This window comes from Epinephelus lanceolatus, chromosome 5 (assembly GCF_041903045.1).
Source record: "Epinephelus lanceolatus isolate andai-2023 chromosome 5, ASM4190304v1, whole genome shotgun sequence".
NCBI classification, from domain to species: Eukaryota; Metazoa; Chordata; class Actinopteri; order Perciformes; family Serranidae; genus Epinephelus; species Epinephelus lanceolatus.
Genome location: NC_135738.1, coordinates 39,495,082 through 39,632,500, shown reverse-complemented (window position 1 = coordinate 39,632,500; position 137,419 = coordinate 39,495,082). Strand labels below are relative to the sequence as shown.

The 137,419-nt window shown below is 39.8% G+C and overlaps 5 protein-coding genes across 6 annotated transcripts in view; all 5 read right to left on the bottom strand.

Moving 5' to 3' along the window:
* LOC117262875 (guanine nucleotide-binding protein G(o) subunit alpha) overlaps nucleotides 1-82 on the bottom strand; it is a 145,959-nt gene extending 145,877 nt beyond the window's left edge. For both annotated transcript variants that reach the window (XM_033636057.2, XM_033636058.2), the window contains exon 1: nucleotides 1-82. This exon is cut by the window's left edge and continues 697 nt beyond it. The gene's annotated coding sequence lies outside the window, so the exon portion shown is untranslated.
* Nucleotides 83-37,594: 37,512 nt separating this feature from the next.
* Nucleotides 37,595-67,126, bottom strand: LOC117250518 (heat shock factor protein 4-like). The gene is made up of 13 exons (XM_078168235.1): nucleotides 66,635-67,126; nucleotides 62,718-62,826; nucleotides 62,453-62,580; nucleotides 60,860-60,984; nucleotides 56,304-56,379; nucleotides 54,470-54,537; nucleotides 51,626-51,725; nucleotides 49,371-49,489; nucleotides 48,797-49,027; nucleotides 48,514-48,631; nucleotides 47,422-47,487; nucleotides 39,461-39,558; nucleotides 37,595-37,826 (listed from the first exon to the last, which is right to left on the bottom strand). Exons 1-12 carry the CDS (start codon nucleotides 66,758-66,760, stop codon nucleotides 39,499-39,501), a joined length of 1,326 nt encoding a protein of 441 aa, XP_078024361.1. The 5' UTR covers nucleotides 66,761-67,126; the 3' UTR covers nucleotides 37,595-37,826; nucleotides 39,461-39,498.
* Nucleotides 67,127-69,557: 2,431 nt separating this feature from the next.
* LOC117265508 (cytochrome P450 2D15-like) lies at nucleotides 69,558-93,994 on the bottom strand. The gene is made up of 11 exons (XM_078168236.1): nucleotides 93,758-93,994; nucleotides 91,844-92,006; nucleotides 90,792-90,956; nucleotides 89,338-89,498; nucleotides 86,349-86,417; nucleotides 85,561-85,665; nucleotides 85,291-85,429; nucleotides 83,580-83,665; nucleotides 83,359-83,460; nucleotides 70,365-70,506; nucleotides 69,558-70,246 (listed from the first exon to the last, which is right to left on the bottom strand). Exons 1-11 carry the CDS (start codon nucleotides 93,917-93,919, stop codon nucleotides 70,041-70,043), a joined length of 1,500 nt encoding a protein of 499 aa, XP_078024362.1. The 5' UTR covers nucleotides 93,920-93,994; the 3' UTR covers nucleotides 69,558-70,040.
* A 1,809-nt stretch (nucleotides 93,995-95,803) lies between these two features.
* hsf4 (heat shock transcription factor 4) lies at nucleotides 95,804-123,099 on the bottom strand. The gene is made up of 12 exons (XM_033636092.2): nucleotides 122,974-123,099; nucleotides 119,626-119,734; nucleotides 119,363-119,490; nucleotides 117,770-117,894; nucleotides 114,857-114,932; nucleotides 113,042-113,109; nucleotides 109,089-109,188; nucleotides 107,348-107,466; nucleotides 106,774-107,004; nucleotides 104,851-104,968; nucleotides 103,758-103,823; nucleotides 95,804-95,863 (listed from the first exon to the last, which is right to left on the bottom strand). Exons 1-12 carry the CDS (start codon nucleotides 123,097-123,099, stop codon nucleotides 95,804-95,806), a joined length of 1,326 nt encoding a protein of 441 aa, XP_033491983.1.
* Nucleotides 123,100-125,849: 2,750 nt separating this feature from the next.
* Nucleotides 125,850-137,164, bottom strand: LOC117250428 (cytochrome P450 2D15-like). Its single transcript, XM_078168237.1, has 11 exons — nucleotides 136,978-137,164; nucleotides 135,097-135,259; nucleotides 134,045-134,209; nucleotides 131,969-132,129; nucleotides 131,811-131,879; nucleotides 131,033-131,137; nucleotides 130,763-130,901; nucleotides 129,051-129,136; nucleotides 128,830-128,931; nucleotides 126,657-126,798; nucleotides 125,850-126,538 (listed from the first exon to the last, which is right to left on the bottom strand). Exons 1-11 carry the CDS (start codon nucleotides 137,137-137,139, stop codon nucleotides 126,333-126,335), a joined length of 1,500 nt encoding a protein of 499 aa, XP_078024363.1. The 5' UTR covers nucleotides 137,140-137,164; the 3' UTR covers nucleotides 125,850-126,332.
* Nucleotides 137,165-137,419: the final 255 nt, after the last annotated feature.

Sequence of the window (137,419 nt, the reverse complement as noted above, 5' to 3'; positions counted from 1 at the left end):
GTAGCTCCGGTAGGGGCTCGGTCGTTCGTTAGTGCGTCCGTTCAATTGCAGGTTGCTGACGTCAAAAGAGTGAAAAAAAAAACAGAAGTGGGGAGAGAGGGAGAGCATCCATACTCCCAGTGGCGCTGCCTGGTGGTGCACTATTACCTCTACAGGCTTCTATGGACAGATATTAAGCGTCATCTTAAACACATAGAAAGTGAAAATAAAACGCCACTGCAACAAAACTCAAATAAGCTCAAGAGCAACAAAGAGTTAATTTGTAGCCTTAATCTTACGTGTACATTCCTCTAGAATATGAGCAGAGAACTTTGTGTCAGCGGATGGATATTTCGATTCTCTATTGGTCACAGGTGTGTTCAGCCAATGAGAGCTGAGGAGGACATATAGGAACGCTTGTCATTAAAGGCACAGTTCACCCCAAAATCAAAACGACATATTTTCCTTCTTACCTGTAGTGCTATGTAATCTAGATTGTTTAGGCAGAGTGTTGGAGATATTGGCCGTAGAGATGACTGCCATATCCCTCAAATATGATGGAGCTAGATGGCACTCGGCTTGTGGTGCTCCAAGTGCCAAAAAAAAAATCATGACCCCATTACTGAGACAATCCACAGTCCTAGTTGCGAGAAATTTCGTGTAGGAACTATTTTCTTACTACTGAACTACATCTACCAACCATGTCAACACAAAGGAGACTAGAGACTAGTCCATCATCAATGGCGTCCTCCTTAGCCTATCTGTAATGTTAGCTAGCTCAGTGGTGCTAAGTGAGCTAGTAGGGTAGTAGATGCACGCAATCCTCTGCACAGTGATACCGTTGGTGGGTGTAGTTCAGTAGCAGGAAACAAGTTTCAGTGTGAAACTGCTCACAACAAGCCTGTGGATTATCTTGAGTTACCATGCAATGATTTCTGGAAAGAGACTTTGCTGTTGAGTTTTTTAGATGTTTTTTGGCACTTTGAGCACCACAAGCCGAGTGACACCTAATTCCATTATATTTGAGAGAAGGCAGACATCTGCACAGCTGATATCTCCAAGACTCTGCTCCTCCCGGTTCCAATGAGGTGCCCCAGGCTTTGAAGCCAATTTTTGTTGTGACCAAACAGTGGAATCACAACTTCTGGGTCCATCATGTAATGACCTGCAGCCCAAAAAGACTTGTTCCCATTGACTTACAAAGAGACGTCTGTAAACCAGTGGATACATTTTTTTGAGCATCACAGCCCCTGTGAAATGACTTGTTTCACTATCAGGATTGGATGTATTTGGTTCAGAAACATTTGGAAAGTCTACAAGATGTGGATGATTTAGTTAGTTTATCCCAATTCAAGTAAACAAAGTGTTAAACAAGAGGCCAGACAGCTAAACCAGAGACAGTCTCTAGTGTACCTGCTTTATGGGCCACACAAGGTGAAAGCAGTACTGATCATCTGGGTAATTTCATACATGTCAGTTTAACCGCTTTGGATTCATGCACCACTGAGCAACTTTCCTGGGAATGAATGGGGCCCTGCCACCAATGCTGTATCCAGGTCTCTTTAACAGTAATAGGCAACTCACACCAAAACAATCTAAACTGATAAATCGCATTACAGGTACCAGGAAATATATGGGTTTTTAATTTGGTGTGAACTGTCCCCTTAAAGATTTATTATTATTATTATTATTATTATTATTATTATTTTAATGTTAAGTCCATAAATATTAATGTTTTACCTATCACCAAAAATGTTTCGTACTTGAAGGCTCCCACTGATGAAACATGTCAAGCAGTAGAGTGCATGGGTATGTTTTCCTTCTCAGGAGCTCTCAGTTTGGTTACTGTCAACATACAGAGTGTCCCATGTCATACTGCAGTGCAGTTCCAGTACATTTCATACAGCATTTGTATCTAAATCCAGTTCACAATTGTAAATGATCTTGAATTTGTATGTATTGCACTTATCTGAGTCTCACACCAACTGGCATAATGATTATGACTTTGATCATCTGTTGTAAAACCTGACTTTGGTATGAAATTAGTAACTAATGCTTTACTAATTAGTGCCTTCGCTCACTTTGTAAAGGTGTTTTTAACTGATCATCAGAGCCATTATATGTCGATTACAAAGCCAATATGGAAAGCCTCAGAAAATAACAGTTTGATCTCAGTCAACAGCTGTTATGCATAATGCAAATACATAATGACAAATGTATTGGATTTCATGGATTTAAAGGCACCATTCTCTCAATGGGTACATTAATGGCTAATGGTTATTGGCAATGTGTTGGCGTAATGGCCCAGCTGCAATGAAACTTGGAGGCTACTCGTCTATCAGCACCATCTGAAATTTTACATCTGTGGCATCACCAAAGATAAAATCAGCCGGCCCGAGTGCTTGTTAGCCTGACGCTGTTTAGATCCATTTAGATAAGAAATTATTTAGATACATTTTGAGCTTCAGAAAAGAAAGTAAAGACAAGCAACTGTGCATGGTCAGTTCAGGAATGAATTAATGTGACTTTATGTACATTCAGTCAATGGTGTGGTTCATTTTTAACCAGAACAGTATGGATGTTTCATGATTTATTCAACAACTATACAGCAGTTCCCCAATATCTCTATAATTTGTTTAAATCAACTTTTTCAAACATGATGCACAGATTATTTGAATTAAATTCTCCAGTCACTCAAAACTGCGTTCAATTCCCTCCCATACCACTGTATATCATCTTATATATGAAAAAAACTAATTGCCATGTGTTACAGTATTATAAATATATTTTCATTAAATGACATGTTAAAACACTCTAGTTAACATTGTGGCCTAATTCAGTGCAAAAAAGATGCCATTTGCCTATATGTTTTATACATTTGGCAAAAATGTATTGTTAAACACCCCACTCTGCAGGTCTGTGCAGCTTTAAGCTACTTTTAGTTCATTGTTTTGGTTTACTGGCCTGCATATCGACTGTTGGGTTGAGCGTCAGGGCTCTCATCTGCCCCCACATATGAAACCTAAGGCAGCTGTTTCCTGCAAACACACTCACACAAGCTGAGTATACGCTGGCCTGCCTGGAGGACCTGCATGAAATGGCAGTGAGCCAAAGTGAACAAGTGACTGGTGCAGGAAGTGGAGCATTTGCTAACTAGTAAAGTAGCCACATCCTGGTGTGTTAAGAGAAAGTTTGTTTCGAAACATAGAGAGAACTTCAGCGGGGGAAAACATTCACACAAACATTCAAAATGTCATTGTATAAGCTCTTGTGACATTTGTGTCCACCCCAGCACACTGGAGGAAAAACATATTACCTGGAATGAATGGCAGAGAGGTATGGGTGTTATTATCTTATCTCTCTTAGCTATATGCATCATTCTCCATTATTTAGAGTAATCCAAAATGACAGCCCTATTTACCTGCTTGACTGTCTACACCAGTTTTTCAATTTCACTTTCAATATGCTTCATTGTATGAATGTCAGGTAAACCATATTGCCAAAATGTCAAGAATAATATTCAATATTGGCATGAGAATAAAAATTTAAAAACATAATATAAATATATACAGTTCATCAAGTAAACTTGATAAGGTAAGTAAATAACAATATGTGAATGTATGTGTGTGCTATGTGTGCATGTCATAGTCATTAACTGTCCTGTAGGTTGGGTCATGTTGATAGTGGGCAGTAAGATATGCCCTGTCTCCTCTTTTGAGTATGTTTGATTTTGAGAGATTGTTAAACTCTTTAAATTATGAAATTACAGTGTTGAGCTTGTTGAAATAACTCTTCTTTATGTCACTAAATGTTTTACATTGTAGGAGGAAGTGCACTTCTGTCTCAACCTTACCTGTCAAACAGTGACCACATATTCTATCTTTTTTGGTTTTCGTGTCGTCCTGTTTCCACTGCTACATTGTGGTCACTGAGTCTGTACTGGGTTAGGATCTGTCTCTGCTTTCTATCTCAGACAGTAGAGAGATATTCTGCCAATTCATAATCTCTTTTTATATTAGGGCCAGATCACATTTTAATCTACTTTGGCATTTAGTTTCTTCCTTCCAGTGTTCTAAATAGGTTTTGTTACATTGTATTATAATTGGGTTTACTCTGATTGGTGTTTGCAGAGCAGTGCTGTTGTGAGACTGGTCAGACTGTGTCTGAGAGGAGGCAATTAACCTCAACACCAGCTGACACAGTGGACTCTTTTCAGGGCTCAGATCTTGAGTTTGGAGGGCTTTGGAATGGAGGCTGTCTCAGGGGCTGGATTTAATGTGATTAAACAAAATCACACTCTTTTAAATGTTAATCATCAGTGAGAATTAGCCTAATTCTTTTTTTTTCTGTGTATGTGTAAAATATATCTGCCGAATTCTGCATGTAGAGATTGTGTTGGATGTTTGTCCCAGCGGGTATAGCTTTTATTGCTGAGTGGACCCCATACTTCACTACCACACTGACAAATATCAGATATTTTAAGCCAGCTTTTAATTGAAATTTAAATGTTCTCTTAATTACATTTAGAGCTCTTCCAGTTTTTTCTTTTAGTGCATTCACTGCCATGTTTGTGGACTCCCAATTTAAAGCCTTTAAAGTCAGTCAAACGCTGAGCAAGACTTTTTAGGCAAGAAAAACGTTACAATCTATTTTCATGAACAGAAAGCATGCTGAAATAGCGACAGCTTCGGCTATGCCTACTCTGTGAGTCTGGGCTTTCGCCATGGTTATGCAACATTATTGGTGTGGCAGTGACTTGTCAACTGTTGGCAACCATCTGTCATTCAAAGCAGCAGTGCCTTTACTTATGCATAACTTTGATGGTGCGTTGTCTAAAAGCTCACCTCTTGTACAGTTGTCGTGAACAGGAAATTAACTAGAGACCTTTGGGCCTCAAGTGGCCATTCAAGGAACAGCAGTTCCTGGCTTAATTTTTCAGCCCTGCAGGTTGCCGTTTGGTTGAAACTCTGAGATACTCTTATGGTTACACCAAAGTACATAAAAACTCATGCTATGTGTAATACTATGATTATTTATGGTAAACTGGTATTTGTTCTCCTGACAGCCGAGGCTTTAAAAAAAAAAATAGGCTACATTAATTTCCTTCATTCTTTTTTACAGCTGTAGTCCTTGTTCAGTAGGAGACAGTAGAACAAAGACATCAGCATAAAACAAAGACTATGCCTCTTCATTCTGGAGGGAGAGGCCAGGAGCAGGACACTGATCTAACTGAACAGCAAGTTCATTTATATAAATATTAAAAAGAGCCAGACTTCAACTCCAACACTGAAGAACACCTCTTCTCTGGGTGAAGGATTGCTTTTGTTTGTCTCCAATTTCAACAACATTCCCATATTCCAAATACACTGATTTTTAACCAGATCATACATTTTGCCTCCCAAACCAAAATGTAGTCTATAATAGAGCCCTTCATGCCAAATAGAGTTGTACGCTTTATCAAAATCAATAAAACAAGTGAGCATCCTACCATCTTTTATTTGGTGTATATGCTTGTTAATTAAAGTGTGAGGGGTTGGCGGTGCAGTGCTTTGGGAAGGGGCCAATTTGACTTTTACTCAAGACAGAGTGTTCCTCAGGGAAATCTACAGTTCTTTTATTTAGAATGCTACAGAAACATTTACCAAGACAACTGCTGACACATGTGCCACGGTAATTACCAGAGTCTGATTTGTCCCCATTCTTATGACTTCCAGTCTGACAGCTGACAATCCAGTTGATTCCCACACAGTCATATCACTGTGTGGCATTTGTGTTTCCACCAAGTGCACTGTAAGGCTCATCCACCTGGCCTGCATATAACCCCAATCCTCAGTGACGAAGACAGTTTTTATTTAACTGCATGAATAAAAAGAAATTTAAAGTACAATAGTATTCATATGGCCTCGTGTACAACTTAGTTAATAAGCATACTTGTAGTGTTCAATCATATTTTATTCATGAACCACCATTTCGAAGGCTCTTGATGTTATAAGCACGACTGGGAATTTTCAAGTCTAGTGTTTAACACTCAGGACTGATTTGGGGAGATTTTGAGATAAATGGTCACATCAGCATGACGCGTGTTGTATAATCTTATTTTAGAATATCACAATTAGGAAGAATGAAAGGAATACTTTAGGTAAATTCAGTTTTTTAACTCTGTTGTTACACACACAATTGCCCCCCTGCAAAAATAAATGGAGGCTGACATTACTGTCTTTAAGAGGCTATGGTGCTCTCATTTTTAAGCTACTGCAAAGGTAGTGGTATGTGTCTAGTATGTGAAACTAGATCACCCAAGGCATCTATTGGTACCATCCATTTTGGCATAGTTAAAGTAAATTTTGGCAAGGGAACAACTGGTATGGCCATTTTCACAGGGGTCCATTGAACTCTCAACTTCTCCTGCTAACCTCTGACATTACATGATGGACTGATGCACTTGAAGGGGTGGAGGGAATGGCGACCAATGCACCTGCCTTACAGTATAAGTAGGCTACTCATAATTTTGGGACCATGTAACCCCTAATCAGATAGGCTGTTCCAACATTAAGTGGGCTGCAGCTGGCAGGCCTTTCTTTGTTTGTTCCCATGACAATTTTTTTCCAACACTGGTGTGGCCTCATGGCCCATAGGATGGACGTCACATAGATCACATAAGCTATGCATCACATAGAGACGCTAAAGGGTGCCCTGTGCATTGCTATCAGATGCTGAGGCCCATGACAAATGGGATTGAGAATAGGTTGGAGTGCCTGTGCAAAAATTCACAGCAATCCATCCAGCACTAGTTTTTGAGATAGGGCCCAAAGTGGTGGGCCATCCATGGAGCCGTGTTGCTAAAAAGTGTCCAAAACAAAGGCAGTGACACCTTCGATTTCACCCATCTGCGTCTCAGCTGCATATTCAGGGGGCACAGTCTAAACATAACATGACTGGAGTAAGTATCAGCTGATAAGAGCTGACAAGCCATTTTGAGCACAGGTTGTTTGTCCTAAGGAACAGATCTATGTTTAAGATGTTGTCAGACATAGATTTGAACTACTTTCAACATGAAGTATTCTTAAAACCTGGCAAGAAGTAGGCTATGGAAAATCATACTGCAGTAAAGACACTATTGAAATGTAGAAAAGCTCATTTTTGCAGGATAAACTGATTTTAAATTGCTTATTCTGAATCTGGAGCATTTGTGAGCTCAAGTGGGAACTATTTATGGAACATCTCATATCTGCATCTGCACAGTATGTACATGGAATTCTGTTGAGTGGTTTTTATCTACAGTTTGTGGCATGCGCAGTATTGACTGATATTAGAGAGGCATTGTTGCAGTGAGGGCACCTTCTGTCTCCCTTTCCTTCCTTTGTCACATCTGGTTGGTCTGTTAACAAACACTGGCTGTGGTTACTGTTTCAAAAGCACCACACACACACACACACACACACACACACTCTATCAACAGTGATGTGATGCAAGTCCTCTTAGCAGAGAGTAAGAACTGTGCTGTTGCCTCAGACTCAGGATGGGATCCACTGATTAGGGACAGAAAAGCTGAAGAAACTAAAACAGTATTCTGCAACGCATTAAATAGGAACCTTGGCTTGCAGCACTCAGTATTTAGATAGTGATTTAACCTGTTTAATCCTTGTCTGCAAAGGAAATTCAAAAATAGCATAGCATGGCGTGTCAGTACATCACAACCCTGATTTGCATACATTCATCTTGACAGTTAGAAAGAACTATGTCACAGATGATAATACCTGCAAGGAAAAATGTAGAGAATGTAAATAGGGTGTTTAATCCTTAATAACTTAAGATGCAATCATTAGCATGTACAGTTTACTAGCTTACTCTAGCAGTAATACAAATGACATGCCCCATTTCCATTGGACAAAAAAACCCCACAAACATCTGTTTCTTGTCTTTAGTGGGGAAACGTTAAAATGCGCATTCATTCCTTGGACAAATGACTCTGCAGTAGCTGTGGGTATTTGTCAGCTTTAACGCCGACTGGCGGGGTGGAAACATGACACCTTAGTGGACATTTTAATTTTCCCAACTTTTCCAGTCGGCAACACGCCTGCAAGAGAAAAGGGATAAAAAAGAAGTAAACACCAAAACATTTTGTACTAATCTCTATAAACAGACTATCTGAAGGTGAGAGGACAAGATTTCAACAAGTGTTGTGGTTCCATGTATAGTTCGTTTATAGTCAGGGTAGTACTGACTAATCACGTTTGAATAGCAGGTAAAGAGTCCATGTGGAGAGGCGGAATGCATCGGACAAAATACAATCTCGGAACCCACTGGCTATCGTCTGATGACGATTTAGCTTTATATTAGCTTTTTAATATTCACCCACATTCATTTGCAGATACCTAAAATAACCAGTGCACAGAAGAGGATGTCTTGCCTCTGATATCTGCTGGCTACATTGGATCAGCCCAAAATATTGGGAGATTGCATTTTCACTGCCCTCCATGCGGGTCTCCACTGTTTACTAACCCTGTTTTCTTGCATGTTTTTTGATGTCAAACACTTACCTGTGTTAAAAAACCTGCATATAAGAACTCATTTTGGGGGAAAGGGGGAATAAGCAAGCTAAGCAGTCACACAGAAATCATGTTAGAACTGATAACAGTCTGATCTAATCCCAGCAACCCTTAATTCCATGTTTTAAGTGGATCATCAGCTAGTGAGGATGCTGACTTTCACTTAAGGACCAGTTAGCTTTAGCCTCAGTCATCACATTTGATATTAAGATGCAAAATCCACCAGCAACAGTCATCAGACTGTCCAGTGGATGATTGCTGTTTGGAAATTAGAAACATGCTTTTTGTCTACTTATGTCTGAAATCAAGGGCCCATCATCACTAAGATTCACTGAACATTTCAAGTGGTAAAAATCTGCCTCCATTAGCATTGTAAACTTCATTTGTGCCATGCGATAAAGGACAGCCAACAGTCGGTACTTTAAGGCTTTTAACCTGCAGCTTACAACATAACCCCACCAAATGAAGTGAAGAATCACCGCACAGATGTTTATAGACCACCTCCATCTTCTTTTCTAAGAAAAAGCATAGAGGCTTGGGTAAAAAGCACAGTGCAGGATGAGGGCTGGAGGTGTCAGGATGTAATTTGCACAGCTCAGTCTGCGGCTTTCAAAGAAACGTGGTTAAAGGTGGAAAGAGCTGGATTAAATAAGGGCAGAGTGATGTGAGGAGAGAAACAGACAGGCCTAAAGAAGAAGTGGTGAGTGGAAAAAGGGGAAATGATATGGAGCAGTGCAGAGGCAGGAAGAGACATCCTAATGCTCTTAATGATCACATCTCGTACACTGACTGCGGCACTGAGTAAATAGATTGAACAGACAGTAAAGAGGAGAGAAAAGACTTGAAAATGAACAGAAAAATTCTCCACAACACAAAGCAATGTTATATTGATTCAGCAGAGCAGGGAGAGCTGCACTGAGACAGAAACAAGCTGTACAACAGCCAGGTCAGATGATATTCAAACAAGATCAAATAGTTTTACATGCTCATAATATTACTAGTTGGGATCAACACACAATGGCTAAAAATCCTGTTGGCTGTGAGATGAGGTTTTCCAATATGCTACCATCTTTGTCCACAAGCCTCAAACAGGCCTATTGAATAGAGCTTGAGCAACATATTAAATCTATACTATCTTATGGGACGTTTCTTTGTTGCTGAGCATGACCTCTGACCTCATTATGTCAGGGGCTAAGTAGAAAGATCAACAGATTATCGCAAGAACAAAAAGAACCACAGAGATTTGGCCTAGAGTTATATGAATTATGTAAAACATGAAAATGTTTCCAGCAAATGGTTTTACAGATCTATAATGCTCATTATAGGTGTTGTTATACATGGCCTCTCATCACTCTCATTTTCTTCTACTTCATCTTCTATTTATTTAGATGCTTTCTATGACAGGGGGCAGGGGTGATTCTTTTAAAATGAATTAAACAGCAAGTGTCTTAATACATACCTCATAACTAACCCTGAATACCATGGAAATGTATGAAAGGTTTTAAGGATTAGTACACCTACCAGCAGCTCACTGTGAGGTTCCCAGGAAGTCACTGCTACCCACCAAGAAAATAGTCCCACACATAAACTTCTGTAAAACCACAACATGTTGTTTTTACACCTTAGTTTTTGTAAGGATTAAATGAGATGTAACATTTTAATAATAAGATGTAGTGGTGCTGCAGCTGATTTTGTTATCATTGGACAGAACCAGGATTGCTTCTTCCCCTTTACAATCTTTATGGTAAGCTAAATTAACCATCTCCTCCCTCGCGTTTACCATTCAGACATGAAAGTGGCATTGATCTTCTCATGTAACATTCTCATTTTTTGGCAGTAAAGTAAATACAGCATTTTTTTTTTACAAAATGTGACTATATCATTAAAGTCTGTGTATTTTGTTGTCACTACTCAGAATGTGCTTAATGGGTGTTTCTCAGAATGGGAGTACAGTGTATGCGGCTAAAACTGGGCCAATAAATAAATAAATAAAAATTCATTACATAAAGAGGTTCAGAATCAGTGGTGTGAGGTGATGTGAATTGATTTGACTGAACTTAAAAAGAAAAAAAAAAAAACTAATCCACTGGCCATGCATCTGATGATTGTGCGTGTATATGTGTGTTGCTGTGTTGCTCAACAATGAGGGCAAATTTGTGTTTAATGCTCCTACATAAAAACATAAAATAATAACGATAATAGTAATAATAATAATTTTCAGAGTTGAAGTGATTACCGGCACAAGGATTATCATTTCATTTCAAAGCTATATCCAATATTTGTAAAAATGTAATACCACAGTTATATAAATGGAATTATGTCATTGAGGTCTGTCCCCTTACAGGATAAACCATTTGCATTAAACTGAATAATAAAAGCAAAACGTAGGATAAAATGTATTAATTGTGACGAAACTATCCACCCTTTAAAAAAGATAACTCATTTCCCAGAGAACACTATTACATAATAAAAGCCAAACAGTTACAGCAGAAAAAAATAACTGTTATCAGTGATCTGAAAATTGAGTTTTATTGTATTTTAAACAACATGACCAAATTCACCCTTTTATGATAACCTGAATTTGGTTTTGGGAATTATAGTATGTCTAGTTATTGAAGCAATTAATGTTACAGATTGTTCAAGTGATATTAGTAATTGCTTTTTCCTGGCACTGGCATTAAGAAAAGTGGCCAAAACACCTCCAGCTGTGGTAACAATCTGAGTGCCTTTTGTTGCAGTAGCTCAGTTCTGTAAATGTGCTGGTGATTAAACATTTACTGTGTTGATAGCTTTCAGTTATTTCACCTCTCTTTTGTCAGGAGAGGATTTTTTTTTTTTTTTTTTTTGTTAAAAAAAAAAAACAGGCTTAAAGGGAAACTTAGGGATTTTTGAACCTTGACCCTATTATCCCATGTTTTTGTGTGCAAGTGACTTATCAAAACAACAATTTTTGAAAGTGGTTCAATATTGAGAGAGACCACTGTGGTGAAACAGGCTGCAATACAATCCCTATGGACAATGGTGCGCTGTCAATTAACATTCATTAAAAGTGCTTGTTTTGCCACTGACAGTTTCAGAGTGTTATTGTAAGTGTCTGACAGCATTACAGAAAAAACCTTACAGTGAAATGAAATGTTTTTAGGTTATCCTTTGTCTGTTTGTTATTGTGACCAAATCTGGCTCGCAGTGAAGTCTCAGGAAAACGACGGTGAAACCGTTAGAAAGAGTTGGGGAGAGAAGTGCCGGGAAGAGTTTGATGTGCTGGTATACCAAAGGTGTTCCTTAGTGTTATCTTAAAGATTTTCAGTGTCATGACTAAATATTTAGCTGAAAAAAAAATCCCATAGGATTTCAGAATGAGACTTCTCCTTGAGTGACATTTGGCTACACATACTTATAAACAGACTGGATCAGAGAAAGGTACGTTTCACCTCTCTGTAATGTTGTCAGACACTTAGAATAAGAATCTGAGCCTTTCAATGGCAAAAACAAACAGCTTTTAATGGACATCAATTGATGGATAACAAATGCCCATAGGGATTACATTGCAGCCTGTTTTGGTGCTACTGCTATAGTGGTCTCACTAATATTGAACCAATTTCAGAAATTATTGTCTCCATTACTCTCTCAGGCACAAAACATGGGAAAATATTGTCCAAGTTCAATAATACTTAAGTTACATTTTAGTGAAGTATTAAGATTTGGCATACATTTCTTTCATATAGTGTGCATCATCGAAAGCTGAGGAAATGTGAGAAGCCTTTGGTGACTAGAACCCACTGTGATGTCCATAGTTATGGCATTAGCCATTCAGGAACAGCCTCCTAATGATGATGAAGAACAGGTCGATGAAGATCTGAATGGATGTGATGTGGAGCCTCTGATGAGCTCGCTTACAGGACCCATAGACAGCTGGTTCTGATAAAAAATAGGTGAATGGGGTGGAGGTGGACTATATCAATCTAAAACCAAAAAGACAACTGAAAGCTGTGAGGAAAGGAAAGACAGACAGCAACAAGATTATTGGCTTGAAATTTTGATTGGCTGAAGGGCAAAGTGTGAATGCCATTATGCGACCTGCTGGTTGACATTTTTTGCTTTTAGTGAAATATCTTGACAAGTATTGGACCGATTGACATGAAATTTGATACAGACATTCTTGGTGCCCAGAGAATGCATTTTATTGACTTTGGTGATTTAGTGCCACCAGCAGGCTTTTGTTTATCCTGTGGAATATTTCAAGACCTTCAGTTCTTAGCACAAAATTTGGTGCAGACTTTCATGATTCCCAGGAGAAATCCCTGAACATCAGCCTAGTATCACTCCCAGGGTGTCAAAATACGCCGTTTGGGCAATGACCCAGTGTCACTGTAATTAGTTTAGAACAACTCCAATGTAAAACCAAAGCAATGAATGTAGTATAAAGAGTGCAAAGGTTAGGGTGGGCAGTTCCAACAAGCACAGGACTTTGACCCAGGAGACCAGTGTTTGTGACTTGTATAAAACTAGAAGTCAAGGCTGTGTTATTTTGTCATGAGTTTTCAGTCACTCAGTAGTCAGTCATTAGTCACACAAGTTGTTACTAATATCAACCACCATCTTCTCTCACCCTAACCGAATAGTTTTGTTGCCTTTACCTAACTCCCTACCCCTTCTTAGTCACGAGTTGACTCATCTTACTAATGTCAACCATGATCTTTTTCCTAACCCTAACCCAGTGGTTTGTTGCATTAACCTTACTGTCAACCCCTTCTTAGTCATGTGAGTCATTATACCTTACTGACGTCAACCACAATAACTTCTCACTCTAACAAAGTAATTTTGTTGCCTAAACCCAACCACCAACCTCTTGTTAGTCACATAAGTCCGCTCACATTCCTAACACCAATCACAGTCTTTTCCTAAACCTAACCAAGTAGTAAATCCAACTGTCACATAAGTCAGCTAACATTACTAACATCGACTACGATCTTCTTACCCTAACAACATCAACTACAGTCATTTTCTTACCCTGACAAAGTACTTTCATTGCCTAAACCCAACCACCAACCCCTTTTTAGTTACCATCAAACAACAATTTCCCCCCCGGGGATCAACACAAAAAACAACAACAAGTATTTAAGATTTTGATTCTGATTCTGATTCAAACCATTCTGCATCAAGATACAATACAAAAAGCTGTTCCTGGCATTATTATAATAACTCTAGGGGCTTCTGCCTATGCATCAAAATATGACGAGTAGGTACGAGATCATGTTAACCTGATTATCAAAGGTATCAGGGTATTCTCACCACCACCACCACCACTGTAGTGGTACCACTACAGTCATCATCCCCAACAACATGGCTCTGAAATAACAGGGTGCTAAGAGGGAACAAACTCTCACTTCTCACCCCAAAAAGGTTTCCATTGTAGAGTAGCAGTTATTACAGTTGTAAACAATCAAACAAAGCACCAAAGCGCTGACTGATGTGGGGGCACTGCACTGTGTGGGCCTTCAAAAACAACACGCCTACTCCTGCTTCCTGAGTGAAGCCTGGACAGTTTGGAAAGTTTGTGGCTATTACAAACATTTCCTTAAATAACACAAAATCTACTGGAAATGAAATTGTGTTGGACTCGTCTTTGCCCACCACACAACCACCACTGCTTCATTCTGTTTTTGTTTGAGGTTATATAAGAAATACAACAATAGTGATTATGTAATATTTATTTCTTCTGTAGCTGTTAATGAGGCACATTATTTTCTGTTAATTTTTCGGAGTTAATCCTTTGGTGTATGGGGTATTTGGTGAGTGGGTTTGGAAATTACTGTTTATCATGTGTCTACCAGTGCTGCCTGTCAAAACAAATAGTTCTGGGTAATAACATTTTGTGGAAACAGCGGTGAAATATATTTGACTGTTACTGGTGAAGGAGCCTCAGCTACAGAAAGGAGCTTACCATCAATCAAATAGATTTTAATGAGAAAAATCCTGAGTTCACTTTAACTGTAATGTGTTAACAAATATTCGGCTGTAAATTAATTTTCCATTTTTAGCAAAAATTATCCTGAATTTACCCATAGATGGGTTATGTTACATGTCTAAACTTAATTGCAACTAAAGAGTCATGTACGATGGCAATTTAAAAATGTCCTCTTTGATGTGCTATTGTTTAATCAGCACAGGATTAAATTGTAAAGCTTCATTTTGTACAAGCTGCAGCCTGGCAGCCAGAGAGCAACTTAATTTGTATGTGCAGTCTAGGCTGCTGTCCACATTGCAAATTTGTATCATAGCTATCATAATAAACCACTAGAACTGCTGTGTATCTGGATGAAGTTTAAAGAAGAAATAAATTCACATATAAATGCTCCGTCGCTTCTGGTCAGGCAGTGTCACCAGATACATTTAGATGAGAATTTTTACTTCAAAAGGCCTCTTATTATGTGAACTGATTTTAATTCTCCATGATAAATTATATTATCCAGAACACATGTTTTGTAATTTTCTACCAAGAAAATCAGTTCTACTTCAGCACATGGCCTTTTAGGATTTAACAATAATTGAAAATAGCATTTCCCAGAAAATCCTTCAATTTGATATAAAAGTTTCAAACTGCATTGAAACATGTTACAATTTTTACTGGCTTTTTCTGTATTTTATTATTTCTATTTACTGTAATTGGTCTCTTTATGTGTAACATTCACAATATTGCTTTTTCTCATAAAAACATCATCCTCATCATCATCATTGTAATCTTCCAGCAAATTACCAGGGAGTATAGCCTGACTCTCTATCAGTTCCAGATTAGAGAGAGGTGACCATAGAAATAAAATTAACATGAAGAACCACCATATTTGGATGCACAGATTTTGTGACCTGGTCCTTGTAAAATTAGATGGCTGCTATAAAAACTGCTTTCTACTGTAATCTGAACATAACAAAATACAAAGGGGAGGGATGATGGAACAGCAGATGATTAGAAAGGCCTATAAATCTGCAGGAGAGCTGTTCTAAGTTACTCTGAAAAGGGTAGAAGTGTCCTTAAGGGAAAATTCTGGTATGTATCAACCTTGGTATTCTCATAATTGTTGTCAGTCTGACTACTGGTTATAATAACCTTGTACTTGCCACCTCCAGTGTAGGGATTTGGGAAAACAGTGAAACAAAGAATATCAGAGCAAGCACTGCCAGCCTCCTACTCTCAAAATAAACTTGAATTTTAGGCTGTAGGCTGCTGTTGATTTAAGGCTGGTATGCCTGAAACAACGAGTTAGTTGACCATGTCTGAAGTGTAGCTGTTTATAACTGTTCTGAGCAGCTGGAGGGAAACCCTGCTGTTACAATGAGCAAAATTAAGCAAATAATGATTAGTTAGTTCATTTCAACATTGCCTTGTTGGAGACCTTGTGTCACTTACCCATTATCATTTGGAAGGAATGATCGTAGTACCACACTAACTGGCTGGACAAAGCCATCAGCTATCCATATGTTGAGTCCAGCAAAGATAAGTAATGAATAGTATGTTTGCTTGGTGGCATATAGCTGGCTTGGTTAGCAGGTTAGTTGCCCATGGATGTATAAAAAGAAATGGATACAGGGTTGGAGATGGGGCCCCTTTCATTTCCATTCCAAGCGGCTAATTTCTGCTGGCCAAGCAGTCAACTTACAGTTTAGCTCTTGTGGGGATAAAAAATGATGTGCTGCTCTTTTAGATTTCCTGATAGTGATGGTGAAAACCTGACAGTGAAACAAGTCATTACTCAGGGGTTGAGACATCCTGTGACAGACTCGGAAGTTGTAGTTCCGTGTTTGGCCATTCTGTCAAGTTGGCTTCAAAGACCAGCACTGTTCCTGGGGGCTTTGGAGATCTCCATTTACCGATGTCAACATGACATCACAAGATCAAAGCTGTCTTTGTTTTGGGTAAAGGTGGTGTGTATTCTGTGGTCTGTGCACTGCAAAATCTTGAGTAAGCTTTGGTTTTTCATTCTTTATTGTTAATTTCAACACCTTGAATTACATTTTGTCTCAAGAATATTGAGGCCAATGTAGCATTTATTTTTGAAGCCCTCTCTGGTGATCTAAGGCAAGATATGAGAGAAAATTCACCCTAATTGGCCTTGAATCGTGTCTTAGGTCACTAGTTTCCAACCTGGGGGTCCCGACCAGCAGTTCTCTGTTTGAACCATAGTAGAATTGTTCTATTCCCCAGAGCTGACTTTGTGAATGCAGTGAGCAAAAACAGATGGCCCAGGGGGCTAATTGCCTGTTTACTTTTAGTAGCTGGCATTTCAATGTATATTATGTTTTTTAAATAAAGAATGTTTTAGGAGACTGCACTGCATTTCTCAACCTCAGCCTTTTTCACGGACTTGTCAAAGCAGGAAAAGCAAAGGTGAAACTGCTAACATTAATGATGGCTCTGTTCCAGTGAAACAGCTCGCACAACACCAGGGCCTCCAAAAAGTTGACTGCATCTATCACTAATGATATTAAACACACCTATGCTTTTCCTACTATGACATGTAAAGGGTCTGTACAGTGTTTTGCCAGTCACGTCAGTCATGACAGCCACAATTAAAAGAGTAAGACCAATGTTTAAAAAAAATACCAGAATTGTCTTTTAACTTTCAAGGACTTTTTATAACTAATGGAAAAGAAGGAGAGACATAACATCAAGGAAGATAAAGAAAAAGAGAAATGTAGGCTATGCTATGCTAGGCTATTTGGCCAAACATTATCCTGCAGACTCTGAACATGCAGTTGTGCCACTGTAAAGATGTTCCAGCAACACAGAGACTCAAACCATAAAATCTCATTAAAGAAAAAAGAAAAAAAAGTGGTGGACAAAAGCCAGAGCCCTTGTGTAACAGTTACTGCTAAAAGCTTCTGAACATGAACCCATCCACAAACTGTACAGTACTATCAGCCAAGATGGCCGAACATGGCGTTTACTTCTATCAAGCTCAATGAAACCTTTGAGATATGTATACATGGATCAAACGGAGGAGTATCTATAGTATCGTAAACAGAAATGTACAGCTATTATAAAGAGTCTGCTGTGATTTTAATCCCATATTTTTACCTTTTGCAGCAACTACATACAAGCTGAAGGGGAAATACCAGTGTACTTTAAACATACAAGTACACATGCAAATACACAATCTCTCTCTCACACACTCACATGCACACACTTCCTTAATTTAATATATTGCTGCTGTCTGCTGAAATCATTTTCATGCTTCTAAATTAGTTAAAGGTTAAATGTTAAAGCCAGAAATCCATTGCACGTCACCCAAAACAAAACTGTTTTTCTGAGATGTTTTACATAACATATCAGAAATGTAAGGTTTTCACATAACAGCAGCAATATTTTTTTCTAAATGACAGCCAGTAACTGCAGAGATGAGCTGAACCTGAACCTGAAAGCTGACATCCCCCTCAGTAACAACCTAATGACATGACCCAGACTGCCAAATATAAACACAAGCGGTCTGCAGTCATATACAAGCTTTAAGACAGCGACTGCTAAAGGCTGGAACTCACAGTAACACTAAATAAAATACACAGACTCATACACAAAACCCCAAAAGGCACTGAAGCATGTGTCCGTGGAGTGTAATCCCTCTTAATCCTCAAAAACAGCAAACAATGGGTGATGCGAATGTGTGTGTGTGTGTGTGTGTGTGTGTGTGTGGTTTCTGTGTTATTGTGGGAATAAGGAATATGTAGTTATGTTTAATTGTATAGCTTTAGTTCAAATAAATACAATTCAATTTTACAGAGTAGTTAAATAATAGTAAGAACATATACAGCATATGCATGAGAAAAGGGAAAGTTATTAAGTTGTTATGTTAAAAATCAAAACAGTACAATCAGTACAATATTTTATATAATTTTGGCCATCTATGATGTATCACAATATCTTTCTAACTGAGGAGGCAATATATTGCTAAAATGTTTTTTATAGTTTGTTTGTTTTGTTTTGTTTTGTTTTGTTTTTTGGTTTTGTACTGTTAGGTCAGAGATGGTCAGATATGAATGCAATTGCCAGATGCAACAGGCAGTGGTGAGGGCAGTACTGGCAGAACAAAAAAAACATGCACCGCTGTTGCTTTTTCTGCTGTGGTCTGCAGTAATCTTAGAATTAACTATATGGTTACATCCTCAAGTGTTATGATATTTATTACATAGACTGTATAAAATAATGGACATAGCCACCATGGTGTCACCCACTGGTTCGTGGACTTGATTTCAGCATTTTGGCTGATGCCATTTGGATTTTGAGGCCAGAAGTGACCATATTTGGGTGAGAGGGTGGATCTGTCACATAGACAGTGGTGATGCCTTGCAGACAGCCTGTTATTCAGAGTGGCCTGCCCTTAATTACACGTAACTTTAAGCTTTGACAAAATGTAATTGGGTGAGTTATATAATAGTTAACACTCATAACAGATGTCATGAACAGGGAAATTAGCTGTAGAGACCAAAATTGTTACTGTTATTATTACTATCATTATTATTTGTACCAGGCTGCAAACCTGTTTATTTCTGCTGTAAAGTTGGCCATTTTAACATGGGGGTCTGTGGCGATTGACTGGCTTTTGGAGTCAGTCCCTAGTGGCCATTTGAGGAACTGCGGGTTCTTGGATTTCGACATTTTTCAGCCTCAGAGGGTGAATACTTGTATTTGGCACAGAATCATAAAAAACACAAGACGTGATGTTAAGACTGTCCGTTGTGCCAATAGATGGTATGCACTCACATGATGTTTGTCTTGATGTTGAAAGTGGCATGGGAGGAGTCTCTCTGACAGGGAAGGATCTAAAATGTTTTTGGGACACATCGTCGAGAGTGTACACTTTGAATCAGGGAGTGTTTCAGCCTTTCAACACTAGACACCCTCATCAAAGGCGGCCAGCTACAGGGTGATCAAGCCTGAGCTTGTGTCCCATGCCCAATCATAAGATTTAGTAGTTTATTAGTGAGTGGGTCATGTTGGTGTTCTTTGAGCCCAGCAAGGGTCCTTCCACTTTCCATATCCACTGGCTGCTTCTTTCGGCTGCTTCAGAGACTGATCTAATTGTCTGCCACAGAGCCTGTCCATGGATACCAAGGTCTTTCAGCAGCCTGATGGTGGAAGAAGCCACAAAACCTCTGCATCCCACTTCAACCGGATAGACCTTCGCATTCCATCCTTGTTGTTGTGCGTCTGCTGCCAGTTCTGTGTAGCGCAGTTTCTTGCACTCATAGGCCTCTTCAGCTGAATTCTCCCATGGGACTGTGAGCTCTGTGATGTAAACAGACTTCAGTGAAGGGGACCAGAGCACCAAGTCTGGTCTAAGGGTGGCGGATGCAATCTCAGGTGGAAAGATTAGTTGCTGGCCAATATCCACTAACGTCTTCCAATCACAGGCCATGGCTAGATGTCCAGCTTCTGGTTTGGTAGGAGGATGGTTGGGCTTTTTCTGTCCCTCTCGGATGAATGTTGGTGCCATGATGGAGTTGGTTGCTCTCAGGGGCAAGGAGTTGGTGGTATTCCTCTTGCTCTCAAGAGCTGCTGCCAGACTCTTGAGGACCTGGTTGTGCCTCCAGGTGTAGCGGCCTTGTGTGAGGCTGGTCTTACAACCGGTCATGATGTGTTTGAGAGTCACTGGAGTTAGGCAGAGGGCACAGGTGGGGTCCTTGCCATACCACAGGTGGAGGTTTTTTGGAGATGGCAGCACATCATAGGTAGCTCTGATGATGAAGCTGATGTTGTTTGCCTCCATTTCCCAGAGCTCCCTCCAGCTGAGCTTTCTCTTCTCCAGGCCTTCCCACCTCATCCATTGTCCCTGCTTCGCAAGAGAGACAGCCTTCGTGCTTCTTTCAGCCTCCTCCTGACGGCGCACCTCCTCAACCACCATTTTCCTCCTCTCTGATGTTGAGGCCTTACGCCCAGTGATGTAAATAAACATTATCCTTAGAAACATTTATATTTTGTTTCTTTAACAATAAATATGCCACATATTGTATCAAATAAAATCAGCACAGTTGTCTCGTGTCAATACAAAATGTAAGTAAAGTAAACTTAGCCAGTACTGTGCTAAAAGTTGGTAGTAATATTTATGTGTAACAACAAAGTGTAATGGTTTGAATTATGTAACAATGAATTGGGTGTGCAATGAGCCTAATCTATTTTGTTTCATGAAATTTGGATACAAGACTTTATTTATTTATTTATAAATTATCTAACTGTATATATTTGGAACATATTTCAAAGCAGATATCTATCATACACTGAGCTTTCAGTCTTATGTGATTTGTACCAAAGTGCATTGAGTCAGGCCCTTTTAAATTAAATTAATAGTCCTTGCATTTTTGATGTTATCATGCATTTTTGATGTTATTTCAAATCAAATTTACATCAGAAATGCAGGGAAAATGGATTTCATTAACTCCCGTGACAAGTTCAATTCCTCTCCAAATATGGGACACAGCTTATCTAGAGCTTTAGGGTGAGAGGTGCGGCTTAAATTGTCTGTGGTGAGGGGCAGTGTAAGGTGCAGCAAAATACATGCACCTTGAGGATTTTGTCCACAAATATAAACGCTACTATCTGATATTAAATATTGCATTTTTCTATCACACAAAACTTTCAATATTAAAACTAACAAAACATGTAACACAACAGTGTTGGCCTCTTGTGTGACATATAACATGTCCGTTGGTTGTACTTTATGAACATTTACAATGGCATAACATGGCAATAACAATCATTCACCATCTCTTTTATATGGCAGCTGATCTCCTCTGCTTGGAGGGTAAGGAGCTCCCAGACCTCATTGTGTTCTTTGAGTTAGCTGCTAACTGCTAGCAGCTCCTTTTAAATCCTGTTACTACCTTCGATACTGGCCTAAAGGTGAGCTATCTCTGTTGCAATTGTACCTTTTATTCACAACGGCAAGGTGGCATAACCGTCTGAAATTCCCTCCTTAAAAAGACAGTGTAAAGGGAGCTTCAGATACCTTTGTATTCGTATTTATTTTTATGTATTTGAATCCTTATTGGTTGATGCAGATAAATCAGCCACTCTTCCTGGGCTCTTGGGTTTGCCCATTCATGACATTCATCTTTAACATTTCATCTGTATTTCACTTTCTATATTTCACTGATGGCCAAATGACAAAGTAAAAGTTTTGAGACAGTTTATCTACTTAAACTTGGTGTAGGAATGGCTTTTGCTTTGTAATTTGAATTTATGTTGGAAAAGCTCCAACTGACAGCGCTGACATGCAGCCACTTTGCTACAGTGAAAGCATTTGGAATCATTACTGTATAGAAATGGCACATTGTTTTTGTTAATTGTCTTATATGCTCAAGCAAGTTATTGAGGCTTCCAATTAAAAAAGAGAGTGACTATATAAGAGAATAGTAGCCTCTTTCACTGTATACTTGGTGCGGAGAGAGTTTGCAAAGAAGGGCTTGTGTGTGAGTTTTCATTTTTTCAGTTGCTAAGAGATTTAGTTATTTTCAAGGATAAGCTCTGTCATATAATTTGTGAACATGAACAACACTTTCAAAGGCGGTGACCAAATTAAATTGACATTTGACCTGTAGTTTCTATTGACAACGACTATGTGGCTGCCAGTGATTCACACTGTGAGCTCTTTCTAAAGGCATTGAGTCAGGCTTCAGTGACTGTTCTCATCTTCTCCACTTCATGATCAAAGTGCTGGTGAAACCACTTATTTCCAGCTATGCATGAAAACAATGACTGTTGTAAAAACTCATAATGCATAATGACATTTACTGTACACTGGAATGATATAGCACAGCGTATCAGTTCAAGAGTTGTGACCTTTAAGATCTCGATCTTTTGTAAGGAAATATAAATCATCACTGATTCAGTGTCCCAGTCTTGTTTGACGTCAGTAACTCCATTTCACTGGCAGCTAGTTTGCATCCCTACAACTCAGCTATAAAAAGACATTTTGCATGAAAAATGCAGAAGAGTTTCAACCGTGATGACCCAGTCACATCATCAGAGCCACCACTACCACTCAACCTTTTTTCCAAGAACATTCATAGCTCATATCTTTCAGTTGTGTTCGCTGTAGTTTAAACGCACAGCTAGAAGCAAAATTATGAAGGAAACAAAGAAACTTTGCTGTCAGAAATGAAAGATAGTTGAGGTGTCACAGAGACCACTGTGCTGAAAAAAGAGAAATACTCAATGGAGGAGACATCTGCCAAAACTCTCTGAGAGCCACTTCAAGCTTCAAATGTAAGCACAAAGGGTTTTCTGTCTCTCCCAGAACAGTTGTGATTTCACACTTATGACCTTCATAAACACTTCATCACTGTGTATTTTTCATTGAAAACCAGTTTCTGCAACCCATATAATAAGTCTTACAAAGTGGAGATACTTTAGACAGATAGTTTAGATAATTTTAGTTTAGGTTAAAAATACATTCGGCCAATTTTGCTTGATCAAATGTCACAAACATTTATTAAAAATAATAAATAACACTGGGCACGTGCACATGCACATGTCTCAGCATTTGAACCCCCAGCTATAATACAACAGCTAGAAGGGGCCCCACTTAGGAGTTTTTGGTGCACTGAGGGTTTGTAGTTGTCGTTGCAAAATGTACCAATATCAAAGGCCATTGGGGGCCATTGGGGGCCATTGGGGGCCCTTTTTTCAAATTTTTTTATGGTGAACCCCAAGAATTTGTTTGTTTGTCTCTCCTGACAGACAACCAAGTTGGTATTTTGGTACAGCATGGTAGCTCAGTTCCAGTCAAGGTCCCAGGGACAATCCGTGGAATTACAACTTCCAGATCTGTCACTTGATGACCCAAAAACACTTTTCCCCATAGACTTATAATGGGAAATCAGTGGATACATCTTTTTGAGCATCACAACCACTGTGAAATAACTTGTTTCACTATCAGGATTTAATCACTTGTGTCCAATAACATTTAAAAAATCTGTTGCCATACGATTAAATGATTTTATCTCCATTCAAATTGGCAAAGTGCTAAAAAAAAATAAGCCAATTGTCAGAAATCTCTAGTGTTCCTGCTCTATGGACTGTGGAAGCAGAGTTGAAAAGCCACGTAATTTTAAACACTGAATTCAAACTTCTTGTGCTTCATGCGCCACTGAACAACTTTCACAAGTCCAACGTTGTATCCCAGAGTTCCTACAGTTTAAGGCAAGTTAGATTTAGGCCTCAAAAAAGAGAGGAAAACTTATTGCCAAAATAAAAGGCATAAATAATCCAGGACCAGGCACTCAAGATAGTTTGAAAAATGAAAAAGGCCTTTATTTGAATGGACTAGAAAAATCAAAAACACAAAAACATGCAATACCAATTAAGGTCTTATTTTTTCATTAATAAATTCAATGCCCTCTAGGACCTTTAAAGGATCTGTGGGAACCCTGGTATCCACTTCTCTTTATACATTAATGGCTCCAGTGCAAAATAAAGAGAAAAGAGAATAAAACACACACAATTGCTCATTTCAGTAATATTTTTTTTATCTTCTTACATCTCTTCTCACCTCCTTCTCATATCTGTACTTCCTCCTCCTTTACTTTTCACATCACTTAAGATGCAGGATCTTCCAGTGAGGCAACTCTTCAGCAATTCCTTGTATCTCTTTGTATTTCGATTCAGCCCTCCCTGCTTTTTGAAACGATAAAATATGCAGGGATGTTTCCTCTTTTGCCTTTTTTTTGTCATCTGTGCAGGAGCTTGTCCCTGCTCTGTGTTGTGAGGCTGTGGCGCCTGCAGTTGAAGTGCTTCAGCTTGATGCTGCTGGTAGTTATGAATAAAAGACGCCTTGTTCTGTTGTAGTCTGGTCCTGCATCTGCCTGCAGCTCCTGCTTAAGTGATCTCTGAGGACCCCTGGTTGGTATTTGGGGAAGAAAGAGAAAGAAAGAGAAGGAAGCAGCATGTGTGACATGGCAGTTGTGAGAATGTCTTTACATTCACCTCTGCATGCAGAGAAACGCTTAAATGCAAGGAAGCTATATGTTTGTGAATTTATAAATTTTGTACATGTGTGTGCCACGGTCTGACCTGCTGCCTGTGTGTGTGTGTGTCTGGTGCAATCGAAGGTTTTGCTCCAGAGCGATGCTCCATGGAGCACGATGAGAGGAGAAGTACTCAGGGACAACACAAGCCATTCCAAATAGCACTCAGTCTGAATAATGCAGCAGTATGGAGGAGGGAGGGAGGATGAGGGAGGAGGAGGGATAGAGAGCAAGAAGAGGAAGAAGACAGGGTGTAAGAGAGATTGTGTAGGGTGTGGGGAGCAGAGGAGTTGCAGAATGATGCGAGCACAGTGGAAGGTGGAGGAGAAAAGAGCGGAAATAAGGTGCAGGATGGAGAGAGAGGAAGAAATGGAGGAAAAGTGGGAACAACAGCTGATCCACAATGATACAGAAGAGGTGGAGAAAGAGAATGGTGGAAGGGGGCAGGAGAAGAAAATAAAGGACACAGAAAACAGAGTGGAGATGGATGTGGATGCAAGGAGATAAAGAAAGCAATCTGCGTGAAGAGAACAAAAGACAGAAAGAGAAAGGAAAAGAGGAGATGAGGGAGGGATGAACAGTAGAGAGGAGAGGAAAGACAAAGGAGGCCAGGACAGAGAGTTACTCAGTGAGATAGAAAAGATTTTTAAATGAGGATCATGTCCCACTTGGCTGTAGTTTCAAAACATTTTTAAAAAGAGCTGAAAGCTTTTTCCAAAGGTCTAATAATACCTCTCATATACAGCTCTGCTTTACTTTTGGTGGAGCTGAAACTATTGGCAAGCAAATATCACTCTGTGCACTTTGCAAGAAACTACACTTATTAATGCTGCATATTCCAGTGAAACTGTGTAGGTACATTACACAACAATTAAGAAGAACAAAGTGGAGGCTGCTTTGAGTAATTCTATAAGAAGATAAAGAAACAATAAATAAAGAACACTTTCATAAATGTTGTTATACGCATCAATATAAGTAATAAAAAACTGCTGCTTTCAGTGTTTGAACTGAAGATGATGAATTGTTTACCATTGTTTCAATTAATGTTACTGATGTTAAAGTCCAACTGAAACACACTAAGTCATCACATTTTGTAGTCAAAGTAACGTCAACGGGTGGCTGCGGCTCAGAGGTGGAGCGGGTCATCCACTAACCGGAAGCCAGCGGTTTGATCCCTGGCTCTTCCAGTCCACATGTCGAAGTATCCTTGCTCCCACTGGCTGATCCATCGGTGTGTGAGAGCGTGTGAATGGTTACGAAGTAACAAGTGGCACCATCTATGGTAGCCTGGCTACCAATGTGTGAATATGCCTGTGAATAGGTGAATGTGATGCAGTGTAAAAAGCGCTTTGAGTAGTTAGAAGACTAGAAAGGTGCTATAAAAGTGCAGTCCGCTTACCATTCAACCTGTTTTTTGTTTTTTTTATGTATTGTGATTTTAATTATAAAAAGGAATAAAGGAGAAAGAAGGTCGTCAGGTAAATATCAGACTTAACCCAGCCCTTTTTCATCTCAGTTGCCTGGTGTTACAGTGTAGATTAAGAGATACAGTAAACAAACTAATGCTGTAGCTTACATGTCAGGGCAGACAGTGTGTTGTTAGAGGTATTAAAGAACACAGACAACACCAAACCAAACCAAACCAAACCCAAGTGACATTGCTGGTGAGTTAACATGCTGTTTCATGTACTGATCAGCTAATTAGCAGTGGTGATCCTAGACTCTGGAGGGCCCCAGCCAGAAAAGCCCATTGGTGCCCTATTTCATTGCACTAATGGTAAAACCTAATGTTGTATGTATGACAGTTTCAAGTAGCTGGCTGACTGTCATAGTTAGCAGTATCTAGTTTCATACAGCAGTTAAAGGGAGCTGCACTTAGGGGTGTTTGTTGGTCATGCACTGTATAGTACCTTTATGGGTAGTTTTTAGGGGAGGTTATAGTTGTCACTGCAAAATGTGCCAATATGAGTGGCCATCGATGGACCCTTTTCCCAGATTTTTTCGTGGGGTCCCAAATAATTACCTGGCTTGCCTCTCCTGATGGTGTGCCCCTGCTAATTAGTTTTCTTGTCTAGTAGGCATTTGTCTGAACATATCACACATCAGCTTCATTAGATGATAATATGTAACTTTTGTTTTACAGCTTGTTGCACTGCCCCATTACTGTGGCGACTCTGTCATTTTTAGCAGATTTTAGCAGACTAGTGCAGTGCCTGTTCAAAACATGCCTGTTTGTAATGGGCCGATCTCCACTACCTCCTGACCACATGCATTTTTGCTTAAACATGATTTAAAACATGTCTGTACAAACAGTCTAATGTGTGGCCTAGTAAAAAGTCTGAACATATGCCTGCCTTGAAACTCTGCTCAAGCAGAGCTCATATGCAAGCACATGCTCAGGCATGCTCATGGCACGCTACTCATAGGCAGAAGTGTTTTGTAATATAATGTTTGGGAAATACTGAGCGTACACCTGGATAAATGAGACTTGGGTTACACTGCACAAGTTCATATGGTTTTGCTGTTTTGAAATGCAAACCCCTATGACTTCAATTCATGAAGAATGTTTTTCTGTTGTCTCAGTTCACTGTGGAGGAAGAGAGAAAAACAGTTTTCCTCATGAATTCAAAGTAACACACATTCAGTAATTGATATACAAATGGTCATTTTGTGAGTGAAGTATCCCTTTCATAGTGTCCCCCCCTCAATACACTACACAGAGAATACATTTGTGTGCAACTAATAAGTTTTTCCTCCTCTTCCTTGGGACCTCAGCTATAAAACTACCAAGTCTGAAGTCAATCAGATGAACAGTTGTCATGAAAATCGAAGGAGAGATACAGTATACATACAGACAGACTCCTTCCATTCTCAGCATGAATTGTAGCAACCATCTGATCTCAAGTTATATTCTAAGCTACAAAGAGCTTGATACCTCAAGGTAAAATTGATCTTCAAAATGAAGATAAAGTAAAAGGATCCTAAATCTGCACACTGAATCTCATTTTTCACAAGTTTAACATCCACCACAACTCCAGTATGTGTTACAGGTTCTTGAGCAAGACTAGACATACACACTGTACTGACCGTCTCATCATAACATTTTATCAGCTAAATATCAGAAATGTCACGACATGAATGCCAGACATACAGGTTACATAACATGGAAAACTGCACTGAGAAAAACTAAAATAATTACAGAAAATCATCATATAAAACAAGGAGAGACTCTAAGGCATAAGAGCTTTCAAAAGCCTTAACTGCTTAGGTATTTCATACAGAACACTTCCGACAACACAGCACAGATAATGCCATCTTCCAGGTCGCACTACTTAAATATTCACCATACTGTTGCTGAACAGACTGTAACTTCAACAGACTAGTTAAATTTAAAATATTTAGCTGCCAGAAAAAAATAAAACAAAACAAAGGTTGTATTGTGTGAGTCATCCAGTGAGGAGTACATGAATTGCAGGATTTTAGGATTGATAATTGGCTTCTGAGAGAAGTAAATATAAACAGCAGCAATAATGACAGCTAATTGGGCTGACCTCCTGAAAGGTTGATTTAATAAAAAACATTAAACAGCAGCAATACAACAAAAGGATTAAAATCATTAAAAACATCAACCTGAAGTTCATATCTAGAAAATTCACTGGTTCATTTGTACATTTAAAAAGACCAATAAAAGAAGGAAAAACACAATTTATCACAGTGATATTCAGTACAGCCTAGTTGTGGGAAAGTGCACTTATCTCGCTTCACGCCTAGCTGCAGCTGCAATGTGCCAGTAATCAGAGAGAGCAACACCTTCTCTGACATCATTGTTGTGAGAAAATTTTAGACAGTGATTTTACACTCTTGGGCTGATGGTTGGTTAAAAGGGCTGAAATCTAATTTGGAGGATTCCCAAATGGAATATTTGCTACATCAGAGGCGTAACTGGAGAGGAGTGCAGCTCCACCACCATGAAACAAGGAGAAGACAAGACAGAGAGAACCTGAGAGAGACATGAGTTGAGAGGAAAGATAACGATATTTATAGCAGCTATACTTCCTGTGCCTGTGTGTGTGTGTGTGTGTGTGTGTGTGTGTGTGTGTGTGTGTGTGTGTGTGTGCACATAAAGCCCTTAAAATGTGTTGCATGACAGTATGCACTTATGGCTAATTTACAAGAGTTTGAAGTGAATGTCATTTTCAAAACACATCACAACACTATCTTTGTAATGTTGGTGGAGGGGAGGGTTGGCATATCCAAACCATACTGCCACTCTCATTTCATAAACTTTGCTCTGAATATACACCAGGAGCTGGCTGTATGAGTCACAAAGTTCCATGGTTACAGAGTTTTACAGTAGGAGCAGATTTCTGGTAAGAAATCAAAGTGACAACACAAACAGATGGAACTGTGGCACAACAAAGATGTGTAAATGATTGTTCATAACAGCTATGCTGTTAGCTAGCTGCAATTACTTGCAGTCAGAGGTTGGCCAAAAGTCATTGTTTTATAACTCCCACGTCTTCGCCATGAAGTCTCAGGTCAAGTTCAAGGCCTAACCTTTGTGTATTTAGTTCTAAACAACAAAGTATGTGCCAAAGTGTACCAAATGTAACGCCAAATTTTTAAGTGCATTAAAAATTTGTATCTATGATTCAGAGGTTGTCCGCACATGGTTCTCAACATGGAGGTGGCTGAGTTGGTGGCTAACAACTCACATTGCTAACAACATGAACAGTGAAGTAACAATGTGAACAGTGTTGCCAGAGCTATCATTGTTAGCTGGAGGGGAGCCAGAAGGTGGGAACTGTGCTTGGACAGTGTTATATGAGCACAGTGCAGAGCGGCTGCAAGACCCAGGATGTCAAAATACACTACTTTGGCAGTGTCCTTGGTGTCACTCTTTAGCATCTGTATGAGACAGACCAGGCTTTAAATCAACCCCAATGTAAACCCATCTGTGTCATTATTAGACATTCAGAACAACAGACGTAGTATAAAGAACATGAAAGTCTGCAAAGGTAGGGAGGGAGGAGAGGGAGATGAGTCCAACAAGCACAGGACCTTTTGCTTGGTATGAAGTTGCTCTTGAGTCCGACTCAGGATGGCACCTCAAGGTTCCATCTTAGGGCCCATTTTATTTACACTGTACATGGTTCCATTAGGCGCTATTTATAATTTATCTTGCGTTAAACCCAGGGGATTCCAACTCTATTACATCACAAACTGTCTTCAGTTAAACGATAACAAAACAGAGGTTATTGTTTTTGGTTCGCCCAGCAACACAAACAGCATAGTCAGCCACTTAGGACCACTCACATTTTACGTTCATACCCATGGCAGAAATCTTGGTGTCATTTTTGACTCTTCTTTCAAATTTGACAAACAAATCAACACTCTAGTGAAAGGCTGTTATTTTAAACTACAAAGCATTGCAAAACTTAAGTCCATCATCTCACACAATGAACTCAAGACTGTAACCACTGCATTCATCTCCTCAAGGCTGGGCTATTGTAAGTCTTTGTGCCTAGGTGTCTGCCAGTCATCTTTGTCTCGTTTGCAGCTGGTGCTCCAAAGCTCTGGAATAGCCTTCCCCTCTTGATCAAATGCTCTCCCTCCACTGACACTTTTAAGACAAATCTTAAAACGTAAATATTTTCAGTGGCTTTTGGTTGTCTGTAGTGATTTTAATATTTTAGTATTTTATTTTATCCTTACAAGTTTGTAATTGTTCTTACCAATTTTATTCTGTTTTATATTTGTGTACATTTTGAACTGCTATATATTTGTGTGTCATTCTTTTATTTTGCACAGCACTTCGGTCAACTTTTGTTTTTAAATGTGCTATATAAATAAACTTGATGTGATTTATTTGGTTCCTGCAACTACCAGGCAGGAGCTAACCTGAAAATATATAATATGTTAGCTTCTAAGAAATTTAAGTTATGAAGAGAGCCCAAATTAATTTGAATACATGGTAGTTCTCATCCATAAGATTAAGACAAAAGTGTTTCACGCACAGTGACACTGCACCAACCCTTTGCTTAATATATCTTTGCAATGCACTGATATCTGGCAGCCTTAACAATGAGCATTATTAAATGACCATAACTGCAGGTCTATCTAATCCAGGACACACTACTGGCCAGGTTGGCAGTTTCTAAGCTGCTGGTTATCTGTGCCACATAGAGGACAAAAGATAATTGGAATTTCTAAATGAAAAGTGTCTTTTGTGAAGCCTTTTTCCCCCAGACATTGTGTGCTGCTTATTACAGATGACCCCACCTCAGTCTTTGTTGTACATCCTCAGACATCATGTGAAGATAATAACTTCAGTTGTATAGCACTACTCAGAAAATGCTTTTGTACATAAGAGTTTAAAGCAACATCAGTGTAAATACTGTAAAATGAAAATGCAATTAACGGAATAAAAGGACGACAGAGAGGGAAAACAGACCAGACAGAAGTAGACAAAGCAAACCAATAGACAGACAGATAGACAGATACATACTGTACTGTGGACCAAATCTACAATCCAACATTACTATATGTGGGTGAAATGTAAGCTAAACATTTGTGTATTTACATAATGGAGGTGATGGCAGTTACCTTGAAGTCTTTGTTTTATTAATGACGCCATTCAGAAAGAGTCAGATAGTGTAAGTGTAAACAGCACCATGCCCACGACATAGAACCACATCAGAGGTTACGAACTATAATTATCCATTTAGCTCTTTCTTTTTTATATTTTGACTTCTGTCTCCTTTCTCTTGAAACACTTAGAAATTCAGGCCTTATCCACACTTACATGGTTATTCTTAAACGTAGTCCTCTCTATGTGTTTTGACCTTTTATCCACAAACAAACTGCGTTTTATGAGAACAGATCTTTCGGAAAACTCCTTCCAGGGCGAAGATTTTTAGAAACTTCGTTTTCAGCGTCAATGTGTAGAAAACTAAAGACTTCAGAATGCCTGCCGTTATCTCCTTCATGAAGTGCCACAAATGAGAAGACATTTTGTGTGATAGCAGTCTCTATTATCAGGTAGCTCTAGTAAGTCCTTAAAAACTCTCCAGCTAATTCAGAATGCAGCAGCACGTGTACTAACAGGAACTAAGAAATGAGTTCATATTTCTCCTGTTTTAGCTTCTCTGCACTGGCTCCCTGTAAAATCCAGAACTGAATTGAATTTAAAATCCTACTGTTAACTTATAAAGCTCTAAATGGTCAAGCTCTTTCATATCTTAGAGAGCTCATAGTGCCATATTATCCCACCAGAACACTGCGCTCTGAGAACGCAGGGTTACTCGTGGTCCCTAAAGTCTCCAAAAGTAGATCAGGAGCCAGAGCCTTCAGCTATCAGGCTCCTCTCCTGTGGAATCATCTTCCTGTTACGGTCCAGGAGGCAGACACCATCTCCACATTTAAGACTAGACTTAAGACTTTCCTCTTTAATAAAGCTTATAGTTAGGGTTGGCTCAGGCTTGGCTTGTACCAGCCCCTAGTTAGGCTGACTAAGGCCTAGTCTGCCGGGGGACCCCCCTATAATACACCGGGCACCTTCTCTCCTTCTCTCTCTCTCTCTCTCTCTCTCTCTCTCTCTCTCTCTCTCTCTCTCTCTCTCTCTCTCGCTCTCGTATTCTATTACTGCATCTTGCTAACTCGGCCATTCTGGATGTCACTAACTCGGCTTCTTCTCCGGAGCCTTTGTGCTCCACTGTCTCTCAGATTAACTCATATCGCAGCGGTGCCTGGACAGTGTGACGTGTGTGGTTGTGCTGCTGCCGTGGTCCTGCCAGATGCCTCCTGCTGCTGCTGCCATCATTAGTCATTAGTCATACTTCTACTGTTATTATACACATATGACTATTGTCACACATGCATACTGCCAGATATTAATACATACTTTCAACATATTGTACCACAGTAGCCAGAACTATAACTATAATATTATTACGTTAAATAATATTGTTGTAAGCTACTGTCATTTCCTGCATCTCTCTCTCTCTCTCTCTCTCTCTCTCTCTCTCTCTCTCTCATTGTGTCATACGGATTACTGTTAATTTATTATGCTGATCTGTTCTGTAAGACATCTATTGCACGTCTGTCCGTCCTGGAAGAGAGATCCTTCCTCAGTTGCTCTTCCTAAGGTTTCTACCGTTTTTTTCCCCGTTAAAGGGTTTTTTGGGGGAGTTTTTCCTTATCCGCTGCGAGGGTCATAAGGACAGAGGGATGTCGTATGCTGTAAAGCCCTGTGAGGCAAATTGTGATTTGTGATATTGGGCTTTATAAATAAAATTGATTGATTGATTGATGACCAAAACAGTGTTCCCTCTCACCTTGTGAACAGGATTTTTTACATGTTTACACATAAATGTACAGTTACTCTTCCACCAAACTGAGGAACAGGGGCATTAAAATGTGCTATGGAGGTCACTGCTCCAGGTAGCTTTTCTGTAATAGCTATTTTCAGGCTTCTCGATAGGCTGGATCCTCTTCATCTTCTTCTTTGCTTGGCTTTAGGGTTACAGTTAAATCACCACCTGTTGGTTTGGCTACTCTTTACAGTAACTCTGTTGTGTTTTGCGTTTTCATTTGAACAGAGATATATTTCTTTATCTGTGCTTATGAGGAAAAGAAATGTTTTGAGAACGAAGGAGGGAAAACCGTGTTCACAAAAATGTCTTGGTCCATGTGGATTAGGTTTCAGTTGATACAACAGGCCCTTTTTTAAACTGGTTTTAAAGGACAGGAGCTTCTCTGCTGCCATCAGTCACCCAACATTTGTTGATTTGCAAACAAATATTTCATCAGAGGTTCCACAAGGCTTGATTTTTGGACCACTGCTTTTTAATATTTACATGCTCCCACTTATGAGGAAATATAACCATATCAAATCTTCTATATATCCATTAATTAGGGCCAGAAGCTGAAATATTTTAATGTCACTATAAAATTCTTAACACTACAAGTGTTACTGGAGTTTTTATGATGTACTTTAAAATGGCTGCCGTTTCACAAAAGTTGTTATAATATGGTTACTGTTCTTGCACCTGTCAAGCTTTCCAATGTAGTTGTGATGATTTTTCATTCATCGTCACCTCTGCAACACCCATGTTACTACTAACCACTGCCAGGCAGGCTAATGCTAGCAGTTTATGTCAAAACAGACCAGCACACTGTTTAATCCATTCCTGGCCCCGATTGCCCTGGCACACAGCACTGCCTATTTGTTGAAGCCTTTTAGACATTTCATAGTTAACTGCATAAACAAGGACATGCATTTACAGACAACAAATAACAATTCGACACTAATTCAAAGAGAGTAATTAAAATGTCTTTAGTCTGCTTTCTTTCACTTTTATTTGTTTTAACAACTTAAATATTTCATACACAGGTGGAATACATGTTCAGTTTCTTTGACTCGCTGTAACAATACACTTTAGTCTTTGCAAAAAATCATTTAAAACATTTCACATTTTTAGCAGGTTGTGGCCCGCTTTCAAAAGCATCTAAGCTCTAAGACTGCCCGTGTGACTTTATTGACAGCAGGTGTATTTTGTTGTAACAAGAAAGGGTTTTGCCGTCTTCTCTTAATGTACTGATGTGCTGATGTGTTGTTGTCTGTAAGTAGTGCAGAAGTGCTTTTGGGATGCCAGGCTTTGTTACAGCGGAGATCTTTTTCACTCAGTTAACAAAAATACTTCCTTATCTATCTGCAATCCTGACAAGCATAAATGTCATTTGAACACACATCCATTCATTTCCAGTGCAAATGATTAAATGGAAAACAGAATAAATTAAGAACACAACAGCAAATGAATGTGTGTATTCATCACTCCTTGAAAAAAAAAAAAAATCATCAACACTCATATTATCATGAGGAACAAGAATAAATGCTATGTCTAAAATGTACTGTATACTCTCAAATATCATACAACTGTGATTTTTAGTGCAATTTCACTTGTTATACACCACAGCTTGTTGCACAGGGAAGAAGGGTCTGACACAAAAATGTTAACCTGCAAGGGACAGTTTGCATTAGCTTTTTAATCTGGCAAATTCAATTTAATGTCTCGGTAAATCTACCCAGTATCAACACAGCTGTCGTTTTTTCCTGACTCAGTGCCGTAATATATCAGTTACAATCCTGTCTATGTCCGAGGGATTTATTTTCTAACTTGCTAAATCATACTGTACCAAGTACCACTGTACATGCCCTTTTCTAAAAGCTAATGCAAATCACTACCAATTTTTGGCCTTGCTAGCAGCAGAGTGTAGTTCTGAAAATACAGTTGCTGGTTGGCTGGTTGTTAAGCTAGTTCAAATCTGCATGGATTGACTGGGTGTAAAGAGCTAGCAGGGCTTTTAGATTCCCAAAGTGTCCAGCTATTTTGTACAAGAAGGGATTCAGCTATAAGGGGTTACGGTTACGGTGGGGCTACACGCATAGACTTGCAGCAGGCTAAGTTGTAGCTGTTGTGCGCCTCCTCAAAACTGAAACCAACCCAGTCACTAAAAAAAATGTTGGCTTTTTACATACAGATATATTGCATTTGCATGTTATTGTGTGTGTTATTGTGTTGCACATAAATTGACATTTTTCATTTCAACAAGGCTGTGGTAAACATGTGGTTACATTTAGGCACAAAAACCACTGGAATAATGGTTAGGAAAAGATCATGTTTTGGCTTCAAATAAGCATTCTGGGGGGTACAATCCCAATAGAAACATCAGTGATATCTCAACAAAAACCATCTACTTTTTGTGCTTCTATCCCAGCAGAAGAAGCAGTGTTGTCTGTCTAAAAACACTTGCTGGACCATCATAATAACAAATAACTATCACAGCAGGTAAACAATGACTTCTCAACAATAACCTCCACTTTTTATGCCACCATCCCTGCGGTAAAAGCAGCTATGTCTGTAAAACAAAAAAAAAACAGCTGCTTTTTTCCTGGCAGGAAAACGGTGGTGTCTTGGTAACAAACAATCACTTTTCATGTCACTATCCCACAGGAAAAAGCAGCAATGTCTTAGCAAAAACAACTTTGTGCCATTGTCTGGGCAGGAAAAGTGACGATGTCTCGGTAAAGAAACAACTGTTTTTCATTCTCTGTCTCTACAGAAAAAGCAGTGATGTCTCAGCAAAAGACAGTTGTTATTGTGCTAATATCCCTGCAGGAAAACCAGCAGTGTCTCTGTAAAAAAAAACAACTACATTTCATGCCACAATCCAGGCAGGAAAAGCAACTATGTCTCGGAAAAAGTATTTGCTTTTTGTGCCTAAAAGCCGCTGGAAAAACAGTGACAGCTTACTAAATTACAACCAGTTGGTCTCGAACAGTGGTCTGCAGCTCGGTAGGTGTCTTGTCTAGGTGTCACGTCATCCACCAGCTGCTATACTACATCACTTTTGAAATGTTGATATGATATGTATGAAATGTGCAAATGTAACATACTCATGGTTTGCAAAAATATACAATGTCAACATTTTCTTCTGGCGACTGGGCTGCTGAAACTACAGGCTGAAGCTTTGGTCCGACTCAGCATGAAGAGCTAGCAGGGCTTTAAGATTCACAGGCTAACATTATCCTTCTGCAGTGCATCTTACTATGGTGTCTTCCAGTCCACCACTCACAGTTGCTGTTTCCTACATTCCTATGGTCATCCATGTATTGCAATTTTGTGAGTTCTCACAGTTCTGTACAGTATTGCACGATTCAACTCATCTCCTGGAGGTTTCCCAGAAGAATTTACAGCATCAAGTTAACCATTAAACTGTTGCCTGCAACCAGTGCTGAGGACTAATATTTTACATCCAGTGGTTATTCATTATCTTTAGTAATACAGAAAATTAATATGCATTTCTTCAAGCAGGTATTCATGGTTCTATAACAGATTAAATTCTCAAGTAACCACCCCACCAAGCATTTACTGAAACGCAGTCAACCATAACGAAATCTTTTTAAAGACTGGCTCCTGGACAAGTATTCTATCTTTTTAATTTTTTAACTTTTTTACAAAGTATGAAAAGTAACATCCCACTGTCTTGACTCTCTATTAGGGTTTCTATGTTCTATGCACACTCAAGGTTTAACTTAATGTGTGGCCTGTATTGCCAGTTAAAAACAGTAGTAACATTCAGAGACACCGTGTCTCCAAGGCTAAATTTTGCTTTTGGATTTTTGAAACCCCTGTTATTGAGGCCAGTATCTCTTTTAGACATGCATGTGTAGAGCAACAAAGTGTTGGTCATCTACAGACAGAAAATAAATGACCTGTTGTCATAACTCTATATAACTAGTGATACAGATTGTGCAAAAATGCAGTGGTGTTCATGGTTTTGTCAAATGAGAAGTCTATCTTTTAATATTTCCTTGAAACTTCACATTTAAATGGACAGAAGAGAAATAACTCTAAGTCTCCAGCTACGTATCAGGCCTGTGCAAAGATATATTAGATGGGTGCTTCAGCGTGTAAAACCTCCTATCATGATGAAACTAAAGGTTTCTTAATGGATCTTACAGTGGCTTGAATCCACATTTTTGCTAAAGGAACCTTTCATATCATAGAAGGCTTACTCACCTCTGATCTATCTCAACACATTTATCATGATCTGAAATACATGAAATATATGAGGAGCCTTTACATCGTCAACAACCTTACACAGACTGACAAAATTCACATAACTTGTAATATACAGTATGCTACATTGTCCCCCCAATATGGTTTTTCACAGTGATTTTTTTTTTTTTTTTGCTTTAAGTTTTCTCTTGGATACAAATACAGTATTTTTGTAGGAAGGATAAAATAATAAAAATATTCATTTGTACATCCGTAATAGATTCTTTATACAATAGAGGAAGAAAAAGTCACTTTCACAGGCAGGAACTCCCTCTCACACAAAGACTAAAGTGCTGGAGCCAAGAATGCACCGCCTGCATCCAGCTGGCGTAATATTGGAGTTTATCTATCTATCTATCTATCTATCTATCTATATGTATATATATATATATATATATATATATATATATATATATATATATATATATATACATATATATATATATTTCCTCATGCCCACAGAGCTGGTGGCTGATAGGCCCAATGGCAGTCAACTGGCCAGGAAATATAAGCATGCAGACTTCTTCATTGCCGCACTTTGTAGGTATGTGAATGGAACGAAAGAAAGAAAATAAAGCCACGCGTAAGAAACAGCCTGGCAGGGCTGTGGGATCGAACCCATGCAGAGTGGAATAATGAGGGGAACAGCAGCTTCTGTGGCCTGAGGAGAGAAGCAAGAAGAGATGACAGACTTTGAGCACGCACAGCACCTCCATAGTTACACATGGAGGAATGGGGATGAGGATAACAACAGACAACAGAATTATCTGCTCTTGGATGAAAATAATGAGGGATTATAGTTCACTCATTTAATACCACACAGGTAGATGAAGTTAGTTACCATTAAGTTTTAAGGATAGGACAGGATTTTGTCATGTCTTTCTTAATACAATACTTGTATCCCATATTTATAGTGTAAATGATTGCCACAAATTGTTGGTTTCATGACTAATAAGTGAATTTTGTTTTGTCATTAGCTTACACGGTTAAGACATGCCTTTGCCCCAATCAATCATTTGTGTTTTATTTTGATGAAAATGAAGACATTTCTAACATAAACTAATGCAGAAAAGGCAAAACTGGTGCAAAGAAAGTCACAAGAATTCAGGAAAATACGTCATATATGCTTTACATTATATAAAACGTACAGTTGACCTGTGTGTGTCTTTGCTTGGTGATGTCAAAAGGTACAGAGTGCTAACGACAAAGCTCACATTGATTGGGCTGAGGAGAGTCTTGTATAAGCGCCAGTCACAGTTGGCAAGATGTTACATGAAATGTCCTTGTCTTGTAAGGAGTTTAAGTGTTGCTAATGTATGGAAACTGAAGTATTGCATTAAAATACCCTTGAACAATGTATGAGAATACCTTTTAAAGCTCTTGACCTATAATAATATTAAAAGAATACACCTGCCATATGTCTACAGAACTGTTCTAAAGCATAATGTTTGTTACCATGGCAATGACATACTTTGCTAGAGAGTAGTATGTACAGTTTCATAAAAATGTGTTTTATGATGTTCCTGTTTTGATATTCTGTGTTTTTATTTCTTTGTATTTTCACCTTTACTGAAAGAAGACAGAATAGCATGGAAATGCAGAGAAAGTGTTCGGTATAACATGCAACAAAGGTCCCAAGGCTGGAATTGAACCTAGGATACTGTGGTGAAATGTGGCGTGGGTTATAACCACTTAGCTACCAAGAGGCTCCTTCCATATATTTTTTTATTATCAACAAACTGCATGTTCTATTGTTGTCCAACTTATAAACACATCAGTGTGCCACAGTGGTGCACTGAGTGACATGTTCCTTTATCACCGTAAGTACAGGAACAAAGATTTCTTTAAGTCAGTCCCACATATACTGTCCTGCTGCTGGAAATACTCATTACAGCACCAAATATGTATTAATTCACAGCTCAAAATAGTTCCCAGTGAATGCACTGTTATCTCCTGGGAACAAATACTAAAAATCACAGTGCCCTGCTGTTTTGGGAAATTGTTATTACCCAGTCACTGAACATGTACTTTAAATATATTCATGACCTATTTTTAAAGATTCATGTCTCCAGTAGGAATCAATGGCTTTGGGTCTGAGTGCCACAGACAGCCTGGGGAAGTCAGAAAATAGCTGAAGACAGATTAACACATGGTTGGTTTTGGTGTTGATTTGTTGCCATTAAAATAAATGATAGATAAATATCATCAGCCTCATCCCCTAAAGACTTAGAGCTGTATGATCGATATGTCCTCCAGCTGCTGAAATACTGACAGATTATGTCACAGGGTTGTTACCTTCCACTTCAGAAAGGACAGTCCACAGCACAGATCGATCACTGTTCCTCACATCCAGTAGCTGGAAAAGCTTCTGCTTCCTGGTTCTGGAACATGTACTGTGAAGGGAAGAAAACAAACACATTTAGCACCTTAAAGCTGCAGAATTTAACTTAGAAAAATAGCATTTTGTCATATTTGCTAAAACTGTATTCTGACAGCAGTGAGACGGATAACCTGTCAAAAAATCATGTTTCTCTGGCTCCTCCTAATGCTCCTAATGGCATTTGCAAGAATCTGCTGTGCCTGAATAAAAACAATCAGAGCCGAGAAGACTCTCTCTTTCCACCTTGCCACTTTGTAAAAAAGGTACAATCGTGGAATGGACAGACCGAGCATCGGTGGTAATAACAGAGCTGAAATATGCTGTGTATAAAAAGGACAGCAGGCAGGACGGGATCTTGGACAGCATGGGTGTGACGTTTTGACTATGTGTTATGCGTCCCACCACTGGAGATTTAAAAATTGAGCTGATAGCAGTTAGGAGCTAACTCAGTGAAGAGGAACAGTGACCAAAAATGTCCACAAATTAAGAAAACAATGGGGCCTGGGAGCTCCTAACTCTCTAAGCAGAGGACAAGATCAGTCGTCGTATAACAGGGAATGTGAACGATTGTTATTCTGCTGTTGTACTAGTCTTTGCCATGTGCGCATTTGTTGGCAAAGGAAAGCTGGGCAGATTTTTATTTGCCGGTGGTTGTTTCTCCACCATTGTGTTTGCAAGCTTCATCTGAGGCAGCAAGCTAAAGATATTGAGACTGACTGAGTGAGAGTATGCGTGGGGGGAGGGGGGCTGTGCAGCAGGTGCACGAGCAGAGATTGACATGTGGTGGAAAGTCCTACTAGCTCTGACTGTTTTTCTCCAGGTGCGGTGGATTCTTGCAAGTTTTCACAGATTATCTGTGTCATGTACTACATTCAAAATATATTGACAGTTTAGGAAATATGAAAAATGGTGGGAGTAAACAACTCTGTAATTTCATAACAAATGATGCAAGGTTTGTGCTTTTGTCAAATGTTGAATATCTATTATCCGACATATTCATTACACACTTATTCAGCGTAACTAAAAAGTTATGTGATGGTAAAAGCCTTGTTCCTTAGTGCAGAAACTGTGCTACCAACATGCGCACCAGCAAAATCAAGTTCAACCCCTGAGCCTGATACAGCGCTTGTTGCTCCACTTTATTGCTAATACAGGAGGTGAGCCATGGTTGTGTTCATCTGGCAGTGTGGCCAGAGATGATTCAAACCCACAAAGACTTGATGGTTATCTTCCAAAAGCACATCAACACAAATCTTTCATTTCTCCTTTCTTTTGAACCACCACATCCGTTTGCATTAAAGTGCTTCTGTTAAGCTACATTAACAGTGTCTCGCTGGGTATATCTGCTCTGCAGTGCCTGGTGTCTCAGTCAGGCTACAGAGAGGAAGACGAGGTAGAAGAAAAACAGCCGCAGTAATGAGGAGCCGAGGATGAAGAGAGAGAGAGGCACAAGCAGGGAGCATGAGGGAGAAGGCAGGGTAATGAAAAAGAGGCGTATCCTCTTGAACTTGATTTTGCAGATTTTCCTTCATGAGTGAATAGAAGATCTTTAAGTGGTGCAGAGGTTTCTTCAGATGGTTACAGAGGTCTGTGGGTGAATGGCACACAACGTATGATAAATTACCAGAACACGGGGCAAACAAGGCACACAGAGACTGTGGCTAGGAGTGGAAAAACCTGCAGCACTCTCTAATTACTGGGAGTAGTGTTGACTGTCAGCTGCACAAACAAAACCAAACAGAGACATAGGGAAAATGATCTGTCTTTTCGATGAGATATTACACTAAAGAATCAAGAAATCTGCATGTTAAAAGGATAACTACAACTCCAGATGTTAGATAAAAGAAATAATTTTCTATTATCTCAGCTTTGACACCAGAATGAGCTCAATGATGTATGTGGAAGAAAAGAAGAAAAGTATGAATGGGAGATTAATGAACAGTTTGGGGAATTTAAAGTCTGTCATAAAAAAGCAGGCAGAGACATAGTTGTAACTATCGAGCAATGTACATTACATTGCAGCGGTCTGGCCCCACAGAAGGCAAGAGCAATATATTAAACTGGAAAGTCAGTACCAGCATCTTAAAAGCCAAGAGTATCAAGACTGTACCTATGGCTAACCTAGTTTACTAATGTTCTGTTAAGAAGTAATAAGCCAATACTGAGAGCAATTTGGGGTTTCCAGTTAATGAAACATCTCTCAGGCTGGTGTTATTTCTCTAGCAGAACACTTACGTGGTCATTGTAGCTTTGCAGTTCACCTGACCTCTGACCTTCTGAGAAAGGTTTGCAATTCAATACTTTATAAGCATATATATCAGCAGAATTGATTTTTATTACCCATTATTAGTAACTTATTAACATTTATAACAGCAGACCTACTGGCCTTTAATGACTGTATTATACGTTAAATGACTCACTATGAATTAGGGTTACAGGTTAGGGTAGGGGTTAAGCCTACTGGCCCTGCACCACAAGATGAATAGAAATTCTGGATCACTGCTGTGCACTGTTCAGAGGCGGCTGCAGAGTGGAGTGGCCACGAGGGGTGTGCCATATCATATAGATCACGATAATTCATATTGTGATATTCGCAATATTTTGACTTGTTCACAATTAGACGTCATACTATTACCCAGGGCAACAACAAGCATGTCTGAATGCAAAACTATTACAGACTCTGCCGTGGTTCCAAAAAGAGGAGCACCTTCGGTAGTGGGGAATAAACTGTGGCGTTGTAAGGCTGGGGTGTCCTGATTTTTTATGAACAGCCACGAACTTTTCAGACTCTCTTAGTGAGTTACTGCTCAGAGGGAACTCAGTCAGCAGCTCCTCTGGCAGCAGCACAGCGTCTCTCCCTCTCCTCTGTTGCCTTGCACACACAGGAGTTGGTGGCGTCAAGTGATTTTGTCATATACCTTTGGTGATGTAAACCTACATGACGCCCACTTAACATAAAAGTACATATATGTGAATGTGTGATATCGTAGCATAACAGCCTGTCACAGGTTACAGCGTGATGACCCAAAACCCAACTCAGTCATTTAGGATTTTGCTGAAAGAGAAGGAAATTGCCTGTTGATTTATATATATATATATATATATATATATATATATAAGTACACATAAAGATCCCAGGGTATATTTTTTGGATTTGGGAGCTGTTTAAATGTGTAATTTGTGGTATATTTTATTTTGTTGAACTGTTAATATTGTATACGGAATCTGAATCTCACTCTGAGTTACTGTTGTTTATCACAAACTAATGAAATGAGAGATTCTTTTTGTTTAGTTTTTATTGAATATTTGAAGGCAAAATGTTAGGTTGACATGTAAAACTATATTACTTATCTTGTTGCAATAATGTGTTCTTAAATTATTAATGAAAAACATTTTTTTTTAGTAATTTTTCATATCATCAATAATATCGTATCGCAATAATACCCTGACATATCGTGATATTATTTCAAGGCCATATCGCCCACCCCTTGTTGAGATCAAGATATGTAAACAAACTACGACACATGCCCCCAGTGATGTGAGAGATGAAGCCAGTCAGAGTCTAGAACACGTTCTACGACACCACCGTCAACGTCACCGGTAACATCAATGAACTTACTGAGTCTGTGGTGGACTTAATTTATAAAAGAACAGAAGCAACTGAACCCAAAACTACATTTAAATGATTCCACAACCAGAAACCATGGATTACAAGAACCTTTCGGGATGACATAAACACACACTGCAGCCAGTCTGGAAACATGGACCATCACAGGGCAGCAGCCTACTGTACACTGTAAGAAGAGGCGAAAAAGTACTAAAGTGCAATGCACAAGTTAAAGGAGCTGACAGAATCATATTGCAGTGGAATTTTACCTTATATCATTTCATTTGACAAATAAATAAATGATTGATTGATTAAGCTCAGTCATTACCATGTCTTATTTTGCTTGTTTAATACATACTTTGTAAAAATGACAGTTTGTGGTTTTGTGAGGAGTTGTGTTAAAACTATTTCTTGGTGACCAGCGGCTGGGCACAGTGATTTCCTGGAGTCTCCTGGTCACAACAAGTCATTGCAACAGGCCAAAATATAAGCCAAGTTTCCATCCAAATTGAGCACAAATTTTAGACTAAAAATCAAAATGAATGCAATTTTCCATCCACCACTGGTGTGCAAACATTAAAAGTTAGTTCATCATGATAAACACTTTGTGGAGCTAATTCTCCAGTCAGGTGCCATTAAACCGTCGCAAGAGAAAAGGGCACCACGAGATGACGTAGTTATAGTATAGTATAAGAGCACCAGTCAAACCTCAAATGGTCAAAAACAAAGGCAACATTATCATGGTGAGATGGCTGAAGATGAGTTCACCAGAATTCAGCAACTGTGTTATGCAACAGTGTTACATGTTGCAAAAGCACAATCACTCATTTGTACATCTTTTAAGGAACTAGCTGCGATTTGACATTCAGGGTCACAGTGATGAGGACAAATTTCATATGACTTATCAGGAAAATAAGCCTTCAATGATTTGAAACCAGGTAATAAATCATTCATCATTTCATGCCACCAATTTCCCCCCTAACTTCTCTCTACTTCGGCTGTTAAATGCAATCTTTAAAATGCAGATGCAAAGCACTTTTAGAGACATGCTGTATTCTGTGAGGCTGTTTGTACTCTTCCTGCATCAGTCGCTGGTGGTGAGAGAGCATTTCACAAGGTGAGCTGCATGAAAGACTATTTAAGTCCCACAATGTGTCAAGACAGATTGAACAGCCTCACCATCTTGTCTATTCAATGCAAGGTGGCCAGAAAATTGGACTTCAATGACAACATTGATTACTTTGCAAGCAGAGAGGTTTAGCAGTGGGCAAACTTTAAAGAGGGGAGTGGGGAATATAATTTTTCAGCATTGCCCCAGTTTGTATTAAGTATGTTTTAAGTTTTAGCATAAGTTTGTACCAGATCCTGAATCTAAGAGTCACAATGGACAATTTAATTTTCACCCTTGGCTTCAGACTGTGTTATGAGCTGTGTGTCGAATCACTATTCTAGTTTGGCAGGAAACCTCCACCTGGTGGAACTTTTCTACACGTCACTGGTGTTGGTGTTGTTTACATTATTAACCACATTGTATCTATGCAATCAGTAGATCAGACAGGCCTCTTTGTTGACGGACCAAGGCTGCGTTCAGACTAACATTAACACTGCATCAAAAAACAAAGCACTGTGTTAGCACAGCAGGTGTCCTGATGCAGAGGGCTCTGACAAAACATTGCAGGGTTGTCCAGCATGGCGCAAATATATGCAAGTACACATTTCTTGTGAATCACTTTGTAAGGTTAAAGTTGAAATTCTATTTACTTCACTTTTAGAACTGAGGATACACTGATTGCTGCCATGATAACTGGAATAATACTGTGAAGGTGGCAGCAAAACTTCCACACTATTGCAGTTCCTAAGTTTTTCTTGCAATGCTCTTTTTGCTCTGGATGACCCGATAAGGTGAAGACTCACCAGCCATGGTGTGGTGTCGGATGATGGGGGGGGGTCGTTACACGAGTCATTATATGAGATGGTTTGTTAGTAGCGAGTGAACGACACCAACTGGATAACTATAAAGAACTGGTCTTGTCATCACAAACAGTGGCGGCAGCCACAAGTGGTTTTGCTGATGCTAATGTTATATCAACGGGCTCCTTCCTGCTAGGAGTGCCACTAACGTTAGCTTGCTGCTCCCAGCTCTCATTTAGTGACATAGGATTTGACTTTTAAAGTTCTGTTGTGTCATCTCTGACTCTGCATGTGTTATCTGTGTGTTGCCCTTTTGGAGGCAGACCAGCATTATTGTAATTCACAAGTAATGTAGTTTACATGGGGCCATTATGAAGTGCCCAGAGAAGCTGATATGGAGAGGGAAGAGAAAAGTACTTGCAGATGTGAGAAGTGCTGGTGCATAAGAAAAAGTCTCTGTGCACCTAAGAGTAAAATGTGGAAGTGTTGGTACAGCATACTGGTGAGTGGCAGCCCACTTTGAGCACTGGTGTTGTGCAATAGGTTATGCAAGAGGAAGAGCGGGGTTAAAAGTTAAAGCTGCAATAGTCAATGACTTTATTGCAAAAATTTATCAGTTACTACTCATAGTATAATGTGACAGGTGTCACTCGTAGTGACAAACTAGAGAATTATTATCCATATTGCAGTTCCCCTCAGCTCCAGAGAGCGTTTTAAAGGAGAAGTCTGGTATTTTGCACTTTGAGCCCCATTTCTGGGTTGTTTATGATGAAATAGAGTGGCTATGACCAAAATAGTGATGATTGCTCATTTTTGGAGAATTTGGCTTTCCCCTGCCTGGCTTAACAGTGCTGCCTATGGCTGTGTGTGAATCTGTCCTAAAACCACTCTAAACATTCGTTTTCAAAGCCATGAAACTCACCGAGTGGTCAGTGGTGTTCGTTGATGTTTTGAAATAAAAATTGTAGCAAACTGTGGTTTCCATTCGTGTTTTCACTATTCATCTTGATTGTGGAACTATTTTTTCAGCTGCCTCACAGCCGTGTGTAAACTTCCACTTGATCGTTCGTTTGACCCTAAAGCGTTATACACTCCAGCCCACTTGATGGCGATAATGCTCCTTTATGTGGGTGTTGCCAAATGGCAGGAAACCATTGCAATGTAATGGGACCCAGAGAAGAAGCAGAAGAAGAAGGTTGGCGTTGTGTTCAAAGGCATCGTACTGCGAAGGTTGTTTACAAGCGAGTAATCCATTGTGCAGTTATTTAAACTTATGACAAAACTTTCATTTGTTCTCGTTCTTCCTCCAGGAGCGCACACAGCACTGTCGAGCCGGCACTTTCGCTGAGCTAAAAGACTACAATGACTACAAACTTGTCGTAAACAACCCCCTTTCCGTTTCCAGTGGCGGATTACTTCCAATGGACAATGAGGCTTCTATAGAAAACCAATGGGGTAGACAAAATGTCAAATAAATCATCACGGAAACCACAGTTTGCAACGATTTTTATGTCAGAACGTCAACGAACATCACTGATCACTGGGTGAGTTCCATGGCTTTGAAAACAAACGTTTAGGGTGGTTTTAGGACAGATTCACACATGGCCATAGGCAGCACTGTCAAGCCAGGCAGGGGAAAACCAAATTCTCCGAAAATGAGCAGTCGTCACTATTTTGGTCTTAGCCACTCTATTTCATCATAAACAACCCAGAAATGGGGCTCAAAGTGCAAAATACCAGACCTTTCCTTTAACATCTTTCAGCTGATTGGTTTTGTTGTATGGCCGGGACTTTTCTGTTATAGTTCAATGTTAATGCTTTAATTTCACATGCATCAGACAGCTGCTTTCAACAAACAAGCTCTAAAAACCCACTGTACAAACAGGATACAAAGTTACTAACTAACTGTTGAACATTAGTGGCTTAAGACAATGATTTTTCTCAGGAGCGGTGGAGACCAAAACAGAGCTAAAGGGAGAGTTCATAATTGCCATACATTTACCAGGACGACACAAACAAAACTCCAGATGAATGATAATGTTGCTCTGCATCTGCTCAATGTAGAGATAAGCAACTGTTGAAACACTTTCAGCATATCAACATTTAGGTCAAGTCAATGTTGTGTTTACAGCCTGTTGTGGTGAAAAACAGTAAAAGCTGATTTAAATCCAATTTATTTAAAAAAGAGAAAGCAATGCAATAAGCAAAGGTGGTCTTGGGATGATAACAAAACAGCTAAGCAGAGAAGCTGCCATCATGTTGAATGATTAAAGGAGCAAGCAGCTATTCCTGAGTAGGAAATCATCCTCCTCCAAGCTCTGCCTCAGTGTTATTCAGCTCTCACACTGTATGACTTACTGATTTGAGGTTGGACTCCATCTCTGTGAAGTTCCACTCAGTCAGAGGCAGGCTTAAACTGAAGGGCTACAGAGGGAGAGAGTGATAAACAGGGGTGAGAAAAACATTTATTCATGTAGGTCCATATTAAGAAACAGTTCAACTCATTGGCCGCTGTGTGCTGTATAAGCAGTTATAGATATCACTACCAGTTTGAAATTTCAAATACTGGACACTTCTGATTGTATGTGCAGTTAGTTGCTTCTGGTAAACAATGAACCCTCAAAAATGATGAATGAAGTCATAGGGGACCGTGTTTACTGTAACAACAGTAAAACTATATTAAAAACATGCATTTATGAAATCTCACACAATTCATGCAGTATAATCCAAGTCTCATTTATCCACTGGTATACTAAAACACATGCATACTTACTTCAACATTACTCTTTAAAACTGAATGGAAAGTGACACTTATCTATGCTCTCTTCAGAGCCAGACTCCATTGACAAAAACAGTAATTTTACCTTGCTGAACACAGGAGCTGCTGGTCTACTGCTGCCTCAATCAGCTAGTTTGTTTGTGTTATTTTGTGATTTTGATGTCTTAAATGATTAAGTCAGATTCACTAAAGCCACACAATAACACAAACTAACTAACTGACTGAAGCAGAGCTAGACCAGCAGCTCCTGTGTTCAGCAAGATAAAACTGTTTTTGTCAATGGAGTCTGGCTTTCCTTTCAGTTTTAAACAGGTAGGTGTTTATGAAAATGATTGTGTTTGGAAAGTATTGACCAAACAAGTGGATAAAAGACTGAATGAGAGGAATATACTGCACGAATTGTGAGAGAGTTTGTCAACTTAAATTATGATATAGTTCTGCTGTTGTTAAACGTGGACCCCTATGACTTCAGTTCATCAAGAAATGTTTCTGTTTTTGGATTCTTCGTTAACTGTGGAGGCATGCAAGAAGGATAAAGTTTTCCTCATGAATTCATTGTAACACAGGGTGAGTTTTGGATATACAATTGATAATTAAGGGGGTTAAGTATTCCTTTAAACAAGCTAAAGTGTGTTTCTATATGTGTATATGTATGGTACAGATCTACTGACATCCATAACAGCACTGGTCCCAGCTTCCACAGTACTCTGCTGATGGCTCCTGAGCAGCAGCTGCTGCAGCTCCTCCAGGCTCATATCCACATTCTCCACTGCATCTGAAACCTCCACTCTGTGAGCACACAAACACACATACACATACATTAATACATGATATATAAACACGCACAGGGCCGCTTGCTCACCACTTGCATCAGTTTTGAGTGTGTGCAAACATTTGTGTGTGCATTACATTCTCTATGCGCTTCTCCACCTGTGATCCTATGTGAGCACCTACCGGTCCAGGGCAGGTCTCTTACTCCTCCGCTCCACCATAGAAGCCACAGAGCCCCTCCCCTCCAGGACAGACTGGACCATTGCGACGGGAAGGACAGGAGGTTCTGAGGAGCACACCTCACAGGAGGAGGTCAACGCTACAGCCTCTCCTCCCCCTACACTGCCTCCTTTCCCTCCTCCTCTAACTCCTGGACTCACAGGCTCCTCTTTGATAAGCATCATGCACTTCTCCCTGTTGAAAAGGTCAAACACTGTAAGTCAAAAGCTAACTACCAGAAGCATGAGGTGGATAGAAAACATTAAAACAGAGTCAGTTCTGTTCACTTTGCCATGTTTTATCAGAATCTGTGATCAGTTTGATGCATTGACACCAACTGCCTTGCTACACTTTCTCAGGAGAGACATTTTGAGCCTGTTGTTTCTTAACATTGCCTGTGATACGTTTTATGATTCAATATCCATGTTCTCTTTCACTATATCCCAGAAAAATGGTTGTTAGATGCTGCAAGAGATGCAGAGCTGATGGTAAGTTACTTATTTCATAGGAAATAGAAATGTTATATTGCATCACTCACCTGGTCTCATCAGGCTGCATCTGAAGGGCCATACTGGCCTGAGACATGTCAGTAACATCTGAGATAATTGGTCCTCCTGTCAGCCCACTAGTAGAGCAAGAAGCAGTATCACTGGATGGCTGAGGAGCAAGAGGAGAGAAATGTGAATCATGCTTGCTCTTGGCTGTCGTCTTCTCTGGTAAATACACTCTTTTGCTAACGTTTGCCTCTTTGGATCCACTGTGTTGCTCAGTTTGAGTAACTATATATTTTGTAATGTTACATTACAGATTTATAACAGGCCTATGCCGCCCTACAGAACATGATAAATACCTAATTGGTTGTTGAATGCAGAACTGAAGGACATTTATTTTAACAAATACAAACCATATAACACATAAATGTATTTCTGTGATAAAAGCGCATAACACTTTAAGTAACTACAAAATGGAGCTTGAAACCAAGTCAGACCACAGTGACTGCATTTTAACTGTGCAGTTGCTGCAGTCTGGTTTTGTAGAGATGCAGCGATAACTGTATTGTGGCTTGGTAATATCTGAACTATAACCCACCATTTCACAACTGCACTCTCACAGAGAAACAGGCAACTAGACAGCCAGAGCAAAAGACTTCAGTTAAAGCAAGCTGGTGAGATAGCTGCAAGCTATGTATTGTTTTTCCCTCCCGAGCTCTATCTTTAATTGAAAAATATCAATTTTGATGAACCAGCATCTTGTTGGCGGGGGAGGGTGGGATGGTTGCAATAGCTCCTATTCCTTCAATCAGAAACATGCTAGAGTGATGACACTCATCCTGACATGCTCAGTTAGACAACCCCACCCCTCACCAGGAAGACAGACAACATATGGTCCTGACCTTTTGTATGAATTATTTAAAGCTTACTTTGCTTGAATCACTATTATGGTGACTTCTAAGTGACATGTTTAGCATGTGTCAAGGTTGGTGTGTCTGGCTAGCACATGATGTTCTGTCATGGCTGAAGGGTGGGAACAGTTGCAACAATCCTCAGGCTGAGCTGTTGTTGTTGCAACAATCCCCAGGCCAAGCAGCCATCAAAACAGACACACTACAGTATCTTTCAAATTGCGCAAGTCATTGTGATTACATAAAACATAAAAGGAAAGTTCATCCAAATATATAAAACTGGTAACTGCTCTCTGCTACATTTATACATACATTTATTCATATTGATGCCCTACAAACAAAGACTATGTATAAATGTACAACCTACATTTATATATGCACAAGTCATTGTCAGTTACATAATCATTGGTGTTTATGTAATGACATAATCATGTCATTATTTCACAATGATGTGACCTTAGTGTTGTAACGGTCCATCAGTAAATAGGAAGTCATTATTGTTTAGCATACACTGAGAAAATACTCTGAAAGTAGAAATTGTATTCTGTTTGTTTTCAATATGCCGAGTGTGAGGAGGAGGGTTACTAACAAACATAACTCAATAACTGCCTGAAAATATGAAAAAAAGAAGGCATTACAGCCTTTCTATCTGTTCAGCACTTTGCTGGCTGGCTTCAAATGCACTGCTACTGTGGCATGCTCTCTGCCTTCGTGTTGCACTATGTTTCCCTCGTGTGATTATTAGTGAGTCCTAGTGAATTCACTTCAACCCAAGGCTTTAGTTTGTACAGCCTGTAATTCTGTACACTCATGCAGCACACCCATAGCCCTCCAAATCTGTCACTGACCACTGCTTCCCTCTAGTGGTAATACAACATAACAGCTAGACTGATGGCAGCAGTTAGAAAAGAATTATGTCCAAACAGATAATATATTTACTGTGATGTAGTGGATATGCCATGTTTGAAGAACAGATTAAAACAAATGTCTTGAACTGCTGAATGATATCTTCTGCATTAGGAATGGTGCGTGGTAAATCAACTGATTGATACATTTAAAATCCCAACAAGGCCAAGCACTTAGAAAGGCCGGCCAATAACTTCAAAGTTGATGTTTACTGCATGTGGCTGCCAGCACTATTAGTGCTGAATGTGGAAGGTCAGCAGCACAGTACCTCAGTTATTATAGCTCCCAGCAAAATACATTGCTGACAAAGGCTGCAGAGCACTAATAATTCTACGGGAGATTTATTTTTGGTAAGGATAGATTTACATTTTGCTACTCCAGAAAAGGCCTAAATTAAGATACTTTTTAAATTTAATATGTTTACTGGACTGTAGGGATTATGAAACACAATGGTAAAACACATTACGTAAACTATAGTATCTCACCGACTGGATGTAGAAAGGTTCGTGCATGGACTCCATTGGGTGACTATGGCTGAACTTGGAGGCGGGAGGGCTGGGAGAGCCGTCGTCCAACATCAGAGGCCTGGAGGGAGCATAGGTAGGCATTTGATTAGTTTACTTTCAGCAGTTATTGAAGGTGCTGAATGGTACAAATGTTGGATTTTGTCTAGCGTACGTCACTACTTCAGTACACTGCTGTATATCTCTGCTGTATAGATACAGTCAGTGTCTAGTAGTAGTTAGGGGCGTCATGAGGGTGGAGTCAGTGAGGGGGATAACAGTCCTTCCCCCAGTCTGTAAATCCTTGGAAAGCATGGTTTTGGAATTCATATAGTTATATGAGACACTATTACATTTACTATACAAATGACCAACTAAACTTACAATAATGTCAGCCATTAATGCTATGATGTAATAGACTAGCATGTTTTAGTGAATTCCATGCACATTTCAAGACAGCACAGCCGCACTAATGTTACTCAACACCAATTGAGTTTTGACAATGTGCTATAACATTAAGGATCCTCAAGAACTTGCACATTGCTTGCACAAAACACCCTTCGGTCTTCTCCTTGAGGCTTCCTCAAAAAGTTAACTTAAGTGTCTATGGTCTTCTCCTTGTCTTGGTCTTAAATGTAAGGAATCCTGAAATCATTGCACAAAAGACCTTAGCAACCAAGATAAAAAAAACAACTTAAAGTACCTCTGACTCTATCTTTACTGCAACTTGACTGAGTTTATGGTGATAAATGAAAAAAACTAACACACCCCAAGAGAAGTGTTCTGCAACCGGGAGAACCCAGTGGATACGCTTTTTAATTTCACGCTTCAGATTAGACTGAATTACTTTTCTTCCTACAATGGTTTTCGGTTTTCTGGTATTTCGGGATAAAATTTATTTTGTAGTATGTGCTTTCTATGATTGTATTCCTCCAGTAGTAAAATCATTTCCTCCTCTGACCAATATGATTCACTTGTCACTTTTATTTTGCCATTTTGTGAGATGATAAGAGGCATCACAAGCATGAGTCCAAGCAAACAAACAATCTCTTTCAACGCAATAAATGCATTAACATTTTTTCTTAACAAAGGAAATCTTTTAAGGGATTCTGTGTAACTGTGTAAGTCCCTCAGTGAAAGAGAAATGAAGCCTCAAGTTTCATACTTAAGAAAGCTTAAGGTGTTTTGTGCAACTGGTGCCAGGTCCTTGGAGGCTCACAGCGAAACAGCCCCGAAATCTCCATCGCCAGACCCTTCAGACTCTATCTAAATAAACATCAATTTTAGCGTAGAGCCAGCATATTTTCATGTCTAAGGAAATTAAGGTTTTTTTCAACCAAACCAGAGTAAGTGATTGTTAAAACAGTGAAAAGACAAACCAAGATAGTTTCTGTGAGTTTTATTTTGTTTCTGTCGACTTTGGACGAAGAGTGTTTTACGATGATAAAATTACTGTTTATTTAAATGAAGTCTGGTGGGTTTGATAATAGCATCTTTAGGGCTGTTTCTGCTTAAACAAAAAGGTTTTTACTCTGTAATTAAAAGGTCTATATCTGTAGGGATCTTTTCAATAATGTTGTCAGACATAATCTGAGCCTGTCAGCGGCAAATACAAGCACCTTTAGTGGACGTAAACTGACTTTGGGAGCATGCCCTGAGTTTAGGCCTACACTGCAGCCTGGTCTGGCTTAATTTCAAAAAATGTTGTTCCCTTTAATCACGCTGAGAGTTGAGAGTCACACAGCAACTCTTCAACATGGAAGCAAATTTGTTTTCCCCATGAGGGTTAAAAGATGTGACATTCTCTGGGCATTTCCCTAAATCCCACTGAATCTGTATCACTACTTATACTGAACGTCAGTATCAAATAAATTCAAAGACATTACAAAAGCTCATCAATTACTGTACACAGTATGATGTAAAGCTAATAATGTAAATTCCTCTGGATAATATGATGGATAAGTGACAATGAGTTTGAACACCATTTTTTGGCCACACTAGCAGCATGGCTCTAGTTATGGTAAAATACCTGCAAAACTAATGACACAGCAAATGTTAGCATGCTAACCTGCTGAGCTAAGATGGTGAACATGGTAAACATTATACCTGCTGAATATCAGCGTGTTAACATCGCCATTGTGAACACATTTGCTGCTGATGTTAGCAACAGCAGCCTCACCAGTGTTGCTGTAGACTCTAAAATCTTTGTTTTTTGGTGTGTTTTTGCCTTTATAGAGAGTTCATGCAGAGATGTGACAGGAAATGAGGGGGGAGAGGGAAGGGATGAATGAGTCATGAGCGTGGGTAGATGCTAAACACAGATGGTGGACATTCAGAGAGAGTACGAAAACCAGAGGGCTACACATGGCTCTCATTAAAACATAGGGCAAAATTGCACCTTTGCCAGGTCGCACACTGACCCTGAAATATACATTTCTATAGCACTTTTGTGTTCCAGCATGCCTTTCCTTTCTCATGTCGGCCTTGTTCACACTCAGCGGCAAAGCTGAGCCAGCATTTTACACACACAGGCTGTAGCAGGGTCATGCACTCTGCTCTGCCTTCGCTGTGTGTGAATGTGTGTGTTTGTGTGAGTGTGTGTGTCTGACTGACTGATTCAGCACTTGTCTCCATTCACAGCCCTTGTTGCATTAGATTGTTCAGTTTGTCAGCTGAGCCAGCCCTTCCCTCTGCCCCAGTGTGGCCCTGTTTGTCTCACTTTTGTTGATTGCTCCACTGTGTGTGTGTGTGTGTGTGTGTGTGTGTGTGTTTGCATGCGTGCGTGCGTGCGTGCGTGTGTGCGTGCGTGCGCATGCATGTACTCACAGCTTTCTCTTTAGGCCCACAGTGCTGGGTGTGTTGGACTGCATCTGGCTGAACAGAAACTGAATCAGCTGGCAATGAGAAAAAAAAAGCACAGCATGAATCAGCATCCTCCTCACACACACACACACACACACACACACACATACACACACACACACACGCACAAGCACACACAATTATTTTTCTTCTTGAAACATTAAAGCAGGAAAAGGACTACAAGTTGCATGACCCATAATCCACCCTGTCTTTTCCAAGTGATCTTGTGATATGAAATGAGGGTTTGCCATACACCGAACCACCTTGGGTTCTAACTGTAGATGTCATATGTTGTATGACACGTCTAGGACAATGAGGAATAGAAATGACTTTTAGGGCAGACGCTACAAGTGAATAACTGTTAACTAAAAGATATCACCATGAAACGCCCCCAGCTGATCACTTACATAAGGACAGTTATTATTTGTATTACAAGCTTTCTGAGAATTTTCAATATACAAATGATGCATTAGCTAATTAAATCAGCACTAATTTGTTTACATTTCCAGGACAGAAATCTGAACATTGAACGGAGCCAGGTTCAAAATTATTGTGTAATCTATTCAATTTAATTGAATTTTATTTTATTGACGTATTGAAGTCACATGTTTAAAAAAAATATTCTAATTATAATTCTAATTATAATTTTTTCACCATGTTTTTAGTAATAATATGTTATATGAATCAGGCTAATGATATATGAAAACACCTTCTTTAAAAACCTTTAAAAACCAGAATATGGACAGGAATTAAAATTAAAGTGTATGACAAAAAAACTCATATTGATAAATTAGCCTTTACAAATATGTATTTAAAATTCCATAAATTCTTAGACAAATAAAATAAAATAAACAAGACACTACAAGTGAGTAGGGTAAAACAAAACAAAATAAAACAACAAAAAAAACCTAATAATTATTACCATGAAACTTCCCCAGTTGATAACTTACATCAAGACAATTTCTTTTTTTGCATTACAAATTTTCTGAAATTATATGTTTTAAAGTGCAGATGAAGCATTATCTAATTTAATGAATGCTCTTTGCATAATTTTCCAAAACAGAAATCTGAGCTAAAATAAACACTTAAATGTGAATTTTGGATGTTTTCTTTCCACTGGTCTAAAAGACAATATGTTGTGGAAAAGAAATAGTCCAAAATCTCAAAATTGACCATGCATTAAAATAAATAAATAAATTAAAAAAAAACCCTAATTTCACCTGAAGTGATGACGGAAACTGTCAAATTTTTGTTGCAGGACGATGTGCAGCGTTATCCTTCCTGTTAATACACACTGACCTCATGTAAATTCTAGCATAGGACATTCGGCACAACCTGGGTAAGTCTAATCTGCCATATAAATCAAAATAGCTGTGTGGGTTTGCAGGGACTCGACTCTATAATAGTATCTGATATTTATGGCTTTATCTGATCTTTGCTTTGTTGGTAAAATCAAAGTACCGTAACTAGTGATAATAGCTGGCAAATGTGTATATATGTAGTCTGGTAAAAAGAACAATATTTAAAACAATTGCAGACCTCTGGTTGGTTGCATTAGTTGTAGTAGTGGTAAAAGAAGAAGTGGTAATACTACTGAAATGTACCTCTAGATTATTCCTTTAATGATACCAAGTAGAAGTAGATATACACATAAGTGCTCTGGGCACACTGAAGAAAACATGCACATACATACACCTTAAACTACACAAACAACTGTAAGTGTTCTTCCAGAGTTTCTCACTTGTTTTGACACAGATATGACTCATTGCTCATGGCAGACAAACACATGTAGACTGACCTTGTTCATGACTTTCTGTTGCTGTGTGTGATTCTGTCTCAGTGAGACCACCTCTCTCCACAGCACTTCATTCTGCCTGTAAACAGGACAAGAAAGATGTTGTTTAGAAGTTTTGATTATCTTATTTGATACAATTCTAAAGGCTGATAATCAGAATGTAGCTTGCTTTGCAGACACTCAACATTCTGCACAGGTCAACATATTTCTGTTTCCTAGTGATAAAGCCCTCTGTACAAAAACATATTGAGATCTTTTCTGTCTCATGATTCTGGCCTTGAATTTTAAAAGTCCACGTGCAATGTGTTTCAATAAAAATGTCACCCTCTGGCCTGCCACTGAAGAGAGGGCCCATTAACCCTTAAAGAATACTCCACTGATTTAGCATTGCACTCCTATAGTTTTATGCTCATGATGGACAGTTTTTGTAAAGTATTAAATCCTAGCAGAGCCAAAGATATTACACATATTTCTTGGAAAAAACAAGGCACCTCCATTACCCACAGCCCAACCCCACTACCAACAGTTTGGTCGGAGATTTAGGTGTGTTGTGCCAGTGGAGCTAATGTACGTAGCTTTAAGCTTTTACCTTCAAACAGAGATAAGGAGTGTGCCACAGAGGTCTGGTAGGCTCACTTCTTTGTAACTCCACAAGCCCAGATTTTTTTCATTTTCAACATCTTCAACACCAACCAACACTGACTCAGGTGACATCACCTGAGGCAAGTTATCAAATTCACTGGAACATTTTTAATGCAGGTATCACCCTCTAACCTGACACTGATGAATGTACACATGCAGCCTTATGGAGCTTTCCCGCGCCACTGCTCTTTGATACGTGACTTGCTCTAGCCACTATTTTGAGAAAAAGGGCCCCAAGAGTTGGTAGTATGGTGGCCACAAGGATACATAACAGGGCCCATTTGTTTTCTTAATTGGGAGGTGCATGCTGTACTCCAGGGGCTGTCCCCTGGTGAAAAATACACAGAAAAGCTCTATTTTGTAGCCAGGGAGGTAACAAAAACAAGCACACCCAAAAACATGGTGTAGAAGGACAAGAAAATATTGTTTATGTTGGAAGAACTGTGGTCTGTTTGACAAACAAAATTAGATACAGTTAGCTATGGAATTCCACAATAATATTCATAACTTGGCTTTGATTGTTTTAATTCTTTTGGTCAGTAGACCCTAACAGACTAAAGGAAGATAAATAATTGAGGAATGGACATATTCAGACTGTATGACCACTTCAAAGGGAGGGAATCAACCCTTTTTTTCTTGGTCTGTCTTGTTTACCATGTCAGTAAATCTGAAAGAATTATACTTAAGTGCACATGGTTTCCATAAATTGAACTGAATGTCTGAACTATGGAGAATCTAACCAAACTAATGATGTGTGGCATGTCCATATTGACAAAAGTTGAAACATCTAATGATATATTTGGATTTTAAGAGTCTTTTTAATATTCTGAAAGCCAAGATTTATTTATTTGAAATCATACCGAAACCCACTGTCTCAGACCCTGCCTTGTTAACATTTAGCCTTTCATTTATACTCTCAGAGAGACATCAAGGGAGGGAGAGTGGCACTGAGAGGGACCAGATTGCAGTTGACCAATGTTCGCTGCTAGCCAGTCATCATGCTTTTACAAGCTTTAAATTTGTATTTATTGTTCAAATTTAGTGATAAAAGTTTCATATTCTGAAAGTCAAGACTGTGTTTAGTGACATCAGACAAAACCCCAAAATGACAAAAAATCAATATGTTGACATAAATCCATTTGATAAATAAATGAGCCATTGCGACATCCAACTCATTTTGACCAAGCGCACCACATACATCAACCTCATCCACTTATCCTCTGTAACACAAGACAACAGTATCACTATGGATGGGTTCATCACAAGAGTGTGTGTGGTTTTACTTTTCCTGCCCAGGCTTAGTTGTTACAGTCAGTCAGCACCAGCAGTGCTTTATTGTATCTGTTGGACACCACAATATAGAGGGAAGAAAAGACAGTGTGTGCATATACTGTCCCTATTTGAGTTCTTTTTCTACCTCAAGACAATGCACCCTAAGGTGGTGCACATGTGATCTTGTTGAAAGATTAAAACAAGGACCTAACAGTTATTTTGCTTTTTCCACTGTGTGATGGCCCCACGGTAAAATGACTCAGCTGCTAATCGCACCACCTGGCTAAACTCGGCTACTTGAGAGTAATGTCACAAGCATATTATGCCTGTAGCGCAGTCCCAGGCTGGAATATTGGGAGGGACAGGTTTGTGATTTTAGAATTGTCTGACAGACTCTCTAGGATTCGAATGTGTAGTCCAACCTTCTTAATGTAATGCAATGTGGCTGGGCTCTCAGCATCTGCAGCAGCTCAGTACATTCTTTTTTAAAATATCATATCTGAGCGCATTGTCCACGCCTACATGCATGGCCATACATGTGCTCACATCTGGTCATTCTTTCTAAGAATGTCGTTATTGGTGTGTATGTGTGTGTGTTAGTCAGGTGAGCAGGTGAACATTCTCTCCTCGCATTAGCAAACAATACTGAGCACAAAGCAGCTCCACCACACAATAGACACACAGCAGCTATTTTCAGCAACAATAGCCTCTAGAGAAAAAGTCAGTTCAACCACTGGGTGATTTGTTCCAAGTAAGCAAGAGGAATAATACATTTTGCCAGAAAACAGTTACTCTAAATATTCAGTTAAAACAGTTACTCTAAATAATCCATACACTTTGCTGTGAGTAGTTTCATCTGGGAACTATTTTCTTTCTACCAAACTACACCCATCAACCGTATTAAGCAGAAGGAAATGTGTGCATCTACTCAAGGATGAGAGGCTCATGCTCGGGACAGCCTGTAATGTGAATATTAATGGCCTCCTCCTCTGCTGAGCTGTGACTTTAGCTAGCTCAGTGGTGTGAGGTGAGGTAGCAGTAGATTCATGCTATCTTCTGTACTGTGATACACTGGTTGGATGAAGTTTGGTAAAGAGAATATAGTTCCTACATTAAAGTACTCACAACAATTACTGTGGATTATCTTGAGTAACTAGGTGATGATTTCTGGAAAGAGACATTGCTGTTGAGTTTTTCAAATGTATTGTATTGGCGCTTTGAGTGACCACAAGTCGAGTGCCATCTAATTCCATTACATTCAAAAGAAGGCAGACATCTCTACAGCTGATATCTCCAATAATCGGCAACTCAAACCTGAACAATCTAGACTGCCAAATAGCACTACAAGTAAAATATGCATTTACAGGGGCGGACTGGCCATCTGGAGGTTCTGGAGAATCACAGAACGGCCGGTACTCCAGGACGGCCGGCGGCTGCCACACAGTCATCACCGTTTTTTTTTTTTTTTTTTCCCCTTTTTCTCCCTGATAATCTACTGTTCCACGTCCAGTCCGCTAGGTGGCAGCCTTTAAATTGGATGCCAGCCGGCCCATAGATATCTATGAGCCGGCCGGCCGCCAATCAAACTGAAGAAGAAAGAAGCGCATACGTCACGCAAATCGAGCAGCCATGTGCAGCAGGTGCAGATGGGAGAGACAGCGTGAAAGATAACAATATGGATACTGGTATTAATCCAAAAAAACGGAAAGAAAAGGGTGGGGCTGAGAAGGTGAGGGAAAAAAACAAAGGCAATTAGAGAGTGAAGCCTCGATGAATTATGATAAATCACAGTGTAAAGAGGCTGTAATTATACAGTTTAACTTGATTACTCACTGAGAAATAAACGACACAGTCCAGATGTCTCTCTGCTGAACAATACAATGCAGGTGACTGCCTGAAACACACAACAAGACATGGTATGAGTCTCATACCATGTCTTGTTGTGTTTCAGGCAGTCACCTGCATTGTATACACTCTATCTGCATTGTTGACTGTGTCGTTTATTTCTCAGTGAGTATTCTACACTATGCTCTTAACACAACATCTAGTCAACATCGGTGTTATTGCTATAATTTGGAATGTATTGTATCATGTGTTAAGATTTAAGTATTTTGACACCCGTGTCTGGGGCTGATGAGTTTCCGCGCACCGGTTGTTGTGGGCTGGGCCGAGTCAAAGTACAGGGCTGTTTTTTAGTCCCAGTCCGCCCCTGTGCATTTATGATTTGTGATTAACTTTTTTGCACACACTGCAGACTATACATGGCATATACAATTAATTAAGGAGACACCCAGACACCAACAAGTAATCCTGAATACTACCTGGCCCTCACTTTTCAGTGCGTTATTAAATGGGGAGAATTCAAGTCAACATAATAAAAGCAAAACATTAACAAAAATAATCCAGGTCTGAAAACTAGACTTTAGGTCCCCCTACAAAACAGGGCCTCAAGAAAATGTGATAATGCAGTATCTATTTTAGTCCTTTTTTAAATATTAGCTTTGCTAATTTCTAAACCAACTCAACAGACACAAACTGAATGTGGGGCTTAAGGATCTGGGGCACTGGGGCAGTTGTCCGCTTTGCCTGGAATGCTGAGGACTTGTGAGTTCATGGCACACATGCTGTACTTCGTCTGTACTCACTGTTTCATGTCCTGCATCTGACATTCCATGTTGTCCTGTTGTGTTCTGAGAAGCTGGACTTCATACAGCAGTTTACTGAGGTCCTCCTGACGAACTTTGGTCTCCTCACTTTTCACTATAGATACCTGAATGCACAATAGAGCCTAATTCAATAACTTACTCAAATACAGCACATAAAACCACACATTCATTCTGCTGTGTGTGAGTGTGAGCAGAGAAACTCAGTGGAGTTTTTGGATGGGAATGTCAGTCTGTCCACTTTGGTTTCAGCAACTATAGGATGGATCGCCAACATTTTGTTAAGACAATTATGGTCCCCAGAGGATGAGCCTTACTGACTTAGGTGATCGCCTGACATTTCCTTTAGCGCTACCATGAGGTTGACATTTGTGGTTTTGAGTGCAATATCTCAACAACCAATTTGGTACACTCTTGTCTTCATTTGGCTGAATTGTAATTACTTTGGTGATCCCTTCATTATTTTTGTTTAGCGCCATCACTGGATCCAAATTTTTGAAAACCAAAAGCCTTAAAAACTAATGTTTCCCATTAGCATCAGGTGAAATTTGTGTTTTGTGCTAATTAGCTAACGTCAATAAACAAAACTAAGATTGTGAACATCTTAAACATTATACCTGCTAAACATCAGCATGTTAGCATTGTTATTGTGAGCCTGTTAGCATGCTGATGTTAGCATTTAGCTTAAAGGCAGCAGCTTTTAGACAAGACACCATTACTGTGGTGGCATCTGGCTTAAACCAGCATATAACAATGTTATGTATGTAAGGATTTTACTTTTTAAGTGCCTTTGCCAAGAAATCTGTCCAGGAGATTCTGTAGAGGCAGTTTTATGTTGAAAGTATAGTCATCTAATGCCAATAAAATAAAACTGAAAATGCAATCTACAGACTTTAAACATTTCAAAGAAATTTAGTCTAGCTTTCATAGATGCCTTAAAGTCTTTTCTGTTCTGTGCTGATATCAACAAACTGTGACTTAGAAAGAAGGGAAGGGAAATTCCACAAGTCTTGGCTGCGTAAAATCAATTTTACTCCCATAAATTTCAAATAAATCCATTTGGATTGCCGACAAGGGACTAACCAGACTGTCTGCATGGGGTCAGTGGTGAGCTACTACCCTGTATATCTTTTGCTAGCTTGGTACTCTGTTCCATTTCCTGTCCAAAATTTCACTTTTACAGGTCACATGTTTCTGTCTTTTAAGATGATTTAATTCTCCTATCTACAATGCAATACATCATGGAGTTTGATTATTCAGGCCCTAAGCTAGCAAGTAATTCCAGCTGTGTTTAATTAGCTACTCCACACAGCTCTTTCACATATCTCCACACACTGTGAGGTTGGACAGATGTTGTCGTGTCTAGAGACGATTAACTTCCACATTCACACCACCTTCACATATTTAACTGTAAACATCCCAAACATCAGTGCTTCTAATGTCAGTGTAAATGTGTTCAGTTGCACAATTTCAGCTTAAACATTTCTCCGAGCCAACACAGTCTGTGGAGATTTGTTTAACTGACTTCCTTGTCTTTGAGACATTGTGTATGTGTGCATTTTTGTGTGCCCATACCTTCCTCTTGATGTGCTCAAGCATGTGTTCATGTCCCTGAAGGAAGTATAAATGTTGGAACTCTGTGTCGTCTCTCTCAGGCTTCACCAGACCGCTCTGCTCAATGTTCACCACTTTACGGAAACCATCTACACACATACATACAAGAGCACACACACACACACACACACACACACACACACTAAGTATAAAAAGATAGTGTAATGGAGAGAAGAGAAGAGAAGAGAAGAGAAGAGAAGAGAAGAGAAGAGAAGAGAGTACTCACACATGTTGAGCTGTCGAACAAAGCTCGCCATATTATTGTGTTTGAAGTACTTTGGCAAAACTTCCTTGGCAAAGCGTCCCTGGTCAAACACATGGAAACTTGTCCCAGTCTACAAAGAGAGAAGTCAGGAAAATAGTTAGTTTAGAGCATCTTTGATCAGATCCTATTGAATAAAGGGAATATTTAAGACAGTGCCCCGCAGCCTGTAAATGATGCATGCTATTGAAGTATTTTACTGTTATGTCCATTCTAATGATAGATTTTACTTTACACTCAACATAAAAACTTGACTTGTCTGGTTACTCATTACTATTGCTCAGTGTGCCTCTAAACAAACTTTTAGACGCTAAAACCTCTCATTCAATGATGTATTGTGTAATCATAAGTACTGAACCAGAAAATCAGCCAAACATTAAAGGAATCAGTGTTCATTACCTGTTTTAATTACAGCACAGGGGGGAAAAGTGTGTTGTTTTGAAGTTAAAATCTGTAACTAGTCAGAAGTGGCTGAAATAAGCCTCCCTACAGCAACAGAGGTAGAGGAGCCATTTATGAAACCTGCTGTTTTTTGAAACTGCTTTCGAAAGGCATGGAAGAAGTGCAAGTTCTGCAGAGTGTGGCACCATTGGGACTTTGTTTTATTGATAAAAACATGATGTACTATAGTGCATACAGCACAACACTTAAAGTGAAGTCCTTTGCAGTGATAAGGAATTTGAAATGAATCTCACAAAAAAGTCTGACCCCGCTAAATAGGAGCATAATTACATGCTAATTCTTCCAGCCTCTGCTACATTTTGCATCCCACTGCGCTTGATCATAAAAGTAGCAGAAATAATCTGATTAAACTGCCATACTATAATCACATATCAACTAGGTTACCCTGTATTCCATGTAAACTTTCTCTCCCAAGACATTTGCAATGTTGACTCTCTCTCCTACTTTAAATTCCATCTAAGAAACAAACCTATGTTAGTGGGTGATGCCTATTTGATGAGGATTTTATACCTAGTTATTTTATTGACTTATTATTGTGTATCACTGCTCGTTGATTTTATGATGTCTGGATAGGGTGTTCCTGAGTGTTTTGAAAGGCACCTATAAATAAGACACATTTTTAATCACCATTATTATTAGTATTAGTATAGTTATTAATAATAAATACATCCCAAATATAACATACAACTCATAACCCAAAAACAGTATAAGAGTCAAACAGAAAGGTTTGACTTTAGAACACTTTTTCCTTTTTTTTTCAGATTACAGATTATTCTATATGACAGTGACACAGGGCCATAATCATCTATTTAACATCTATAACAGTCTACATTTATATAGCTGATGTATTACAATCCAGTTTTCCACTTTTTATACATTTGAAAGTAATGAAATAGAGTCAGTACAGTGTTTAAGATTGATTGTACCTACCCACAGCAGTTGAGCAACAGCTTGAAGTATGCCAATGCCACTTGCACAAACCACATGCAGAACTGCAGTGCACCATAACACCATAACACTAGAACCACTAATTATGATAATGACAATTTGTTAAGTTTATTTGAGAGTCTGATTACATTTGCTAATAATTATTTTGGATGATAGTGCTTGGTTTCCTGTCATATTATGGCATTTTTTCTTTATATTTTTTATCAACATATCGAATTGGACATGAAGTGGAGCATATTTGAATAACATATATAACATGTGTTGCCTAGCAGTGACATACAAACCTCACTGTCTATTTGTGGGTACAAAAAGAAAATGTTTTTATTTTTGTGTCAGAAGCATGCAACTTGAGTTTGTCAGTGATAATGTTCAGCACCTGTCACTGGATGATACTCTGTGTTAAATAATGCTACCTTAATGATGAAAGGAGCTTTGTGAGGAGGTAATATGTTTTCCACAGAGCGCAGAATCTATTCATCAGCAGCCAAATTCAGCTCAGTCAGCCAATCAAACACACTCTCTCTCACTGTGAGTGATGAATCATGCTCTATTGCCCAGCGTTACACTCTTACTTAGCAACTGCAGTAGCACTGTTTTCCTCTGAAAAGCAGTATTGTGTGAGCTATTGCAAATATATTACATCAGTAAAAACCCATTTGCACAGCAGGTGTGAAATTTATAAGGTTTAGACAATTCGAGTAGGATGCTGCTGTTACCTTGTGTGTCATAATGCTCACTTGCTTACTAATAGTCTGACAATGCAACAGCTGATGCTGCACACCCTGACTACAGATGTCATGGGACTGCAAAGCATCTGCCTGTGTGTTTGTCTCCCTATGAAGAACAGAGAAGCTGCCCTCCTCCTGTTTGCTGAATCACTGAAGCCTCATCTTTGTGGCACACATCAATCCTGCACAACTCATTCCCTCGGACAAACGGAGATTAACACAGAGAGAGCCACATATGGTGTCTGTTGTCATCTAGACAATGCTAGCAAACCGTACTTAGAAAATTATATTTATATTTATATATTTTTTAAAAGAATTAAACAATGATTAAGTACTTGTTTTAGCTCGCAGAATTACAGATGTAGCTGCCCTTTCTAGGTCAAAGGTCAAAAGTGACATAAGTGTGGTAATCACAATGCACTACTTGAACAAGTGACCCCTCACTTAAATGCAGGCTGACAAACAAAAAGTGTGTTTTATGTATGCATTTTCATGACTTATTACTGTAGAATACTGTCAATGTCACTACAAGATGGTTAATCAACCAATTATATAAGCATTTATAAAACCTCTGAACTCTTCATGAATACACCATGTTGTAAACTGTGAATTTATGTTACACTAATCATTATTATCAATAATAATAATAATAATAATAATACTGATGATAATAATAATAATTAATTTACTGTTGTCTTTTTCCCTGGTCCAGTAATTATCTAAAGACCCCCAAGATTTATCCAGTAATCCCTTGAAGGGGCTGAAAATGACTGGACTAAACTAGTCTAACAATGTAATCCATAATGATATATCATTCACAGGAGTCCTTTTTCTGCAGAAGGAGTACATGACTGTATGTACATTTACTAAGGGCTCTAAATGCATTGGTACTTTTATTTAAGTAAAGGATTTGAGCACTTCTTACACCCCTGTTGTGGCCATCCTCCTCCTACTATGACAACAATTTACCAGACAACCTGCCCAAAAACCACAGGCCAACATTAGCTTTATGAACTGGCTTTTCTGTCACTGATTTATATCATATTGTTTATATTGCTATATTCGTGTTAAGTTATTATAAAAGACAACTAGATCTGCTGGCAAACTCGATTTATCTCTGTAACATGCTAAATGAGCCAGTTGTTAGCAAGCGTAAATAGGTAGGCCTATAGAAGTAGCAGCTCTGTTAGCGAGGCTAAACAAGCGTCCATGAGCTAGGCTAAACAGCTGTGGATGCAGCTAATTAGCATGCTAAACAAGCTTAGTGCAGGAACAAGCCCCTATAGAAATGCTCCTGTTTTGAGATTGTTTAATTGCTAGTTCAATATATATTTCTTTATTTTATATTTGTACAAGTTTGTTATCCCCTTATAGTTTATTTGATATATATGTAGGCCTATGTATTTTCTAATCAGCCTTGTGAATAATGTGTATCATTTGCATCAAAGTTTCATCCTCATGTCAAATGAATATGGCCCTCCAGTGCCTAGCCACAACTTATTTTTGACTTGTGTGATACAGTTGATCATTTTATCTAAACAGGCTTTTCCTTATCACAGGGCAGCATGATGAACACTAGCATTACAGTGTGTTCACTGAGAAAGATGATAATGGTTTAGAGGACAATGTTTTTCAGTTATACTCCTTTTTTGTTGTTGTTGTTGTTATTTTGCTGTTAACTGAAATTACATTCTTTACAGTTACCACAGAATCATGTACAGTATGTACTGAGGATTGACTTACAGCACTCCAGCAGATGAGGTGGTTGGTATCTGGATCCTCCACCAGGGTCCACAGCTTGGTGAGAAAGGCTGGAACATTGCTGGCATAGCTGCCATCTACCCCCATGGCACCCGGAGACTCCTGCATGCTGTCCACTGCTAAGACGGCTCACAACAGGAAACCAAAGGTGTGTATGTGTGAGTAGAAAGTGTATGTGTGTGTGTGTGTGTGTGTGTGTGTGTGTGTTGTGTGTGGGTATGTATGTGCAGACTCCCAGACTAGTCCATGTTTGAGAAATTCCGCTTTAGATGATCCGTTACTGATAATCCCAAGTTTGTCTCAGTCTATTTGATTCCATTTCAGTCGGTCAAACTGTCTCTGTACGTCCTTGCTGAAACAATCTCACCTTGTCTCTGAGTTTCACTTTCTCTTCTCTTGACTTGTTTAATAAATCCTGCTTTACTCTTTGTTGCTCTTGGAGTTTCTTTTTCTCTTTAGCTCTCCTCACTCTGTCCTCCCTGCTACACCAGACAGCCGACTGAATGTCATCACAGATGGTTCATGTCAGCATACACACACACACACACACACACACACGCACACACACACACACACACACACACACACACACACACACACACACACACACACACACACTGCTACCCCCGGCCTCCCGCTGACAATCAAGAGACCGCCCAGTGAAACAATACAGCATGCAGACAAAAGCGTCAATAATACACCACTGTCCAACCATCAAAAGGCTACTGGTTAAACTGAATAGTGCAGTGTTCAGGGTACCTGTATGTCAGGTAGAAAGGGCCCCCTTATTAGTTCTGAGAATTATTATAAATGTCTTGACGCTGTTATGAAGTGAACACACTGCACTGTTTGTGCAGTAAAACTGCAATAACTTATTAACTAACTGATTCAATCAGAAATAGGGATGTTATAGTGCACATTATGATATCTTAATGTGGGGCAGTGTAGAGTCCCAGTAGAGAAGGGACATATTAGGAAATGTAAATTAATGATTATCCAACACTTTAATCAGCGGTGGAAGAAGTATTCGAATCATTTTCAAGTAAAAGTATTAATACCACAGTAGGGAAATACTCAAATTACAAGTAAAAATCCTGCATTCAAATCTTACTTCAGTAACAGTGCAGAAGAATCATCAATATCATTTATCTTAATCAAAATAAATATTAAAAGTACAGGCTTTTGTCCATGACATAATATTTAGCACGGTCTTATAGAAATATGTGAAATGGACACTGAGTCTTAACAACGCATGGTGGTGGGCACAAAATTTCATACTGACAACACAGAACAAAGTATATTAGGATTTTTGTCGTGGTGGGCACGAATTAATGGTGGATGGGTCAAACAAACATAGACTCAACTGGGTGGGTGCTGTTTGTGTGAAACTTGATTTTACATAACTATGCAAAGTACTTAAATCAAATATATGTATTTTTTTTTTTTACTAAAACCACAGGTTTTTTTTTTTTTTTCTAAACTTAACTATTGTTTTGATGGGTCAAACAGACATGGACTTTTATCTAGGAGGCCGCTGTCTGTGTCCCCACTGACCAAGTCAACGTAGCTACACGACTTTACCAATCTATGCCCAATACTTTCGTAATGTACGTAGTTTCTTTTAACCAAAACCACAAATTTTACCTTAAGTTGACTATTTTTTTTGGATGGGTCAAACAAACATGGACTTTCAACAATGAGGATGCTGTTCATGTCCTGTGTGAAACCACAGGTAAACAAAGTAATGTGACTCTACAGACTTTATATAACTATGCAAAGTACTTTTGTCGTGTATATAGCTGTTTTTTTTAACCAAAACCACAATCTTTTCCTAAACTTAACTGTTTTATTCAGATGGGTCAAACAAACATGGTCTTTCAACCAGGAGGCCGCTGTCCGCCACCCCACTGAAACCAAGTCAACATAGCTACATGACTTTATAGACTTTACCTAACTATGCCAATTACTTCTGTCACGTACATAGTCTCTTTTAACTGAAACTGCAGTTTTTTTCAGCAAACTGCAGTTTTAAACTTAACTATTTTTTTGGATGGGTCAAACAAACATGGAATTTTAACCAGGAGAATGCTGTTCATTTCCCATGTGAAACCAAAGATAAATATAGTTACATGACTTTGTGGACTTTACATAATCATGTCAAGTAGTTTCATCCTGTACTTAGTTTATTTTCCAACCAAAGACAATATCTTTTCCTAAACATAACTATTTTTTTGTTCTTTGAATTTAGTCAAGCATTTTTCTACCCCTAAACCTTACCAAACTGCAACATTTTCACAACAAAACTGCAGCTCTGTACTGGCATTGTGTTGCCAGCACATAATTTAAACACATTTTGTGCCCACCACCACATAATGCATTCAAGAGGTCACGTCCATTTCAAGAATTTCTGTGAGCATGTGTTGTAATACTGTTGATATACATTGATGCAGTAATATGTTTTTGTAGCAGGTCGAGCTAATACTACCTACTTCATATTTAACAAGGCATCTTATTTTGGAAGGTCATTACAGGTTTTGTATGTACAATATTTCCCAGAGAAATGCAGTGGAGTTGAAGTGTAGCATAAAATGGAAATATTCAGGTAAAATTCCTCCCCACTGAAAATTATGACACAAAATTCCATAAATTTGCTGTGGATATCTACAGCTCCCAGAGACTGAATCATGGTGATTTCAGTGACTCCATGGCCTTTCCTTTAGTGCCATCATCAGGTCAAAATTTCCACTTGTAAACAAATTATATCAAAATCTAAGGGGCAGATTTTCATTGATTTTATTAGACAAATTAATTTTCCCCTAGACCATTAATGATTTTATTGAGGAATATCCATTCTTTCCTACAGCAGCACCCTCTGTTAATCAGAAGGTGACAAAATGACACATGGTTTGATGTTGCAAAACTTATTTATTTGATACAAAATTTACATAATTGTAAAACTGAAATTTTACAATAGCAACAAGGGAGTACTGAGAAATATGTTTTATGATAATCATAAAATGGCTGAAAGTCTGTTGGGTCATTTCAAAGTGGAAAGTAGAAAATCTTAGGATTCACAGTTTAGAGTTTCAATTGATACACATAATACCACCGTATGATTTACAAACTGTACACAACACTACAATAAGCAGCTTTGTTGCTTTCAGTAAAGGCCATGGTGTAGTTTATGGAAATTGTTTTCATATTCCTTCCTTCTTATTCCTTATTCTGAGGGGAGCTATGGGTTTGTCTTCACAAGTGAGCCCTTTCAAATACATATCGTCATTTGATTCATTGTTCATATAAAAATATTGATAGTCTGCTTTAACCAAAAGGGATTAATGCTGCAAAGCTGTATTTTGAATGATGTTTCAATAAGCTAATTTCATGATTAAGATGACTTTTGTCTTGGGATAGTTTTTCTGAGTTCGATCTTCATGCGGTATGGTTTGGGGGTCTGGGTTGTCCCATAAACAGGTGTGAAGTCTGGCTTTCCTGCATCCTCAGGCCAGATGAACTTGAACCTCCTCAGCAGTGACACCATAATGAGATAAAGTTCCATTCGAGCCAGACCCTCTCCGAGACAGGTACGTGGACCTGCAGATTAAAACACCTCCATATATATATGTTTTTTATAACTTAGTGATATTTCTCCGATCAAACATTCCAGTCGTGATTTCAAACTATCTATGAAATTGATAATCACTTCACTCACCTATAGAGAAAGGCATAAAGGCCTCTGGCTTCACAAACTCTCCCTGGTCATTGAGGAAGTTTTCAGGGTTGAATTCATAGGGGGATTTCCACTGTCCCTCCTCAGTCAGCACTGAGGACAGGTTGGGGATGATAATTGTTCCCTATAGAACAATACCAAAATTACAAAAAACAAAAAAAAAAACAAAAAAAGAGGTCTATTAAAATGTAAACACATAACTTTAGCTTTTCTTTTACTGTGAATGCGCTTTTCCATGCTCCCACGCTTTAACAAACTCACACAGCCATACTCACAACATTCCAGTAGCAGAAAGGTATCAAAGACTTTACAACTAAATCATAACAATTACAGAATAAGTCTGATTTTTTTTTTTTTGTGATTGTTTATGTGAGGTTTTCCCCTCTTAAGCGGTTTTCATATAACCTAACCTTGTCTCCCAGAAAGTACGTTTATATCACACTTATTTGTAGCAGCAATTGCATTTTGGGTAAATATAATGCTTTTCTTTTTAAACTAATGATGAGATGTTGTTGATTAATATATCTGGCAAGTCTCAAAACGGTGATACTGAATGTATCAGTAGAATGTTACCTGACAATGTGTTTAATTTGTTAACTGCCAAAATACTATGCAATAATACCATCTCGCAATAAAGTATCCCCTCATAATAATTACATGATTGCGCCACTGACAGAACTTATCAATCGTACTCGTACTCGTACTCATACTCGTACTCGTCGTCCTCCGCTTATCTGGGTCTGGGTCGCGGTGGCAGCAGCCTCAGCAAAGAAGCCCAGACAGTCCTCTCCCCAGCCACTTCCATCAGCTCTTCCGCGGGAACCCCGAGGCGTTCCCAGGCCAGCCGGGTGATGTAGTCCCTCCAGCGTGTTCTGGGGCGGCCCCAAGGTCTCCTCCCGGTTGGACATGCCCGAAACACCTCCCAAGGGAGGCGTCCGGAAGGCATTCTTACCAGATGCCTGAACCACCTCAACTGGCTCCTCTCGATGTGGAGGAGCAGCGGCTCTACTCCGAGTCCCTCCCGGATGTCTGAGCTCCTCACCCTATCCCTAAGGCTGAGCCCAGCCACCCTGCGGAGGAAACTCATTTTGGCCGCTTGTACTCACGATCTCATTCTTTCGGTCACTACCCAGAGCTCGTGACCATAGGTGAGGGTTGGAACGTAGATCGACCGGTAAATTGAGAGCTTCGCTTTCTGGCAAAGTTCCCTCTTCACCACAATGGACCGGTTAAGCGCCTGCATCACTGCTGACGCCGCCCCAATCCGCCTGTCAATCTCCCGCTCCATCCTACCCTCACTCGTGAACAAGATCCCGAGATACTTAAACTCCTCCACCTGAGGAAGGACCTCCCCCCTGACCTGGAGTGGGCAATCCACCCTTTTCCGGCTGAGGACCACGGTCTCAGACTTGGAGGTGCTGATTCTCATCCCAGCCGCTTCACACTCGGCTGCGAACCACCCCAGCGAGAGCTGGAGGTCACTGTTCGATGGAGCTAGGAGGACCACGTCATCCGCAAAAAGCAGGGATGAGATCCTCCCATCACCGAACCTGACACCCTCCACCACTCGGCTGCGCCTAGAAATTCTGTCCATAAAAGTTATGAACAGAACCGGTGACAAAGGGCAGCCCTGGCGGAGTCCAACCCTCACCGGGAACAGGTCCGACTTACTGCCAGCCACGCGAACCAGACTCATGCTCCTTCGGTACAGGGACTGGATGGCCCTTAGCAAGGGGCCACCAACCCCATACTCCCGGAGCACCCCCCACAGGATGCCCCTGGGGACACGGTCGTAAGCCTTCTCCAAATCCACAAAACACATGTGGACTAGTTGGGCAAACTCCCATGCCCCCTCCAGCACCCTGGCGAGGGTAAAGAGCTGGTCCACGGTTCCACGTCCGGGACGAAAACCACATTGCTCCTCCTCAATCTGAGGTTCAACTATTGACCGGACCCTCTTCTCCAGCACCCTCGAGTAGACCTTACTGGGTAGGCTGAGGAGTGTGATCCCCTGTAGTTGGAACACACCCTCTGGTCCCCTTTCTTGAAAATGGGGACCACCACCCCGGTCTGCCACTCCAGAGGCACTGCCCCCGATGTCCACGCAATGTTGCAGAGGCGTGTCAGCCAGGACAGCCCTACAACATCCAGAGCCTTGAGATATCCAGGACGAATCTCATCCACCCCCGGGGCTCCGCCGCCTCAGAGCTGTTTCACTACCTCAGCAACTTCTGCCCCAGAAATTGGACGACCCGCCCCCGAGACCCCCGGGTCTGTTTCCTCACTGGAATACGTGTTGGTGGGATTGAGGAGCTCCTCAAAGTATTCCTTCCACCGCCCGACAATGTCCCCAGTTGACGTCAGCAGCTCCCCGCCCCCACTGTAAACAGTGTGAGCAAGTTGCCGCCTTCCCCCCCTGAGGCGCCGGACGGTTTGCCAGAACCTCTTTGGAGCCGATCGATAATCTTCCTCCATGGCCTCACCGAACTCCTCCCACGCCCAAGTTTTTGCCTCGACTGCCGCCGCTGCGCTCCGCTTGGCCCGCCGGTACCCGTCAGCTGCTTCCGGAGACCCACAGACCTTATCAGTCATTATCAGACTATCAGAGACAACAAGTCAGTGACTCCAAACAATACCCCCTGAATTCATTCGGGGAACATACATTAGAACAGACTAGCGAGTGCCCAGGTGTGTGTCACTGAAGGGGCCCTTCAATTCAGGCAAATCAAGGGCAAAGAATTTGGGGTGCTTACTACTCACTGAGGATAAACATATGCATCCTTGATAATTCTCTAGGACTTGATCCTCGGTAGAATTCAAAGGATCCTTGACATTGGAACAGTCCTTCAGCCTTGAAAGGATCCTTCCTTGACTTTGAGAAGCACCAACTCTCGTCTGGTCCCTCCCACTCGAGTTGAAAATCAAGCTGTTCCCCTTAGTGCTCTGTCTAGAGGCCTGGAGAACTTCCACTGTGTTGACTGGAAATGCAACGTTTTTCTGTTGCATTTGTTTTCAGGGTTTGAGTGTTTATGACTTTGTATTGTTTCTGTATTTGCAGTATGTTTGCTGTTAATGTATTTGCTTTATGAAGCACCTTTTTTCAGCCTTTTTGCAGCACATTTCTATTGTATTTGTTTTGTATTTTTGTACATGTTTCTGAATTGGCATCATTCTTAAGCTGCAGCATGTTTCCTCTAATGAAAATGCTTTGGGCTTGTTGCAGCACATTTGCCGTGTCGGCCACTGTACATACTTCTACTGCAACAGCACTTGATTCCAGTGTTGGCACAAAATCCTTGTGCCACATTTAATGTTAAAATAACTAACTTTTACACAAATGGTCTTTAAAATTATTATTATTATTATTGTTCTATTTATTTATTTATTTTTTAAAAATACATTTTAGAAAGTTGTGATGAATATGGGGCGGAGGCTCATGGGCACATAGCAAACCAATATTTTATTATACCAATTAAAGCTTAAACTCTTGATTTTACTCTGAAGTTCAGCATGATGAAGTGGCCAAATTTTTAGTGACACTATCATACAGTATATTCACTATGTCCTGCTTTTAACATTTTATTGAAGCTGAACAGGATGATCAATCAATCAATCAATCAAACTTTATTTGTATAGCACTTTTCATACATTAAAAATGCAGCACAAAGTGCTTCACAGAATAAAAACAAACAAAAATAATACATGCATATTGAAAACCCACCCTCCCACCCCCACATATAAACACACACACACACACACACACAGTCAATATAGTCAATAACATGGCTGGGCACTGAGGAACCAGGTGAGGAAAGAACCACCTATGGGGAGCCATCCACACTGAGAGGTGCTACAGCCCACAGCCACAGGGAGCGCCACCACAGAGTCCACCCCGACTAGACAGACCGGGGTGGACTCCACACATGGTGTGGAGATTAGGAAAAATTAAAGAGTTAAAGATTCAAATAATATTAATAATAATAATAAATAAATAAATTAAGATTTAGAGACTAAAATGCGTAAAGATTTAAAAATAAATAATTTAAAAGCATTAGAAAGTAAAAAGAACATATAATAGAAGAATTAAAAGAGTAAAAGAAATCAGTTAAAAGCCAAATTAAAAAGGTGAGTCTTGAAAACATCAGCAGTCTCTGCAGTCCTGATGCTCTCCGGCAGGCTGTTCCATAAGTGTGGGCCATAATGGCTGAATGCAGCCTCCCCGTGGGTTTTTGTTCTAACTCTTGGAACAATTAAAAGGCCGGTGCCGGAGGACCTCAGGATCCACGAGGGTTGATATGATAAAAGCAGGTCAGATAAATAAGATGGCCCAAGACCGTTAAGACATTTAAAAACTAATAAAAGAACCTTAAAATCGATCCTGAAACACATGGGGAGCCAATGCAGCGATTGTAAAACTGGTGAAATGTGCTCCTGCCCTCTGGTCCTCGTCAGCACTCGTGCGGCTGAGTTTTGGAGTAGCTGCAGATTAGAGATGGTCTTTTTGGGAAGAACAGACAGCAGGGCATTACAGTAAAACGACAAGAGATAAAAGCATGCATCAGCACCTCCGTGTTAGCCTGAGAGAGAAATGGGTGCACTCTGGCTATATTCTTAAGATGATAAAAACCTGTCTTTGTTACATTTTTGATGTGTGGAATAAAACTAAGCTCAGAGTCAAAAATGACGCCCAGGTTCTTTACACACTGTGAAGGTTTAAAATCTTGTAGTTTTGGTAAAAGTTTCTCTCTCTGGCCTTCAGGACCAATAATTAAAACCTCTGTTTTGTCCTGGTTGAGCTGCAGGAAGTTCACTGCCATCCATGACTTGATATCTAAAATGCAGTTAAAAAGAGTATCAATTGGCCCTGTGTCATCAGGAGACACGGCGATGTACAGCTGTGTGTCATCTGCGTAACTGTGGAAGCTGATGCCGTGCCTCCTGATGACGTCCCCAAGGGGAAGCATGTATAGATTAAAAAGAATTGGACCTAAAATTGACCCTTGGGGCACCCCACACCTAATTTCATGCGTTCTGGAAGAACATGTATCCATACTTACAAAGAAACAACGATCTGTGAGATAAGAGCTGAACCAGTTAAAAACAGTACCAGAGAGGCCCACCAGGTTTCTGAGTCTGTTTAATAAAATGTGGTGATCTACTGTATCAAAGGTGGCACTTAGATCCAGTAGTACCAAGACTGTGAGTTTTTGTGAATCAACATTAAACCTGATATCATTTAAAATCTTTAAAAGGGCTGTCTCTGTACTGTGGTTCATCCTAAAACCAGATTGATATTTCTCTAAAATACTGTTTCTTTTTAAAAAATCATTTACTTGGTTAAAAACCAGTTTTTCTAAAATCTTACTTAAAAACGGTAAGTTGGATACAGGTCGGTAATTATTAAAAATGTTGGGATCTAAATTACTCTTCTTCAGAAGGGGCTTCACCACCGCCGTTTTGAAGGCAGTGGGGAAGACACCCGTCTGAAGAGAGTAATTCACTATATTTAAAATCTGTTCCTCAAAGAATCCATAGAATGTCTTTAAAAGTGATGTGGGAATCGGATCTAAAAGGCAAGTTGTTGGGTTTACCTGAGAGAAAACTCGACCAAGTGTCCTTGCATCAACCAGGACAAAACTCTCCAGTGTTTCCTCAGGTAAAAGCAATGATCCAGGTGTGTTAAAAATTACATTCCGTTGGGATAAAAGACTGGACCTGATATCATCGATTTTACTTCTGAAGTGGTCTGCAAAGTCCTCGCAGAGGGCATCTGTTGATATGTTGGATGGTTTATTAAAATTGGTGCTGGTGACTGTTTTATTGTAGGTTTTGAGTTGTTCGCATAATATTTCAAAATGAACTGTCAGTTTGGTTTTTCTCCACCTCCTCTCTGCACTCCTGCATTTTCTTTTCAGTCTTTTGATGTTATCATTTCTCCACGGGGGTGTAGGTTTTGTTTTTCTGATTTTGGTTAAAAGTGGAGCCACTGAGTCAAGTGTTGACTTTAATTTACTGTTAAAATTGTCCACAATAAAATCACAGGGTGCAGGTAAAATTTCAGCAGGAGTGCTCTGTAAAATCTCGATAAAATTTGCAGCCACTTCAGAAGTTAGGTAGCGTTTCCTCACCGTTCTCACCGGGGCCTCCTGATGGCTAAAACTGGTGATGTTAAAATACACACAGTAGTGGTCAGACACAGCCAGGTCAACAACAGAGGACACACCAGTGGACAGGCCATAGGTTATGACCAGGTCCAGGGTGTGTCCTCTGTTGTGAGTCGGCTGTGTGATGTGCTGTTTAAAATCCATGCAGGTTAAAAGGTTTAAAAATTCTCTGGACATTGGATCCGAGGTATTATCAACATGTAAATTAAAATCACCAGTTATTAAAATTCTGTTATAGGTGGTGTGTATGATTGTTAATAGTTCTGAAAAATCAGTGATAAAAGAGGTGGGGTGGTCTGTAAACTATGATACAAAGAATAGGAGGGCTGCCAAAAACAAAGGCATGATACTCAAATGATGAGTAGCTGTTAAAAGAAACTTCAGTAGAGTGCAGCGAATTTTTAGTGACTGAAGCAGTTCCGCCTCCTTTTTTACCCCCCCTAGTAGAAAATAAAAAATTAAAATTTGATGGGCATGCCTCGGTGAGAACAACAGGTGCGTCAGTGCCAAGCCATGTCTCTGTTAAAAGAATACTGTCCAACTTGTTATCTAAAATCAGGTCATTTATGATAAAAGTTTTATTTAAAAGAGAGTGCACGTTCAGCACGGCCAGGTTAATGTCTGTGCCGAACGCGCGCTCATCATCACAATGTGGTGAGTGTGGAGCAGGTGTGAGGGGAACTAAGTTTTTGGGGTTGCTATTGGTCCATGGTGAAGTTGTTCTGTTAAATCTGTTTGAAATTCTGACTGGGATGGATGTGGATGTGGGAGTGGGTTGGGGATGAACCAAAGAGGAAACCAGGGGGGCGTGTGCTTCCAATGTACGTCAGTCACATGGGGCACACTGAACAGCGTGCTGAATGTTAGCCGCTAACATGCGGCTGCCCAGCCTGCTCGGGTGAAGCCCGTCAGCCCTGAAAAAAGAGGACCGATTCCAAAATAAGTTAAAATTGTCGATAAAAGTGAATCCATAGGTGCTACAGGCAGCCTGGACCCATGAATTGAGGGAGAGTAGCCGACTGAAGCGTTCTGCCCCACGGGACAGTGTTGGCAGGGGACCGCTGATAAAGACCTACCACAGTTTTTTAAAAGGTTAAAAAGAGCAACAAAATCCATTTTTGTCTACTCTGATTGCCGGCGGGCCGTGTCATTTGAGCCCAAATGGAAAATCAGCCAATTTATGGAGGAAGGGAGTGAATGAAGCAGTTCTGGAAGTTTGTCAACGATGACCGGAACTGTGGCTCCAGGAAAGCAGTGAGTTGTGGTGTTGAAAAAACGAATATTCCTGATGATGCTGTCTCCAAACAACATGGTGGAAGGAGGGAAAAGAGGACGAAGAGGAACACGATGGGGATTGGGTGACTCACATGTATGGCGGGTGGATAGTGCCAATGCAAGGATTACCAGGAGAAGGAGAAGGAGCAACCTCCCCTTCCGTCACCGCCTGACTGTGTGGATTTTTGAATGGGAGTGAATGGGACAGCAGATGAGAGACCGGTGGCGACCTCACGGCGAGTGCATTGAAAGAACGTGTATCGACGGCGACGTGACGACGGCGTATGTTAGAATTACTAACAAAAATATACGCCTACTATGTACGTCTGAAACACACGTCGTCACTAAGTACGTCGTCACCAAAGTACGTGCCCTTGTCTGAAGTTAATTACAAATACGGCCTATACACTCAGAAATTTTCAACCAATAATCTGTCACAACAATTATAATTACAATTCTCATGGGATTACGAGGTCTGTCACCAAGAAATTTATTTATTTTTTATTGTTAATTCGATTGTTCTCTCTTTTGTTTAACTCTTGTTATGCTGTCATATATGTGTAACTCTATTGTACGGAAACGTGAGCTGGAATGACTGAATTGTTTGTTGTTGTTCCAACTTTCAATAAAGTTGGAAGTACGTCGATCCCCTTGTACGCCATCGTCAGTGTGACTTTCCCCAACTTAATTGAGTGAATTCAAGTCTTTCAATAGCTTACATGTTTTATATGTTAACATGTCTTTATTTTCGTGTATATTGGGAACTACAGAGTACAGTGCATAGCCTGTACTATGCTCATCCTTTGGATTCACTTTTTGTTTTTCTTTTGAGCAGTTGCAGCATTGAAATTGCGCTGAATAGACTAGGCCTAAGCTGTGTAAAAAGAACAAGAAGCCAGCAACACTCCTTCTGATATCTTTAATGCCTCACTGGTACAGGCTACTCACACAAACCGGTTTTGACGGTCAGTCTTCGACAGTGTGTCTAAGCTGTGCCCTGCTTTCAAAATTGCAAAATTTAAAAGTCCATGTCCAAATTTAACAATGTTTCCATGGGAACGTCTATTGCGGATCTTATCCACTAGATGGTGCCATTGTTCAATGATTGTTGTAGTTACAGTGTTGAGTGTTGGAAGAAGTAGGCTACTCAGATCAAAAGTATCAATACCACAATGCAAAAATACTTAATACTTAATATATATATAAGTATTTTATTTAAGATGACCAAGGGTACTTGCACACCTCCATTTTTAGAAAGAAAACTGACCGCAACACTGTATTGCATGCAGACAGTTTTCACCCCCCGTTGCTCATTAAGAATATCCCTTATGGACAAATGCAAAGATTAAGACGTATATGTGATTCTGATCAGGATTTTTTAAATCAGTCCATGGACATGCAGCAGCGTTTTAGACAGCGAGGGTATAAATCTGAGCTTCTTACTCAGGCTCATAATAGAGCTTTATCACTGGAGAGGAGGGATTTGCTCAGCTCTAAACCTAAACAGGAACAAGTTCAGAAACCCTATTTTGTCACTCGCTACAGCAAAGAAGCTGTCCAGATCAAACACATTATAAAGAAAAACTGGGATATCATTGAGAGTGACCCTTCTTTACAAGAGGTATTCCCTGAACCGCCGGGTATCAGTTTTAGAAGGGCCCCCACCATCAAGGATAAATTAGTAAGGAGTTATCTTCCTGCTCACAAACCAGACACCTGGCTGTGTCGACCGAAGGTGGAGGACAATTGTTGAATAAAAGGCAACAGAATTAAATTTTGTTATTTTGTGTGTTTTCATTTCCTATTTAATCAACACCTGATACCGACCTAATACTTTATTTTCATTATACCATGAAGAACACAGGTAGGTTAGTGCATTTTAAAATCCAGTTTTAACTTAGGGTGACCAAGACTTCTCTTTTGGCTGGACACGTCCACTTTTCACGTCCTGTCTGGGTCCGGTTATGAATCGTTTTTCATCGTTTTTCACGGGACCGTTAAGCACATAAAGACTTGTCTATGCGCTGACGGTGCTTTGTGCAGCTTACTACTGTATGGTACTTTTTACAAACTGCAAAATTGCAGTTACTTCAATAGCTCACTTGGTAGGAGTTCTGCAACAAATACCCATTGCAATTTTTACTGGAGCGGCACGGGTTCGAGTCCTGCTGTGTTTCTTTTTTTTTTTTTCAGTCCGGTATATTTTATTTTATTTTATTTGTGTACCATTAATAAGTATATCATATAAAAGAATCAGGTGGAAACATGCAATAGACAAAATAATGTAGACCTATTTAATAAATGTTATAGACTACATGAAATGCTGAGGCAATAAAAACAATCTTAGATTAATTACATTAATATGTTGGTTGATGGTTTCAAATAACTACTCTTGCCCTCTATGTGTGCTGAGATTAGCCTACTGTAAAGTTTACATAGGCTATGTATAAGCCTTTGAGCAGGTGCATCAGCTTTCTTGTGTTCAATTGTTCAAAAATATCTTATTTAGGTACATTAGGCCTACTGTTAAACTATTCAATGGTAAATATGAGAGGTGTTTTTTTTTTTTTGGACAAAGACTGGAAGAGAGGCTCCAACTGTCCAGTCAACAAGTTAAATATTTTCCTATGAACTTAAATATGGACAGAGTTTAGGCCTATACCCCATTCTGACAGTTAATGTAATGCAATAAAGTTGCTGACAGACTCGCGTTACATTGTTGTTTAATTAAATATAAATCAACGACAAAGCCGTTTCCTCCAAAAATGTCTACATGATTTTATTTTGAAGTTTCTTGCGTGCACTTCCTGTCCCGAGCGGCCTGACACTGGAGGCAGCCTGAGAGTGGAGCCTGCACCGGAAGCAGCCTCACGCTGGAGGTCTGCACCTTGGGAACATGCAGCCACACTCACTCACACTGATTGGCTGCTGAGTTGATGGGTCGTTAATTAGCAGAGGCCCCAGCTCTGCTTCTGTTTCTCCAGCACCTCTCTAAAACTCTGTTAACCTTTTCAGTATTTTGCCTTTCTGAAGAAGTTTGACCCTAAAACATGAACATATTTTCACACAATTACTTTAACTAGATAAAGTTTGAATTAAAACAAAGTGCATCCCCTTTTATGCCTTCATATATATTTTTGTGTATATTCATAAATATGAATAAAATATATATATATATATATATATATTTTCACATTCAGTCTTGATCATAAAATCATCTCCATCATCATATTCAGGGTTTTAACCCTTTATATGCCAGATTGATATTACCTAAAATCAAGGCTTACATAAGATGTGTGAATGTTGCTCTCTCAGGATAACAAAGCTCATCCTCTTGAAATAAGATTTATCTTGTTTAATGAGAAAACAAAACACACTTGACAGGATCAGAGGAGCAAGAGAATATAGATTACCTTGTCACATATCTCTTCTATCAAGGCCAAATAAAGGCTCTTGCTGTTATCGATCACAACTGGTTCGACTGACTGGGGTTAACAAAGTTAGATTAAATTATTAAGCCACAGGCTCCACAGTTTAGGGCCTCAAAAGTGTCCTGTATTGTTATATTACTCTTTTGACCATGATGTATGTATTCAGTTGAGGCACTTCTCATGGCGAGAGGCAAACACAAAGAACCTCCAACTTTTTTTCTTGTCTGATTTGTTTTTAAATCAAGTATTGGTCTTTCCCTCTCTTCTCCCAAACCAGTCAGCGCTCGTTTCCATGTGTTAGCTCTAGAATTTGAAAAAAAATTAATAGTTTAGACGGTTTTTCATAAATAAATTCCCACGCGCACTGCTTTTTCCCTCACGCACCAACAAACACTCGCAGTTTTACTCTACTGGCACTGTGTAATTAGACGTGCATGGCCTCATGACGGGGGGCAACCGGGGTCAGTGTATCTTTTGGTCATTGGATTTTCTTTTGATGAATGGGAATTAAAAATCAAAAATCATTGGTTTATTCTATTTTCGTTTTGAAATACAAAAAATAAAATTGAAACACAATGTTTTCTTGTTTTTGAGTGTCAAATAACAATTAACTAAATTTTAGAAACAGTTTGATTGTCATGTTCTATGTCACATAACAAAAAATAAAATCACTGGCGACGGCGTAGGTGTGGCGACGTACTTATCAACGACGACTTGCACTGGCGACGGAGTAAGTCAGCCAGTTCAGACGTTGATGTCACACGAGAGTCTCCTGCGGTAGGATTACCGTGGCACTATCCACCCGCCATACACATGAGGCAGGCGGACGGTCCACGCTGCGTGACTGGGGGGGCAGGAGCGGCGGCGACTCGGTGGTCCCGGTCCCGGCCCCGGCAGGAGCAGCGCCATCCCGGCTGTGGGAGAGGAGTCCCCCGGAGCGTCTCCGTACAGCTTCCTTTAGGAGCCTCCGACGCGCCGCGGAAGCCGATGTCCGGGATGGGAGTCGATGGTCGGGTCCTGCAGTCGCGGCACTCCGGTCCACAGGTGCCAGCGAGGAAGACGCGGATCCATCCGGGCAGGGCTCTGCAGGTGTACCACCGGCCGGCCGAGAGGGAGCCACAGCACCGTTAGACGCCGAGGCCGACTCCTCCAAGCGGGGAGCGGCTGGAACAGCACCGGTCGGCGGGGAAGGAGCCGCAGCGGCAGCGTCTGGATCTCCGTCCGATGCCAGGGCGCTGTAGCGGTTTGACAGGCTGAGGCGCGGAGGTGAGGCAGCACAGCCAGGGCCTCTTTTACCCCTGCCGACCACCTCCACCCAAGACAACCGGCGACTCGGTGTTGAGCTGGAGGACGGTGGAGGCCAAGCGCTGGGATCCCAGTGCACCGTGTCCTGGAGGGCCGCCGTGAGTGAGGCGATCTGGAGCGACTGTTCATGAGCCACCACCTGGAGGGCGGTCAGCGTGGAGGATTTGATGTTTAGCTCACCAGAGAGCCGGCGAATGTCCTCTTTCAGGTCAGAAATCTTTTTGTCTGCTTTTACAAGCTGGGGGTCCACATCGGCGTGCATAGATGTAGCCATATATAGGCTATGCTGGCGGAAGCTTTCCCACCTGTCAAGCAGGCCGTGTCTGGCTGTTAAAACCCCTAATGCTTGGACATCCAGTGATTAAAATAACGTCCGATTAAATGAGATAAATAAAAACAAAAATAAAAACAACTGATGTCCAAGCAGATAGCTTAAAAGTCACTCCAGAGCTAAAATAAATCAGTTTAAAATCGCAGGTTAGGGAGAGCACAGACAGGCAGCTACAGACGCCGACACATGATGTTGATGTTGTTTTAACGGCTGTTTATTGTTTATTAATTTTTTTTTTCTTTGTTTTTTTTTTTTTTTTTAGAAATTTTATACAGGTGGCTCCCCACCTGAATTCAACATTAAGTGCTGTGGTTCGAATAGTGTTTCACAGAGAAACTTGTAACAACATTATCTTCTTCCTTCTCAACTGTTTCCTCCCTGGTAAATCTCGTCTGTCAGTGCTAAGAGGGATAATGCTCTGACATAAAGCCTTTTCTACATTTTTATGACATACATTATTTTCTACATACCCTGGGGATGGAGTATCCCATTAACTCTGTGTCGTTGGTGGTGGAGTGGAAAACAGCGAGAGGAACAGTGTCAGCCGTTCTCTGGATCTCATGAATAACAGCCTGCATAAAAGAGGGAACTATTAAAGCATCACACTTTAGCACTGTAACATCTCAGATATATAAGATTTTCAGATATATAGATGTTACACTTCACAGCACTATTAAAGTAACCCTTATACCTGCACATAGGGCATCTGGTGTCTGTCTTCAAAACTGGGCTCATCTTTCCCATCCAGAATGTTGTCAATTTCCTGCTGACAACGCTCTGAGTAACACAGAGAGAAAGACAGCACGGGCAGAGGGAAACAAAGAATGAGGCTGTTCACAGAGAGAGAGAGCCATGCAAGATTTTTTCCAGTTCATGTGTTTTATGGAAGCCTTAACTGTGTCAGCTGATTAAAAAGAAAAGTGTCTTTTAAACTGTGTAGAGATAGTTCATCACATACTAGTGTGGTTAGTTGTCCGCGTGACCAAAATGAAATGTGACAAGTATGTTTAAAAGAGCTTTAAAAAGAGGAAAAGTCAAACCAAAATGTTGGCATTGTAAACCACATTGCCAACCCCAACCTCATATTTGTATGTTTCATGAGTATAATTTCAACATTTATAAAGTGACGTTGCCATGCAGAGGTAAAGGGATAGTGCCACAAAGGCAGTTGTTTTTTTATCAGGAAACCAGGTATTTTAAGCCAAAACCTGATATTTTCCGAACCATATCCAAGTCATTTTTGTGCCTAAACATAACCTCCATTAACCATTGTTGTTGAAATGTAAATAAACAAACTTTCAGCGCATCTGCTACATACTAATATACAAATTTGACGTGTCCATGGTTTGCAGAAACGTACAAGACCAACATTTATTCTAATGTTTTGGCGGAGGGTCTACAGCCATTCTGTGAGCCTGTACTGAGCTTTGTTTTGTTTTGTCAATATGCTAACATGCTGATGGTTATCAAGTACAATTGATATTGTGTTGACCATCTTAGATTGGCGTGTTAGACTGCTTACATTTGCTAAAAAGCAAAAGCACAGCTAAGGCAGATGGGGATGTTTTGCAGGTATTTGGTTATAAACCAAAGTATTGGAAAAGTTAAAATACAAACCTGATGATGGTGCTAGATGAAAGGTCACATTATGACAATTCATCCTCTGGGGACCATGAATGTGTCAACCAAATTTCATGGCAATTCAATCATATCCTAGTTGTTGACATATTTTAATCAAAACGAGGAATGTCTGCCTCATAGTGGCACCAGAGGAAAAGTTAAGGAGATCATCACTGTCAATGGGATACTTCTTTGGGAAACCACCAATTTCTCAATGCGTTCTCACTCCAACTTGTCAAATATAGCAGCTTTGTCTGTGGAATCTCACATCTACATATGATGCGCTAGGTATCCTCCTGCATCTGTTCTTGATGTTTCATGACGCTGTATCAGTTAATGATTGTTACGTTGCATTGTGTCTACTCAAAATACACTTCTGTTTTTACAGGAACTGTACCCCCCTTTTTTGTTTGTGTAACAAAAGCATGTGGATTGGTTCAGAAAAAAAAAAAATCATGGTCTGGCTCAATATTCATATGAGAAGTGAATAGCAGGCTCCCTGAAGAAAGTCTGGGGTTTGTTGAACCTCCCCTCCTGATCCTCTCCAACCCGCCCATCCTGTAGGAATTTTCCAGCTTCTTATGTTACAATGTTACTGACGGCACTTGCGTTTCATGTCCACTGACATAGCACTAGTATTTGACGTGCCTTTGTGCATTGGTATCTAATGCCCAGATCAATGACAAAGCGGTGGTATTTGATGAGTTTGGAATGAGAACGCATTGAATCTTTGGAGCATAGCTAAATAAAGTTGAGATGGACAGATGATAAGACAGACATACCCTGTATCTCTGGATAATTCATTAGGTATAGGAAGGCACTGAGCAGGGTGTTGGCGGTGGTATCTGTCCCCGCAAAGTGAAGATCCAAAAGAAATGCACAAAGCTGGTCTTCAGAAAATGACGAGGCATCTTCTCCTCTCTTTGCAGGCAGACAAAAGAGAAAAAGAAATGTCACCATCAGAGCAAAGAAAATGTGTTAGCTGTAAACAACAACACAGTTCATACCAGCTGAACAGAATTTCTGTCTTTTAAAAAAAGAGACCCACACACCTTCTCCAGTTCATCCAGGTAGCAGTCTATGAAATGCCGTGGTTTACCAGGAACTCTAGTCTTTTTGTTCTCAGCCAACATCTCCATACGTTTTTCATGTGCAATCTGGTGAGAAAAAGTTAATTAAATAAACAGGTTCAAATTTTAGGAACATTTTTTAAAATAAATGATGAGGATTTCTCAGGGGCTCTTGTTTTGATTTCTTTAAGTCTAAACACCATTTTATTGTTTTGTTTTCCAGTGCCACAACTTGTTTCTTTGTATTCTATACTAATCAGTGTAAACCAATTTACAGCAAGATACAGTGGTCAAATGATGAAAATGATTTCTCAGCATGCCATATACAGTAACACATAAACAATGTAATGTAGCATCTGAAGTTCTGTACTTTGTGTTTAGTGCTAATTAGCTTATGTTAGCATGTTACAACATTCAGATAACACATTAAGCTTTTCATTGTGAGCTTGTTAGCATTCTGGCATGAGCATACGTCTCAAAGCAGCCAGAGTCGTTGGCATGACTGTAGACTGTTTCATCTTTTCTAATTTCAATCATTCTTTCTTTTTGACTCTTACTTTCATTAAGCAGGGCAAGTTTTCTGCAATGCAGACTGATTCTCTCTGGTTGGCACGTCATTTTGTTATTCCTTGGCATTCACTACAGAAACTACCAGGTAGCCTTCCTATCAACCCCATCAACTGAATCCATAGTCAATTATCTCTGTGATAAAAAACAATGGTGTAATGTTTGTTTGCACAATTTTAAAATGAACACTTTACAAGACATACCCTGAACAGCTTAAAAGCTTTCTGGAAGGGCAGTGGCAGGCTGCGCACCATGGGAAGAGAGTCATAAATCTGTACAAGAGAGAAAAATGAAAAATTACAAAGTTGAAAGCTCCTTTTGCCAACTCTGCATTTATGTTGCTATGTCACTGAGTGGCTTTGTTTTTGTTTTTTTTCCCCTACTTGTCTGCATTGGTCTTCATAGCTTAGCACCACTAAAGGGTGTAGGCTTCTTGTGAAGATTGATGCACTGTTAATCTTGCAGTCAAGTATTTTATACCCATAATGCGTGGTTGTGACCGTCACCCACCCTCCCTGGAGACTAGCCTATCAGCCTTTATTGGAAAAACTTCCTAATATGAGCCAGAGAGGGCCGTGATACACCAAAGTGTGTCAGGGGGAAAGTAAGGAAACAAGCAAGGGGGAGGGGGCAGGTGCTTAAGTCCTGAGTTATATAGCAACAGTGCATGCGGAGAAGAAGGAGGAAAAACAAACAAACAAATAAACAAACAAACAAAAAAAACAGGGGAGAAACAGGCAGTGTAGCTGATGTATTGTGGCCTTGAGGTGGTTGTGCTCCATGCAGATTATCGAAAATAAACATATACATGTCTACTATACTGTACTGAAAACAAAAACAAAAGAGAAGTCTATACTGAACACCAAAAATGTGAGAGTCTTGGTGGAGGGGGAAAGCCCGATTGCAGAGAAGAGTTGCCAGCGCGGTGTGGTAGGTTTGAGAAGCAAGTGGGCCCCTTTGGAGTGATCCCATCGGTTCTTTGCGATGCGTCACGGAGCTGAAGTATCGAACATGCATGTGTGTATTTGAACCCTCCCAATGTGTTTATGAAAACCATCACCAGGGTCCAGGGCCAGCCCTGCGGGGGAAGGGGGGCGGTATGGCACCCCAAGACCGCAGGAGCACCCAGACCCCAAGACCAGGGAGCCGCAGAGGCCGCAGGACACCACGCAGGCCCAAGGACCTGGGGCGGCAATGGCCGGCACCCCCAGAGAGCCAGAGACAGACCCCAGACAGGCGGGGCAGGAGGACCCGCCCACCCATCGCCCAACGCGGACCGCCGCCACCCCCCCCAACCACCACCCACCCCCGACCACCTGCCCGCCCCCACCACCACCCACGGACGCACCCAGGGACCGCCCCCGACCCAAGGAGCCAGGCACGGGGGCCCGGCACCGCCCCCGGGGAGTTTTATAAATTCGGCAGGAAAGCCATCTGGACTTGGAGCCTTACCTGTTGGCATTTTGTCTAATGCGCTCTGCAGGTCATTAATAGTCAGGGGGGCATCTAAAATATTTCTGTGCTCCGTGGATAACTGAGGTAAATTTAGGTTATCGAGAAAAGCCTGAATATCTTCTGGGTTTGGACTGTTTACTGTTGAATATAAGTTATGGTAGAAAGAATAGAAAATCTGATGGATCTCCTGAGGAGATTGTGTGTAATTTCCGGTCGGCCCCTGGATTGTTGGTATCAGAGATTTTTCTTTATTGCGTTGGAGCTCATTAGCCAAAAATTTTCCTGATTTGTCACTGTGTTCAAAATTATTATATCTTAGTTGCTGTATGATAAATTCAGTTTTCTTTGATAGAATATTGTCCAGTTGCGATTTTGTACACCGTAATTGGGTCCATACTTGATCACTTGGATTGTTTGCATATTCCTGTGTTAGTTGTTTAATTTTTTCCTCAATGTTTTTTTCTGCTTGCAATTCCTGTTTCTTCTTGTAGGAGGAGTATGATATAATTTTTCCTCTGATTACTGCCTTTCCAGCCTCCCATATTAAAGATGGAGATAAATTTGGAGAGTCATTATCTTCAAGAAAGTTTGCCCACTCCCGTCTCACCATTTTGTCAAAGTCTGGGTCTTTAAGTAAAGAGATATTAAAGCGCCATGTTGGAGGCTGTTTATAGATGGTTTCTATTTGCAGATTGAGTGATATTGGTGCATGGTCGCTGATAATGATCGGGTGTATTTTTGTGGTAATTTTTTGTGAGATGGAGTTATTTAAGAGAAAAAAGTCAATTCTTGAGAATGAGGGATGCACAGGAGAGAAGAAAGTATATTCCCTCTTCGATGGGTATTTGAGTCTCCAGCCATCGCCAAGCCCAAAATCATCCATATATTCCTGTATTACCTTAGCTGATTGTGATTGCTTTGTGTGTACTGAGTTACTAGATCGGTCTAATGAAGCATTTAGGACTGTGTTAAAGTCTCCTGCAATTATAGTTGTTGAGCTGTCTGATAGGTTAGATAGTAGAGAGAAGATTGTGTGAAAGAAGGCTGGATCATCATTATTAGGGGCATACAGATTAACGATTGTATATAATTTGTTAAAGATTGTTGCCTGAATAATGATGTAGCGGCCTTCTGGGTCTGTTACCGTGCTGTTTAAAGTAAATGGTAGTCTCTTGTGGACCATGATAGAGACACCTCTTTGTCTGTTGTTATAGCAGGTTGAAAAAATTTGATTAAAATTTGGATCTTTAAGAGATTTTTCTTCTGACTTTAGCAAGTGGGTTTCTTGTAGGAGAAAAATATCTGTTTTCAATTTTGTGACAAAGTCCATCACTTTAATTTTTTTCGCCTGTGAGCGGATGCCATGTACATTCCAGGAAACCAAGTTTAGGTGTGACATTGACAAAGTGGGGGTTTTATCATACTGAGTGTGGGTATGGAGAATAATCTGTGTGTGTTTCTATGTGAGTTTCTATCTGTGTGGAATTTGCATGAGTATATGTAATTGTTAAGTGTATGTATTACAGTCAACCGATGTGTCATGGTGAAGCATTGCAGAGTTATGGAGCAGAGCATTAGAATATATACAAGCATGTTCAACAACCAGAAGCGCCTGCGCCTTGAGGTATTCACAAACCTGAAAAACAAAGGGGTTACATGGAGTGTATTTGTGTGTGAGGTGAGGGAGGGGGAGTGAGTGAGAGGGATAGGGGCTTTGTTGTCGAAAATGTTACTCACCAAACCCCAGCGGCCATTGATTATTTTGGAGGTGGCATGAAAAAGGCCGACAAAAAACTTCATGAACTCATCTTCATAGTCGAACTGCTGAGCAAACAGAACTTGGCAGATGATGCTAGAGGCTGCATTGTGAAAGAGCATGTTGGGGTTCATGGTCTTACCTGGAAAAATGATATGAGCAAAGATTCTTGGACACGGCCTTCACAAAAACAGAGACACTGATTATATAATCAAGCATAATGTTACTTAAAAAAAATTTCTGGTGTTCATTAACCAATATCAAGCAACGTTTTTTTTTTTTTTTTTTTTTTTTTTTGAGAAAGGTCCTAGGAAAACTCAATGTCAGATTCATGATGTGTTCTTAAACTGCAGTATTGTTTGCACACTTCGTGTTCGTGTAATGATGAATCTCCTTGTCCTTGTGAACTGAAAACACATAGTTGTTCCTTATCATCTTAGGGAAATGGCCCACCAGTACCCATAAAAAGGCACTGCAGGGCTGTGCGCACACAGGAATTGAAAAGAAAAGGTCAAGAACACTAAGGCAAAAGTCTAAAGAGGGTGAAGCACTGGACTTCAGACTTAAAACTTGTATTGCCGCCTTGGGGTTTGCCTCTGAGTCCTAATCAAGTTGCAGTCTCAGTGTATATCCATGTCTGTCCAGACTCATATGTAGTCATGACAGTAGACGATGCTTTAAATATGAATGTTGCTGTAAAGAAGCTACAAATTCCTTAAACAACCTGGAAGCATACAAGATTTATACAATTAACACAGTTTCAAAGTGGACACCCAAGATTAGTGTCACCAATTCAATTTTTGATCAATATCTGATCTGACTCCCCTTCTGTTCCTCAGTTACAGTGCTGAGTAATGGCCAGAAAAGTGTTTTTGCAGAACGTTGTGATGTCACAGTGAAGTCGTCCTTTGACCTTTTGAAAATAAAATGTTGAAACTTAATCACTGTATTCTATCAGCATATATGTGAAATTTTGTCATGTTTTGTGAGAGTACAGTGACCTTGACCATGATCTACATCGTCCTGGAAGATGCATTCTCTCCTAGCCCTTTCATGCATGAATTATGACTACTTTGGTCAAGATTTTTTTTTCCTAAGTGTTTTCATACCTCCACTACAGTTGCATGAAGTAACCTCACCACCATAACAACACTGTAAAGCTGTGGTTGGTGTGATGACATTCTCTAGTCTCATTTAGCCATGTTAGCAACCCCTGTTTTTAAGACACATTGAAGCTTCAAAATTCACAGTGGGGTAGTTGACTACTTGACTTCTCCTTTTTGTTACTGACAATCTGTCTCATGTTCTTCTTTTAGAATATAGTGACAGTTTCAGCAAATATGACAAAAAGTTATTTTTCATAAAAGTTATAACGTGCAGCTTTAAAAACGGTTGGTGAATGAGGCCCATTGACCTCTGGGTTCCTGTGACATACCAACACTTTGCTCCAATATCTTTGTAATGCGATGTATCTCTCCCAGAATTCTCTGCTCCATTGAGTGCTTCCCCAGACCAAGGTTTCTCAGGGTCATCAGACCAAAGCGTCGTTGCTGTTTCCAGGCAGGGTTATAATCTGCTAGAACCACTCCGGGAGCATTTGCTGCATTCAGAAATGTCAATTTAGAAAATGGCAGTCACTTTCAAATACATTTTTTAAATGCATTGAGTGATGGTTCAGTGACAAGAGCTGATATCAACATTATTATTAACAGTATATAAATACACTGATCAGCCAAAACATTAAACCACTGACAGGTGACGTGAACAACACTGATTATCTTGTTACAATGCAATGTTCTGTTGGGAAACCTTGGGTTCTGACATTCATGTGGTTGCCACCAGACATGCTCCACCCACCTTAACACCAGTGCAGACCAGGTTCCCCCCCATATGGCAGTGGCACTCCCCAGTAGCTGTGGCCCCCCAGCAGGACAATGCGCCATGCCACACCACAAAAACTGCTCAGGAGTGGCCCGAGGAAGGCATCAACCTAGCCTCCAAATACCCCAAATCCCAGTCTGATCAAACATCTGTGGGACATGCTGTTAGCCCACCTCACAACCCTCAGGACTCAAAAGATATGAAGCTAACGTCCTGGTGCCAGACACTATAGGATACGCCCCAGAGGTCCTATGTTCATGCCTTGACAGGTCAGAGCCAAGTCTGGTCCAAGAAGGACCCACCCTGGATCAGGGGTACCTCTGGGGTACCAGCATGTCCCTCAAATGTTCGATCAGATTGGGATCTGGGGTATTTGGAGGCCAAGTTGATGCTTTGAGCTCTTTGTTCTGTTCCTGGGGCCATTCCTGAGCAGTTTCTGTGCTGTGTCATATGCATTGTTCTGCAGGGGGGTCACTGCCATCGACAAGTGCCGTCTCCATGAGGGGGTTTACTTGGTCTGCAATGATGTTCAGGTAACAATGCAATAATGTATAGCATATTGAAAAATCACTCTGCATAGACAAAAAGCCAAAACTTGCTCTGTACCTTTCACTACTACAGCATGATTAACCATTTGGTCTTGTGGTCTGCCAGAGAAGTCATCAGCTTTGTTGATCAGAGCTTCTTTCAAGGCCTGCAGCCCATTGATGACCACCACAGGCCTGGGACCAATGAAAAGGCTGTACACGTTACCATAGCGTTTGGCCAGCTGGGGGCAGAGACACAGTAGGGAAACATTTACTGAGACAGAGGCAGGGGCGGACTGGGACTAAAAAACAGGCCTGGACTTTGACTCGGTCCAGCCCACAACAACCGGTGCGCGGAAACTCATCAGCCCCAGACACGGGTGTCAAAATACTTAAATATTAACACATGATACTATACCTTCCAAATTATAGCAATAGCACCGATGTTGACTAGATGTTGTGTTAAGAGCATAGTGTAGAATACTCACTGAGAAATAAACGACACAGTCAACAATGCAGATAGAGTGTATACAATGCAGGTGACTGCCTGAAACACAACAAGACATGGTATGAGACTCATACCATGTCTTGTTGTGTGTTTCAGGCAGTCACCTGCATTGTATTGTTCAGCAGAGAGACATCTGGACTGTGTCGTTTATTTCTCAGTGAGTATTCAAGTTAAACTGTATAATTACAGCCTCTTTACACTGTGATTTATCATAACTCATCGAGGCTTCACTCTCTAATTGCCTTTGTTTTTTTCCCTCACCTTCTCAGCCCCACCCTTTTCTTTCCATTTTTTTGGATTAATACCAGTATCCATATTGTTATCTTTCACGCTGTCTCTCCCATCTGCACCTGCTGCACATGGCTGCTCGATTTGCGTGACGTATGCGCTTCTTTCTTCTTCAGTTTGATTGGCGGCCGGCCGGCTCATAGATATCTATGGGCCAGCTGGCATCCAATTTAAAGGCTGCCACCTAGCGGACTGGATGTGGAACAGTAGATTATCAGGGAGAAAAAGGGAAAAAAAAAAAACAAAAACGGTGATGACTGCGTGGCGGCCGCCGGCCGTCCTGGAGTACCGGCCGTTCTGTGATTCTCCAGAACCTCCAGATGGCCAGTCCGCCCCTGGAGAGAGGTGAGTGACCTTCATTCAGGACAATCCTCGGCCACTGTAAATAAATTAATTATTATCTTGATAATAATTAGAATGAGTGATCTTATTTTTTAGATCCCTATCTAAAACCTAGAAAAATAGAGTCATAGTTATATTGAGAAACATACAGTGTTAACATACAGGTTCTTATGGAAAATAAGCTTTTTATTCCACGTCAAAGTTGGGTGAAATATCGTTAATCTTGTCCTCTGTAATGGATTCTGACACAGGATTACTCGAAAAGTACACAGTAAAAGTACTTCATATTATTCATGCATGTAGTCTAGGGAGTACTAAGTTCAGTACTGTATGAATCTTGGACTACTTATGGAAAATAAGTTTTTCATTCTACGTCAAAGTTGGGTGAAATATCCTTAATCTTGTGATCTGTTAAGGATTTTGACAAAGGATTACTCGAAAAGTACACAGTGAAAGTACTTCATATTATTCATGCACGTAGTCTAGGAAGTACTAAGTTCAGCGGTGTATGAATCTTGGACTACTTATGGAAAATAAGTTTTTTATTCTACGTCAAAGTTCGGCAAAATATCCTTGAACTTGTCCTCTGCAGTCTGACCCACAGTCACTACCAGCAGCTCTTCAGAGCTGTTTCATTACGATTACCGTAAATGCAAAAGCGAACCACGGCTGGCTTGACTGCAGTGGCAAAAACACAGATGCAAAAATAATGACCACTTTTAGATTAAAAGATTGTGTCACTGTAGAATTTAACACATTCAGGTTTATAAATCTTACCAATCAATCAGTACATGAATTCATCATAATAACATAGTAATCAAGTACGTTCTCTTGGTAACATTAATTCAGCTTTACCCTCTCCAGATCTGCGATGGGGCTCTCCAGATTGAGTTGCAGCAGGTTTCCAAAGATGGGGATGGGTCGAGGGCCTGGAGGGAAGTTTTTGGCCCTGTGGGTTTGACAGAAGAGCAGGAAGAGCATAAGAGCCACCAAGAGGAGAACCACAGATGCAGACATGATGAAGTTGTGAGTCTGATGGATTTACGCTCCTTTATATTCTGACTTTGACATTATATTGGCTGTCCATGAGCACACACAACCTTTGCACAGTCATGTGGCCTGCAGTGTTTGACACTGTTTTGGCTTATAGATAAGAGGCTGGTCATCGTAGTTATTCAGCAACTTAAATTTTAAAGAATTGCCAAATATTTCTCACCAGCCATGTCTTTATGTTTTTGTTTTTTTTTTGCTTTAAGTTTTCTCTTGGATACAAATACAGTATTTTTGTAGGAAGGATAAAATAATAAAAATATTCATTTGTACATCTGTAATAGATTCTTTATACAATAGAGGAAGAAAAAGTCACTTTCACAGGCAGGAACTCCCTCTCACACAAAGACTAAAGTGCTGGAGCCAAGAATGCACCGCCTGCATCCAGCTGGCATAATATTGGAGTTTATATATATATATATATATATATATATATATATATATATATATATATATATATATATATATATGTATACATATATACATATATATATATATATATATATATATATATATATATATATATATATATATATATATATATATATATATGTATATATGTATACATATATACATATATATATGTATGTATATATATATATATGTGTATATATACAAGAATTCAGGAAAATACGTCATATATGCTTTACATTATATAAAACGTACAGTTGACCTGTGTGTGTCTTTGCTTGGTGATGTCAAAAGGTACAGAGTGCTAACGACAAAGCTCACATTGATTGGGCTGAGGAGAGTCTTGTATAAGCGCCAGTCACAGTTGGCAAGATGTTACATGAAATGTCCTTGTCTTGTAAGGAGTTTAAGTGTTGCTAATGTATGGAAACTGAAGTATTGCATTAAAATACCCTTGAACAATGTATGAGAATACCTTTTAAAGCTCTTGACCTATAATAATATTAAAAGAATACACCTGCCATATGTCTACAGAACTGTTCAAAAGCATAATGTTTGTTACCATGGCAATGACATACTTTGCTAGAGAGTAGTATGTACAGTTTCATAAAAATGTGTTTTATGATGTTCCTGTTTTGATATTCTGTGTTTTTATTTCTTTGTATTTTCACCTTTACTGAAAGAAGACAGAATAGCATGGAAATGCAGAGAAAGTGTTCGGTATAACATGCAACAAAGGTCCCAAGGCTGGAATTGAACCTAGGATACTGTGGTGAAATGTGGCGTGGGTTATAACCACTTAGCTACCAAGAGGCTCCTTCCATATATTTTTTTATTATCAACAAACTGCATGTTCTATTGTTGTCCAACTTATAAACACATCAGTGTGCCACATTGGTGCACTGAGTGACATGTTCCTTTATCACCGTAAGTACAGGAACAAAGATTTCTTTAAGTCAGTCCCACATATACTGTCCTGCTGCTGGAAATACTCATTACAGCACCAAACATGTATTAATTCACAGCTCAAAATAGTTCCCAGTGAATGCACTGTTATCTCCTGGGAACAAATACTAAAAATCACAGTGCCATGCTGTTTTGGGAAATTGTTATTACCCAGTCACTGAACATGTACTTTAAATATATTCATGACCTATTTTTAAAGATTCGTATCTCCAGTAGGAACCAATGGCTTTGGGTCTGAGTGCCACAGACAGCCTGGGGAAGTCAGAAAATAGCTGAAGACAGATTAACACATGGTTGGTTTTGGTGTTGATTTGTTGCCATTAAAATAAATGATAGATAAATATCATCAGCCTCATCCCCTAAAGACTTAGAGCTGTATGATCGATATGTCCTCCAGCTGCTGAAATACTGACAGATTATGTCACAGGGTTGTTACCTTCCACTTCAGAAAGGACAGTCCACAGCACAGATCGATCACTGTTCCTCACATCCAGTAGCTGGAAAAGCTTCTGCTTCCTGGTTCTGGAACATGTACTGTGAAGGGAAGAAAACAAACACATTTAGCACCTTAAAGCTGCAGAATTTAACTTAGAAAAATAGCATTTTGTCATATTTGCTAAAACTGTATTCTGACAGCAGTGAGACGGATAACCTGTCATAAAATCATGTTTCTCTGGCTCCTCCTAATGCTCCTAATGGCATTTGCAAGAATCTGCTGTGCCTGAATAAAAACAATCAGAGCCGAGAAGACTCTCTCTTTCCACCTTGCCACTTTGTAAAAAAGGTACAATCGTGGAATGGACAGACCGAGCATCGGTGGTAATAACAGAGCTGAAATATGCTGTGTATAAAAAGGACAGCAGGCAGGACGGGATCTTGGACAGCATGGGTGTGACGTTTTGACTATGTGTTATGCGTCCCACCACTGGAGATTTAAAAATTGAGCTGATAGCAGTTAGGAGCTAACTCAGTGAAGAGGAACAGTGACCAAAAATGTCCACAAATTAAGAAAACAATGGGGCCTGGGAGCTCCTAACTCTCTAAGCAGAGGACAAGATCAGTCGTCGTATAACAGGGAATGTGAACGATTGTTATTCTGCTGTTGTACTAGTCTTTGCCATGTGCGCATTTGTTGGCAAAGGAAAGCTGGGCAGATTTTTATTTGCCGGTGGTTGTTTCTCCACCATTGTGTTTGCAAGCTTCATCTGAGGCAGCAAGCTAAAGATATTGAGACTGACTGAGTGAGAGTATGCGTGGGGGGAGGGGGGCTGTGCAGCAGGTGCACGAGCAGAGATTGACATGTGGTGGAAAGTCTTACTAGCTCTGACTGTTTTTCTCCAGGTGCGGTGGATTCTTGCAAGTTTTCACAGATTATCTGTGTCATGTACTACATTCAAAATATATTGACAGTTTAGGAAATATGAAAAATGGTGGGAGTAAACAACTCTGTAATTTCATAACAAATGATGCAAGGTTTGTGCTTTTGTCAAATGTTGAATATCTATTATCCGACATATTCATTACACACTTATTCAGCGTAACTAAAAAGTTATGTGATGGTAAAAGCCTTGTTCCTTAGTGCAGAAACTGTGCTACCAACATGCGCACCAGCAAAATCAAGTTCAACCCCTGAGCCTGATACAGCGCTTGTTGCTCCACTTTATTGCTAATACAGGAGGTGAGCCATGGTTGTGTTCATCTGGCAGTGTGGCCAGAGATGATTCAAACCCACAAAGACTTGATGGTTATCTTCCAAAAGCACATCAACACAAATCTTTCATTTCTCCTTTCTTTTGAACCACCACATCCGTTTGCATTAAAGTGCTTCTGTTAAACTACATTAACAGTGTCTCGCTGGGTATATCTGCTCTGCAGTGCCTGGTGTCTCAGTCAGGCTACAGAGAGGAAGACGAGGTAGAAGAAAAACAGCCGCAGTAATGAGGAGCCGAGGATGAAGAGAGAGAGAGGCACAAGCAGGGAGCATGAGGGAGAAGGCAGGGTAATGAAAAAGAGGCGTATCCTCTTGAACTTGATTTTGCAGATTTTCCTTCATGAGTGAATAGAAGATCTTTAAGTGGTGCAGAGGTTTCTTCAGATGGTTACAGAGGTCTGTGGGTGAATGGCACACAACGTATGATAAATTACCAGAACACGGGGCAAACAAGGCACACAGAGACTGTGGCTAGGAGTGGAAAAACCTGCAGCACTCTCTAATTACTGGGAGTAGTGTTGACTGTCAGCTGCACAAACAAAACCAAACAGAGACATAGGGAAAATGATCTGTCTTTTCGATGAGATATTACACTAAAGAATCAAGAAATCTGCATGTTAAAAGGATAACTACAACTCCGGATGTTAGATAAAAGAAATAATTTTCTATTATCTCAGCTTTGACACCAGAATGAGCTCAATGATGTATGTGGAAGAAAAGAAGAAAAGTATGAATGGGAGATTAATGAACAGTTTGGGGAATTTAAAGTCTGTCATAAAAAAGCAGGCAGAGACATAGTTGTAACTATCAAGCAATGTACATTACATTGCAGCGGTCTGGCCCCACAGAAGGCAAGAGCAGTATATTAAACTGGAAAGTCAGTACCAGCATCTTAAAGGCCAAGAGTATCAAGACTGTACCTATGGCTAACCTAGTTTACTAATGTTCTGTTAAGAAGTAATAAGCCAATACTGAGAGCAATTTGGGGTTTCCAGTTAATGAAACATCTCTCAGGCTGGTGTTATTTCTCTAGCAGAACACTTACGTGGTCATTGTAGCTTTGCAGTTCACCTGACCTCTGACCTTCTGAGAAAGGTTTGCAATTCAATACTTTATAAGCATATATATCAGCAGAATTGATTTTTATTACCCATTATTAGTAACTTATTAACATTTATAACAGCAGACCTACTGGCCTTTAATGACTGTATTATACGTTAAATGACTCACTATGAATTAGGGTTACAGGTTAGGGTAGGGGTTAAGCCTACTGGCCCTGCACCACAAGATGAATAGAAATTCTGGATCACTGCTGTGCACTGTTCAGAGGCGGCTGCAGAGTGGAGTGGCCACGAGGGGTGTGCCATATCATATAGATCACGATAATTCATATTGTGATATTCGCAATATTTTGACTTGTTCACAATTAGACGTCATACTATTACCCAGGGCAACAACAAGCATGTCTGAATGCAAAACTATTACAGACTCTGCCGTGGTTCCAAAAAGAGGAGCACCTTCGGTAGTGGGGAATAAACTGTGGCGTTGTAAGGCTGGGGTGTCCTGATTTTTTATGAACAGCCACGAACTTTTCAGACTCTCTTAGTGAGTTACTGCTCAGAGGGAACTCAGTCAGCAGCTCCTCTGGCAGCAGCACAGCGTCTCTCCCTCTCCTCTGTTGCCTTGCACACACAGGAGTTGGTGGCGTCAAGTGATTTTGTCATATACCTTTGGTGATGTAAACCTACATGACGCCCACTTAACATAAAAGTACATATATGTGAATGTGTGATATCGTAGCATAACAGCCTGTCACAGGTTACAGCGTGATGACCCAAAACCCAACTCAGTCATTTAGGATTTTGCTGAAAGAGAAGGAAATTGCCTGTTGATTTATATATATATATATATATATATATATATATATATATATATATATATATATATATATATATATAAGTACACATAAAGATCCCAGGGTATATTTTTTGGATTTGGGAGCTGTTTAAATGTGTAATTTGTGGTATATTTTATTTTGTTGAACTGTTAATATTGTATACGGAATCTGAATCTCACTCTGAGTTACTGTTGTTTATCACAAACTAATGAAATGAGAGATTCTTTTTGTTTAGTTTTTATTGAATATTTGAAGGCAAAATGTTAGGTTGACATGTAAAACTATATTACTTATCTTGTTGCAATAATGTGTTCTTAAATTATTAATGAAAAACATTTTTTTTTAGTAATTTTTCATATCATCAATAATATCGTATCGCAATAATACCCTGACATATCGTGATATTATTTCAAGGCCATATCGCCCACCCCTTGTTGAGATCAAGATATGTAAACAAACTACGACACATGCCCCCAGTGATGTGAGAGATGAAGCCAGTCAGAGTCTAGAACACGTTCTACGACACCACCGTCAACGTCACCGGTAACATCAGTGAACTTACTGAGTCTGTGGTGGACTTAATTTATAAAAGAACAGAAGCAACTGAACCCAAAACTACATTTAAATGATTCCACAACCAGAAACCATGGATTACAAGAACCTTTCGGGATGACATAAACACACACTGCAGCCAGTCTGGAAACATGGACCATCACAGGGCAGCAGCCTACTGTACACTGTAAGAAGAGGCGAAAAAGTACTAAAGTGCAATGCACAAGTTAAAGGAGCTGACAGAATCATATTGCAGTGGAATTTTACCTTATATCATTTCATTTGACAAATAAATAAATGATTGATTGATTAAGCTCAGTCATTACCATGTCTTATTTTGCTTGTTTAATACATACTTTGTAAAAATGACAGTTTGTGGTTTTGTGAGGAGTTGTGTTAAAACTATTTCTTGGTGACCAGCGGCTGGGCACAGTGATTTCCTGGAGTCTCCTGGTCACAACAAGTCATTGCAACAGGCCAAAATATAAGCCAAGTTTCCATCCAAATTGAGCACAAATTTTAGACTAAAAATCAAAATGAATGCAATTTTCCATCCACCACTGGTGTGCAAACATTAAAAGTTAGTTCATCATGATAAACACTTTGTGGAGCTAATTCTCCAGTCAGGTGCCATTAAACCGTCGCAAGAGAAAAGGGCACCACGAGATGACGTAGTTATAGTATAGTATAAGAGCACCAGTCAAACCTCAAATGGTCAAAAACAAAGGCAACATTATCATGGTGAGATGGCTGAAGATGAGTTCACCAGAATTCAGCAACTGTGTTATGCAACAGTGTTACATGTTGCAAAAGCACAATCACTCATTTGTACATCTTTTAAGGAACTAGCTGCGATTTGACATTCAGGGTCACAGTGATGAGGACAAATTTCATATGACTTATCAGGAAAATAAGCCTTCAATGATTTGAAACCAGGTAATAAATCATTCATCATTTCATGCCACCAATTTCCCCCCTAACTTCTCTCTACTTCGGCTGTTAAATGCAATCTTTAAAATGCAGATGCAAAGCACTTTTAGAGACATGCTGTATTCTGTGAGGCTGTTTGTACTCTTCCTGCATCAGTCGCTGGTGGTGAGAGAGCATTTCACAAGGTGAGCTGCATGAAAGACTATTTAAGTCCCACAATGTGTCAAGACAGATTGAACAGCCTCACCATCTTGTCTATTCAATGCAAGGTGGCCAGAAAATTGGACTTCAATGACAATATTGATTACTTTGCAAGCAGAGAGGTTTAGCAGTGGGCAAACTTTAAAGAGGGGAGTGGGGAATATAATTTTTCAGCATTGCCCCAGTTTGTATTAAGTATGTTTTAAGTTTTAGCATAAGTTTGTACCAGATCCTGAATCTAAGAATCACAATGGACAAATTGATTTTCACCCTTGGCTTCAGACTGTGTTATGAGCTGTGTGTCGAATCACTATTCTAGTTTGGCAGGAAACCTCCACCTGGTGGAACTTTTCCACACGTCACTGGTGTTGGTGTTGTTTACATTATTAACCACATTGTATCTATGCAATCAGTAGATCAGACAGGCCTCTTTGTTGACGGACCAAGGCTGCGTTCAGACTAACATTAACACTGCATCAAAAAACAAAGCACTGTGTTAGCACAGCAGGTGTCCTGATGCAGAGGGCTCTGACAAAACATTGCAGGGTTGTCCAGCATGGCGCAAATATATGCAAGTACACATTTCTTGTGAATCACTTTGTAAGGTTAAAGTTGAAATTCTATTTACTTCACTTTTAGAACTGAGGATACACTGATTGCTGCCATGATAACTGGAATAATACTGTGAAGGTGGCAGCAAAACTTCCACACTATCGCAGTACCTAAGTTTTTCTTGCAATGCTCTTTTTGCTCTGGATGACCCGATAAGGTGAAGACTCACCAGCCATGGTGTGGTGTCGGATGATGGGGGGGTCGTTACACGAGTCATTATATGAGATGGTTTGTTAGTAGCGAGTGAACGACACCAACTGGATAACTATAAAGAACTGGTCTTGTCATCACAAACGGTGGCGGCAGCCACAAGTGGTTTTGCTGATGCTAATGTTATATCAACGGGCTCCTTCCTGCTAGGAGTGCCACTAACGTTAGCTTGCTGCTCCCAGCTCTCATTTAGTGACATAGGATTTGACTTTTAAAGTTCTGTTGTGTCATCTCTGACTCTGCATGTGTTATCTGTGTGTTGCCCTTTTGGAGGCAGACCAGCATTATTGTAATTCACAAGTAATGTAGTTTACATGGGGCCATTATGAAGTGCCCAGAGAAGCTGATATGGAGAGGGAAGAGAAAAGTACTTGCAGATGTGAGAAGTGCTGGTGCATAAGAAAAAGTCTCTGTGCACCTATGAGTAAAATGTGGAAGTGTTGGTACAGCATACTGGTGAGTGGCAGCCCACTTTGAGCACTGGTGTTGTGCAATAGGTTATGCAAGAGGAAGAGCGGGGTTAAAAGTTAAAGCTGCAATAGTCAATGACTTTATTTCAACAATTTATCAGTTACTACTCATAGTATAATGTGACAGGTGTCACTCGTAGTGACAAACCCACAGAGAATTATTATCCATATTGCAGTTCCCCTCAGCTCCAGAGAGCATTTTAAAGGAGAAGTCTGGTATTTTGCACTTTGAGCCCCATTTCTTGGTTGTTTATGATGAAATAGAGTGGCTATGACAAAAATAGTGATGATTGCTCATTTTTGGAGAATTTGGCTTTCCCCTGCCTGGCTTAACAGTGCTGCCTATGGCTGTGTGTGAATCTGTCCTAAAACCACTCTAAACATTCGTTTTCAAAGCCATGAAACTCACCGAGTGGTCAGTGGTGTTCGTTGATGTTTTGAAATAAAAATTGTAGCAAACTGTGGTTTCCATTCGTGTTTTCACTATTCATCTTGATTGTGGAACTATTTTTTCAGCTGCCTCACAGCCTAGTGTAAACTTCCACTTGATCGTTCGTTTGACCCTAAAGCGTTATACACTCCAGCCCACTTGATGGCGAAAATGCTCCTTTATGTGGGTGTTGCCAAATGGCAGGAAACCATTGCAATGTAATGGGACCCAGAGAAGAAGCAGAAGAAGAAGGTTGGCGTTGTGTTCAAAGGCATCATACTGCGAAGGTTGTTTACAAGCGAGTAATCCATTGTGCAGTTATTTAAACTTATGACAAAACTTTCATTTGTTCTCGTTCTTCCTCCAGGAGCGCACACAGCACTGTCGAGCCGGCACTTTCGCTGAGCTAAAAGACTACAATGACTACAAACTTGTCGTAAACAACCCCCTTTCCGTTTCCGGTGGCGGATTACTTCCAATGGACAATGAGGCTTCTATAGAAAACCAATGGGGTAGACAAAATGTCAAATAAATCATCACGGAAACCACAGTTTGCAACGATTTTTATGTCAGAACATCAACGAACATCACTGATCACTGGGTGAGTTCCATGGCTTTGAAAACGAACGTTTAGGGTGGTTTTAGGACAGATTCACACATGACCATAGGCAGCACTGTCAAGCCAGGCAGGGGAAAACCAAATTCTCCGAAAATGAGCAGTCGTCACTATTTTGGTCTTAGCCACTCTATTTCATCATAAACAACCCAGAAATGGGGCTCAAAGTGCAAAATACCGGACCTCTCCTTTAACATTTTTCAGCTGATTGGTTTTGTTGTATGGCCGGGACTTTTCTGTTATTGTTCAATGTTAATGCTTTAATTTCACATGCATCAGACAGCTGCTTTCAACAAACAAGCTCTAAAAACCCACTGCACAAACAGGATACAAAGTTACTGACTAACTGTTGAACATTAGTGGCTTAAGACAATGATTTTTCTCAGGAGCGGTGGAGACCAAAACAGAGCTAAAGGGAGAGTTCATAATTGCCATACATTTACCAGGACGACACAAACAAAACTCCAGATGAATGATAATGTTGCTCTGCATCTGCTCAATGTAGAGATAAGCAACTGTTGAAACACTTTCAGCATATCAACATTTAGGTCAAGTCAATGTTGTGTTTACAGCCTGTTGTGGTGAAAAACAGTAAAAGCTGATTTAAACCCAATTTATTTAAAAAAGAGAAAGCAATGCAATAAGCAAAGGTGGTCTTGGGATGATAACAAAACAGCTAAGCAGAGAAGCTGCCATCATGTTGAATGATTAAAGGAGCAAGCAGCTATTCCTGAGTAGGAAATCATCCTCCTCCAAGCTCTGCCTCAGTGTTATTCAGCTCTCACACTATATGACTTACTGATTTGAGGTTGGACTCCATCTCTGTGAAGTTCCACTCAGTCAGAGGCAGGCTTAAACTGAAGGGCTACAGAGGGAGAGAGTGATAAACAGGGGTGAGAAAAACATTTATTCATGCAGGTCCGTATTAAGAAACAGTTCAACTCATTGGCCGCTGTGTGCTGTATAAGCAGTTATAGATATCACTACCAGTTTGAAATTTCAAATACTGGACACTTCTGATTGTATGTGCAGTTAGTTGCTTCTGGTAAACAATGAACCCTCAAAAATGATGAATGAAGTCATAGGGGACCGTGTTTACTGTAACAACAGTAAAACTATATTAAAAACATGCATTTATGAAATCTCACACAATTCATGCAGTATAATCCAAGTCTCATTTATCCACTGGTATACTAAAACACATGCATACTTACTTCAACATTACTCTTTAAAACTGAATGGAAAGTGACACTTATCTATGCTCTCTTCAGAGCCAGACTCCATTGACAAAAACAGTAATTTTACCTTGCTGAACACAGGAGCTGCTGGTCTACCGCTGCCTCAATCAGCTAGTTTGTTTGTGTTATTTTGTGATTTTTGATGTCTTAAATGATTAAGTCAGATTCACTAAAGCCACACAATAACACAAACTAACTAACTGACTGAAGCAGAGCTAGACCAGCAGCTCCTGTGTTCAGCAAGATAAAACTGTTTTTGTCAATGGAGTCTGGCTTTCCTTTCAGTTTTAAACAGGTAGGTGTTTATGAAAATGATTGTGTTTGGAAAGTATTGACCAAACAAGTGGATAAAAGACTGAATGAGAGGAATATACTGCACGAATTGTGAGAGAGTTTGTCAACTTAAATTATGATATAGTTCTGCTGTTGTTAAACGTGGACCCCTATGACTTCAGTTCATCAAGAAATGTTTCTGTTTTTGGATTCTTCGTTAACTGTGGAGGCATGCAAGAAGGATAAAGTTTTCCTCATGAATTCATTGTAACACAGGGTGAGTTTTAGATATACAATTGATAATTAAGGAGGTTAAGTATTCCTTTAAACAAGCTAAAGTGTGTTTCTATATGTGTATATGTACGGTACAGATCTACTGACATCCATAACAGCGCTGGTCCCAGCTTCCACAGTACTCTGCTGATGGCTCCTGAGCAGCAGCTGCTGCAGCTCCTCCAGGCTCATATCCACATTCTCCACTGCATCTGAAACCTCCACTCTGTGAGCACACAAACACACATACACATACAGTCAGGTCCATAATTATTTGGACAATGATACAGTTGTCATCATTTTGGCTCTGTACACCACCACAATGGGTTTTAAATGAAACAATGAATACCTGCTTAAAGTGCAGACTCTCAGCTTTCATTTAAGGCTTTTTTCAAAAATGTAGTATGAACCGTGTAGGAATGACAACCATTTCTTCACACAGTCCCCCAACTTTAAGGGCTCATAAGTATTTGGACAAACTAACATAATCATCAATTAAACAGTCAGTTTTAATACTTGGTTGCAAATCCTTTACAGTCAATGACTGCCTGAAGTGTTGGACCCATAGACATCATCAGATGCTGGGTTTCTTCCCTGGTGATGCTCTGCCAGCCCTTTACTGCAGCCGTCTGCACTTCCTGCTTGTGTTTTGGGTGTTTTCCCTCATTTTTGGCTTCAGCAAGAGAAACGCATGCTCAATTGGATTCAGGTCAGATGATATGACTTGGCCATTGCAGAACATTCCACTTCTTTGCCTTAAAAATGTCTTTGGTTGCTTTTGCAGTATGCTTCAGTTCATTTCCCATCTGCACTGTGAAGCATCATCCAATGAGTTTTGAAGCATTTAATTGAATCTGAGCAGATAATGGTGCCCCAAACACTTCAGCTTTCATCCTGCTGCTCTTGTAAGCAAGACAAGACTTCACTAGAATAAATACAGAGGGTTTATCACAAGATGCAAACTACTGGTTGGCCTTAAAAATGGAAGGCCAGATTAGAGTTTGTCAAAAACCATCTAAAAAGCCTGTACAGTTGTGGAACAGCATACTATGGACAGATAAAACAAAGATCAACTACCAGAATGATGGGAAGACAAGAGAAGGAAGAAGGGAAGGAACTGCTCATGATCCAAAGCACACCACCTCATCAGTGAAGCATGGTGGAGGTACTGTTATGTCATGGCCATGTATGGCTGCCAGTGGAACTGGTTCTCTTGTATTTATTGATGATGTGACTGCTGACAAGAGCAGCAGGATGAAAGCTGAAGTGTTTGGGGCACCATTATCTGCTCAGATTCAACCAAATGCTTCAAAACTCATTGGACGATGCTTCACAGTGCAGATGGACAATGACCTGAAGCATATTGCAAAAGCAACCAAAGACATTTTTAAGACAAAGAAAAGGAATGTTCTGCAATGGCCAAGTCATATCATCTGACCTGAATCCAATTGAGCATACGTTTCTCTTGCTGAAGCCAAAACTGAGGGCAAAACACCCAAAACACAAGCGGGAAGTGCAGACGGCTGCAGTAAAGGGCTGGCAGAGCATCACCAGGGAAGAAACCCAGCATCTGATGATGCCTATGTGTCCAACACTTCAGGCAGTCATTGACTGTAAAGGATTTGCAACCAAGTATTAAAACTGACTGTTTAATTGATGATTATGTTAGTTTGTCCAAATACTTATGAGCCCTTAAAGTCGGGGGACTGTGTGAAGAAATGGTTGTCATTCCTACACGGTTCATACTACATTTTTGAAAAAAGGCTTAAATGAAAGCTGAGAGTCTGCACTTTAAGCAGGTATTCATTGTTTCATTTAAAACCCATTGTGGTGGTGTACAGAGCCAAAATGATGACAACTGTATCACTGTCCAAATAATTATGGACCTGACTGTACATTAATACATGATATATAAACACACACAGAGCCGCTTGCTCACCACTTGCATCAGTTTTGAGTGTGTGCAAACATTTGTGTGTGCATTACATTCTCTATGCGCTTCTCCACCTGTGATCCTATGTGAGCACCTACCGGTCCAGGGCAGGTCTCTTACTCCTCCGCTCCACCATAGAAGCCACAGAGCCCCTCCCCTCCAGGACAGACTGGACCATTGCGACGGGAAGGACAGGAGGTTCTGAGGAGCACACCTCACAGGAGGAGGTCAACGCTACGGCCTCTCCTCCCCCTACACTGCCTCCTTTCCCTCCTCCTCTCACTCCTGGACTCACAGGCTCCTCTTTGATAAGCATCATGCACTTCTCCCTGTTGAAAAGGTCAAACACTGTAAGTCAAAAGCTAACTACCAGAAGCATGAGGTGGATAGAAAACATTAAAACAGAGTCAGTTCTGTTCACTTTGCCATGTTTTATCAGAATCTGTGATCAGTTTGATGCATTGACACCAACTGCCTTGCTACACTTTCTCAGGAGAGACATTTTGAGCCTGTTGTTTCTTAACATTGCCTGTGATACGTTTTATGATTCAATGTCCATGTTCTCTTTCACTATATCCCAGAAAAATGGTTGTTAGATGCTGCAAGAGATGCAGAGCTGATGGTAAGTTACTTATTTCATAGGAAATAGAAATGTTATATTGCATCACTCACCTGGTCTCATCAGGCTGCATCTGAAGGGCCATACTGGCCTGAGACATGTCAGTAACATCTGAGATAATTGGTCCTCCTGTCAGCCCACTAGTAGAGCAAGAAGCAGTATCACTGGATGGCTGAGGAGCAAGAGGAGAGAAATGTGAATCATGCTTGCTCTTGGCTGTCGTCTTCTCTGGTAAATACACTCTTTTGCTAACATTTGCCTCTTTGGATCCACTGTGTTGCTCAGTTTGAGTAACTATATATTTTGTAATGTTACATTACAGATTTATAACAGGCCTATGCCGCCCTACAGAACATGATAAATACCTAATTGGTTGTTGAATGCAGAACTGAAGGACATTTATTTTAACAAATACAAACCATATAACACATAAATGTATTTCTGTGATAAAAGCGCATAACACTTTAAGTAACTACAAAATGGAGCTTGAAACCAAGTCAGACCACAGTGACTGCATTTTAACTGTGCAGTTGCTGCAGTCTGGTTTTGTAGAGATGCAGCGATAACTGTATTGTGGCTTGGTAATATCTGAACTATAAACCCACCATTTCACAACTGCACTCTCACAGAGAAACAGGCAACTAGACAACTAGACAGCCAAAGTTCATCCAAATATATAAAACTGGTAACTGCTCTCTGCTACATTTATACATACATTTATTCATATTGATGCCCTACAAACAAAGACTATGTATAAATGTACAACCTACATTTATATATGCACAAGTCATTGTCAGTTACATAATCATTGGTGTTTATGTAATGACATAATCATGTCATTATTTCACAATGATGTGACCTTAGTGTTGTAACGGTCCATCAGTAAATAGGAAGTCATTATTGTTTAGCATACACTGAGAAAATACTCTGAAAGTAGAAATTGTATTCTGTTTGTTTTCAATATGCCGAGTGTGAGGAGGAGGGTTACTAACAAACATAACTCAATAACTGCCTGAAAATATGAAAAAAAGAAGGCATTACAGCCTTTCTATCTGTTCAGCACTTTGCTGGCTGGCTTCAAATGCACTGCTACTGTGGCATGCTCTCTGCCTTCATGTTGCACTATGTTTCCCTCGTGTGATTATTAGTGAGTCCTAGTGAATTCACTTCAACCCAAGGCTTTAGTTTGTACAGCCTGTAATTCTGTACACTCATGCAGCACACCCATAGCCCTCCAAATCTGTCACTGACCACTGCTTCCCTCTAGTGGTAATACAACATAACAGCTAGACTGATGGCAGCAGTTAGAAAAGAATTATGTCCAAACAGATAATATATTTACTGTGATGTAGTGGATATGCCATGTTTGAAGAACAGATTAAAACAAATGTCTTGAACTGCTGAATGATATCTTCTGCATTAGGAATGGTGCGTGGTAAATCAACTGATTGATACATTTAAAATCCCAACAAGGCCAAGCACTTAGAAAGGCCGGCCAATAACTTCAAAGTTGATGTTTACTGCATGTGGCTGCCAGCACTATTAGTGCTGAATGTGGAAGGTCAGCAGCACAGTACCTCAGTTATTATAGCTCCCAGCAAAATACATTGCTGACAAAGGCTGCAGAGCACTAATAATTCTACAGGAGATTTATTTTTGGTAAGGATAGATTTACATTTTGCTACTCCAGAAAAGGCCTAAATTAAGATACTTTTTAAATTTAATATGTTTACTGGACTGTAGGGATTATGAAACACAATGGTAAAACACATTACGTAAACTATAGTATCTCACCGACTGGATGTAGAAAGGTTCGTGCATGGACTCCATTGGGTGACTATGGCTGAACTTGGAGGCGGGAGGGCTGGGAGAGCCGTCGTCCAACATCAGAGGCCTGGAGGGAGCATAGGTAGGCATTTGATTAGTTTACTTTCAGCAGTTATTGAAGGTGCTGAATGGTACAAATGTTGGATTTTGTCTAGCGTACGTCACTACTTCAGTACACTGCTGTATATCTCTGCTGTATAGATACAGTCAGTGTCTAGTAGTAGTTAGGGGCGTCATGAGGGTGGAGTCAGTGAGGGGGATAACAGTCCTTCCCCCAGTCTGTAAATCCTTGGAAAGCATGGTTTTGGAATTCATATAGTTATATGAGACACTATTACATTTACTATACAAATGACCAACTAAACTTACAATAATGTCAGCCATTAATGCTATGATGTAATAGACTAGCATGTTTTAGTGAATTCCATGCACATTTCAAGACAGCACAGCCGCACTAATGTTACTCAACACCAATTGAGTTTTGACAATGTGCTATAACATTAAGGATCCTCAAGAACTTGCACATTGCTTGCACAAAACACCCTTAGGTCTTCTCCTTGAGGCTTCCTCAAAAAGTTAACTTAAGTGTCTATGGTCTTCTCCTTGTCTTGGTCTTAAATGTAAGGAATCCTGAAATCATTGCACAAAAGACCTTAGCAACCAAGATAAAAAAAACAACTTAAAGTACCTCTGACTCTATCTTTACTGCAACTTGACTGAGTTTATGGTGATAAATGAAAAAAACTAACACACCCCAAGAGAAGTGTTCTGCAACCGGGAGAACCCAGTGGATACGCTTTTTAATTTCACGCTTCAGATTAGACTGAATTACTTTTCTTCCTACAATGGTTTTCGGTTTTCTGGTATTTCGGGATAAAATTTATTTTGTAGTATGTGCTTTCTATGATTGTATTCCTCCAGTAGTAAAATCATTTCCTCCTCTGACCAATATGATTCACTTGTCACTTTTATTTTGCCGTTTTGTGAGACGGTAAGAGGCATCACAAGCATGAGTCCAAGCAAACAAACAATCTCTTTCAACGCAATAAATGCATTAACATTTTTTCTTAACAAAGGAAATCTTTTAAGGGATTCTGTGTAACTGTGTAAGTCCCTCAGTCAAGGAGAAATGAAGCCTCAAGTTTCATACTTAAGAAAGCTTAAGGTGTTTTGTGCAACTGGTGCCAGGTCCTTGGAGGCTCACAGCGAAACAGCCCCGAAATCTCCATCGCCAGACCCTTCAGACTCTATCTAAATAAACATTAATTTTAGCGTAGAGCCAGCATATTTTCATGTCTAAGGAAATTAAGGTTTTTTTTCAACCAAACAAGAGTTAGTGATTGTTAAAACAGTGAAAAGACAAACCAAGATAGTTTCTGTGAGTTTTATTTTGTTTCTGTCGACTTTGGACGAAGAGTGTTTTACGATGATAAAATTACTGTTTATTTAAATGAAGGCTGGTGGGTTTGATAATAGCATCTTTAGGGCTGTTTCTGCTTAAACAAAAAGGTTTTTACTCTGTAATTAAAAGGTCTATATCTGACAAAAAATAAAAGACTTGAGACTTGAGTCGGACTTGGAAGTTAAAGACTCGGGACTTGACTTGACTTGAGACACGATGACTTGAATGACTTGAGTGTTATTGACATCATGTTTTCGGTTAGAATCTAAAATTAATAAATTAATTTAAAATATAATGTCGATTACCCGGTAAGAGCGCAGGCTGAGAATGGCATTGTCATGATTGGATCACTACCCTGTCAATCAGTCATGCCCTCTCTACCTACCTTATGTGTTTATTGGAGAAACAGGCCCTCTTATATCAGATAGACATCAACATGTCAGCGGGAGGGGTACCGAGAGTCGTTGTCTTCGGCTTTCGGAATTACCATTATTACGGCAAAAGACAAACAGCACAGTGCAAGACATGCGGCATAAACATCTCGGACAGCCAGGCAACAACTTCAAACTTTGTTTGTCATTTGAAGAGCCATTCTGCCCAGTAAGTGCTTGTCAATTAGCTAATATTATCTGGTTAGTCAGTAGTTAGCTAACGTTAGCTTGATACAATACGGGGGTGGGGTGGGGGGGGTGGGTCAGTTTGGTGGAGCTTGTTTTTTAATTTATTTGCTAACATTAACCCCAGAAAACGTGAGCAAACATTCCGACCGGTTCATCACAAGACCGGCTGTACATTTTATGAACGAACAACACAGGGATAATGAGCTAAATGGGTGATTTTGGCTGCTGCCATGGTTAGTGTGTGTGTGTGCGCACACGCATGGGGTCGTCCCTGCAAAGTAAACATTGCAGCGATGAAGTCAATGTTTACTGACAGTTACTTATATCTTGTCTTTTCACTTTATTGAGATCAGATTCTGCAGGTAAAATTACAATAATAAGGTGACTTGACTTGGACTTGGACTTGACTTGACCTATTACAGGACTTGACTTGACTTGACTTGACATAACCTGTGACTTGACTTGACTTGACTTGCCCAAGAAAAAATGACTTGGGACTTACTTGAGACTTGAAGGTTAAGACTTGAGACTTACTTGAGACTGGCACATGTGTGACTTGGTCCCATCTCTGGCTACACATGGCTCTCATTAAAACATAGGGCAAAACTGCACCTTTGCCAGGTCGCACACTGACCCTGAAATATACATTTCTATAGCACTTATGTGTTCCAGCATGCCTTTCCTTTCTCATGTCGGCCTTGTTCACACTCAGCGGCAAAGCTGAGCCAGCATTTTACACACACAGGCTGTAGCAGGGTCATGCACTCTGCTCTGCCTTCGCTGTGTGTTAGGGCTGCGCGGTATATGCGGTAGACGGTAGAAATGATATAAATTTGGCCCACGGTAGAGATTTGCGCTCTACCGTCCTATCGTCGATGACGTCATCGCACCTGCCTCAGTGTGAAAATGGCTGCGAGCACAGAGACAGCGGAGCAAGAGGAGCTGGTTCACGTCCGTGATTTAGCGTAGCACGTGCAACATGTGTTGCTGGAGAACTTGTGAGTGAGTGAGTTAATGTTGTATGAACAGCCCCGGACTTCTCAGACTCTTTTAGCGACTTACCGCTCAGAGGGAACTCATTCAGTGTCTCCTCTGGCAGCAGCACAGCGTCTCTCCCTCTCCTCTCTCGCCGTGCGCACACGGGAGTTGGTTTTTGGCAAGAGAGTTTGTCATAAACCTTTGGTAATGTAAACCTATGTGACGCTAGGGGCTCCACAAAAAACTCCATATGTGAATGTGTGATAGTTGTGGTATCATAACAGCCTGTCACAGGTTACAGCGTGATGATTAGAGGAGAAATGGCAGAGCATAAAGGTCCAGGTGGAAAAAACACAACTCAGTCATTTAGGATTTTGCTAAAAGAAGGAAATTACCTTTTGATATAGATCCCAGGGGACATTTTGCACCATAGAGTACTGGGTTTTAATTTTGAGTTTTGAGATCTGCATTCTGCACAATAAATGCTCTAAAAAATACATTATATCTTTGCTTTTGTTGTTGTTTTTTTTTTTTATCAATTTAGCTTTGCTAAGGGACTACAAAACCCATTCAGAAACACTTCTATTATAACTTTTACACTTAAATTTATACCGCGATATATACCGTTACCGTGAAGGGATTCGATTTATACCGTGATATGAATTTTAGGTCATACCGCCCAGCCCTACTGTGTGTGAATGTGTGTGTTTGTGTGAGTGTGTGTGTCTGACTGACTGATTCAGGACTTGTCTCCATTCACAGCGCTTGTTGCATTAGATTGTTCAGTTTGTCAGCTGCCCCACTGTGGCCCTGTTTGTCTCACTTTTGTAGATTGCTCCACTGTGTGTGTGTGTGTGTGTGTGTGTGTGTGTGTGTGTGTTTGCGTGCGTGTGTGCGTGCGTGCGCATGCATGTACTCACAGCTTTCTCTTTAGGCCCACAGTGCTGGGTGTGTTGGACTGCATCTGGCTGAACAGAAACTGAATCAGCTGGCAATGAGAAAAAAAAGCACAGCATGAATCAGCATCCTCCTCACACACACACACACACACACACACACACACGCACGCACAAGCACACACAATTATTTTTCTTCTTGAAACATTAAAGCAGGAAAAGGACTACAAGTTGCATGACCCATAATCCACCCTGTCTTTTCCAAGTGATCTTGTGATATGAAATGAGGGTTTGCCATACACCGAATTGGATTCTAACTGTAGTTGTCATATGTTGTATGACACGTCTAGGACAATGAGGAATAGAAATGACTTTTAGGGCAGACACTACAAGTGAATAACTGTTAACTAAAAGATATCACCATGAAACGCCCCCAGCTGATCACTTACATCAGGACAGTTATTATTTGTATTACAAGCTTTCTGAGAATTTTCAATATACAAATGATGCATTAGCTAATTAAATCAGCACTAATTTGTTTACATTTCCAGGACAGAAATCTGAACATTGAACGGAGCCAGGTTCAAAATTATTGTGTAATCTATTCAATTTAATTGAATTTTATTTTATTGACGTATTGAAGTCACATGTTTAAAAAAAATATTCTAATTATAATTCTAATTATAATTTTTTCACCATGTTTTTAGTAATAATATGTTATATGAATCAGGCTAATGATATATGAAAACACCTTCTTTAAAAACCTTTAAAAACCAGAATATGGACAGGAATTAAAATTAAAGTGTATGACAAAAAAACTCATATTGATAAATTAGCCTTTACAAATATGTATTTAAAATTCCATAAATTCTTAGACAAATAAAATAAAATAAACAAGACACTACAAGTGAGTAGGGTAAAACAAAACAAAATAAAACAACAAAAAAAACCTAATAATTATTACCATGAAACTTCCCCAGTTGATAACTTACATCAAGACAATTTCTTTTTTTGCATTACAAATTTTCTGAAATTATATGTTTTAAAGTGCAGATGAAGCATTATCTAATTTAATGAATGCTCTTTGCATAATTTTCCAAAACAGAAATCTGAGCTAAAATAAACACTTAAATGTGAATTTTGGATGTTTTCTTTCCACTGGTCTAAAAGACAATATGTTGTGGAAAAGAAATAGTCCAAAATCTCAAAATTGACCATGCATTAAAATAAATAAATAAATTAAAAAAAACCCTAATTTCACCTGAAGTGATGACGGAAACTGTCAAATTTTTGTTGCAGGACGATGTGCAGCGTTATCCTTCCTGTTAATACACACTGACCTCATGTAAATTCTAGCATAGGACATTCGGCACAACCTGGGTAAGTCTAATCTGCCATATAAATCAAAATAGCTGTGTGGGTTTGCAGGGACTCGACTCTATAATAGTATCTGATATTTATGGCTTTATCTGATCTTTGCTTTGTTGGTAAAATCAAAGTACCGTAACTAGTGATAATAGCTGGCAAATGTGTATATATGTAGTCTGGTAAAAAGAACAATATTTAAAACAATTGCAGACCTCTGGCTGGTTGCATTAGTTGTAGTAGTGGTAAAAGAAGAAGTGGTAATACTACTGAAATGTACCTCTAGATTATTCCTTTAATGATACCAAGTAGAAGTAGATATACACATAAGTGCTCTGGGCACACTGAAGAAAACATGCACATACATACACCTTAAACTACACAAACAACTGTAAGTGTTCTTCCAGAGTTTCTCACTTGTTTTGACACAGATATGACTCATTGCTCATGGCAGACAAACACATGTAGACTGACCTTGTTCATGACTTTCTGTTGCTGTGTGTGATTCTGTCTCAGTGAGACCACCTCTCTCCACAGCACTTCATTCTGCCTGTAAACAGGACAAGAAAGATGTTGTTTAGAAGTTTTGATTATTTGTAAAAGATCTGATTTTCACCTGGATACAATTCTAAAGGCTGATAATCAGAATGTAGCTTGCTTTGCAGACACTCAGTTGATCAGCACTAAAAAAAACATTCTGCACAGGTCAACATATTTCTGTTTCCTAGTGATAAAGCCCTCTGTACAAAAACATATTGAGATCTTTTCTGTCTCATGATTCTGGCCTTGAATTTTAAAAGTCCACGTGCAATGTGTTTCAATAAAAACGTCACCCTCTGGCCTGCCACTGAAGAGAGGGCCCATTAACCCTTAAAGAATACTCCACTGATTTAGCATTGCACTCCTATAGTTTTATGCTCATGATGGACAGTTTTTGTAAAGTATTAAATCCTAGCAGAGCCAAAGATATTACACATATTTCTTGGAAAAAACAAGGCACCTCCATTACCCACAGCCCAACCCCACTACCAACAGTTTGGTCGGAGATTTAGGTGTGTTGTGCCAGTGGAGCTAATGTACGTAGCTTTAAACTTTTACCTTCAAACAGAGATAAGGAGTGTGCCACAGAGGTCTGGTAGGCTCCCTTCTTTGTAACTCCACAAGCCCAGATTTTTTTCATTTTCAACATCTTCAACACCAACCAACACTGACTCAGGTGACATCACCTGAGGCAAGTTATCAGATTCACTGGAACATTTTTAATGCAGGTATCACCCTCTAACCTGACACTGATGAATGTACACATGCAGCCTTATGGAGCTTTCCCGCGCCACTGCTCTTTGATACGTGACTTGCTCTAGCCACTATTTTGAGAAAAAGGGCCCCAAGAGTTGGTAGTATGGTGGCCACAAGGATACATAACAGGGCCCATTTGTTTTCTTAATTGGGAGGTGCATGCTGTACTCCAGGGGCTGTCCCGTGGTGAAAAATACACAGAAAACCTCTATTTTGTAGCCAGCGAGGTAACAAAAACAAGCACACCCAAAAACATGGTGTAGAAGGACAAGAAAATTTTGTTTATGTTGGAAGAACTGTGGTCTGTTTGACAAACAAAATTAGATACAGTTAGCTATGGAATTCCACAATAATATTCATAACTTGGCTTTGATTGTTTTAATTCTTTTGGTCAGTAGACCCTAACAGACTAAAGGAAGATAAATAATTGAGGAATGGACATATTTATACATGTGCTCACATCTGGTCATTCTTTCTAAGAATGTCGTTATTGGTGTGTATGTGTGTATGTTAGTCAGGTGAGCAGGTGAACATTCTCTCCTCGCATTAGCAAACAATACTGAGCACAAAGCAGCTCCACCACACAATAGACACACAGCAGCTATTTTCAGCAACAATAGCCTCTAGAGAAAAAGTCAGTTCAACCACTGGGTGATTTGTTCCAAGTAAGCAAGAGGAATAATACATTTTGCCAGAAAACAGTTACTCTAAATATTCAGTTAAAACAGTTACTCTAAATAATCCATACACTTTGCTGTGAGTAGTTTCATCTGGGAACTATTTTCTTTCTACCAAACTACACCCATCAACCGTATTAAGCAGAAAGAAATGTGCATCTACTCAAGGATGAGAGGCTCATGCTCGGGACAGCCTGTAATGTGAATATTAATGGCCTCCTCCTCTGCTGAGCTGTGACTTTAGCTAGCTCAGTGGTGTGAGGTGAGGTAGCAGTAGATTCATGCTATCTTCTGTACTGTGATACACTGGTTGGATGAAGTTTGGTAAAGAGAATATAGTTCCTACATTAAAGTACTCACAACAATTACTGTGGATTATCTTGAGTAACTAGGTGATGATTTCTGGAAAGAGACATTGCTGTTGAGTTTTTCAAATGTATTGTATTGGCGCTTTGAGTGACCACAAGTCGAGTGCCATCTAATTCCATTACATTCAAAAGAAGGCAGACATCTCTACAGCTGATATCTCCAATAATCGGCAACTCAAACCTGAACAATCTAGACTGCCAAATAGCACTACAAGTAAAATATGCATTTACAGGGGCGGACTGGCCATCTGGAGGTTCTGGAGAATCACAGAACGGCCGGTACTCCAGGAAGGCCGGCGGCTGCCACACAGTCATCACCGTTTTGTTTTTTTTTTCTTCCTTTTTCTCCCTGATAATCTACTGTTCCACGTCCAGTCCGCTAGGTGGCAGCCTTTAAATTGGATGCCAGCTGGCCCATAGATATCTATGAGCCGGCCGGCCGCCAATCAAACTGAAGAAGAAGGAAGCGCATACGTCACGCAAATCGAGCAGCCATGTGCAGCAGGTGCAGATGGGAGAGACAGCGTGAAAGATAACAATATGGATACTGGTATTAATCCAAAAAAATGGAAAGAAAAGGGTGGGGCTGAGAAGGTGAGGGAAAAAAACAAAGGCAATTAGAGAGTGAAGCCTCGATGAATTATGATAAATCACAGTGTAAAGAGGCTGTAATTATACAGTTTAACTTGATTACTCACTGAGAAATAAACGACACAGTCCAGATGTCTCTCTGCTGAACAGTACAATGCAGGTGACTGCCTGAAACACACAACAAGACATGGTATGAGTCTCATACCATGTCTTGTTGTGTTTCAGGCAGTCACCTGCATTGTATACACTCTATCTGCATTGTTGACTGTGTCGTTAATTTCTCAGTGAGTATTCCACGCTATGCTCTTAACACTCAACACTCAACAGACACAAACTGAATGTGGGGCTTGTGGAGTCCCTAAGGATCTGGGGCACTGGGGCAGTTGTCCGCTTTGCCTGGAATGCTGAGGACTTGTGAGTTCATGGCACACATGCTGTACTTCGTCTGTACTCACTGTTTCATGTCCTGCATCTGACATTCCATGTTGTCCTGTTGTGTTCTGAGAAGCTGGACTTCATACAGCAGTTTACTGAGGTCCTCCTGACGAACTTTGGTCTCCTCACTTTTCACTATAGATACCTGAATGCACAATAGAGCCTAATTCAATAACTTACTCAAATACAGCACATAAAACCACACATTCATTCTGCTGTGTGTGTGTGTGAGCAGAGAAACTCAGTGGAGTTTTTGGATGGGAATGTCAGTCTGTCCACTTTGGTTTCAGCAACTATAGGATGGATCGCCAACATTTTGTTAAGACAATTATGGTCCCCAGAGGATGAGCCTTACTGACTTAGGTGATCGCCTGACATTTCCTTTAGCGCTACCATGAGGTTGACATTTGTGGTTTTGAGTGCAATATCTCAACAACCAATTTGGTACATTCTTGTCTTCATTTGGCTGAATTGTAATTACTTTGGTGATCCCTTCATTATTTTTGTTTAGCGCCATCACTGGATCCAAATTTTTGAAAACCAAAAGCCTTAAAAACTAATGTTTCCCATTAGCATCAGGTGAAATTTGTGTTTTGTGCTAATTAGCTAACGTCAATAAACAAAACTAAGATTGTGAACATCTTAAACATTATACCTGCTAAACATCAGCATGTTAGCATTGTTATTGTGAGCCTGTTAGCATGCTGATGTTAGCATTTAGCTTAAAGGCAGCAGCTTTTAGACAAGACACCATTACTGTGGTGGCATCTGGCTTAAACCAGCATATAACAATGTTATGTATGTAAGGATTTTACTTTTTAAGTGCCTTTGCCAAGAAATCTGTCCAGGAGATTCTGTAGAGGCAGTTTTATGTTGAAAGTATAGTCATCTAATGCCAATAAAATAAAACTGAAAATGCAATCTACAGACTTTAAACATTTCAAAGAAATTTAGTCTAGCTTTCATAGATGCCTTAAAGTCTTTTCTGTTCTGTGCTGATATCAACAAACTGTGACTTAGAAAGAAGGGAAGGGAAATTCCACAAGTCTTGGCTGCGTAAAATCAATTTTACTCCCATAAATTTCAAATAAATCCATTTGGATTGCCGACAAGGGACTAACCAGACTGTCTGCATGGGGTCAGTGGTGAGCTACTACCCTGTATATCTTTTGCTAGCTTGGTACTCTGTTCCATTTCCTGTCCAAAATTTCACTTTTACAGGTCACATGTTTCTGTCTTTTAAGATGATTTAATTCTCCTATCTACAATGCAATACATCATGGAGTTTGATTATTCAGGCCATAAGCTAGCAAGTAATTCCAGCTGTGTTTAATTAGCTACTCCACACAGCTCTTTCACATATCTCCACACACTGTGAGGTTGGACAGATGTTGTCGTGTCTAGAGACGATTAACTTCCACATTCACACCACCTTCACATATTTAACTGTAAACATCCCAAACATCAGTGCTTCTAATGTCAGTGTAAATGTGTTCAGTTGCACAATTTCAGCTTAAACATTTCTCCGAGCCAACACAGTCTGTGGAGATTTGTTTAACTGACTTCCTTGTCTTTGAGACATTGTGTATGTGTGCATTTTTGTGTGCCCATACCTTCCTCTTGATGTGCTCAAGCATGTGTTCATGTCCCTGAAGGAAGTATAAATGTTGGAACTCTGTGTCGTCTCTCTCAGGCTTCACCAGACCGCTCTGCTCAATGTTCACCACTTTACGGAAACCATCTACACACATACATACAAGAGCACACACACACACACACACACACACACACACACACACACACTAAGTATAAAAAGATAGTGTAATGGAGAGAAGAGAAGAGAAGAGAAGAGAAGAGAAGAGAAGAGAGTACTCACACATGTTGAGCTGTCGAACAAAGCTCGCCATATTATTGTGTTTGAAGTACTTTGGCAAAACTTCCTTGGCAAAGCGTCCCTGGTCAAACACATGGAAACTTGTCCCAGTCTACAAAGAGAAAAGTCAGGAAAATAGTTTAGAGCATCTTTGATCAGATCCTACTCATTACTATTGCTCAGTGTGCTCAAAACAAACTTTTAGACGCTAAAACCTCTCATTCAATGATGTATTGTGTAATCATAAGTACTGAACCAGAAAATCAGCCAAACATTAAAGGAATCAGTGTTCATTACCTGTTTTAATTACAGCACAGGGGGGAAAAGTGTGTTATTTTGAAGTTAAAATCTGTAACTAGTCAGAAGTGGCTAAAATAAGCCTCCCTACAGCAACAGAGGTAGAGGAGCCATTTATGAAACCTGCTGTTTTTTGAAACTGCTTTCGAAAGGCATGGAAGAAGTGCAAGTTCTGCAGAGTGTGGCACCATTGGGACTTTGTTTTATTGATAAAAACATGATGTACTATAGTGCATACAGCACAACACTTAAAGTGAAGACCTTTGCAGTGATAAGGAATTTGAAATGAAACTCAAAAAAAAGTCTGACCCCGCTAAATAGGAGCATAATTACATGCTAATTCTTCCAGCCTCTGCTACGTTTTGCATCCCACTGCGCTTGATCCTAAAAGTAGCAGAAATAATCTGATTAAACTGCCATATTATAATCACATATCAACTAGGTTACCCTGTATTCCATGTAAACTTTCTCTCCCAAGACATTTGCAATGTTGACTCTCTCTCCTACTTTAAATTCCATCTAAGAAACAAACCTATGTTAGTGGGTGATGCCTACTATGAGGATTTTATACCTAGTTATTTTATTGACTTATTATTGTACGCCAATGCCACTTGCACAAACCACATGCAGAACTGCAGTGCACCATAACACCATAACACTAGAACCACTAATTATGATAATGACAATTTGTTAAGTTTATTTGAGAGTCTGATTACATTTGCTAATAATTATTTTGGATGATGGTGCTTGGTTTCCTGTCATATTATGGCATTTTTTTTTCTTTATATTTTTTATCAACATATCGAATTGGACATGAAGTGGAGCATATTTGAATAACATATATAACATGTGTTGCCTAGCAGTGACATACAAACCTCACTGTCTATTTGTGGGTACAAAAAGAAAATGTTTTTATTTTTGTGTCAGAAGCATGCAACTTGAGTTTGTCAGTGATAATGTTCAGCACCTGTCACTGGATGATACTCTGTGTTAAATAATGCTACCTTAATGATGAAAGGAGCTTTGTGAGGAGGTAATATGTTTTCCACAGAGCGCAGAATCTATTCATCAGCAGCCAAATTCAGCTCAGTCAGCCAATCAAACACACTCTCTCTCACTGTGAGTGATGAATCATGCTCTATTGCCCAGCGTTACACTCTTACTTAGCAACTGCAGTAGCACTGTTTTCCTCTGAAAAGCAGTATTGTGTGAGCTATTGCAAATATATTACATCAGTAAAAACCCATTTGCACAGCAGGTGTGAAATTTATAAGGTTTAGACAATTCGAGTAGGACGCTGCTGTTACCTTGTGTGTCATAATGCTCACTTGCTTACTAATAGTCTGACAATGCAACAGCTGATGCTGCACACCCTGACTACAGATGTCATGGGACTGCAAAGCATCTGCCTGTGTGTTTGTCTCCCTATGAAGAACAGAGAAGCTGCCCTCCTCCTGTTTGCTGAATCACTGAAGCCTCATCTTTGTGGCACACATCAATCCTGCACAACTCATTCCCTCGGACAAACGGAGATTAACACAGAGAGAGCCACATATGGTGTCTGTTGTCATCTAGACAATGCTAGCAAACCGCACTTAGAAAATTATATTTATATATTTTTTAAAAGAATTAAACAATGATTAAGTACTTGTTTTAGCTCGCAGAATTACAGATGTAGCTGCCCTTTCTAGGTCAAAGGTCAAAAGTGACATAAGTGTGGTAATCACAATGCACTACTTGAACAAGTGACCCCTCACTTAAATGCAGGCTGACAAACAAAAAGTGCGTTTTATGTATGCATTTTCATGACTTATTACTGTAGAATACTGTCAATGTCACTACAAGATGGTTAATCAACCAATTATATAAGCATTTATAAAACCTCTGAACTCTTCATGAATACACCATGTTGTAAACTGAATCTATGTTACACTAATCATTATTATCAGTAATAATAATAATAATAATAATAATACTGATAATAATAATAATTAATTTACTGTTGTCTTTTTCCCTGGTCCAGTAATTATCTAAAGACCCCCAAGATTTATCCAGTAATCCTTTGAAGGGGCTGAGAATGACTGGACTAAACTAGTCTAACAATGTAATCCATAATGATATATCATTCACAGGAGTCCTTTTTCTGCAGAAGGAGTACATGACTGTATGTACATTTACTAAGGGCTCTAAATGCATTGGTACTTTTATTTAAGTAAAGGATTTGAGCACTTCTTACACCCCTGTTGTGGCCATCCTCCTCCTACTATGACAACAATTTACCAGACAACCTGCCCAAAAACCACAGGCCAACATTAGCTTTATGAACTGGCTTTTCTGTCACTGATTTATATCATATTGTTTATATTGCTATATTCGTGTTAAGTTATTATAAAAGACAACTAGATCTGCTGGCAAACTCGATTTATCTCTGTAACATGCTAAATGAGCCAGTTGTTAGCAAGCGTAAATAGGTAGGCCTATAGAAGTAGCAGCTCTGTTAGCGAGGCTAAACAAGCGTCCATGAGCTAGGCTAAACAGCTGTGGATGCAGCTAATTAGCATGCTAAACAAGCTTAGTGCAGGAACAAGCCTCTATAGAAATGCTCCTGTTTTGAGATTGTTTAATTGCTAGTTCAATATATATTTCTTTATTTTATATTTGTACAAGTTTGTTATCCCCTTATAGTTTATTTGATATATATGTAGGCCTATGTATTTTCTAATCAGCCTTGTGAATAATGTGTATCATTTTCATCAAAGTTTCATCCTCATGTCAAATGAATATGGCCCTCCAGTGCCTAGCCACAACTTATTTTTGACTTGTGTGATACAGTTGATCATTTTATCTAAACAGGCTTTTCCTTATCACAGGGCAGCATGATGAACACTAGCACTACAGTGTGTTCACTGAGAAAGATGATAATGGTTTAGAGGACAATGTTTTTCAGTTATACTCCTTTTTTGTTGTTGTTGTTGTTATTTTGCTGTTAACTGAAATTACATTCCTTACAGTTACCACAGAATCATGTACAGTATGTACTGAGGATTGACTTACAGCACTCCAGCAGATGAGGTGGTTGGTATCTGGATCCTCCACCAGGGTCCACAGCTTGGTGAGAAAGGCTGGAACATTGCTGGCATAGCTGCCATCTACCCCCATGGCACCCGGAGACTCCTGCATGCTGTCCACTGCTAAGACGGCTCACAACAGGAAACCAAAGGTGTCTATGTGTGAGTAGAAAGTGTATGTGTGTGGGGATGTGTGTGTGTGTGTGTGTGTATGTGTGTGTGTGTGTGCTGACATGAACCATCTGTGATGACATTCAGTCGGCTGACTGGTGTAGCAGGGAGGACAGAGTGAGGAGAGCTAAAGAGAAAAAGAAACTCCAAGAGCAACAAAGAGTAAAGCAGGATTAATTAAACAAGAGAAGAGAAAGTGAAACTCAGAGACAAGGTGAGATTGTTTCAGCAAGGACGTACAGAGACAGTTTGACCGACTGAAATGGAATCAAATAGACTGAGACAAACTTGGGATTATCAGTAACAGATCATCTAATGTGGAGTTTCTCAAACATGGACTAGTCTGGGAGTCTGCACATACATACCCACACACAACACACACACACACACACACACACACACTGCTACCCCCGGCCTCCCGCTGACAATCAAGAGACCACCCAGTGAAACAATACAGCATGCAGACAAAAGCGTCAATAATACACCACTGTCCAACCATCAAAAGGCTACTGGTTAAACTGAATAGTGCAGTGTTCAGGGTACCTGTATGCCAGGTAGAAAGGGCCCCCTTATTAGTTCTGAGAATTATTATAAATGTCTTGACGCTGTTATGAAGTGAACACACTGCACTGTTTGTGCAGTAAAACTGCAATAACTTATTAACTAACTGATTCAATCAGAAATAGGGATGTTATAGTGCACATTATGATATCTTAATGTGGGGCAGTGTAGAGTCCCAGTAGAGAAGGAACATATTAGGAAATGTAAATTAATGATTATCCAACACTTTAGTCAGCGGTGGAAGAAGTATTCGAATCATTTTCAAGTAAAAGTATTAATACCACAGTAGGGAAATACTCAAATTACAAGTAAAAATCCTGCATTCAAGATCTTACTTCAGTAACAGTGCAGAAGAATCATCAATATCATTTATCTTAATCAAAATAAATATTAAAAGTACAGGCTTTTGTCCATGACATAATATTTAGCACGGTCTTATAGAAATATGTGAAATGGACACTAAGTCTTAACAACGCATGGTGGTGGGCACAAAATTTCATACTGACAACAGAGAACAAAGTATATTAGGATTTTTGTCGTGGTGGGCACGAATTAATGGTGGATGGGTCAAACAAACATAGACTCAACTGGGTGGGTGCTGTTTGTGTGAAACTTGATTTTACATAACTATGCAAAGTACTTAAATCAAATATATGTATTTTTTTTTTTTTTACTAAAACCACAGGTTTTTTTTTTTTTTTCTAAACTTAACTATTGTTTTGATGGGTCAAACAGACATGGACTTTTATCTAGGAGGCCGCTGTCTGTGTCCCCACTGACCAAGTCAACGTAGCTACACGACTTTACCAATCTATGCCCAATACTTTCGTAATGTACGTAGTTTCTTTTAACCAAAACCACAAATTTTACCTTAAGTTGACTATTTTTTTTGGATGGGTCAAACAAACATGGACTTTCAACAATGAGGATGCTGTTCATGTCCTGTGTGAAACCACAGGTAAACAAAGTAATGTGACTCTACAGACTTTATATAACTATGCAAAGTACTTTTGTCGTGTATATAGCTGTTTATTTTTCCAAAACCACAATCTTTTCCTAAACTTAACTGTTTTATTCAGATGGGTCAAACAAACATGGTCTTTCAACCAGGAGGCCGCTGTCCGCCACCCCACTGAAACCAAGTCAACATAGCTACATGACTTTATAGACTTTACCTAATTATGCCAATTACTTCTGTCACGTACATAGTCTCTTTTAACTGAAACTGCAGTTTTTTTCAGCAAACTGCAGTTTTAAACTTAACTATTTTTTTGGATGGGTCAAACAAACATGGAATTTTAACCAGGAGAATGCTGTTCATTTCCCATGTGAAACCAAAGATAAATATAGTTAAATGACTTTGTGGACTTTACATAATCACGTCAAGTAGTTTCATCCTGTACTTAGTTTATTTTCCAACCAAAGACAATATCTTTTCCTAAACATAACTATTTTTTTGTTCTTTGAATTTAGTCAAGCATTTTTCTACCCCTAAACCTTACCAAACTGCAACATTTTCACAACAAAACTGCAGCTCTGTACTGGCATTGTGTTGCCAGCACATAATTTAAACACATTTTATGCCCACCACCACATAATGCATTCAAGAGGTCACGTCCATTTCAAGAATTTCTGTGAGCATGTGTTGTAATACTGTTGATATACATTGATGCAGTAATATGTTTTTGTAGCAGGTCGAGCTAATACTACCTACTTCATATTTAACAAGGCATCTTATTTTGGAAGGTCATTACAGGTTTTGTATGTACAATATTTCCCAGAGAAATGCAGTGGAGTTGAAGTGTAGCATAAAATGGAAATATTCAGGTAAAATTCCTCCCCACTGAAAATTATGACACAAAATTCCATAAATTTGCTGTGGATATCTACAGCTCCCAGAGACTGAATCATGGTGATTTCAGTGACTCCATGGCCTTTCCTTTAGTGCCATCATCAGGTCAAAATTTCCACTTGTAAACAAATTATATCAAAATCTAAGGGGCAGATTTTCATTGATTTTATTAGACAAATTAATTTTCCCCTAGACCATTAATGATTTTATTGAGGAATATCCATTCTTTCCTACAGCAGCACCCTCTGTTAATCAGAAGGTGACAAAATGACACATGGTTTGATGTTGCAAAACTTATTTATTTGATACAAAATTTACATAATTGTAAAACTGAAATTTTACAATAGCAACAAGGGAGTACTGAGAAATATGTTTTATGATAATCATAAAATGGCTGAAAGTCTGTTGGGTCATTTCAAAGTGGAAAGTAGAAAATCTTAGGATTCACAGTTTAGAGTTTCAATTGATACACATAATACCACCGTATGATTTACAAACTGTACACAACACTACAATAAGCAGCTTTGTTGCTTTCATTAAAGGCCACGGTGTAGTTTATGGAAATTGTTTTCATATTCCTTCCTTCTTATTCCTTATTCTGAGTGGAGCTATGGGTTTGTCTTCACAAGTGAGCCCTTTCAAATACATATCGTCATTTGATTCATTGTTCATGTAAAAATATTGATAGTCTGCTTTAACCAAAAGGGATTAATGCTGCAAAGCTGTATTTTGAATGATGTTTCCATAAGCTAATTTCATGATTAAGATGACTTCTGTCTTGGGATAGTTTTTCTGAGTTCGATCTTCATGTGGTATGGTTTGGGGGTCTGGCTTATCCCATAAACAGGTGTGAAGTCTGGCTTTCCTGCATCCTCAGGCCAGATGAACTTGAACCTCCTCAGCAGTGACACCATAATGAGATAAAGTTCCATTCGAGCCAGACCCTCTCCGAGACAGGTACGTGGACCTGCAGATTAAAACACCTCCATATATATATTTTTCTTATAACTTAGTGATATTTCTCCGATCAAACCTTCCAGTCGTGATTTCAAACTATCTATGAAATTGATAATCACTTCACTCACCTATAGAGAAAGGCATAAAGGCCTCTGGCTTCACAAACTCTCCCTGGTCATTGAGGAAGTTTTCAGGGTTGAATTCATAGGGGGATTTCCACTGTCCCTCCTCAGTCAGCACTGAGGACAGGTTGGGGATGATAACGGTTCCCTATAGAACAATACCAAAATTACAAAAAAAAACAAAACAAAAAAAAGAGGTCTATTAAAATGTAAACACATAACTTTAGCTTTTCTTTTACTGTGAATGCGCTTTTCCATGCTCCCACGCCTTAACATAGAGTCCCATCCCATCAGTAAGCCCTAGGTTCAATCACTATACCTATGTGTATCATTCACCTAAAATTCAAGAGCCTCCACAAAAGTCAGCAGACAAGTATCACTGTCTTATCAAATAAGTGTTTTAATGGCAACACAAAATATATTTAAAAAAAAAAACATTCACAACTCACACAGCCATACTCACAACATTCCAGTAGCAGAAAGGTATGAAAGACTTTACAACTAAAATCATAACAATTACAGAATAAGTCTGATTTTTTTTTTTTTTTTTTTTTGTGATTGTTTATGTGAGGTTTTCCCCTCTTAAGCAGTTTTCATATAACCTAACCTTGTCTCCCAGAAAGTACGTTTATATCACACTTATTTGTAGCAGCAATTGCATTTTGGGTAAATATAATGCTTTTCTTTTTAAACTAATGATGAGATGTTGTTGATTAATATATCTGGCAAGTCTCAAAACGATGATACTGAATGTATCAGTAGAATGTTACCTGACAATGTGTTTAATTTGTTAACTGCCAAAATACTATGCAATAATACCATCTTGCAATAAAGTATCCCCTCATAATAACTACATTATTGCACCACTGACAGAACTTATCAATCATTATCAAACTATCAGAGACCACAAGGCAGTGACTCCAAACAATACCCCCTGAATTCATTTGGGGAACATACATTAGAACAGACTAGCGAGTGCCCAGGTGTGTGTCACTGAAGGGGCCCTTCAATTCAGGCAAATCAAGGGCAAAGAATTTGGGGTGCTTACTACTCACTGTGGATAAACACATGCATCCTTGATAATTCTCTAGGATTTGATCCTTGGTAGAATTCAAAGGATCCTTGACATTGGAACAGTCCTTCAGCCTTGAAAGGATCCTTCCTTGACTTTGAGAAGCACCAACTCTCGTCTGGTCCCTCCCACTCGAGTTGAAAATCAAGCTGTTCCCCTTAGTGCTCTGTCTAGAGGCCTGGAGAACTTCCACTGTGTTGACTGGAAATGCAACGTTTTTCTGTTGCATTTGTTTTCAGGGTTTGAGTGTTTATGACTTTGTATTGTTTCAGTATTTGCAGTATGTTTGCTGTTAATGTATTTATGCTTTGCTTTATGAAGCACCTTTTTTTTCATTTGCAGCACATTTCTATTGTATTTGTTTTGTATTTTTGTACATGTTTCTGAATTGGCATCATTCTTAAGCTGCAGCATGTTTCCTCTAATGAAAATGCTTTGGGCTTGTTGCAGCACATTTGCCGTGTCGGCCACTGTACATACTTCTACTGCAACAGCACTTGATTCCAGTGTTAGCACAAAATCCTTGTGCCACATTTAATGTTAAAATAACTAACTTTTACACAAACGGTCTTTAAAATTATTATTATTATTATTGTTCTATTTATTTATTTATTTTTTAAAAATACATTTTAGAAAGTTGTGATGAATATGGGGCGGAGGCTCATGGGCACATAGCAAACCAATATTTTATTATACCAATTAAAGCTTAAACTCTTGATTTTACTCTGAAGTTCAGCATGATGAAGTGGCCAAATTTTTAGTGACACTATCATACAGTATATTCACTATGTCCTGCTTTTAACATTTTATTGAAGCTGAACAGGATGATGTTGATGTTGTGGTTTTAACGGCTGTTTATTGTTTATTAAACTGTTTTTTTTCTCTTTGTTTTTTTTTTTTAGAAATTTTACACAGGTGGCTCCCCACCTGAATTCAACATTAAGTGCTGTGGTTCGAATAGTGTTTCACAGAGAAACTTGTAACAACATTATCTTCCTTCTCAACTGTTTCCTCCCTGGTAAATCTCGTCTGTCAGTGCTAAGAGGGATAATGCTCTGACATAAAGCCTTTTCTACATTTTTATGACATACATTATTTTCTACATACCCTGGGGATGGAGTATCCCATTAACTCTGTGTCGTTGGTGGTGGAGTGGAAAACAGCGAGAGGAACAGTGTCAGCCGTTCTCTGGATCTCATGAATAACAGCCTGCATAAAAGAGGGAACTATTAAAGCATCACACTTTAGCACTGTAACATCTCAGATATATAAGATTTTCAGATATATAGATGTTACACTTCACAGCACTATTAAAGTAACCCTTATACCTGCACATAGGGCATCTGGTGTCTGTCTTCAAAACTGGGCTCATCTTTCCCATCCAGAATGTTGTCAATTTCCTGCTGACAACGCTCTGAGTAACACAGAGAGAAAGACAGCACGGGCAGAGGGAAACAAAGAATGAGGCTGTTCACAGAGAGAGAGAGCCATGCAAGATTTTTTCCAGTTCATGTGTTTTATGGAAGCCTTAACTGTGTCAGCTGATTAAAAAGAAAAGTGTCTTTTAAACTGTGTAGAGATAGTTCATCACATACTAGTGTGGTTAGTTGTCCGCATGACCAAAATGAAATGTGACAAGTATGTTTAAAAGAGCTTTAAAAAGAGGAAAAGTCAAACCAAAATGTTGGCATTGTAAACCACATTGCCAACCCCAACCTCATATTTGTATGTTTCATGAGTATAATTTCAACATTTATAAAGTGACGTTGCCATGCAGAGGTAAAGGGATAGTGCCACAAAGGCAGTTGTTTTTTTATCAGGAAACCAGGTATTTTAAGCCAAAACCTGATATTTTCCGAACCATATCCAAGTCATTTTTGTGCCTAAACATAACCTCTATTAACCATTGTTGTTGAAATGTAAATAAACAAACTTTCAGCGCATCTGCTACATACTAATATACAAATTTGACGTGTCCATGGTTTGCAGAAACGTACAAGACCAACATTTATTCTAATGTTTTGGCGGAGGGTCTACAGCCATTCTGTGAGCCTGTACTGAGCTTTGTTTTGTTTTGTCAATATGCTAACATGCTGATGGTTATCAAGTACAATTGATATTGTGTTGACCATCTTAGATTGGCGTGTTAGACTGCTTACATTTGCTAAAAAGCAAAAGCACAGCTAAGGCAGATGGGGATGTTTTGCAGGTATTTGGTTAATAAACCAAAGTATTGGAAAAGTTAAAATACAAACCTGATGATGGTGCTAGATGAAAGGTCACATTATGACAATTCATCCTCTGGGGACCATGAATGTGTCAACCAAATTTCATGGCAATTCAATCATATCCTAGTTGTTGACATATTTTAATCAAAACGAGGAATGTCTGCCTCATAGTGGCACCAGAGGAAAAGTTAAGGAGATCATCACTGTCAATGGGATACTTCTTTGGGAAACCACCAATTTCTCAATGCGTTCTCACTCCAACTTGTCAAATATAGCAGCTTTGTCTGTGGAATCTCACATCTACATATGATGCGCTAGGTATCCTCCTGCATCTGTTCTTGATGTTTCATGACGCTGTATCAGTTAATGATTGTTACGTTGCATTGTGTCTACTCAAAATACACTTCTGTTTTTACAGGAACTGTACCCCCCTTTTTTGTTTGTGTAACAAAAGCATGTGGATTGGTTCAGAAAAAAAAAAAATCATGGTCTGGCTCAATATTCATATGAGAAGTGAATAGCAGGCTCCCTGAAGAAAGTCTGGGGTTTGTTGAACCTCCCCTCCTGATCCTCTCCAACCCGCCCATCCTGTAGGAATTTTCCAGCTTCTTATGTTACAATGTTACTGACGGCACTTGCGTTTCATGTCCACTGACATAGCACTAGTATTTGACGTGCCTTTGTGCATTGGTATCTAATGCCCAGATCAATGACAAAGCGGTGGTATTTGATGAGTTTGGAATGAGAACGCATTGAATCTTTGGAGCATAGCTAAATAAAGTTGAGATGGACAGATGATAAGACAGACATACCCTGTATCTCTGGATAATTCATTAGGTATAGGAAGGCACTGAGCAGGGTGTTGGCGGTGGTATCTGTCCCCGCAAAGTGAAGATCCAAAAGAAATGCACAAAGCTGGTCTTCAGAAAATGACGAGGCATCTTCTCCTCTCTTTGCAGGCAGACAAAAGAGAAAAAGAAATGTCACCATCAGAGCAAAGAAAATGTGTTAGCTGTAAACAACAACACAGTTCATACCAGCTGAACAGAATTTCTGTCTTTTAAAAAAAGAGACCCACACACCTTCTCCAGTTCATCCAGGTAGCAGTCTATGAAATGCCGTGGTTTACCAGGAACTCTAGTCTTTTTGTTCTCAGCCAACATCTCCATACGTTTTTCATGTGCAATCTGGTAAGAAAAAGTTAATTAAATAAACAGGTTCAAATTTTAGGAACATTTTTTAAAATAAATGATGAGGATTTCTCAGGGGCTCTTGTTTTGATTTCTTTAAGTCTAAACACCATTTTATTGTTTTGTTTTCCAGTGCCACAACTTGTTTCTTTGTATTCTATACTAATCAGTGTAAACCAATTTACAGCAAGATACAGTGGTCAAATGATGAAAATGATTTCTCAGCATGCCATATACAGTAACACATAAACAATGTAATGCAGCATCTGAAGTTCTGTACTAATTAGCTTATGTTAGCATGTTACAACATTCAGATAACTCATTAAGCTTTTCATTGTGAGCTTGTTAGCATTCTGGCATGAGCATACGTCTCAAAGCAGCCAGAGTCGCTGGCATGACTGTAGACTGTTTCATCTTTTATTTCTAATTTCAATCATTCTTTCTTTTTGACTCTTACTTTCATTAAGCAGGGCAAGTTTTCTGCAATGCAGACTGATTCTCTCTGGTTGGCACGTCATTTTGTTATTCCTTGGCATTCACTACAGAAACTACCAGGTAGCCTTCCTATCAACCCCATCAACTGAATCCATAGTCAATTATCTCTGTGATAAAAAACAATGGTGTAATGTTTGTTTGCACAATTTTAAAATTAACACTTTACAAGACATACCCTGAACAGCTTAAAAGCTTTTTGGAAGGGCAGTGGCAGGTTGCGCACCATGGGAAAAGAGTCATAAATCTGTACAAGAGAGAAAAATGAAAAATTACAAAGTTGAAAGCTCCTTTTGCCAACTCTGCATTTATGTTGTTGTCAAAAATGTTACTCACCAAACCCCAGCGGCCATTGATCATTTTGGAGGTGGCATGAAAAAGGCCGACAAAAAACTTCATGAACTCATCTTCATAGTCGAACTGCTGAGCAAACAGAACTTGGCAGATGATGCTAGAGGCTGCATTGTGAAAGAGCATGTTGGGGTTCATGGTCTTACCTGGAAAAACAATATGAGCAAAGATTCTTGGACACAGTCTTCACAAAAACAGAGACACAGATTATATAATCAGGCATAATGTTACTTAAAAAAAAAAAAAATTCTGGTGTTGATTCACCAATATCTATCGACTTTTTTTTTTGAGAAAGGTCCTAGGAAAACTTAATGTCAGATTCAGGTTGAAGTTCATATCTATCCATGTATGGCAAACACCTTTACCCAAGTTTTGTATTCATATATTGAAAACACACACACATACCATACCATGTACTGCCTGGAAGTGTAATAATACACACACACACTCTAAGGTTTTATATTGCATGAAGGCACAAGGGACCTTGTAGTATTAGTCCCCAGGTTCCATATGTTTTTTTAAAAAATAGTGTGAACCCGAGTTTGAACCTAATGGTGGGAGAGTTTGGGGATTTCCAGGCCGGGGGAAAAAGATTACACCAATAAGACATGCCTAGGCATGATCGGGCATGTCTGGACAAGGGCAAAAAGGCCTGCCACCAATAGGTTTGGGCTCAGGAAGGGCTAAAAGAAAGAGGGTGGAGATTCTCTCGAATCTTCACCAGCATAAAAGGGAGAGCTCAGAAAGTGAAACTTCAGTCTTGCTCCGGAGCCTGACTCATGAGTTGTATGTGTTGAAGCTTGTGAACACATTAAACTCGATTGTGCCAGATTCAATTGGTCTCCAGTGTTTCTCTGAGTACCAGCCAACTGAACCTAAGATACTAAATTAACACAGAGGACAATTTGAAGAGAAGGTGAGGACGAGGTCGGGAGCCATCTGGCCCAATTCCAGGCACCGATTTTAGCTTCATCAACTGGAGTATTGTTTGCACACTTGTTCGTGTAATGATGAATCTCCTTGTCCTTGTGAATTGAAAGCACATAGTTGTTCCTTATCATCTTAGGGAAATGGCCCACCAGTACCCATAAAAAGGCACTGCAGGGCTGTGCGCACACAGGAATTGAAAAGAAAAGGTCAAGAACACTAAGGCAAAAGTCTAAAGAGGGTGAAGCACTGGACTTCAGACTTAAAACTTGTATTGCCGCCTTGGGGTTTGCCTCTGAGTCCTAATCAAGTTGCAGTCTCAGTATATATCCATGTCTGTCCAGACTCATATGTAGTCATGACAGTAGACGATGCTTTAAATATGAATGTTGCTGTAAAGAAGCTACAAATTCCTTAAACAACCTGGAAGCATACAAGATTTATACAATTAACACAGTTTCAAAGTGGACACCCAAGATTAGTGTCACCAATTCAATTTTTGATCAATATCTGATCTGACTCCCCTTCTGTTCCTCAGTTACAGTGCTGAGTAATGGCCAGAAAAGTGTTTTTGCAGAACGTTGTGATGTCACAGTGAAGTCGTCCTTTGACCTTTTGAAAATAAAATGTTGAAACTTAATCATTGTATTCTATCAGCATATATGTGAAATTTTGTCATGTTTTGTGAGAGTACAGTGACCTTGACCATGATCTACATCGTCCTGGAAGATGCATTCTCTCCTAGCCCTTTCATGCATGAATTATGACTACTTTGGTCAAGATTTTTTTTTCCTAAGTGTTTTCATACCTCCACTACAGTTGCATGAAGTAACCTCACCACCATAACAACACTGTAAAGCTGTGGTTGGTGTGATGACATTCTCTAGTCTCATTTAGCCATGTTAGCAACCCCTGTTTTTAAGACACATTGAAGCTTCAAAATTCACAGTGGGGTAGTTGACTACTTGACTTCTCCTTTTTGTTACTGACAATCTGTCTCATGTTCTTCTTTTAGAATATAGTGACAGTTTCAGCAAATATGACAAAAAGTTATTTTTCATAAAAGTTATAACGTGCAGCTTTAAAAACGGTTGGTGAATGAGGCCCATTGACCTCTGGGTTCCTGTGACATACCAACACTTTGCTCCAATATCTTTGTCATGCGATGTATCTCTCCCAGAATTCTCTGCTCCATTGAGTGCTTCCCCAGACCAAGGTTTCTCAGGGTCATCAGACCAAAGCGTCGTTGCTGTTTCCAGGCAGGGTTATAATCTGCTAGAACCACTCCGGGAGCATTTGCTGCATTCAAAAAGGTCAATTTAGAAAATGGCAGTCACTTTCAAATACATTTTTTAAATGCATTGAGTGATGGTTCAGTGACAAGAGCTGATATCAACATTATTATTAACAGTATATAAATACACTGATCAGCCAAAACATTAAACCACTGACAGGTGACGTGAACAACACTGATTATCTTGTTACAATGCAATGTTCTGTTGGGAAACCTTGGGTTCTGACATTCATGTGGTTGCCACCAGACACGCTCCACCCACCTTAACACCAGTGCAGACCAGGTTCCCCCCCATATGGCAGTGGCACTCCCCAGTAGCTGTGGCCCCCCAGCAGGACAATGCGCCATGCCACACCACAAAAACTGCTCAGGAGTGGCCCGAGGAAGGCATCAACCTAGCCTCCAAATACCCCAAATCCCAGTCTGATCAAACATCTGTGGGACGTGCTGTTAGCCCACCTCACAACCCTCAGGACTCAAAAGATATGAAGCTAACGTCCTGGTGCCAGACACTATAGGATACGCCCCAGAGGTCCTATGTTCATGCCTTGACAGGTCAGAGCCAAGTCTGGTCCAAGAAGGACCCACCCTGGATCAGGGGTACCTCTGGGGTACCAGCATGTCCCTCAAATGTTTGATCAGATTGGGATCTGGGGTATTTGGAGGCCAAGTTGATGCTTTGAGCTCTTTGTTCTGTTCCTGGGGCCATTCCTGAGCAGTTTCTGTGCTGTGTCATATGCATTGTTCTGCAGTGGGGTCACTGCCATCGACAAGTGCCGTCTCCATGAGGGGGTTTACTTGGTCTGCAATGATGTTCAGGTAACAATGCAATAATGTATAGCATATTGAAAAATCACTCTGCATAGACAAAAAGCCAAAACTTGCTCTGTACCTTTCACTACTACAGCATGATTAACCATTTGGTCTTGTGGTCTGCCAGAGAAGTCATCAGCTTTGTTGATCAGAGCTTCTTTCAAGGCCTGCAGCCCATTGATGACCACCACAGGCCTGGGACCAATGAAAAGGCTGTACACGTTACCATAGCGTTTGGCCAGCTGGGGGCAGAGACACAGTAGGGAAACATTTACTGAGACAGAGGCAGGGGCGGACTGGGACTAAAAAACAGGCCTGGACTTTGACTCGGCCCAGCCCACAACAACCGGTGCGCGGAAACTCATCAGCCCCAGACACGGGTGTCAAAATACTTAAATCTTAACACATGATACTATACCTTCCAAATTATAGCAATAGCACCGATGTTGACTAGATGTTGTGTTAAGAGCATAGTGTAGAATACTCACTGAGAAATAAACGACACAGTCAACAATGCAGATAGAGTGTATACAATGCAGGTGACTGCCTGAAACACAACAAGACATGGTATGAGACTCATACCATGTCTTGTTGTGTGTTTCAGGCAGTCACCTGCATTGTATTGTTCAGCAGAGAGACATCTGGACTGTGTCGTTTATTTCTCAGTGAGTATTCAAGTTAAACTGTATAATTACAGCCTCATCGAGGCTTCACTCTCTAATTGCCTTTGTTTTTTTCCCTCACCTTCTCAGCCCCACCCTTTTCTTTCCGTTTTTTTGGATTAATACCAGTATCCATATTGTTATCTTTCACGCTGTCTCTCCCATCTGCACCTGCTGCACACGGCTGCTCGATTTGCGTGACGTATGCGCTTCCTTCTTCTACAATTTGATTGGCGGCCGGCCGGCTCATAGATATCTATGGGCCAGCTGGCATCCAATTTAAAGGCTGCCACCTAGCGGACTGGATGTGGAACAGTAGATTATCAGGGAGAAAAAGGGAAAAAACAAAACAAAACGGTGATGACTGCGTGGCAGCCGCCGGCCGTCCTGGAGTACCGGCCGTTCTGTGATTCTCCAGAACCTCCAGATGGCCAGTCCGCCCCTGGAGAGAGGTGAGTGACCTTCATTCAGAACAATCCTCGGCCACTGTAAATAAATTAATTATTATCTTGATAATAATTAGAATGAGTGATCTTATTTTTTAGATCCCTATCTAAAACCTAGAAAAACAGAGTTGAGTTATATTGAGAAACATACAGTGTTAACATACGGGTTCTTATGGAAAATAAGCTTTTTATTCCACGTCAAAGTTGGGTGAAATATCGTTCATCTTGTCCTCTGTAATGGATTCTGCCACAGGATTAAAAGTACACAGTAAAAGTACTTCATATTATTCATGCACGTAGTCTAGGAAGTACTAAGTTCAGCGGTATATGAATCTTGGACTACTTACGGAAAATAAGTTTTTTATTCTACGTCAAAGTTCGGCAAAATATCCTTGATCTTATCCTCTGTTAAGGATTTTGACACAGGATTACTCAAAAAGTACACAGTAAAAATACTTCATATTATGCCTGCACGTAGTCTAGGAAGTACTAAGTTCAGCGGTGTATGAATCTTGGACTACTTATGGAAAATAAGTTTTTTATTCTACGTCAAAGTTCGGCAAAATATCCTTGAACTTGTCCTCTGCAGTCTGACCCACAGTCACTACCAGCAGCTCTTCAGAGCTGTTTCATTACGATTACCGTAAATGCAAAAGCGAACCACGGCTGGCTTGACCGCAGTGGCAAAAACACAGATGCAAAAATAATGACCACTTTTAGATTAAAAGATTGTGTCACTGTAGAATTTAACACATTCAGGTTTATAAATCTTACCAATCAATCAGTACATGAATTCAGCATAATAACATAGTAATCAAGTACGTTCTCTTGGTAACATTAATTCAGCTTTACCCTCTCCAGATCTGCGATGGGGCTCTCCAGATTGAGTTGCAGCAGGTTTCCAAAGATGGGGATGGGTCGAGGGCCTGGAGGGAAGTTTTTGGCCCTGTGGGTTTGACAGAAGAGCAGGAAGAGCATGAGAGCCACCAAGAGGAGAACCACAGATGCAGACATGATGAAGTTGTGAGTCTGATGGATTTACGCTCCTTTATATTCTGACTTTGACATTAAATTGGCTGTCCATGAGCACACACAACCTTTGCACAGTCATGTGGCCTGCAGTGTTTGACACTGTTTTGGCTTATAGATAAGAGGCTGGTCATCGTAGTTATTCAGCAACTTAAATTTTAAAGAATTGCCAAATATTTCTCACCAGCCATGTCTTTATAAGTGGAAGAATCATAACTTATTACCTAAAACATTTTCCAACATGTCTCTGGCTCCATAACTGAGT

What these genes read in the sequence shown, in the direction of transcription:
- LOC117250518 (XM_078168235.1), bottom strand. Translation starts at nt 66,760, where the DNA reads ATGCAGGAGTCTCCGGGTGCCATGGGGGTAGATGGCAGCTATGCCAGC. An exon ending in AACCTTTCTACATCCAGTCG is followed by an intron (nt 49,490 to 51,625) that starts GTGAGATACTAT and finishes CTTGCTCCTCAG; the next exon opens with CCATCCAGTGATACTGCTTC. An exon ending in ATGCAGCCTGATGAGACCAG is followed by an intron (nt 49,028 to 49,370) that starts GTGAGTGATGCA and finishes CCTTTTCAACAG; the next exon opens with GGAGAAGTGCATGATGCTTA.
- LOC117265508 (XM_078168236.1), bottom strand. Translation starts at nt 93,919, where the DNA reads ATGTCTGCATCTGTGGTTCTCCTCTTGGTGGCTCTTATGCTCTTCCTG. An exon ending in GATATTGGAGCAAAGTGTTG is followed by an intron (nt 89,499 to 90,791) that starts GTATGTCACAGG and finishes TCATTTTTCCAG; the next exon opens with GTAAGACCATGAACCCCAAC. An exon ending in CTTTATGCCTTTCTCTATAG is followed by an intron (nt 70,247 to 70,364) that starts GTGAGTGAAGTG and finishes TTTAATCTGCAG; the next exon opens with GTCCACGTACCTGTCTCGGA.
- hsf4 (XM_033636092.2), bottom strand. Translation starts at nt 123,099, where the DNA reads ATGCAGGAGTCTCCGGGTGCCATGGGGGTAGATGGCAGCTATGCCAGC. An exon ending in GTGGGCCTAAAGAGAAAGCT is followed by an intron (nt 109,189 to 113,041) that starts GTGAGTACATGC and finishes TGCTCCCTCCAG; the next exon opens with GCCTCTGATGTTGGACGACG. An exon ending in AAGAGACCTGCCCTGGACCG is followed by an intron (nt 104,969 to 106,773) that starts GTAGGTGCTCAC and finishes GTGTGCTCACAG; the next exon opens with AGTGGAGGTTTCAGATGCAG.
- LOC117250428 (XM_078168237.1), bottom strand. Translation starts at nt 137,139, where the DNA reads ATGTCTGCATCTGTGGTTCTCCTCTTGGTGGCTCTCATGCTCTTCCTG. An exon ending in TCAATGGCCGCTGGGGTTTG is followed by an intron (nt 131,880 to 131,968) that starts GTGAGTAACATT and finishes TCTCTTGTACAG; the next exon opens with ATTTATGACTCTTTTCCCAT. An exon ending in TGGGATACTCCATCCCCAGG is followed by an intron (nt 126,799 to 128,829) that starts GTATGTAGAAAA and finishes ATTGTTCTATAG; the next exon opens with GGAACCGTTATCATCCCCAA.